General features: G+C 45.1%; 5 protein-coding genes and 1 long non-coding RNA gene across 10 annotated transcripts; 3 read left to right on the plus strand and 3 right to left on the minus strand.

The window, feature by feature from the left end:
• The first annotated feature begins 18,449 nt into the window (after positions 1-18,449).
• On the plus strand, positions 18,450-19,968 carry LOC111065331. The gene is made up of 2 exons (XM_022353442.2): positions 18,450-18,581; positions 18,647-19,968. Exons 1-2 carry the CDS (start codon positions 18,515-18,517, stop codon positions 19,966-19,968), a joined length of 1,389 nt encoding a protein of 462 aa, XP_022209134.2. The 5' UTR covers positions 18,450-18,514.
• An 8,499-nt stretch (positions 19,969-28,467) lies between these two features.
• On the plus strand, positions 28,468-100,606 carry LOC111065365. The gene is made up of 4 exons (XM_022353495.2): positions 28,468-28,612; positions 99,735-99,948; positions 100,011-100,076; positions 100,155-100,606. The coding sequence occupies exons 2-4, from the start codon at positions 99,909-99,911 to the stop codon at positions 100,406-100,408; spliced, it is 360 nt and encodes a 119-aa protein (XP_022209187.1). The 5' UTR covers positions 28,468-28,612; positions 99,735-99,908; the 3' UTR covers positions 100,409-100,606.
• LOC111065364 lies at positions 63,811-74,413 on the minus strand. Of its 4 annotated transcripts, none has more exons than XM_022353492.2 (2): positions 74,273-74,413; positions 63,811-65,358 (listed from the first exon to the last, which is right to left on the minus strand). In XM_022353492.2, exon 2 carries the CDS (start codon positions 65,343-65,345, stop codon positions 63,813-63,815), a length of 1,533 nt encoding a protein of 510 aa, XP_022209184.2. In that variant the 5' UTR covers positions 65,346-65,358; positions 74,273-74,413; the 3' UTR covers positions 63,811-63,812. The 4 variants fall into 4 exon arrangements, with proteins under 4 accessions (XP_022209184.2, XP_022209186.2, XP_022209185.2 ...); XM_022353494.2 differs by having other exon boundaries at positions 74,258-74,413; XM_022353493.2 differs by lacking the exon at positions 74,273-74,413 and adding an exon at positions 73,761-73,865.
• LOC111065363 (segmentation protein Runt) lies at positions 85,018-88,500 on the minus strand. Of its 2 annotated transcripts, none has more exons than XM_022353489.2 (2): positions 87,342-88,500; positions 85,018-86,986 (listed from the first exon to the last, which is right to left on the minus strand). In XM_022353489.2, the coding sequence occupies exons 1-2, from the start codon at positions 88,084-88,086 to the stop codon at positions 86,025-86,027; spliced, it is 1,707 nt and encodes a 568-aa protein (XP_022209181.2). In that variant the 5' UTR covers positions 88,087-88,500; the 3' UTR covers positions 85,018-86,024. The 2 variants fall into 2 exon arrangements, with proteins under 2 accessions (XP_022209181.2, XP_022209180.2); XM_022353488.2 differs by having other exon boundaries at positions 87,333-88,500.
• Positions 100,607-102,683: 2,077 nt separating the features above from the next.
• LOC111065366 lies at positions 102,684-103,174 on the plus strand. The gene is made up of 3 exons (XR_002606989.2): positions 102,684-102,738; positions 102,790-102,887; positions 102,942-103,174. It is a non-coding gene; the product is annotated as an uncharacterized LOC111065366 (long non-coding RNA).
• A 16,213-nt stretch (positions 103,175-119,387) lies between these two features.
• Positions 119,388-123,415, minus strand: LOC111081992 (probable cytochrome P450 6v1). Its single transcript, XM_022378165.2, has 3 exons — positions 122,434-123,415; positions 120,241-121,062; positions 119,388-119,862 (listed from the first exon to the last, which is right to left on the minus strand). Exons 1-3 carry the CDS (start codon positions 122,899-122,901, stop codon positions 119,584-119,586), a joined length of 1,569 nt encoding a protein of 522 aa, XP_022233857.1. The 5' UTR covers positions 122,902-123,415; the 3' UTR covers positions 119,388-119,583.
• Between the last annotated feature and the right edge of the window lie 20,764 nt (positions 123,416-144,179).

The following is a 144,179-nucleotide window of genomic DNA, read 5'->3' on the forward strand; positions in this document are numbered from 1 at the left end:
AGGTACAGGTACATAGTTACATACATACATGCATACATATATCTGGCTATGTGTGTGCATGTGCGACGCCATACATATACACATCCCCCATTTCCCCATATACTATATGCATAAAATACAATGGGAAACATCTTTTAGTCTATACTTATACCGAAGGAATGGAAGAATGGATGAATGGAGGAATGGAGGAACGGAGGAAGGCAAAACAAATCTATATACAATATACATGGCATACACATATATGAAAGCCCCTATATTGAGGATATAAACGTGAATTTTTAGCAATCTAAGTACATAATAAATAAAGCAATTTAAGTAATAAATTCAACACACTAGCACACACATACAGAACACACACAAACAAACACAAACACATACAAACACTGGGAGAAAGTGAACAGAAGAAAGGCATACGAAAATCATTTCAGGATCGCATAACATAATCGGACAAGCGGAATAGGAAAACAGAAAAACAGAAAACGAAAGAAAGATGAGTTGGTATATAGTATATACATTTATATATTATATACATACATACATACATCAAATAATACAAATACATACTACAAATTAATAATGCAATGAACGATACGAAGAGCTAGAGCGAGCGGAAGAGCGGAAATGAATACTACGGAGTGGAACGAAAACGAGTACGAGTACGATAACACTTATACATATGTAAGACACGAGACAAGAACACAATTATATACATAATTGACTTGTAAATAACATACATACATACATACATACATACATACATACACCCAAGCAAATATACACACCCCCCATCATACATATAAACATACACACTGAACTGACAGACAGACACACACAGAGACAGACAGCCATACATCCACAACACCCCCACACACACACACACACACATACATTTTACGACTAGTTAATTTTACAAAAACTAAAATTATTGCAGCAGGCGCATTACATTACAAAAACCAAATGAAAACAAAACAAAAACACAAAAAAAAACCAAAGCCACAAAATGGCAAAACAAAGCAAAAATCATATATAGTAAAGTAAAAAGTAAAAGAGGAAAGAGGCAAAAAAAAAAACAAACACACACACTCGAAAGAACAAAGGCAAAAGCAAAGGCAAAGGCCAGAGAGCCTGAAGCCAGTGCCCACTGGTGAGGGGGCTCTGGTGGGTTGGACTAGGGATGACCAGAGAGCACCCCTCTCTCTATCGCTCTGCCCCCACTATGCCACGGCCCCCAGGCCCCATGTATGGGCGTGGACATGAGGATGATGAGAATTAATAAATTACCAAGTAATATTATAAAAATATTATTATATAAATTATTATAATTATAAATTATTATTAAAGAAAGCAAGCAACAAACATAAAACCAACAAAAACCAACATGATTAAAAATACAAAATAAAAAAAAAACAAACAAAACAAAACGAAAAACAAAACAAAAGAAAAACGAAAACCCAAAAACAAAAACCAAAAACACATTATTATAATGCGATAATTGAGTAATCAACAAAACGAATTGAGAACGTTGTATGATTTTGATCAGAAAGTAATAAAAACAATTTTCGATTTGTTACGAAATATACATAAACATCAAATGGCTTTTTTTATCGGAAGGTAATGGCATTTGGGAACGTGGAACGTGGAACGCTACACGTGCCGTGGCGCCATCGGACGGCTGGTTGTGCAAGCTCAAGAATCTGCAGCGCCCTCTGCATCTCAATCAAGTGGCGCCACAAAACAATTCGCTTAATACCAGTTGCCACCAATAGTGGCGCCTTGCGACTTAAAGCACTAACCATACAGTATATTCATACATGCATATACATGTTTTTAAATACATACAAATATATTATTATTTTAGTTCAAATCACTTGTTTTATATAATCTGAAGAACATAAATTTATTGACAAAGTCAGTTGTCGCATTGGAGTTTAGCGGCAGGGTATTTTGACTATGTGGTCTTGGATTATGACTTGGAGCATTCAGAGCATTCACTTCTCGGTGTGCCAGCAGCAGCCGGTATTCTACTCTAAAACGGGTAATTTTAATTTGAATTGACCAACTTGTAAACAATAACAAAGATACGCATTGCTTTTAGCTAATTGCATTCAATTTTTTACATTTTTCCCTTTATTTTACATGTTTTCTAATTATAATTTTTCGTTCCATATCAGTCAGCTTCTGTCAGCGAGCAATTAGAATTTATCGTTTCATATCAGTCAGCTTTTGTCAGCGAGCAATTATAATATTCTCGTTCCATATCAGTCAGCTTCTGTCAGCGAGCAATTAATATTTTTCGTTTCAAATCAGTCAGCTTTTTTCAGCGAGCAATAATAATTTTTTCCTTTCATATCAGTCACCTTTTGTCAGCGAGCAATTATAGTTTATTCGTTTCATATCAGTCAGCTTTTGTCAGCGAGCAATTAAAATTTTTCGTTTCATATCAGTCAGCTTTTGTCAGCGAGCAATTATAATTTTTCGTTTTATATCATTCAGCTTTTGTCAGCGAGCAATTATAATTTTTTTTGTTTTATATCAGTCAGCTTTTGTCAGCGACGCTAACTGTCAGCGAGCAATTATAATTTTTTTTTGTTTTGTATCATTCAGCTTTTGTCAGCGAGCAATTATAATTTTTTTCGTTTCATATCAGTCAGCTTTTGTCAGCGAGCAAATAGAATTTTTCGTTTCATATCAGTCAGCTTTTGTCAGCGAGCAATTAGAATTTTTCGTTTTATATCATTCAGCTTTTGTCAGCGAGCAATTATACTTTTTTCGTTCCATATCAGTCAGCTTCTGTCAGCGAGAAATTAGGAATTTTCCGTTTCATATCAGTCAGCTTTGGTCAGCGAGCAATTATAATTTTTTTTGTTTTGTATCAGTCAGCTTTTGTCAGAAAGCAATTTTAATCTTCGTTTCATATCAGTCAGCTTTTGTCAGCAAGCAATTATAATTTTTGTTTCATATCAGTCAGCTTATGTCAGTGAGCAATAAATACATTGTTTTGGTTTTTTTTTTAATTTTTATTACATATTTTATATTTACATATTTTATTTATTTTTACATTTTTTCTACACTTTAATATATTTCTTAACTTTTTAATTTTGCTTATGGTATATAGTAATATGGTTAGTACTTAAAGCTAAGCAAGGATCGCGTTTCATAGCGGCCAGTTTTTTCAGCTCAGCTCACAGCTGACAAAACCTGAGAGATCCGGAACTCATTTCCGATTGGGAAAAAAATATTATATGAAAAAAGAAGCAGAAGAAAAACGGCGGAGGCGCCTCTAGCGGTCATCCTAAACTAAACTCCCGCCAGGTGAAGCTGAAGACATTTTTTACTAGGCGGCGCCTCGAGTGGACTTGAACTTCATCCTAAAAACTATTTATTTTCTTCTTCTTGAGAAATTTTTCAAATCCAAAAAGATTTTTTTTTGCGCTCAGTCGTTGTGTTTTTTTTAAATAAATAATACTCTTTTAAATGTACATATATATTTAATAAATTCAACTTAAAACTAAGACTTCGTGTGAGCTCTTGTACAATCCATCAGGGGTATTATAGCTGTCGGATGTCTTTCGGATGTGGCAGGGGGGCTATAGTCTTGGGTCGTCTATAGACCAGCAGGAGACAGCCAAGGGGGCGCGAGGTGTACTGGGCAGTGACGCCCAGTACGCTTTTCTGATAGTTGCTAACAGGTAAGCAGAGCACGGGTATGTACATGCCTTCTAGGCTCCAAGACCTATGTGTGATCCAGGGCTCCAGTTCTTCGAGCCCAGCAGCGCTTTAGTTAGCTGAAGACGCTAATGATAAATACAAAAAAAAATACTTAAGGCCTGGTTTTGGACCACAGTTATTGGTATATTTGTAGAACATAATATTGATTTTCTTTAATGGTAATTACGGATGAAAGGAACAGCTCCATTACACCGGGAGAGATAACCGTTGTCACTGGCTCGTCTCGGGGCTCCATTGTCGGTATTTCAGTGCGGCACAACGGGCACCGATTGGCTTGTGGCACCAACAATAACCGCTTGATGCACACCAAACAGAACGTGGGTGGCCACATGGCACGGCCACAGGATCCTTCTTGGGGCCCAGACAAATTGTGCAAACGTCTCCGAGATAGCTGTGAGTGGCTGTCGATGGTGTTACATCCACATCTTGGGCTTCCTTCGCCTCCTGCGGTTCCATGATATTGTGTCGAAAGGTAGTATTCGGTAGGTCTTATTCGGAACAGACAACGATTTCAATGCCTACAATCTGGTGAACAACTTAAATGGGAACTAAAACTAAGCTTCAAGCCCAGCGAAAGGATTCTCTGTGCAACGAACAATCGAAAGATTGCAGAAGACTGCCAGAGGTGACACCTCCGATATCGTTGGCAGGGCATCTCTAGCATGGCTCAGGTGTCGGCTGCAGCAATCCGTTTAAATCGCAACAACATCCGGCAGGCACTCTCCCGTACCGAATTCAGCCCAATGTTGAGTAACTATTCCCCTACTCGGACCCTAATCCCAGCGATAACTATCAGCATATTTTGGAAGGGGAGTATCTCATTCATAAGTGCTGCTGCTGCTGCTGTTGCTGTTTCTCCTCTCCATTTCATTAGCAGTTGAAAATAAACAACAAGAAAAAAGCTAATCCTGTGCTGCTGTTGCAATCTCAGTTTCCTCATTGGTGTAATTCACACAGCGAGATCTGGCCGACTGATAGGATTTCCATGCGACATAATTACCGCTGATTGAATTGGGACCGTCACAAAGGTGATGCCGATGCCTCCTACCTACCGCCCTTCACGCACGTATCGCATGACATAAAGCAAACCGAAACGGGTACGGGTGCGAGTCCAGGTTTTTTTCCTGCTACCAGATGGAAGATAGGCGCACCTCTGCTACTGCCACTCTTTTAGGGGATTCCTCTTCGCTTCTCTTCCCATTTTTTGTTGCTGCTGTTGGCCAAGCGGAAATGCGCACTCGACAAATAACTGCAGCGACATGGCCGGAAAGTTGCAACTGCAACTGGAAGCCGGATAGAATCTGTGTTGATTCACTAGCTGTTTGTCTGCTGTTTGTTTGCTGTTTGTTTGCTGTTTGTTTGCTGTTTGTTTGGAAGCTGGCTGCCAAATCAATGCAATGGCAAATGGCAAAAAAAGAATTCTCTGTCCATCGGCCACACAGTGGAGCAGCCATTCAATCAATTAGAATATCCATTAGGGAATGGCACGGCACTGGCAGCAGCTCGGAGGCTCCACTGTAGCTGATTTGCACGGTTCGGACCAGCTATTCATTAGTTGTCGGCTCCGCGCCTGTGTTTGCCAACCTCTTGGGGGATAGCTGGCGCCCCATTGATAGTGCCGCCAATTCGGCAAATGAAGTCCTCGAGCTATTCGGATGGATGGATGGATGGATGGATGGCTGGATGGATCCACACTACACTCGAGGACACTAATACAGTTGGGTTCCCCTTCCTGCTGGCCGACACTTTAATTTGGCAACTGTGAATTGGTAGCTGATCCGAGACAGCTGCTTGAGGAAATGCCCAATAAATATTGTCTAAGCGGCAAGAAAGAGTTGCAAAATACAATTAAATTTGGACAGACAGGGCTAGCTACCTCTCACCCTCTCGCCCGCCCTCTCCACGGCTTATAGTCGTATTTTTTTTGTTGCTTTTTGTTGTTTGATTTTCGTGATTTTGATTTCTAATCCGAAATGGGCTTTTTGTACTGCCATTAAACCGAGTGCCCCGTTGTTTATGTGTTGTCTGCTGCTGCTGCTGCCTCTGGCTCTGATTTATTTATTTATTTATTATTACATTTGACTGATTGCCGACACCAACCCACCCCCTGCTCCTGCCAGCAGCAGCTCACAAAACTCTCATGTATTATGAACAAGTTGATTGTCGTGTGCACTTCTATCCCCCCCCAGCCCCAGCACCAGCCCCAACCCCAACCCTACACGCTGCGTGTTGATTTTCGTTTTGTGTAGGCAAATCATATTATATCATGTCATGTATTATGCAGGGATTCCCCAAAAATAAAATGCCCCGAGCCCGGAGATAGAAACGGAAACACAGAAACAGAAACGGAATCACATTTGAAGCTCATCTGTTGGAATCCTTTCAAATCAGCTCAAATTGGGATCCCTCTCTCTCTCTCGAATGAAGGGTACATAAAGTACATTTAACAGCGAGCTTAGCAGGGCAATGGGGGGGTGCTGAAATATCCCCACTGAATGCCCAGAATTCACTCCCAAAATTATGAAATTTAAGCAGCTATGGAGAGATGGAGAGCGAGAGGAGGGGGCAAGCCCACAACTGATGTATGAACGATCTTTGATTCGCTTTTGCTTGGCGCATAAATCTTGAATGCAGATCAGAGCTGCAGGACTGAGGCCATTAACGAAATCAACAGTCAACACTCAGCACTCACACTCGCACTCATCATTCATCATTCACCATTGAGCGCACTCACAGTTGCATTCACACGCACTTGCACACAGGGCACACAGGGGCAAAGGGGCACAGCCAGCCGTTCGTTCGTTCGTTCGTTCGTTCTACTTAGATGCAGCGCGAGGCAACAAAGGCTCTCACTCTCACTCTGTCTCTGTCTATGTCTCTGTCTCGCTTTCTCTTTGGGTTGATCCACCTCTTTCTGGGGTCTGGCTGACTGGCTCACTGGCTGACTGTTGGCAACGATGTGGAAAATGTTACGCTACAATTTAATTGAAAGGATAATCAGGGGCACAGCGGACGAGCACTCATTCAGAGATGCAAAAAGAGAGATGGCTATATAGAGGGAGGGAGACACACAGAGACACAGAGAGAGAGAGAGAGAGAGAGATGGACAAAAGGCAGCGCTAAAAGCTGCAAGCGAATGAATGAGGCAAATAGAAATAAAATAGCAAACGGTGGCAGCGACACAACATCGGCTTTTGTTGTACCCGTCAAGTGTCCTTTTTGATGACGACTACAAAACGCTGAGGACTCCGAGGACTTCCCAGACGAGTACACTGTGAAGGCAGGACGCAGGAGGAAGGACGCAGGACGCAGGACGAAGGACTATGATGATGATGATGATGGCGTTGGCCTGATGGCCATGATGACGTTTCGGGGTTGCTCTGGTAGACCTCGCTTGTGGCCGGGTACGTGAGCCCACAACGTGGCCGGCTTTGCTTCCTGTGCCGCGCGATCCTCGCCCCAGTCACTGGGCGAGCGAGTGTCCTGTGGCGCGCTGGCTTCGCCCAGCGAAGGGTTGTCGAATGGGAACAAAACAGCAACAGCACAACAAAAAAAACAAAAAAAAAAAAAGAAAAAGAAAACGAAGCAGGAGGAGACATTGCTGGGGGGGGGGAGGGGGCAAGGGGCAGGAGTGTGCGCGATTGGCAAATGAAACTCAAATGAAATAAAATTAAATGCGTTGCACAAGTTGCAAATTCGAGCAACAATCAAAAGGATTCACGCTGCGTGTCCTGTTCCGTTGCTCGCTGTGGCACACACAGCGCGGGGCAGCGAGGCAGCGTGGCAGCGCCCGTCGAAGAGTGAAAAATGTAATTTTAATCGAATTCACTCGACCCGACCCCCCTCCATCCCTTCCCTGCTGCCCTGCCTGATTCCTCTCTGGCTCCGGTTCATGCATAGTTTTTGATTCCCATTCAAGTGCTAACCTTATTAGTGCCGGAGGACTCTACTCTACTCTACTCCACTCTAGCCCTCTCCCTGTCCCATTACCAGGGCCTGATTCGTGTTGTGCCAACAGTCGCTGAGATGACGCAGCGGGCGCACACATCACCCCAGCCCAGCCCAGCCCAGCACCACATCCCACCCCACTCCAGCCCAGTCCTTGGCCCTGGCCAAAGGCATTCTTCTGCGAGAAATGCAATTAACTTGGCCAGCCAGCAGAAGCAGGAGCAGCAGCAGCAGCAGCAGCAGACCCATTCCCACACCCATCCCCAGCTCCCTCCCCCCACAAATCTCGGGCCTCGCATGGCGAGCACAATTAAAACAAAAGGCGTTCGTCGCTAATTAACATTGTTAGCATTAGCGGAGCACTGAAAAAAACACAAAAAAAAAACAACAGAAACTCCACGAATAAAAAATAGACAGGGAAAGCGGAAAAACGCAGGACTGAAAGGCAGCCACGGAGCAGCGATGAGGATGATGAGGGGACACCGACACCCGTTGTGGGGCAACTTTGACCTTTTGCACATTGCGCTGCTCGGCCAGAGGCGATTCATTGATGCCCTATCAGAAAATCCTTGCTCCACTGCTGATACTTTATGGAGCACGCGTTTCAGGAAGTACGTCCATTAAAGCTCGAAGCATAGACAGAGAATAGGCAGAGCAAGCCCAGAAGCACGTGCTAAAAATGCTTGCTGAGCCTCTTCCTTGAGCAGAAATTTCGAAGCTGGAAATGCGAAAGACCGCCAATAGATAGATATCTAGCGGGAAAAAAGGCTGGCAAAGCTCAGCTCATAGCACCATAAAAGGGTTTTACAATATCCAATATCCAAGAGAGATCTATCCAAAGCATATCAAAGAAGGATCAATGACTTTCCCCACTCAGTAATATGTTTGATATCCCCACTGCCATCACTGCGATATTTAGTAGCATAATTTAAACACCTAACTGATCTACCTTTTGGGTTCTATGTTGATCTATATCCAGTCTGCTGGCTGCTCCCCGAGTCCCGCTCTAACTGGGATCCATTCCATTGCCCTGCGCATCCCCTTCTGTGTACACATGTAAAATTAAATATGGTTTATTGTGAGAGCTAACCCGACCTTTGGCTCCGAATTAATCAGCCTTCTGTGTACACTTCCCCCACTTGTTTATTTATCGACTTGCCAACTGTTTTGCACACTGCCCCCTCGCTGGCTTTGCCTTTCCCCCATTTACTTTTCGGTTCGTGCGGCTGTTGAAAAAAAAAAAACCCTGAACAAAAAAAAAAGACGGAAAAAAACGGAGGGGGGACAGGGAGACAGGGGGACAGTCAGCATTTATAGCTAATTTTCTTGTCATTGTTTTGACTTTTACACCTTCGCACCGCTTGCCACCGTTTGCCGCGTGTTTACCTGCAAATGATGTGGCGTGGTGGAGTGCGGAGTGGAGTGCGGAGTGGAGTGGCGTCGTCGCATTGTTTGGCCATGTAAAATAATATTTTATTTGGCCTGTTTGCCTGCAAAGCTTCTGGCTAATGAAGGGGGTGTTGGCCCGGCTCATTGTTGGGTACCAAAAAAGGAGAAAAAAAAAAAACAAGAAGGGTTTGAATGTCAGCAGCGAAGCCCTAGAAGAATATTTGAGCAGCGCCACTCCACTGGTTTCGGGGGATTGATGAAGCGAAGCCTGCCCCACCCCCAGGCTATAGTCAGCAGAAGTCACAGCAGAATTTACAGCAGAATTTACAGTATACAAATTTCGATACGATCGGATCTGGGATCTGCTGCTGCTGCTGCTGCTGCGAGTGGCGCCAGTCTCTGATTTATGTTGCAGTTGCTGCTAAAAACCAAAAACAGCAGTTGGCTGGACTTGGATTAATGGGAAGCACTTGGCAAAGTGAGTTGTCAATGCGGGCCAAGTGGCCAAGTGGCAAGTGGCACCTACGAGGAAATGGGCAACCCAAAGAGAGAACCCGAAACCCAAACACCGCACTCAAACTCGAACCCATTTCCAGCTTATTACTTAATCAATATGCTCATTTGTTTTTCCTTTAACTGGAAGCGGTGGATGGGGGTGATGGTGCGGCAGGACGGAGTAGGTTACATATTTTGACAGCATCGGGAGCAACACACACACACACACAGCACACACACACACAACAGCCTGCCTGTAAGCGGACCCAAAATGTAATTGGAATCCCGAGACGAGTCCCGAAAGGAGTTTTGTTTTTTGGTTTTTTGGCGCGATCTTCATTTCAATTTGGATTGCCCCCGCTACGAACTCTACCTGATGATCTACTTATTTAACATCCAGCAAAGATCTCTCTCTCTCTCTCTACGAGTATAGCAGCGACAGCTGTTCGGATTTGGCAACTGTCGTCGTCGGCCCTTGGTCGTCTGTCGCTCTCCGTCTGACATTGGCAATTAGGGCAGTGGCAGTGGCAGTGGCAGTGGCAGTGGCAGTGTCTGGGACACGGCATGGGGTCGTCGGAATCAGCTGTAGATAAGCAGCCTGCTCCCATTGCCAGCAGCACCACATGACAAAATGTAAAGCAAAGGCGGTAAACGACAGCCAATGCTTGACCACTGGGTGCGCAGCCAGATTGGCCTGGCTGCCTGGCTGCCCGGCTTGACCGCGGAAGTGACCAAAAGTCGACCCAAGGGCCAAGGCGCATGCGCAGCGGATTAAGCCCACTGCAGTACGGGAAGGGGCTATGGGAGGGGGGGACGACTAGGAAGCGAGTTGCGCATTGTCCAGGGCACGACCGCCTGGAATGAAGCTGTTAGGGTCCGTTGCCCGTACCGGTGATTCGCGCCCATTGTTGGGCCTCGCGCAGCAAAAAGAAAAAAGAAAAAAAAAGAACTTGCATCATAATTAAACAGTCGTAATTGCCGCCCCTGAGACGTGACATTTGTGCCCGGGCACGGACCCTGATAGTCTCTCTCTCTCCCTCTCTGGATTCCTTTCCCAGTTCAACCTCAGCGGCAACCGCTGACAAAAGTTTCCCTCTGGCGCGCTGCTCCTCTGCTCTTCCGCTCGTTGAAACTTTTATCAACATGCAAATAAAACACACTTGAACACTGGCAACACTGGGAACCATTCCAACCCCGATACCAGCCCAGCATACAGTCAGCATCAGCATCAGAATCAGAATCAGAATGAGAGTGTGGTCGGGTTGGACGTCTGCAGGATTAAGCGATACAAAGTGCTGGAGCCAGAACGGGGCAAGGGGCTGGCACTTGGCCCCCGGAAACCCATCGGGATAAATGACACAAAAACTCAAAACTCACCCACGATAGTCAAGAGTCGCGAGTCGAGAAGAGGGACTCGCACAAGCACCATCAAATAAAATGTGCAACAATAATTGCACTGGAGCTGCTCTCTGGCTGAGAGATTTTTGGTTATAGAGCCGCTGGACGCCTGCCAGCTGCTGGCTGATGGACTCTGCTTGAGGTGTTGTGCAACATATTTAAATAAATGCTTAGCCAGCGCAGACTTGGCTTTCCCAGCAGCTGCTAAATCATTGAATTGCCATATAATTTTTAATAATTCTCTACTGCGTTTCCCCTCGCCCAAGGTAGCTATATATATTTCTTTAGCTATATTTCCGTATGTGCCATTTGGCACGGGGGCAGAGCAATCGTTTTTGGTATCGCACGGCCAATTTGATGACATTATTACGGACAACTGCACCGAAAATTTGTGCGCTGAGTGGCGCGCGTTTGGCCAGGACTTTTGCAACATTCAGCTGGTCCTCACACAAGCATTTAGGGAGAGAAATATATAACTATATATAAAGACAGAGGGACACACACACAGTTGACTGTCCTGACTGTCCTGACTGTCCTGACTGTCCTTTTTGTTGTGCTCTCAATGCCCAGCCTTGGCATGTGTTGTTGAGCATGAAAATTGCAATTTTTCGCCACATAATTTCAATTGAGAACTGCCCAAAGAAAAAACCCAAAAACCTAAACCCAAAGCCGTATCCGAATCCGAATTGGGTTTTCGATTGGGCATAATGCTGCAATGTTGTTCGCCTTTTGCCGATTTCACACTAGCCGGGGGACAATCTCGCCAATTGGCTGAATGGAAATTGATTCGTTGCACCATCGTCATCATCAGCATCATCATCGGACTCCGGGCTCCGGGCTCGGGTTCGGGCTCGGGACTCTGCAGCGCCTTGCTACTTGGCTCTTGGTTGTCATTTTTGTGGGGTCGACCGCAGTCGTTTGGCCACAGCGGGTTGCCCGTTGCCATTGTCCAGCCACAGAACTCAGTCCGTCTGATCGGTGCCATCCATCGATGCTCCACGTGATGAGCGTAACGAAACGGTTGGACAATGGTTGGTAACAGGCCTTCGTGGCCACTTCTTTATGCGCATTTGTCAGGTCTGTTCCAGTGTTCGAATGTGGCATGATCTGATCTATGCGGATCTGCTGGGATCTGCTGGGATCTGCTCGGATCTGTGATGTATTCATTCAATTTGCTACTGCCGATCATCGGGCATTGTCGCTAGCTGAAGTGCTAAGTGGTCGTCGCATGTGACCAATTGGCAGAGGGCACAGCTGGCTGGCCAAAGGGAGGGGGAAACTGGGCAACTGGCGGTACCACAGCAGACTTCCAAAATTTGTTGTAAAGCAAATTATGTGCCAGAAATTATAGAGCAGAGAAGAGACAACGTCTGAGAATGACTTAATGTTATTGGAGGCAACGATTGAATCAAGATAAAACCGAAGAAGGCTTGCCCAAAGACATCTCAGGGGCATTTTGGGAGTGTATTATAAAGAAATATATGACTAGATAATCTCCAAGTAGACAGGCCAATTAATAATAATACGAATGAAAGCGCAGGTTCATCTCTCGCTATTATTTTTGCAAAAGGGGAGTATATAGAAATGTTCTGTGCTTGCCACTGAATGCTGAATGCTGCAACTGCCTCTAAATTGGATTGTCCCGATGCCAATTGAATATTTTGTGAGTCCACAGATTTTTGTTTGAGCAATTTGAAGGGTAAAATTGGAAAAATAGCAGAGGAAATGAAATGACCGGAAGTTAAATCAAACCAACTTGCCCAGCAAAATGCCCAGACATTGCCCCGGGAGGGGCAGAGCAGGGCAGGGCAGGGCAGGGCAGGGCAGGGCACAGCATTGCGATGCCCGAAAGTCAAGAAAGTCAAAAGGCAAAAATTTGTACATCGCATGCCGGGCACGTAACAAAATAAACTAAATATAAATACAAATATAAATATAAATAGGAGTAGGAATAGGAATAGGAAAAGGAATCCGTGTGCGAATCTTTAACGAATAATTCAAATAAAATTTACACCTTGGACCAGATTGAGTGTAGGAAAAAGGAAAAAGGAAAGGAAAAAGGAGAAAGGAGAAAGGAGAGGAGCAAAAGTCTCCTCCACGTTGGCATATTGATAGACTTTGGTCGAATGGTTGACCAAGGGACTGCAAACGGAAATCCTTTTTCAATTTTATTTTATTTTATTCCAGGGAGAAGCACACACACACACACACACACACACACACACAGACACATCTGCTGCGAGTTATAGCTGAAGTATAAATTGAGTTGCTGGCCACTGAAGTTGATTATGGTCTACGCCTCAACGGATCTCAGCCAACAAAATTTCTCTCGATTCGGTTAAAAAATCAACACCAGGCCAGGCCAGCACTTTCTGGCCAGGACTACACACAGAGCAGCAGCACATGCAGGATGGGATGTGGGTGTGTGTGGGTGTGTGTGTGTGTGTGTGGGTGTGTGGGTGTGGGCCCTAAGCCCTGCGGCTCACATATCAGCGCGCATTAAAACAAAGTGGGCATCGATGTAGAACCCGAATACCCGAAACCTACAAAATCCCCCCCAACCCTTGGGGGTAACTAAATTTGCACAAAACAATAGCAAGTCGAAAAAAAAAAAAAAATGTTTGGGGGCAGGCAAAGAAAATTTAAAGCTAAGCCACACAGCATAGGAAATACCCTACGGAAAAGGGAAATACATAAAATAAAATAAAATAAGGAAACATTTTTTAAAGTCAATCTTTGGCATGGTAAAAGTTGGAGCTGATGCCGAAAGAAATGCACAAAAAGCGCCCATTTAGCACGAAGATTTTATGGAAGAAGCTTACCACAACTTTCAGTTTTGCAACTTGCAGAACTACAGGGAGGAACTCCAACGTGGCAGAGAGTATGTCGCATGGAAGGGGTCACTCGAGGCTGTCCGGATGAAACGGAAAGCGGCTGCCATTTCACTTATCAGCAGCGGTCGGTCGGGGTCCAAATTATTAACGCCTAAAGCTCCAAATCCGATTTTTTGAACCCTGCTGAGGCCACACACATCCCCCAAGACACCCAAAGAGACAGGGACAGAGAGAGAGAGAGCTCCTAATGCTTCCCACACATGATATGCAAAGCGGCACAGCTGCTGCAGGTTGCAGGGACACAGCGACGACGAGTACTCTCTGGAGGATTGAGATTTGGGAGACGCGTTGCCTCAGAGACGGAAGTGTGTAGTGTGCAGGGTGCAGGGTGCAGGTTGCTGGGTGCTGGGTGCACTTGAGGCGAGAGATTGTCGCCTGGCGCCGGAATTCGTGTGAAAAGAGTGTCTAAGAAACCTGCATGGAGAGTGTCAGCTTGCAGCATAGATAGCACCAAGACAGGATGGTAGACTGGGTAGACAGGAGATGGAATGGGTTGGCTTGGCTTGGGGTGACCTGCGTTGATCCTCTAAGTGCGGACAAGTGTCGAAGTGCAACATCCTGTGTCCGAGTGAGTTCTTCTGCGCAGGGCAGAGGCAGAGGCAGAGGCCGTGTTGCCGCTTGTCTCTTGTCACACTCATTAATTGCATTTCGATAATAATTTCATGCTCGTTAACAGAGGGACAACTCAGTGCTGTGTCCTCTGTGTCCTGTGTGTGTGTGCCCTGCAAGTCTAATTTTCTGGCATATTAGTTACAGTACCCACAGCCGTCGCTTGTTATCGTTAAACAGTCGCTAATTAGACGCACATGTGTAACATGAAACCGCATTTAAGCGGCCCCCCCCCCCCACACTCAGTCCGCTCATGTTTTCGGTGGAAGGTGGAAGGTTGTGGCATAGGGTGGAGTGCACCAATGATACTGTAACTGTAACTGTAACTGCTAGTGCAACGAAGACTGGAACAGGAGCACCAACCATCAACCATCAACCACCAACCACCGACGCTCATGTTGTTCCGGCGCGAAGCACTAAAACTGTCCCAATTGTAACGAAATTATACACTTGAACTTCTCGAACTCTTTGTGTGCCCCCCCCCACCCCCTCCACCACGAAGTTGTGCCACATTTTTTGCCTACTTGCCACGGGTTAGGTCTGGGGTCACAGTCACAGCTCTGCACTGACAGACCCTGCTAAATATATTGCCAAAAGTGTCAAGCGAGCATAAATGGTGTGGGAAAGTGTTGCTGGTGAAAGGTCTGGCTAAAAAGCAGTCTCGGGGTTCATCAGTTAATCAATGCCTCTTCATTTTACTTGTCCTCTCAGCTGAAGCATATTTAAGCATAATAAATAGCAGTTCAATATTCCCCAATTTTATTTCCCTATTTTTATTTGCATTTGTTGGATTTATTTTGTGTGGATTAATATTTTTAGTTGCTTTTAAATTTCCATTCAAATATTCCCAACAATATCTGGGCTTATGCTTTGACTGAATATTGGTCAGAAATGTTTTTATTTTTTACTGCAAAATGTTGCCTAACTTAAGCAATTTTATGCCCCTACTTTTGCACTCACAATTATTCGAATTTCAAGTGAAATACTTCCCTCTACGATCTTTTATTATCTGCTCTGTGGAGTGGATTTTTGGTAAGATTTTTCTTTAATAAACATACAAATTTTGGCCCCTTTAATCTATTGGGCCAACAGCTGTGGGCAATGGCCGAAATGAAGCAATCCATCCACCCATGGGCCAGTCGCCCAGTCTCATCCAAGCCTCCCCTTGATATTTGTTTTTGTTTCAGCATTTTTCCGCCTTTTGTTTTTAATAAATTTCAGTGGTGCAGGATGGGCACAGGCTCAGGCCACGGACATGGACATGGACATTGACGCTGCTGCTGGTGGATGGGGGAGAGAGCTCCCCCCCCCAGACTACAGCTATGACTCCACCATTGTTATTTTCGTCGGGCGACATTTGCATGCCTCATTTGAGGACAAGTTCCTCTTCATTTATTTATTTTATTGCGGCCTCATTCGCGTTATGAACTCAATGGGCTGTGGACATTATTTTAATAATTGCACTCTCGGCCCTCGGCAAAAAGGAACAACAACCAAAACAACAAACAGCCAACAGTCCAATCCATTTCAATACAATTTCATGGCATCCCACTCCCAATGCTCCCCATTGCTCCCCATTCCTGCCATTCCCCCTTGCTGAAATGTTGTTTGTTGGCTCGCTCTCTTTATGGCTCGCATTCCATTGATTTTCATGGATTTCTCGTAATAAACTTTTGCTGTATTGTAATTTGTGCTGTATATATCGCCTCATCCCAGCCCGTAGATGTGCCCCGCAAGGAGCATACAGCTCTGAACGCCATCGCTAGGTGATAATCAACCGGAAGACATGCCGTCTGAGGCGAGCCAGCTACCTAGTCGATGCCGGAGACCAGTCCCAGGGGCTAAGCTTACACATGCGCTCGCTGGTACTTTGTGGCCTTAATTTATCTTGAGTGGATCAATTGGGCGAGCCCACAGAAGCAGAGCCAAAACAAAGGGCTATCGATCGATGGAGGCCATGATCCGCCAGCTCATAGATCGGTCTCGGATCGTATGACTGAACAGGTTAGGTTGTTCCTTGCCTTGCCCAGCCCTGCCCTGCCCTGCCCTTCCCGGCTGCACCTTTTGTGGCCGGGTGTGCTTTTGTTGCTTTGTGTGTTTGGGCTGTTTGGTTGCTGGGCGGGGATTAAGACAAGTGTCGGTTGCACAATGGCCAGCCGATCCATGCACCCAAACAAAGGACCTGCACGATCGCCGGCCTGCGATAAAGGATTAGCCTGTCGAATGGTCCCACAGTGACCTGGCCCTTCCTTCCTTCCCTCCCTCCTTCCGAGAGACAGCCAGTCTAGCGCGCATCCTTATCCCATCCTCTCCTCTCCACTCCACTCGTCCACATTAGGCCTAAGTGCGGCTTAGCCAAATGCTAATAGATTTGCTAATGTGAAAGCCCCGGCAACGGCCACACATGTGTATCCTCCCGTTGTATCGGCTCCTTCTTCTTTTCACAAATTCTCTGTTCTCGCTGAGGCTTAGCCCGGGGCCATACACTGGCTTTTATTGTGTGCCGCCTTTTGTGGGCGAACGCAACTCCATTGTTGCCACAAATTGCTGAACAAAGCAAAGCGTAGCGCCGGCGCTGCCATCGATCCTACTGCCTACTGGCTGGCTGTCTCTCTGTCTCTCTCTCTCTGCTACTCGCACACCCCCCACCACCACCAGCCCACATTAATATTTCAATCACTAAAATATATTCGAAACAAACTAACAAATCGGCGTAGCGTAGCGTGTCCGAGACCATTTTGTATTCATGGCACAGGATTTGCTGTGGGGCACTCAGCACAGCAGAGCCACTACAATTCCGTGTGCCCAACCAAAGCAGCGACTGGATTGTACACTACACTTTGAGTTATCTAAAGGCTATACATATATTATATATTATTAAGTATTCAATTTCAAAGCAACGTAAACTAAATTAGCAGCAAACTTCAGGTTTGTCTGGATATATCTTTCGGCTGGGCCATTGTGTGTTCAACAATTTTACACCCAATAGAAGTTCACACATTTCTCTCTACAACACAGCAATTTAAAATCTTTCAGCTGCAGCTGCAGATTGAGTGAAAAATCATTTAATTATTATTTAAGTTTATTTTTTAAATACAAAAAAAATATATATATATTTTACGTGTCTTTTGCTAGTTCTAAAAATGGTCGCGGGATGCATTAAACTTTGCGCACTGAGAATTATACATACAACCCTACGTTCTCTGCGTTCCAGCAGCTTCAGTTGCTTTGAAATTCCACAGCCACTGGCACTTAGGGTACGAGTTTTGTGCACCTCCATTCTGGGCCAGGCTCTGGGCCTGGTCAGCGGCGTGCCTTTTCTGTTTTGTTTTGTTTTGTATGCCATCAGTGCTTTTTTCTGTCGTGTTGTTGTTGTTTGCTTTTGGTTCGCCGGCACAGCTTCATTGGAGCCCAACTATGTTTCTAATCAGTGCAGCTTCCGTTGCCAGGCTTCCCCTGGCCTCCTCCCCAGTTCGGTGCCAGTTTCAGTGCCAGTTTCGGTGGCACATTCTGTGTAACGACCTGCTGGTCGTCAGTCAGTCAACATGGCGCGATATTTGTCAACAAGCGGCACTATAAATATGCATGCAATGCACGGCTACGGGTACGGCTACGGCTCTGGAGGCTTACGGCAATGGTGAGAGAAACTCGTCCAACAAAATGCAAAAGAAAATGCAAAAAACGTAAATTTGATGTGCGAACAGAAATGGAATGGAAATGCCAAAAGGAAATGGATGCCATAGCACTGGGCTGTGATTTGGTCTCCAGGCGGGACGCTCCGAGTGCTTCAATAGATTAAATCAATTTCTAAAATTATTTAAGCTCAAAGACCAAACCTCAGAGGAACCAGAAGGAAATGTCAGGGCTGTCAAAGAGAGAGAGAGAGCGAGAGAGAGCGAGTAAAGGTGTGACCAGATCGGGTTGGGTCTTTGCTGTTCCGGCATTGGTAGGCTTTGCATTTTATGCATGCCAGCATTGCGATACAAATTGATTTGAGTTGAGTTGAGCTGGCAGTTCAAGCTTAAGGGATACCAGCCCAAAAATTAAATAGGATGTTCCGCCAAATGGACATGCGAGAGGCTCTCCTCTCGACGGCCGTGAAGCGCACCCTTCTATACGGTTTGTACTGGCCCTGGTCCCTGGTCCCTGGTCGCTGTCCAAATTTAACTTCGCTTTCGCCGCAGATTCACAGCGTCAAATGAGATTCCTGGACATCCTGGCAGTGCCGCAGGGGGGCGTGCAGGAAAAGCCTGTGGCAAAGGTGCCACAACGCAAAGCTTGTCCGGCCAAGGGTCGCCGCAAGAGGTCGAAGAGAACCGAAACGGAACGCAAGCTGCTGCGGAAGGTGCCCGAGCCCAAGGATCCCTTCACGCAGCTCTTTCCCAAGGGCCAAAAGTCCTTTATGCCCGTGTGCCGCAAGAAGTTCTTCCAGGATAATTACCACATTGGCCCCATCAAGCCGTACTCGGACTGCTGGAACAGCGTGCAGCCGCCGCAGCTGGTGGAGCGGCTGATGGCCGGCATGAGCAACGCGCTGCCCAAAGGCACCGAGGCACAGACGATCGATATGCTGCCCGATCCCGGTGTGGAGTTGGTCGATTGTCTGGAGGAGCTCAGGGCGCAGCAGTCCAAGGCATGCAGTGAGACGGACAGGCGCATCAGCGAGGTGATGCACACCATCCTGGCAGAGTCAGCGGCGGCGTCTGGCAGGGAGCAGAAATTGGCAACAGCAGCTGCTACGGCCAAGCCGCAGCTGCAGTGCAACTGCGAGGGTGGCTCCAAGCCGTTGGTCCCCAAAGCGGAGCAGCCACAGAAGCAGGCCCCCAATGGCGACAGCCGAAAGAAGCAGCCCAAAAAGCGAAACCGCAAGAGGAACAAGGGATATATAGCTGAGGCTTCGGGGCTGCAGCCGAGCAACGAGCAGATCACCGACCCGACAGCTGAAGATGCACCGAAAAGTGAGGCAGAGGATGTCAAGACTGTGGCCACAGGAGACGGGATACTCTGCTCTGAAGCAGCTGAAGAGCTTGGCACTGGGAAGGCCGAGCAACCCATGAAATTGGCTCCAGGGCATGCTGAATTGGGCACCAAGGAACAGGATCCACGGACAGCATTCAGTGGCATTCAAGCCGTGGAATCGCCAAGCCAAAGCCAGCAGCCTCCCAGTGTGGATAACAAGAAGAAGAAGCCCAATAAGCGGAACCGCAATAAGAACAAGGGACTATCATTATTGTTAGCCAACAAGGCAAGTACTTTGCCATGTGCTGAGGAGGCCAACGAGAAGACGCTGGACGCGGGAGCCAGCGGCGAGCCCGAGCTGAACCTTTGCACAGAAGAAGCTAAAAAGTTGCCGAGTCGCGTGGCTCCTTCCTTGCCAGCCGAGCGGGAAATCGGAGCCGGTGATGACATACAATTGCAGCAGGAACAGATCGTCTTGGCCAAAGACAACTCAGCACAGCCTGAAGAGGAGACGGAGGCGACAGAGCAGCAGACAGCAGGCCGTTGAGTCGTTGAGTCATTTTTTTGTTTTTTTTTGTTTTAAAGTTTAGTTTGAATATTGTCTGGACTATTGCTGGTGCCTCTGTGTTTTATTGTTTAAATATAAATGGCGAGGATACGTGAGTTGTGTCTTTGCTTTGGGTGAATGGGCTGCCAGCGACTGCGAGCGATTCGTTGGAGCTGTGCTGTGGCCTCTGCCGTTCCCTTTCGATGCGTTACGGAATGTAAATCACTGTGGATGGCCGCCGCTTTGAGCTCCATCACCTGCCTACAAATGACACTTGCAAATCCACTCGATATTGAGAGTTCACGTCACCCTGGGCAACAGGAGAGCAGAGTGCAGGCGGGCAGGCGGGAGGGAGGGAGACGGGCCATGTGGGGCTGCAGCTGAAACTGGAGTGGGTTAAGGGTAAGGGTCTAGGCACAAAAAGAAAGTCATAACGAGGCGGCAGTGCAGGGCAGAAGCAGACAACAAACAAGCAACAACCAGCAACCAGCAACCGGGGAATCGGCAACCGGCAACCGGCAACACATAAGCCGCCATGTTACGGATGCGAATGCAGCAACAACCAACGTTGCACCTCCATGGGGCTTACACACAGGGAACACACAAGGACAGGAGATGGATATGGAGATGGAGCAGAGAGCAGAGAGCTCAGGCAAAAGGAACAAAAGCTAAAGGGGCAGGGCCTTAACTTAGCGCCAGGGAGGGAAGCTGCAGAACAGAGGCAGAAACAGAAACAGAAACAGGCTGGGATGCCAATATATTTCAGCTTAAACAAATCAGAATCAAAAGGTAAGTTCATCAGGAGAAAACCCAGAGGAAAATCGCTCCATAAATGCCTCCCCCTTTGCCCCATGCAAATTAAAATATAAACATAAAAAATTACTACATTTCGCAGTTCGATTGCTTCGGTTCCTGCGATTCCTCTTAGGTACCCCATGTTCATGGCTGCTTCAGTTATTATTCCACCGGTTGCTTCTTTGCTTGCCAGCAGGACTGAAGCTGTAGGCTGGGGACTAATACGGGGGACAGGAAGCGAGCCGTTTCACTTTCAACTCGATGCGATGGATGGACGGACACAAGTGGTGCGAGTTGGCCAGTTGCTTTTAAGCATGAAATAGCAATGCGAGCCCAGCCCACTTCACACCCCCCACATGACTCTCCAGCCATCTGCAAGTCCATCTGAGGGTCCATCCATCCATCCATCCATCCATCCATCTATCGTTGGCTGCTTCAGCCGGGACGCATACAAATCACACTAAACCGAATACGTCAGGGTCGGTGGCAGAGAATGGGAAAGCGAATGCGGATAGAGATATGGGCGGCAGGGAGGTGCTTTAGCTTTGGCTTTGGCTTTCCTTTGAGTGCTAGCCGGGCTCAATATCACAGAAAAATACCCGCAAAAAACTGAAGCCGTCAAGGAGAAGAAACAAAAAGCAGCAGCAGCAACAGCAGCAGCAAAAAACAAAAACCAAAACAAGTTAGAATAGTCAAAGAGGACTTGAGGTACGGACTAAAAAATACCCAAAGGACAGTCCAAGCCATTATCAATGGTAGATATTAATGCAAGCCATAAAACTAGATACAAGTTGAACTGGATGAAAGCATAAAGGCTCAATATGCCACACATAGTGCCCATAAATGATGACAATCCATTGGCAGCCCTTCCATTTGTGCATACCCTGAGACTCGACACGGCTGGCAGGGTATCAGCAGCAGCAGCAGCAGAGGCAACAGAAAACGGTGCAAAAAAAAAAAGGGAAAACAGAACAGAAGCTGGAAGCTGGAAGCTTGACTACAAAACCCAAGTCGAGTCGGAACGGATGCGGCATCAACATCATCGACAACATCGGCATGCTCAGGAAGCAGTGTGTGGCAGAGGCAGTGTGAGGCAGTGGCAGTGGCAGTGGAGGCTGTACTGGATGGATGTGCAAGGATTGACTTTGACTCCTGCCGAGCCATATGTATATCCTGTTTGTGCAGAGATTTGGCTTTGAGCTATGGATATCGTTAGAGATTGCCGTCGCTGGCTTTGTGTGCACCGCCCACTCCCCGCTCCCTCCGCTCATCGATTTGCCCCTCCCCGTACTGGATGAGCGGATGGACGGATGGATGGAGCAGGAGCAGGAGCAGGAGCTGCTTTCACTGGTGTGCCAACTTCGAGTGTCGTGTGCAGCAAGTTTACAAGGCTGCAGCTCTCTCTCTCTCTCTCTCTCTCTCTCTCTCTGTGTGTCTTTTTTTGTGTGCTGCCCGCCTCGTACCCTGTGGAGGCTGTTGATGTTGCCGTTTTTTAATTACATCCTTCACGGGGGAATCAGTTCGAATGGTCACATGGCGGCTGGGGGCCCCCAGTCGTCTGAGGGATGGCACATATCAAGCATACGTCGTGTATGACGACGCGCCTCTGGGGAGGGCCGAAACCAAACCAAAAACTTGTACAAATGCCATGGTTTGGCTTTGGCCTATCTGTTCCCTCCTCCTCCTCCTCCTCCTCCTGCAGCAGCAGCAGCATCCTGCCGCTGCCGCTGAAGCTTCGTTAGTTTATTGTGAAATTCCAATAAATGCAGTTTAAGCCAAAGCCTTGCCTGAACAGCAAACAAAAAAAAAAAAACAGCCAGCTGAAGAAGCAGAAGGAGCAGAGGGAGCAGAGGGAGCAACTCCCTGCCAGAAGCTGAAGCGGAAAAAAAACCGAGCGAGTAAATCGTAGAAAATCGGAAAATTGGCCCCGCAGTGTGGCAGCAGGGAGGGGATCAATAAAAGCTGCTGGGAGAGTGCGCTGACAGGGGAATGAAAAGTTCCGCCATGCGAAATAGCCAAAGACGCTACACAAAGAGGGAAAGACCAAAAGGTTTTGGGGGTAGCAAGAAATAAAATAAAATAATAGATGTAGAATAAATAGAAATATATTGGAACTGCAGCAGGGTATAGCCAGAGTCGCCAGAGTCGTCAGAGTGGACTGCAGAGCAGAAGGCACGAACCACCTGGCCAAAGTGGCGCAGGTAACTCGCCGCCCACACTGGCGCCCGGTTCAATTGTGCAAGGGGATTGCCACGATGCCTGGAGATGCCGTGAGATGCTGAGCGATGCAGAGCAGTGGCAAACGATGCGCCAAGGCCATCATGACGATGATGGTGCCGATGATGATGATGGTGTGAGCTACACCTCCGCATTGGGGTAACGATACGTGGGGGCGGTGGGGGAACCAGTTGTCGAATGGATGGCATGGCGGTGGCAGCCAACAAGGACTCTCGCTCTCTGTCTCTGTCTCTCTGTCTCCACTTCCTTTGGGTACTCCGGGTACTTGGGTACTTTGGGGATTTTGTGCAGATTTACATGCAAACAATCAAGATACGACCGGGGCTTTCAAGTGCCCCCAGAGCAGGGCAGCAGGTGGGCGGGCGGGAGGCAGCACACAGAGAGACAGAACAGAGCTGCTCGCAACCTCGCAGCCTCGCTGCTGAGGGACTCGTGCCAATACGTCATGTGTGTGTCCCAGCAGCGGCTTACGCCCGGCTCCCGGTTGGGAGATGGCTGGCAAGATGGGCACGGATCGGAGCGGAGCGGAGCGGAGCGGGGCACTGGCACTGGCACTGGCAATGGCTGGAGCATGGGTTAAATGCTACCGGTGCACGTTCCGTTTGCTTTTCACATCTTTTCACCTTTGATTTGCCATCGTGTGCTCTCTGCCCCATCCACCAATCGCATTTCGATTGTCCCGTTGTCCCTTTGTCCCATTGCCTACACTTCGATGTACCTTCGCCTGTTTGCCCTGCCGTTGCCCTGCCTTTGCCCTGCCTTTGCCTTTCCTGTGCGCTCGCTGCGTGCCTCTGGTTTCGCTCTTGATATTTCGCAATGTTTGTTAAATAAATATCTCTACACATGTTCCGATTACAGGGTCCCCCAGTCCCAGTCCCAGTCCTCCCTGTCCTCCCACTCCTCCCACTCCCAATCACTTTGCATGTCTCTCTTGCTGTCCCTGTGGAGCTTGTTATTTTTTGCGTTGGTTGGTTGATATTATTGGTTTTTAATTCAATTGCTACTTACGTATGTTAAATGTTTTCTTTTGGGGATTACTTGGCATTGTCTCTGTGTGCTGACAGACTCCCACTCCCCTTCCCACTTCCCTTTCCACTCCCTGGGAGCGGATGCTCTGCATCCTTATAAATGATACATGAGAGTTAATTATTTAATGTCTGTCACCCAGTGGCTAACACGAGGCTAACCCACACCCCACACCCCACACCCCACAGCCACCCGCTGTAAATGCAAATTGCCATCGTCACATGGCAGCTGGCTGGCCGGCTGGACTTGGACTTGGACTTTGGCTTTGGCCAGCAGGAGGCACCAGGAGGCAGCAACCCAGCTCAGTAATGTGTGTGTGGCACAGCTCAACCAAGTGACACATACAACACACAGGGACACAGGGACACAGCAGCAGGACAGCCAGGACATAGGAGGACCACGCACAGCCAGACATAGCCAGACTGCCAAAAACAACTGAAAAGGAAAACACCAAAACCAACGGCAGGGGAACTTGGGAACTGCAAAAATACTCTGCAGATGTTTCGGCAATAACTTAAGCATAAATAAAATAAATAATTAAATATATAGGTGTTAATAATAATTAAATATAGCATGTAAAAATATAATATATAATTTAAGCATAAATAAAATAAAATAAATAAATATATACATAGGTGTTAATAATAAGTAAATATAAAATATAAAAAATATAAAATATAACCTAAGCACAAATAAAATAAATAAATAAATATATACATAGGTTTTAATATTAAGTAAATAAATATAATATAATTTAATTGAATTAAGTCCAGGAGGTTGTGGCATCAAAATGATATGCTGCAAAATAGACTCCAGCTATCAGCAATATTTATTTATTTATTTAAAATATAAATATTAAAATTTGTTAACTTATTATTTATAATTGAAATATTAAAATTTTTTAAGTTTATTATTTATATTTTAATTAATTGCATACTTTATTTACAATATAAATAAATATATTTTGTATTTAATTATTTATTTATAAATAATTTTATTTTTATTTTTATTTTAGTTTTTATTATTTTAATATGCGCCATAAATGCTCTACCCTCTGCAACACCACTATCAAATATTCAACACCATCTAATGTAGCAACCCTTTGGGCACCCAAAGCAACCCCCCACCCCACCACATACCCCACATTTGATCCGTCGGTAAATATGGCCGCTGCTCAGCTACTCAGTGGGTCAACTGCTGCCCCGCTTTTTGGGGGCGGTATGGAGTAGAGATCACTGCGCATGCCTCGCATCCGTTGATGATCTTTGGGGGTAGGTCAAGTCAAGTCAAGTCACGTCAAGTCATGTCCCATGCGATTGCCGCGCTATCTTTCCATTGGAAAAGGTCCAGGCTGGGCTTCAGTCTGCTCATGCAAATTCAAATTGAATGACATGGCGCTGGCTAATCCCCCATTCCCATTCCCTTTCCATTCCCATCCCCCAACCCTCGCCCTGCACGACTGACTTGCCAACTGCAAGTTAGCCGCCCCAAATCCCCTGACATGTCAAGGGGCCTGCGCTGGAGTGTGAAAAGAATTAGAACTAAGACGGCAGATTTGCTGGATTTGAATGCTTCCCAGAGCAGGACAGCACAAGGCTAGGGCTCTGCGCTCTGAGCTCTGCTCCGGTTCGGTTCAGTTCGGTTCAGTTCGGTTCGGTCCGGACAATGGTCAGTCAGACATTCTCCTGCTGCTGCTGCTGATGGTGCTGCTGCTGCTGGTGCTGTAATATTTACGACTTTGCCGCGCGCATTATCATTAATTTAGCAGATTAGCAGCGGCAGCAGTCGAGGGGGAAAACGGAACATCAAAAACCACAAAACCGCCTCGAAAATATTGTGCAGACGAGCAGATACAAAAACAGACACACACTGGACAGTGGAGGGCGGGGGGAACACTTTGGAAAAGTGTTGAGCGTATTCCAAGAATTTTAATTGAGCTGTAGCCCCGAGCAGATCCCGAACGGCTGACTGCCGACTGCTGTCTACCGTCTGCCGACTGGTGCGTGATTTAAGGCAAATCCCAAAAACTGTGATAATCGACTTTGATGCCCCCCGACTGTCGCCGACATTCGACATTGTCGCCTGCCTATCTGCTGCTCTGCTGCTCTGCTGCACTGCTGCTCTGCTGGTTTGCATTGCATTTGAAAAATGGTTTTGTATGGGTAGGGCAACAAAAGACATTCCCCAGATAGACCAGACATGCACACATATACAGATGGATATCCTGTTGTGTTTTCCAGCCAATGCACTCCACAAGATATTGAGAGCAGAATGCAGAGACAGAGATTGCCAATGTCCAATGTCCAATGTGCATGTCCATGTCGATGCCTTTTATTATTACGACAGCGAACGGAGTCGCATTCGCAGTCGAGCGACGACACGACGACACGACGACACTTGGGTGCAAACGAGCCGATTATTGCCGCCTGATAATGTTCTAATTGCCCTGCAGCGATAGCGACAGCGACAGCTAGTCCAAGCCAACTCCAACTCCAACTGCGTTCAAGCCAAGTCCAAGGAGTCTCGGGCCTGGCCAGGCCAGCGCAGAGCTCCTACTGTTTGGGCACTGCGCACTTTGTTTTCTGGTTTTCTTTTTTTGTTTTTTTGGCAAAGGAGAACTTGCCTCGACCTATGGACTGGACTGAACTGAACTGGACTGGACTCTGTGTAGTTTGCAGTTGTCCTTTGTCATGATGCCGGACGACACGCTGAGTCCCCCTCCCATCACTCCTCTCCCACTGTCACTGTCACTCTGTCTCGCTCTCTGCTTATCGCTCTTGTCGTGCCGTGTCGGTAGGTGTTTTATTTGCCAAATGCATCCGACAACGCCCCGGGGCCGCTGGGGGTGTCCCTTAGCTGCAGTCAGTCCCTCCAGAGCACTTCATTAGTGTTTAGTGTTTGTTTCTGTACGTGGCCAGGAGTATACCTACGAGAGGTTCCCTCTGCTATCGTCAGTCAGCGCTTAGCCGCCTATCACTGACCGCAGTTGGTCACTTTCCCGGAATCACCGACGACTGGCGGTGTCGGCGGATCCTTTTATATACACATATATGTCGATGTCGATGTCGATGTCGCCAAGCCATGAAAATTGATTTCACATTTCTTGCACATTTGATTTTTTGTTCACCTTTTCTTGGTTCAATATTCGATCGGGCATTGCAGCAAATTTTGCTATTCACAAAATATGCAAAAATCAATCAATAAATAAATAATATTAAATATTAAATATATTAACACATCTGCACAGATATTCGTGCATGTATTTTTATAGTCAATGGTACCATGGTAATGCTCCTTCAAGTCCCTGCACTGTTGCCCCTTGTGGGGATCCAAAATCCAAAATCTCTACTGACTGAAACCATTCTCAGATGGAGGGCAGATGCAGATGCATGTGGAAAGGGAATAACCATTATTTCTGCCATAATCCATTCATTTTGTGCTGCGCATCAGTGCAGCAGCCACTGGAGCCGTCCTTAAATGAAACCAAACACAAATCAAACTTTACATTAGCATATTCAATATAGGTACAGCCCCTGCCAATGCTCCGAAGTGACTGCAAAAACTAATTTGAATCCCACAAGGGCTTACACACAGATGCTCGTTGCTTTTATCTGGCTATTGCAGCTGAGAGCTGGTTTACAGCTTTGGTTCCAATTTCAATTGTATATTAATAATATTAATGATAATTAACAATCTGTTGTAGCTCCTCACATTGTAAGCTAAAGACAAAAGCAATGATTTAATGGCAAATGTTAATGTACGTAGATGTGCATATAGAAATCCACTTACCAAGTCCGCCAGTTGTAGCTACCAGCGAGCTTCCAATACCAAGCACCTTGCACCTGGCACCTTGCAGTCTCCGACCAGATTGCAATAGACACTCCTTCGAACGCGGCACTTCCTGCGGCAGCTTCGTGTTCCTAATAAACTTCATATTGGCTCTAACAAGAATTCAAAAACTTTGCTTATAAACCAAAATAGAAACAAACTCAAAACCCGGGCACTTCTTCTTCTGCTGTTGCTCTGCCACGATTCACGATCCACGAACTTGGTTCTACCATTCCACGCTTTGTTGCACTTCCTATTGGCAATATGTTTCCATTTTTTATTCAGTGACACACATTTAATTGCTTAGCTTTGTAAAAATAAATGCACAAACGTGGCAATCCAACAGCTGTGACCATTCGCATGTTAACGTAAACACTAGTGATGGGACCAAATCTTTTTATTTCTGTATTTAGTAGCTTTAAGCATAAAATAAGTTAAACAAACTTTAAAATAAAGGAAATTAGCGTTTTCTAAATTAATTTTAGTGCCGTTTTGCAGCTTATAGCTTAGTAATAAATGTACAGTCAATTGAATGCCGATAGTTTTTCGATAATGAAAGCACAGTTCTCAATTTTTGCATTGCACAACACTGACGATCAATTTGCTTGCTGTGCAGAAATATTAATTGCAGATAACTAGAAAATTTCACTTCAATTGCACAGACCGTCGTAAATATATTCAATTAGTTTAATTCCGAGTTAGCCATTATATACACAGTGCTCTTCAATAAAACGCTGCAGTTGCGGGCCAAGACAAGGTAAGAGAAATCCACCACGGTCCGACAGAAATAGATTTGCCACAGGCTCACAAAAAAAAGCGTGAAATGTGCACTGAAGAAAAGCCACAGAAATCAAAGCCAGTTAATATTCGAGTAGGTGCGTAATAGATGCCAAAAGAAAGTAGCTGAGGGTGGCGTTCTGCGTGCCACATAGCATAACTTTCGCTTGCAACACAATTAATAAATCAGAGCATAGAATTTTCCACTCAGCATATATGTACTGCCAAAACACACACACACATGAACACACGTATGACTTGGATTCTAATACATATGTATATGTAGTATGTATATATTTACAGACAGACATATGGCATGTGGCAGCATAACAGCCGCAATGGGATACTCCCAATTGAGTAAGCAGAGAAGTTTAATTGGTGGATAAATGGTGTATATGGATGGAGGGGGGGGGGGGGGGGAGGATAGCAAATGTCCAACAAGATTTGATTTTTATCGCAAGTATATTTGAATTTTATTGCGTACGAAATTCTCGATACAATCGCTGGGGCCATAAAAGCGACTGGAGGCCCTGGAGCCAAGCCAAGCCCAGGACATGGCTATGGCTATGGCTATGGCCATGCCATCTATGGCAGCTCACGTAGTCACAGGCAGAGCAGATACACTGTGAGCAGCAAAAGTGCCCCCCAACCCACCTTTAGGGAGTCCCTGGGAGTCTAAGCCTGTACCAAATGCATTTCGCAGGCAGTTTTTCTGTCAGTGTAGTAGACTTGGTCCAGAGCAGTGGGGATAACAAGCAGCAGCAGCAGCAGGCAGCAGTCGGAGCAGAGCTCGAGCGGCACCATTTCTTGGCCACGTTGGCGTCATTTTCCACGCAATAAAATAAACATTCAAAACGAAATCAACTTAAACGCTCCACGTGGACCCGCTCCACCCTTCTGTGCGCCTTTGGGGTCCGGCTTGGATTGGATGGGGATGGGGCAATCCAATCCCCAATCCCCAATCCAATGTGGCACATTTAATTTTATGCTTATTTTTATGTCACTCTGCTTTATTTTTTGTCCACCCCCCAGTGGCCAGTAGCCAGTGGCCGCAAATCCCTGGACTCCGGGCTAATAGTTTGGGCAAACAGTAATCGGGTGTGTATGGTGGGAGGGGTGAGAGGGGTGAGAGGGGAGAGGGGATGCCAGCAGGCAAGGCAAAAGGGCCAAAGGGTTGATTTAATAAGTTGAACCGATTCGATTCGATTTCTATTATCTGCTGCCCTGATGTGTGCTATGCCGGACCCAAATCAAATGCGTATTTATCGGGACTTAAATGCGATGTGAAGCGAGCGAGGATTGGAACACCCACGCGACCCAGGGAGCGATGAACGGACGGACAGACCTAAAGTGCCCTGGCCACAATGGGTTCGGTTCTCATTTCGGGGTTTGGGGTTATTCAGCAGCAGCAGAAGCAGCAGCAGCAGCAGCAGCAGTAAACAATCGTAAAACGTCTCGAACTGAACCAAAAATGAGACAATGAGAGGGCAGAGAGAGAGGCATACAGGAAGAGGAAACGACATTGAGCAGCGGGCTAACTCTGACACTGACTACCCGACCACGACTCCACAGCTTCAGCTTCAGCTACAGCTCCGGCTCTAGCTTCAGCTCCGTGTGTGGTGACATCATTGCCTCAGACTAAACAACAATTACACAGGACCATGGACCAAGGACTGTGTGGACTGTGAACACAATGCCACTGAATGGCTGTTACCATTCTGCTTGGCCTTGATTGCTTCATTTGCCAGAACAGTGGCCCAAGTGCTAGTCTCTAGATGAGTTATGGCAGCTCATCCACATCCTCATGCCATGCCATGCCATGCCATGCCAGTGGCCAGTACAATGGGATCAACAGTGTTTGAGAGATCCTCATTCTTGGCTTGATTTATACTGCGGATGCGTCTGGCATTTTGGTAGCCGTTTGCAAGCCTCATAAACCCCTAGGCACCCCCCAACCCCTAGTCCTAGCCCGCTGGCACATTTTTTGGCAGCTGGCTGCAGGCTCAGACTTAGGAATAACATTCAACGAATATTTCCATTGTTAAACTCTACTAAGGCATGCGCCTGGCTCCAGTTAAATGTCAATTTAATTTTTAATTTCCAAAGCTTTTGCAATTATTGTTGCTCCACGGAAACAGTGCCGTATATTTCTGCCAATTTTATATTTTTATATTTTTATTTATTTATATAAAAGTTTTACATTTGTATTTTAAATGTGTGTGAAAATAATTGTTTTGGAATAAAAGCTGATATCTATCTGGGAAACACACACAACAGAAGCGAAAGCATAACAAAATATTAATTAAAAATTGCTGCATTGCATTTTCTTTACTTGCTAAATTTCCTTGAAGTCTTGCGCATAAATATTCGCATTAATGCTTCGATGAGAGCTGCAAATATATTTCAAATTTTCGCTCTCTCATTAACCAAGAGATGCAAACGTAGCTACGCCAGGGGCATTCTGCTGCCCCACTCTGCGGCCACATGGCAAGTGGAACGTATGGTGGGCGGGGGGTTTTGCATTGAGTTTCGCTTTGCTGGGAGCTGCGTCATTTTCAAATTGGTCTGCGGTCCGTGGCGTCGGCCTGGCCCCCGACATGTTATGAAATCCTAAAATTCGAACAACAAACGAATTTTATGTGCTCACATAAAAAGAAGCAGAGAAGGGCAGGGTGGTAGGGGGGGCAAAGGGCAAATCAAAAAATCAAAACGATAAAAATGAAACACACACACACACACGTAGGCGGGGTGGGGGGTCAGGCAAATTGTCATTAGACATGCCGAATTTATGATTTTCGGCTGTGATTTCTCTTCTCTCTCTCTGGTTTTTTATTTTCCACTTTTGAAGCAACCACCACCCAGAGCCACCCACCCACAGCAAGCATTGCGCCCGCTTAAGTATGCTACACACATTTTTTTTGGTAACCCTTGCCCACCCGCAACCCGCCCCTCTGCAACACACTCACACACACACACACACATACACAAACCCATAAATTCCATAAATTGTTGGGCTATTATTTCTCGTGGCTGTCAACGCAATATTGCAGGCAAATTGTCCTGGACACCGACAACAACACTGCCAAAATGTGTGTGGTGCGGGGTGCGGGGTGCGGGAGAGAAATCTAAATGGCGGGAAGCACCGAAACTCACTTCAAATATGTTTTAAGCGAATTGTATGTATATGTATGTATGTATGTATATATTTTATATATTTATGTACCTCAGCTGCAAGAGCACTCCATCAGTTGTCACAACTCTTTAAGCAGACTGGGGGAATTGTCTCTGCGACAATTTAAAGTCCAAGTGCGAGCAAAAAAAGTGTGTCTTTAGGCAGAGTTAGGGCTTCCACATACACATATCCAAAAGCAGAGATATTTAATATGGTATTTCGTAGTCTGAGAAAGTTCATTTCATATATCTTAGGTCACTTAACATAATGGTAGGAAAAATGCAATTGCAGCCAGTAGTAGGTCCAGAAAATTGACAACAATATAACTGAATTTTTGTACTTTGCACTAGACAAAAATAATGCTGTATGCCCGGACGAGTAGAGCACCTCCTCATACCCATAATAAGTATTCAAAATATTAACACCCAAAATCTATTTGAATAATTCAAAATGCGCTCTTTGCGTTTTTTGCGCACTTTCATAATTTTAGCTGTCGACATTTTCATTGATTTGTTGAAAATAAAGCTACATGAAATTTAATGGGAGTTTTACACTGTTGCTACTTTTGTTATTACGAGTGTGTACTGAATAATAATTTGCTTGCTGTAACTGCAGATACATATCGCACTTAAGGGTTTACATCGCCCTTAAGCCCATAGTATTTTACAATTTTTAATGATTTTTGTTGAGTGATTATATTTGCAGACCTTACTTCTTAAGTGGCATTAAATGCCAACAATAAAAGGTATCCTGTAATCATTAAAAAGAACCAAAGGTCTGCCAGTTGAATCCTCTCTAAAGGAACATATACATATGTATGTACATCGAGGAGAAATCGTTGCATTTAATTTCTGAATCTGCTTTTATTATTTCCAATTTAGTAATAAGTTTATTAATTATATTCACTGCTCAAAGCAGCATAGATATAGATATGTAACAGCAAGAAAAAACGCTTTTCCGAACCCAATCTGGATCAGCATCGATAGAGCCATCACCGCTGGTTCCTTTGCCCGCCTGTCCAGCCGTTGCACCTCTCACCTTTGCGACCTCTAGCCCAGCCACTAGCCACCCCATTTATATATTGTTTTTGCACATATTTTTTATACACATTGCAGAGTTATTTTTATGGCATTTTTGGCCGACACTTATTTTTTTTTGCCGTTGTATAATGCAATTTCTGCAATTGACTTTGCAGCCTTGACTTACGCCCAAATGACATAATTAGGGGCCCAAAAGGGCGGGGCAGGTAGTCTAGTCGTCGTCCGGCTGCACGGGGAACAGCAAGCAACGGTGACAGCATTGGGCTTGGCTGGGCTGGGCTGGGGTTAGGCTTATGATGGCTAGGGTTAGGTCTAACCCTAATAACCCTAACCCCCGCCATAAAAGATGCAATTTCGCGCGAATTCTAACCCCAGCAAATCCTTTTTTCCTTTCTCTACCATTAAATTGCCGGTTTTTTTTTCGGGGCATTTTCCACCGAAATTTGCTGTCAATTTTTTTTGGCTGTTTCGTTTTTTTTCTGGTGTCAGCCTTTTTTTTTTTGTGATATTCGCTGACGCTTAGAAAGTCAATTGGTTTATGAGTGTGAACCTTATGTATAGTACGATACGAAACAGAATACAATAGAAAAGAAAAGAAACGAGCCGAACAGAACTCCCTGGATTACGTGTCAGGGACATTTTGGGGTGGTACCCAGGCCCAGCTCAGTCAGCTTCGATCATTCTCCAGCTGCATATCAGATTTTAACACACAATTTTCGGACACACAAAATAAAAAAATACAAAAAAAAACAAAAAAATAAATTTATATTAAATTGCGTGCACAAAACTTTCGCAGCCAAAAAGTATAACAAAATTGAGTGCTCAACTTTTTCGTACGTCGCTAACGAAATTAAATTAGTTTATCGGCTTTGCCATGCAGCGCGGTGCATCGAAAATTGGATTCCTGAAAGCCTTCAGCGCCTGCTGGCTGCGGCAGCCCACTGGCCATGGCCCCTACAATGTGCTGAGCCTGGGCATGCGCCAGGCGCACCAGAACTCCTCGATGGAGCGACAGCAGCCGGAGACAGCCAGGAACCAGGAGTACGGGGATCTGGTGCAGAAGTTCTTGAGGATCAGCAGCAGTGACCCAGCCACGGGCAATCACTGCTATCACATGACAATAACCCACGCCAACGTGCTGAGGCCCGAGAACGAAGATCAGCTGGCCATCCAGCGGAGTCGGCAGCCCCTGAAAGACGAGGATGGAGAAGAGCACTCGAAGTGGCAGCCGATTCTTGCGACAGAGAAGAGCGTGGATGATGCCACGAGCGAGGATGACAGCCCCTACACAAGCTCCCAGTCACTGGAGTATGCGCCTGAGCAGTACGACGAGGTGGAGGCCAATGAGGCCATGGAGGAAATGGAAGAGCAGGAGTCGCAGCCGCAGCCCGAGACGGAGCCAGAGCCAGAACAAGAGCAGCAGCAGACCATGGGCCACAGCGCACTCCGAGTGTTTGCCTCCAACAACGAGGAAGAACCAGAGGCAGGCAGCAGCGATCGCCGCTACAAGGAGAAGGCCCGGGCAGAGGAGACCGAGGGGGAGGACGACGAAGCAACCACGGATCCAACCACTGACAAGCTTGTGCGCACCGATCTGCAGAGGCACAAGGAGCGCGAATATGTGGGCATGTATTGGACCGGCAAGGGCTTGCGCTACGACAGTGGACAGGATTACAACGAGGATGAGGACACTGGCTACATGACCGGCGAGGGTGTGCCCCTGCCCAGACCCAAACCGGAGCCCATACCCATTGTGCCCGAGCCCAAGGCTCCCAAGAAGTAGAGAGATGCCCGGGCGGGCTGTCCAGGGGCCACAGCAGATCGGAGCAGTACGCGAAGCAGTTGCTCAGTTAGCTCATAAATAGAAACAAAATCAAATAAAATACAGTAAAATAAAAATAAAATAGAGAAAATAGAGACAAGACAATACCATTTATGGCGTTTAGGGGTTTTCCTTTGCCGTTCCCGCTAAATCGTAAATGCTCGCACCACGAGGCACTCGTAGACGTAGACGGGCCGAAACGGTTCAACTTTACGATCGGAGCCCACTCCCCTGAGGTTTCTGCGGGTTGCATTGAGTTGTGTCATCTCGCCGGTACCTGTGATCCGTGGCTTAGCAAATTTTATGCAATGCCCAGGAGTCAAGGACACAGACCAGACCAGACCTGGCCAGGCCAGGCCTCCTACCTGGGCCTCAAACACGCTTCCAACACGCGGCTGACTCTTTTTTGCTGTTGTTGTTGTTTTTATTTGCTGCTCGCTCAAATCCTTTTTTTAGTGACCGAATACGAATCCTTTTTTCGAGGGAAATTCAGCCAGAAAAGCCAAAAGCCGTAAGCCGTAAGCCGAGACCAAGCCAACAGTTATCCGTTTATTTAGCCATTTATTTTTGGTCATTTATTTTTATTCGAATCGCTTCTGCTGCTGCTGGTGCTGCTTCTCCGCCCTTCGAACGTTTCAACTTCCAAGCAATTATAGTTCAATAAATTCACCCAATCACCTAGCGCACACAGAGAGCGAGAGAGAGAGAGCGAGAGGAGGAGATGGAAAGCGGATGGAAAGTGACTCTTTTGATGGTTCAATTTACGTGGAAAACAACCCAAAACAAAAACACACACAAAAATAACCAAGAGTCCGGTGCGGGGTGCTTGGAATGGGGACATCACAAACATTTTTCAATGGCCAGTGGCAGCAACCAAGAAAAAAAATGTTACAGAAATGGGAAAATAATAAAACGACAGAAAGAAGGAAAATCGTTCCCCTTCGCCCCATTTGATGATGATGCTCTGTAGTTCAGTGTAGCTGTGTACCTGTACCTGCCTGTATCTGCATCTGTATATCTGCGGCAATTGTGTGCCTCCCTCCCCAGCCAGCCAGCCAGCCAGCCAGCCGCTCAATGTAGTGCAAGACTTTCGACGCGCGATGATAAATGGTTGTTTGCCAATCTAGCTGGCTGACCCCTTGGCCGGAAATTAAATTTGTTTGAAAATTTGCCACTCTGCTCAAGTTGGGAAATCTGCTCTTCCTTCGTTTGTTTTTTGCTGGCAATGATCCCGCCCCTCAGTCACAGAAACTGTGGGAACCCAAACAGTTGCGGGCTGGGGTTACTTTCGGGCGGGGTTGGACCGAGAACCAATTGGTGGGGGGATGCCCTAGAAACGTCATTTGAGTGTAAGAAATATTGATAAGCAGCAAGCAGCATTAATTCTGCATTTTCTGAGATTTTTTTATCCCTTTTTATTTTATTATTATTATAATTTTATTTCTTCTTCTATATTTTTGCTACTCGTACTATATGTTATTTTACGAAAATGAATTTCCCATTTAATCTATCTACAATCAGTGGCACAGCAATATCTTTTTTTCTAACTAGATTTTGTATCAAAGAGTTGGAGATATTTCTGCCCCGAAAAAACATTTCCAAACGTTGACCGCACGGCGGTCAATTAAGTTGTTAAATAGAAGTTACCCCGGAGAAAACTCTGGCACTGCAGAACCAGTTGGAGGCAGCATAGATGGAGCTAATATCGAATCTATCCAAGACAAGAAGAAGCAGACCTCCCACTGAGCAGGAGTCCCAAATGCTTAAGAGGAGAAGCTGAGGCTGGGGCTGAAACTGAAGCTCCCCCTGCGACAGTTTATTGAAACATTTTTCATCATTTCTTACACAAATCCGTGGCCAGCAGGACAATTGACAATGGGCCAGAGAGGGATTGAGAAATTGGGCAGCCCCTCATAAATCACGTCACAAGCTGCGGTCATAGCTGGTCGAGGTCGGGGTTGGCGGTGCCAGTTCGTCTGGGAGGAGACAGAGAGAGCTGTAAAAAGTGAAATCGAAACTATTATCGGGGATTTCTTCTGTCCCGGAGTGTGTGTGTGTGTGTTTGTGTGTGTGTGTGCTCCTTTGTGCGGTTTGTTGGGGTCACATGGCTGGGCCATGAAGCTGAATATATATTTTTTGTGTGTTTCTGTTTCCCAAAAACGACGACGACAAAATAAAAACATCAAATCATTCATAACACTTGTTTGGCCTGGCATTGATTGAGCCAACAAACAGCACACACATACACCCCATGATCCTGACCATTTCCTTTGCATTGTCTGAGGTGTACCCACAGCGCTAACCGAGTTCCCATTTAGACCGAAAGTTCTCATTTCTCGGCTCTCGGTTCTCATTCCACAGTTCCACAGTTCTCTGTGCTCTGTGCTCTGGGTTCCCAACCTGTTCACATTCATTGATGGCCTCGGTTCCTCATTGTTTACGGAAAACATTTCGAGTTCTGCTGAATCGCTCATTGTTTGATTCGAATTGATTAATGTGCCTCTGGTTAGCTGCTCCTTTGCCCCGATGCTCTGCTCCCTCTCACCCTCTCCCTCACCCTGTTCTATTCATCGCTTAGCGTTTCCCTTTTTTTTTTTTTTCATTTTCATTTTCATTTTTCTGTTCTTCAGTTATTGAAGTCAATGGCGGGGGAGGATAATACAGGACTGTGTACTGCGCATTTCTACAGGTTCTTTCACTGCCGCAGCCTCAGTTAATGAGGCCATCAATAAGTCAATTAGTTTCCCCCGACTCTCTCTGCATCTCTGTGCGGAAAACGGGTTCTCGAAGGGACGATTAGGGTTGATCCACCCATTGTTCTCGGGGGACGTCAACTCGTTTTTGAGCTGGTCAATTGACTTGTTTGCCATGATTGGATCTTAACTGATGAGCGAGACCTTGTTTTGTGCTGATTATTTCTCAGGCAACGACACAGCTAATATGGTTAGCCCATAGCCTTAATAAATATAATCAAAATTGAAGGATTTTTCCATAGAATTGATTTTGAAAATATAAATAGTGCCAAGGCAGCCAAGGAGTATTAAATAAATCTGAATTTTGTATATATTTATATTTATATTTATATATTTGTATTTATATTTATTTTCGCCCTCAAAACTTTATAAATTTCTACAACAAAAATTTACCCACAGCTCCCACTCCAGGCCTGAGTCGCACAGCTTGACCTTTAACCTTAGCCACCTAAACGGCCACACAGTTTTAAAACTCAATCGCCAACCCTCCCCTCCATCATAATGGATTTTAATGTTAAACGTTTGATTTCTCTTTTTTTCTCGGGCAATTAAAATTTCACGCTATGGAAACGACAGAATATGTGTAGCCCCCCACCCCGCCACGCCACGCCACGCCATAGATGTGTGGAAAGTCGGAAAATTGATGTGAAAATTATGCTTAAACGGGGGAATGCCACTGCCACTGGCACTGGCACTGTCACTATGACAACGTCAGGTGGCCTAGACAAGGACGAGCCTTGGCTGGTTGGTTGGTTGGTTGGGTGGTTGATTCCGAGATCTGCGTGGCCACCAAAAGATTTCGCTGGCTGTGTGCTGTTGCTGTTGCTGCTGCTGCTGTTGTTGTTGCACTTGTTTCGAGGCGCATTCGCCACGCATGGGATATGCGTGGCACGATATAAATGATGTGGCACCCCCGCCCCCTATGCCACAGCCATGACTGGCATGACTGGCTGACTGGCTTCTGGCCTCCCCTTGAAGTCGTTGGGTTTGTTTCGTTTTTTTTTTGTACGTTATATATATTTTTTTGGTTTGGTTTGGTTTGGTTGGGCTTGGGCTTGGTGATAACGTGAAATAATTGCGTGACAACCATGTTGCGATAATTTTCAATTAAACGGCGTTTTCCGTTTACCCTGCTAGGAGCGAGAGTGAGGGAGAGAGAGACTGAGGGCTGGTGGGTTGCTTGGTTGGAGAAAAAAACGGCGAGAGAGCAGCGTGAAATTTCATATTAAAATCAACTGATTTTCTGCCTTCATTTATTCATGCCACTGTTCCTTCGTTGTTCGCCTTTCGCCTTCATGTTGTTGTCGCTACCACACACACACACAGATACACACCAACACATAGATACAGGCACAGATGTAGATGCAGATACAGAGAGATAAAAAAGCAATTGTAACAATTTGCTCTTGTTTCGTATTTCAACTCCAATGGAATGGCACATTGGTTGCAAATTGCGTGAGAAATAAGCGAAAGAATATTTTTAATTCTATATAAATTTAGGTATCATATTTAGATACATATTCCGCACATGGATGGATTTACATCGATTACCTAGATTTATTTATTTATTTTTAGTTAGATTAAAGTGCATTTTGGGATATACCCAGAGAGCGCTACTGACATATATTTAAGTGCTGAGCAGAAAGGCATACCCATTGATGCTTAGAAAACTAAATGCCAATAGCTAAATAAATTAATGAGCAGAACTTATACTTAGCAAGCGAAATATGTAAATAATATATTGATGTAAAAATATTTAAAGAAATATAAGAAAAATATTTTAGATACGGAATATCCTTTTTTCAGTTTACTCTAAGATATATTTACGAATATAAATACAACTTAATTAAGTACTCAACTGAAACAATATTTATGCTCAGATTTAGTCTCATTATCTATTACGTATAGACATTTAATTATGTACAATTTATTCAAGAAATTACCAGATAAAAATCGAATCTTTTACCATCTGTACCGGCTGTTGTTGCCCCACTGTTCGAAGGGCCGAGAGTTTGCTGGATAAAAGTGTCACACTTGTGCGTCATTAACGCCGTCGGGTCACAGCTGGTGGATGCGTACTGGGGGGGTGGTGCGTGGTGGTGGTGCGTGGTTGGGCGTCTCGATGGGCGATGGGTGGGCGTGCTGGCTGCCTGAGTGACTGACTGACTGACTGACTGACTGGGTGGGTGGGTGGTTTGGGTCTGTTTGGTTGGGATTTTTGGTTGGTGCAGGTTTTTGGGCATGGAGCAGGTTAGCCTTTCATTTTTTTGGGGGTTGCTGTGGCTGTAGCTGCGGCTGTTGCTGTTGCTGCCACTGTGGTTGCCAACGACATTGCCAACCATTTTTCTGCGGCCAAAAGACAACAACATCATGAACAACACAGCCCAATACACAAGCCAAAGACGACGGACGAGAGCAGAGCAGCGCAGCGCGTTGTTAATTTGATTTGCGCGCTTTGCAATTTAACAATAATATTGTCATCAGGTTTCGGCCGGTTCGCTTCCACTTGTTTTTTATATTTTATTTCCGTTCACTGTAGCTGCGAGGGCGGGGGGCTCGAGCTGCCACGGGGGGCGTAACCAATGCCCATTTAATTAGATTGCGCGCCAGCTGCGGGGGAGGCCGCGCACTGCGCAGCTCTTTTTGATGGCCTCCCAAATGGCCTGCCCCTGCCTGACTGACTGCCTGCCTGACTCCATCTTGTGTTCCGCTTCGAAGTCTTATTATATATATTTTTTGGTGGGGTGGAGTTCCTTTTGGGATGTTCTGCTTATCGCTCATATTATGGATGTTCATCAGCTACTTTGGTGCGGAATTCTCTTTGGCATTCCACGCTTTTAATTTTAATCATCAATCCCTTCTGAGGAGTCTCCTTTTGGACATTTTTTGCTTATGTTTTTTAACTTTTAAATGGTTGGATTTCAGTCGCGTGAGATGCTTAATATTAATACTATTGTTTCACTTTATTTATGTGTTATTAGTTCCTTTCGCAGGAACTTTCACTCTCCTCTGCCTATTCAAAGTTCCCTTCCATTGGTTGCATTTCATGGGTTCTGTTCTTTCATTTTAATAATATTCACTCTCCTTTTATGCATTTATTTCTTTGCCTCTTAACCTTTCTTACTCTCAATTTATTTATCCCACACATTTGGTTTAAATTTCTTTAATTTCTCAGTCCCCGTAACTTTAATTTCCCCTTCATTATGTTCTTCTATCATTCCTCTGGCCTCTGCCCACCACAACCTTCAATTCTTTTGCGTTCGCTGACATCAAAGTAAAGTCAAAAGTTTTGCTCTAATCAAAATCGAAAAATCAAAATAAAATCTTTCACGATCTGAACTTCACTTAACTTCTCTCTCTCTCTCTACCCCACTCTCTCTCTCTCTCTCTGTCTCGTATTTGGCAACCACAGCTGTGCCCAAAAACCACCCACAAGCACACATATGTATGGTGGGTGGGTTGGAAGGGGGGGCACATGGGTTATTGGGTTAATCAGCACGCACAAGGATTGCCGGCGAAGCTTTTGCTCAATTTTGAGGGCATTTGAAAGGACATGATTTTGAACTTAAGAGCCAAAACACTTTTCGGGCATCGCGTGCGAATCGCGTCATATGGATAAATGAGTCCACACAGGCCACATCAGAGGGGAAGATGTGGTGGTGGAGGTGGAGGTGGGGGTGGCATATTGTAGGGCAACAAGTTTTGCGTGGACACGTGTTCCGCCAAGAGAATGAGACTTAAGCCAGGGCACGGGCATGGGCACAAGCTCTACTCCGTTCATGGTGTGTCTATGGTGGGTCTGTGTAATCACAAAGCAACCACCAACACCACCACCGCACCACACCACACCACCACCACCAGCACCAACCCACACAATTGCTGGCAATTCCTGAAGTAGTTTCTACGTGCCTCCTTATTGTTTGATGTGGATTTTAATTGAACTCAAGTTGATGCTTGATGGCAGAGCCCTGAATGGGATGCATAGATGGGTGGATGGATGGATGGATTGGGCTGGGCTTAACAACAAGCTTCCTGCAGCAACCGCAAATATTAAAAAAAAAAAAAACAGTAAAGAGAAAACGAAAATAAAGAAAGCCAAAAACGGACAAAAACCCAAAACATCAGAGCCACAACAAAAGGCAACAGGGGACAACAGTGGGTGCTCGTAAGTATGCGCACAATTCACGACGCGTTGAACTCATTAAAAAAAAAAAAAGAAAAAAGCGAAAGGAACACACACACTTTGCGGAATGCAAGAGAGTGGGAACGGGCGCGGGGAATATGATTCCAAAACGCATATGTCACTCAATGAGGCGAGAACCACCCTTTATTGTGGGTTGGTGGGTTGCTGGGTTGCTTGTGTGGTTCACATTTGCTATTCCTGTTTTCACTCACTTGTCAGAGCTCATTGTTAATGACAGGATCCTCTCAGGCAGACAGCGAGACAGCAGACAGCAGACAGCGAGACAGCGAGACCTAAAGAGCGGCCAAGTGCACTGCAATTGTGCTTTAATTTGAATTTAAATTTGATAAATGATTGACTGCCCACTCAGCCCACTCCACCGCCGCTCCACCGCCACCACTCATGCTGCTCGCTGCTCAGCGTTTGTCCTTCGTCTTTTGGGCCAAGGATAAGTCACTTAGCCATCGTCCGCTTGTCCCTCGTTTCCGGCTTCCGTGAGTCCTTGTCGCGGTTTCGTCAAAATGCAAAAACAAAGCCAAAGAAGCAACAAAGCAAACACACACACAAAAAAGAAGAAAAAAGAAAAAGAAACCGAACCCAAAGCAGAGAAAATTGCTAAGCGAAAATATGGAAAAAGGAAAAACGTTTACAGAGAGCAGAGGGCAGAGCATGCAAAAACGACAAAACGAAACAACAAAACAAAAAAGAGAAGAGAGCGAGGACGAGAAAAGATGAATGAAATTGCGTACCGTCATCAGGGGCTGTCTTACACAAATTGAATCATATGCTGCCATCGTCCTTGGCCCAGGAAGCGGCAGCCACGCCGCATATATCCTGTACAATTACGCGCAAGGCAAGAAAGCGAGCATCCTAAATTTAATTTGCGCCATTCTTAGCCCGATCCCACACCCACACCCACAGCCACAGGCACAGCCAGGACTCCTCCACTGCTACTGGGGATTTTGCACTTATTATTTGACATCGGGCCTTTGCGGGCCTAAGAGCATTATCGAGTACACAAAAACCAATGCAGCAGAGAGATGCTAGCTGCTGGAACATATGAATGGGTAATCCACAGGTAGCCTTCTCCTCCTCAACGCTCCTGGGGCGACAGTTCTGCTAAGCGGATCAATTTCGGGGTCGGAGTCGAGGTCGGGGTCAATTTCCCAGGCTCTTGCACGCAGAGTGACTCAACTGTCAAGTGGGATGAGCACCCAAGGATGGCCCTTCCAGTGCCAACTCCTCCGCCTGGCAACCGTCGCTCAAGTATGCGTGGAATGCCGCCTTGCAAGCCAATTAATGCGCCAACTTATTAGTTTTTGTGTGGAACAGATATAGACAAATGAACGGCGGGGCCAGCAGATTGGTACAATCCACCCCCTTTGGGTGCAAGTGGTGCAGCTGCTCCAGCCCAACCCATCCACAGCAAACTCCGGCTCTGGCTACGGCTCTTGCTCCTGCTCCTGCTCCGTCTCCTGCTCCTGCTCTGATTTCCTTTTTCTGATTCGGACTTCATGCCATTCCGCGTGCTTTCACTCCCCCCCTCAGCGGGCATGGCATGGGGAAGGGGGCATGCAGCTTCATTATTGAAATACACACACACACACGCACACACATCAAAAGCAGGAAGAGCAGGAAGAGCAGGAACCAGCAAGTTGCAAACCATTGTGGCCACCCCAAAACACAACCCAAATGAAAACACACAGGAGGGGTGTGCAGGGGTGGCAGTGCTGCCAGGGGGGGGGCAGCAGGAGCAGAAACCGGGAGTTGTGGGAGCAGCCGTTCGATTTCTCAGGATGTATAGGCCCTCTTGTGCGGGCCCACACAAGAGGACATCGAGTGCAATTAATGTTAATGTTGAGATATTTATGATGCAACCCCCTTTTTGGCTTTATTCATTTTTTTTCTTCTTTTTGTATTTTATTTGTTTCGCCCCTAATTCTTCTGTCTCACTCACTCTCGCTCTCTCTCTCTGTGTGTCTCTGTCTCTCTGTGTCGTTGGGTCAGGTTAGAGACACCCTTTATCGGTCGGGCTGGCTGGCTGGATGGATATGTATTTGCGTATGGGCTTCGCATTTGCTTCTCCGTATCCGTATTCAAATGCCTGTGCCGAATGATGTGTCTGTTCACCCTCACGTTGCCATGGCCACCGTAGAGTTCAATTTCTGTCAAATAGTTTTCGTATTGTTCGAGCCTGAAAGCACAAGCCCAAGCCCAAGCCCTGTCCTGCCCAAGGATTTGTCAAATCAAAAACTTATGTTACAGCTGGATTAAAATTATACATGTCACTGGGCCTGGGCCTGGGCTCGAGGGGTCTCAGTCTCAGTCCGACAGTGCAGCTGAGTGCCAAAGCGCGTCCTTCGTGTCCTTCGTACCCCTGTTTGTTGTGCCTGATTTAACGCATCAGCGCGCAAAAAGTAAAACTTTCAAATGAACAGCTAAATGCGCACTAATAGGGGTTCAGATTTCAGTCCGTGCTGCCAGCATCAGGGGTTACTGATTACTCCTTTTTTTTTTTTTGCTGCTGCTGCTGCTGATCCTTGGGCATCGGCAGCTCCGAGTTTTCGGGGATTGATTGTGACATTAAGTAGGATTTATTTATTTATTTACTCCTTTTCAGTTTTTCTTTTTGTTTGTTAATTTTAACACGAGATGCAAATTATGTTTCGCACTTTGTTACAGTTGAGGTGAGCCGCCTGCAGATCGAATGCCAAATCCGTTCCGTGGGGTTAGTTGTGCGGGTTGTTTGCCGCAGGTCTTAAGTTTGCTGCCTCTAAAATATATATGTATATATATTTGATTTGTGCATTTGCGTATTTTGCTATCGCGCCTTTATCTTTTGTTTTCTATTGCCGCTGTGCGCTTTTCCTTTTTTTGTTTTTTTTTTTTTTTTTTAAGGTTTTAGACAAACAAATGAAAATGTTGCCGCCGCTTTCGCGCTATTTCAATTTCAATTTGGTATGGCCCGGGCTTAGCGGCAAATCGACAATGACAGAATACAACAGAACAGAATAGAGTAGGAGATCTGCTGGGACTGAGACTGGGACTGGGACTTGGACTGGGAGTGGGACTGGGACCCCACAGAAGCGGCAATGAGCGTACAATGAACGGATTGCATTGCTGGAGAACACACTCGGACAAATGTCCTTCCTTCCTTCCTTCCTGACAGCTTTATGTTTTGAATTTGTAATGAAGCAATCTATGTATTCCATGCCCCCTAGCCGATAGCCAAACAAGCTAACAAAAACAATTTCCCCACTATGTTTGCAATAGTTTATTCCGTCGCTGGCAGTGCGAACGGCCCTGTGCGGCCTGGTCGGCTTGCTGGTCCACTCGGTGTGCCCTACGCACCCACCCAGAGCAGATACAAAAGTCTCCATTATCTGTGCTATCATTTGCTGGGGCATTTTTCCACACCGACTGATATTTCGTTGAGACACAAAAAGAGTCATGGCTGAGGCTTGACACTTGACAGAAATGCCTTCTAAAAATGTCTAACAAATATTATTAGCTATGACAATTTTGCCCTGCATAAAAACTACAACATTAAGTAAAATATAGAAATAATTTTGTATATTTTTAGAAGTAAGTTCCTTTTGCCATTAAATGCAAAGTTCAGCATTACACTTCAGAGGACCTAACAAAGGTCCTCCATATTGCAGCAGATCATTCGCACTCCTTACCCATCTCTCTCTCTCTCTCTCCCTCTTACTCTCCCTCTTCTCTTTTAATCCCACTCTCTCTCTCTCTCGTTCCCTTATCGATGCTTGATCTACTCGTGTGAATAAGCCCCAATCACGGCTGCATCAAGTAGCGCAACGACGTGTGGAAATCTGCCCCCAAAATCTGCACACAAAAAATCCAGTAAATAAATGCACACACACACACACACATCCGCATAGATATATATGTGTATATGTGGGTGTGGATAACGGAACTGAACAGCAAAGTTGCAGTCGATTTTGATTTTATATTTCTATTTTTTTTTATTTGTTTTTTTTTGCTGTGATTCAGATTCTGTTGGTGGGGCTCTGTGCACGGTTTAGTGATTCAATTATTTTTGTGCGCAATTTAGATTTATTGAGTTTGAAGCCGAGTCTCGCTGGATGTGGAGTTTGTTGCAGCTGCCGCTTTGCCGCTTGCCGCTCGCCGCTGTTGCAGGTTGCCACTGTTTCTGCTGCTGCTGCTGCTGCTGCTGCAGGGATTTGCAACAACAAACTGCATAATCAATACTAAAACGCCAACGTGTTTTGCTTTGCTTGCCATTTGGATGGAAGAAGAGGCGCAGGTCCAGGGCGCACTCCGCACGACTCCCGGTGGCATGCAGCATGAGTGCGAATCGCCGCTAAAAGCTTAATGCTCGACGTGCGTTCACCATACACCACCCCGCCACCCTGGCAGTTCGTCCGTCCGTTCGTCAGTCTGTCTGTCACGTGACGCATGCAATTTGCATCCGTTTCCGGTTAAGCACAGTTCGGGTTGGGCCACAGAGACGTGCCTGCGTGGCTGGCTGGATGGCTGGATGGCAGGGTTAAAAATCATTTGAAAACCATAAAAAATAAACTCACTCGCGTGTCTGTCTAAAATAAATAAATACCAAATATACAAAAATCCAACAAATCCACCAAAATAAAAGAAATATTTGTATTTGCCAGCTCCTCCCGTCCCGTCTCTCTCACTCGTTTCTCGTTTCATTTTCTGTTTAAGCTTTACACATTTTTGTTGGCAAATCCTTTCACTTAGCACGTGATCTGAGCCCTGTTTGTGTGTTTTTTCTGCCCGCACACACCAAAAGAAAATTGCAATTTAGAATATTTGCCATTCCCTTTGGCAGCAAAAATAAAGCCTGGTCAGCCTGTCTCTCTCTCTCTCTCGCTCTCTGTGTGCCTGTGTTTCTGCAGTGCCCCCACCTTGATGAAAATGTAAATTGATGTGGCAAAGGAATTTTCCAAAATTCTCTGCCAGATTCCCTGACGATTACTTTAGATCTCTGGCATAGCTGAAAGAAAGAGCTCCAGCTCTCTCCTCCTCGCTCTCTCTATCCCTGCAAAATGTTGCCAATTTTTTTAATGACAACATTTGCTATTTAGATTTCTGTAGATTTTCCAGTGCCGATGCCTTCTCTTGTGCCTGTCGTATCAGATTTTGGCTCTAAATATTTTGTGTGTGTCTTTTTATTTGAGTGTATTTTAGCACAACTTCCATTAGGGGGGGATATTCTCTTTGAGTCTCAAATAGTCGACTTATTATACATATTCATCTATGTACAAACATTTCCCAAGTATCTTTTGAGTGTTTATTTATAGCTTTAGCTGCAAATAATTGTAGCGAGCCAGCTGTGGCTATAGCCTCAGTTAAATCGTAGCTACTGGCATATTGCTTTATTTTAACTTCAATTTTATCTCCCAATCCACTAATATCGCACTCTTTTGTTCCATCTGGAACTCTATGCTCTGCGTGTGTATCTTTTGCACATATCAAGCATCTGCAACCCTTTTTAGCCATGATATAGTGGCAGTTCCCAAGCATCGGGCACAATCCTTACACCTCAATTAGTTGAACCAGTTGCGTGCGCCTCATCAAGTTGTCACAACCTTTCAGCACAGCTCAGAGGCGCAGATCAGATGAGATCAGATCAGATCAGCGTCTCGTCTCATTTCGTTTCGTTTCGTCTCGATCCGTTTGGATCGGTGCCGCTCGCCTCGAGTCATCTTGTTAGCCGTGGGATGGATGAAGGCATGGGTAGGCGGGGGGAAGACTATCGTTAGCCATCCCCTTTTGGGCTGCGATCGGGCCGCTGTCCGTCTCGCTTGTCGCTTCCATTGTTCGCTGTAAATTGTAGATTTCATTATAATGCTTAATTTTTCATTACAACATCAACACCCTGTGTTGGACAACTTGTGAACATGACAATGCAATTGACGATACTACGACGGCACAGGCGAATCCTTTCGGCTGTTAGGGTAGGGTTTTTCCCTGCCCTGCCCTGCCCTGCCCGCCCGTCTGCCCGCTCAGGGGTTGTGCGCTGGGCTCTGCGGGGCTGTGTGTGATTATGAAATGTTTGAACCCTTTTTTTGTGTTGCCTCATAATTTGGCCTTTGTGCGTCAAATTTATTGAAGTTAATATTTGTCGCCGGCGTAGGACTGACTGTAGTGGCAGGGGGCAGCGGGGGGGTCGGAGCCCTGCCCAGAGGGTGTTGAAAATTGCAACAAGACTCTGGCTGCTGCTGCTGCTGCTTTACTTGGCGCAAAACAACCAACCAAAAAACAAAAAAAAAAAGAAGAGCTGAAAATAAAAAGCAGAGTAGAAAGAGAAGAAAGAGAAATATATTACACCGCAGTGAAAGGGTGCTGCCGCGAAAGAGTGTGGCAACTGCTGCTGCTGCTGCTGCTGCTCGGAGTTTTTGGTGAAATTGTTGCGAGCATAAATCATGCAACATATTGCATAATCATTCCAGCGGAGCAGCGGTGGGAGGAGCAGCAGCAGCAGCGGCTGGTTGACAGCCCGGGCGCGTGATTTGTCGTTCTTTTGGGCTAATGGACTCTCTCTCTCACTCTCTCTCTCGCTTGGCATGGACTCACACTCGCTTGCCCTGCCCTGGGTGGGCCAACTTCAGAATCATTTAAGGAACTCTCAGACCCAAGGTCATCGCAGCCTTTTCGGCCGCATCGCATCGTTTGGCCCAAAGGATTTTGGTTGCTGCTGCTGGTGCTGCTGCTGCCTTTGGCTTTCGAGGTAACCCGGAGAAATGCAATGCAATGTTGCATCTTTATGATCATTGCTTTGATCCTTTCTCGTTTTCGGTTTGTCGGTTTGTTGTCGTTTTATGATGCAATTTCGAAATTGAGGCCGTGCCAATTGTGGCTCGCCCGCTGCGCTTTCGCCCGAAACCCGAGCCCATTATATAAAGTTGCGCATAATTGTATGTATGTATCTCTATCTCAAATATGTATGGACAGAGAGCGGGTTCCGGCTGCGACTTTCCCTTTGGCCTGTGGGCCCTTTAATGACGTGAATATATATATATATATTTCCAATGAAAATGCCGTCTAAATGGGTACCTTTGCTTTTGCCCTTCTGTTTGCTCTACTTTCGCTGCGCCTTTCGCCTTTCCCCTGCCTTTGCTTACTTCCTTTTTGGGTTAACTCAGCGCGCTTGTCCTTTGTCCCTTTTTGTTGGCGGGTTTGCCTTTCTCCCTTGCTCTCCGCTCCGCTCTATGCAAATGCGTGTATTGTGCTGTGCCCGAAGGAATGCGTGTCCTTCGTGCGCTCTTATATGATGCCCTCCTTTGTCGCAATATTATACAAATATCGGGCAATCGAGCAATCGAGCAATCGGGCCCATGTCCTGCGCATCGCGGTTGTTGTCTGCCCGCTGCATTTATGGGCCATAATAAAAGTTTTGTGGTACCAGGCCATAACTGGTAACTTGTCTCCGGTTTCCGGGGAAATCCTTTGAAGGATTTCTAGCAACAGAGCTGGCTGATGGGGCTGCAAGGGCCGCACGATGCGAATCGCCTGTCATCTTGGATACGGCAAACACACAAACATTATCCACGCCCATTTAGTTCACAATTTTCCAGTTTGTGTTTGTGTTTTTTTTTTTGTTTTTTGTTCGTTGGCTTCTTTTATTTTTTAGCACCCTTTCCCCTGTCCCGTTCCCATCCGCCGCTGGTTACGGCGGCCGACCGTTAATCTCTTAATTTATCAATTGAGCCCAAGAACCCAAGGCCCAGGAACAGGCCCAGGCCCAGGCACAGGCACAGGCACAGGAGATGCCTTCCGTTTCCTTTTTCAAGCTTGTTCCCGTAACAATTCACATTCCCCCCACCACCATTCTATTTCTATTTCCATTCCCATTTCCATTTACATTTTTCGGTTTCAGTTTCAATTTCAATTTGAGTTTCGCAAATTAATTTCCATAAATGCGCGACGACGACGAAAAAAAAAAAACAAACGTGTCAAAGGGTTGCCGCGGCACTGGAGGGGTTGTTAAAAGGGTTTCGACAAAAGTTATGTTTACATAATTAATTAAACAATCCCAGGCAGAGTGTGTGTGTGTTTGGGCAAGGGGGGGAAGGCAGACACACACACATGTGCAGCGAAGAAGAGCGAAAACTTGTAACTAAACGCAAACGCGAAAGCGAACGCAAAGACGAGCCACATCGAATGGTGGTCAACCGCGCACAGTGGTGCGAAATTAAGGGGAAACAATTTAAATAAATAAATACATACATAAATACATAGATAAATATTAATATTTGGAAAATTAAAAATGCAAATAAATTTGCTTTAAGGGTCAAGAAAGTGTGGTTCTTATTTGCATGGAAAATCCAAATGATAAATGTGATTGTACAGCAAATTACGGACTTGAAAGTATATAGAATGAATGCCAATTTTAATTAAATTATAGAATGTATGGCCTTTTTGTTTCATATTCGTGTGGCAAATGTCATCGGGCTAATGAAACACAAAAATTTATAAGTTAATTAAATATTTGTAGTAAATATATGAAAACTAGTCGGAAGAGCGTTCCCAAAATTCGAACGTAAATATTATTCAACAAAATTTGTATTTATTTGTTTAACCTCTGTTTCGGAGGTTCAAAGTAATTATTATTATTTAGTTAAAACAAAAAATATTCACAAAAAATTGAGTTTTGTATTTTGTAACTATTTTTGAAATATTTCTGCAATCTATTAAAATCATGAGCTGTGTTTTTACTGCAAGGGTTGGTATACATAAAAAGATAGGCCATATTTTTCCACCCAAAAATCATTATATAATACCATAGCTTCGATCAGAATCGATGGCTGTTTCGAATCAGCATTGAGCGCCCCCCTTCAAGCCATTAAGTTTCGCTTTTTTTTTGTATCTAAGCCACTTTCTACTCTCTCCATTATAAATGTAGCAATCCCAATCCGTTCCACAGGACTGGCTCTGCTTTCCCCAGACTGGCACCATGAAAAATGTTGCTTTCAATTTGCTATTCCCATATCCGAATCAATAGAGCCGCAACCACTGTTCGCTGCAACCAGGATAATTCGATGCGATTTATGTAATTTCACACACAACCTGAACAGGATAAAGGGTTGCTCCTGGATGATGGGTGAAAGGGATCTCTTCGTCGTTTACTTACGCCCTACGGTAATAAACTCATAAAAAGCAAACTAAAAAGGGGAACATTAAAACAAAACTAAATTGTCATCTCCACGCACGCCCAGGCCAGCCCACCGACAAGGCCGCATAATGGCCGTGTGCACTGACAGAGGAGTGGGGTGGGGGGGAGAGAGCTGGAGTGTGGTAAAGGGTTAACACACAGATACAGATGCAGAAGTAGAGCAGCAGCAGCAGTGGCAGCAGCAGCAGCGGCAGTGGGCGTGCCACTTGGCACATTTGTCATGACGAAGCGGACCAAACTGGTTCCCCACAAACACACACACAGACACACACACACACACAGAAAGAGAGAAATGACTTTTTGATTCACTTGCGCAAAAGGCAAAAGGATCGCAGCCGTGCGCTAAACAGGCACACAAATGTCCCAAAGGAGCCATCCCGAGACCTGAGTCGAGTCCTGCAACCAGCTGCCACTCCCCCTGCACAGAGCTGTAGAAATTAAATCGCAGCCATTTGGTGTCGCCATTTTATGGCACTTTTGTGACGCTTTTCCACTTGGCTGCCTCTCGCTTTTCTCGGTCCAAGCTTCAAGCCACCCCCCGCGCCTCGCCCGCACCCGCACCGCACCCTTGGCCACGACCTCGGCCAGGTGTGAAATTAGCGCAATTTTCCAGCACACACACGCGATGCCAGGGCCCATCTGTGCCTGGCAGGACGTGTGAGGGAGAGCCACTGTGGCCAGAAGACTGTGGATAGGCCACAAGTCGGAGAGGCTGAGGCCAAAGCAAGCAATGGCATGGGGCATGGGACGCTGAATGTGCAGATAATATACGATTTAGTTGGCCGATGCCCAGGGATATGAGAGATACTCCAGAGACACTAAATAAATGCTTGAAATATACTCAAGAAATTCTAAACAGAACTTACCTAATAAAGAACAACAAAAATGTTGCCTAATTCCTTTAAAAGTAATTCAATAAACTATTAAAAAATTATAAAAACTATAATAAAAATAGGTGAATAGGTTTTTAGATGATCTGTGGGCAATACCTTAAATCTGTCAATTATTTTATGCAAATTCAGCATTTAATGAATATACTAGAGACTCTGAAAAGTGCTTTAAAGACTTTCTGTCCTTAAACTATTTTTGAATATGTTTAATTTTTAATTTAAGTTACCAAATATAAAATAAACCCCCTTTGAAATACCCATACCCATAAACATCAAAAGAAAGACCACCTCTGTACACTCTCCGCTGCTGTGATACCTTCACCAAATGCCAAACACTCAAATGACACAGCCATCACTCTTTTCAATCCCTTCTTCGCTCCCTCGAGGAATCCGACTGGAATTGATGTGACTCCTTAAACAGCCCCCCACCCGACAAAAATTATTATAAATTTCCCATCTATTTAGGCAACGAATCTCATAAATTTGAAGCTATTTAAGAGTTCAATCTGCTAAATGAGCCTCCTGCTAGACAAAGAGCTCGCCTGCCCAAGGAGCCAGCCCTGGCAGGGAGGGAGCCACTAATCAATAGATGTGTGTGTGTGTGTGTGTGTGCGCCTCTGCCAGGGAGCAGTAATCACTTAATGCCGCACACGAAACAGCCCCACTATGTACCATCACCCATCTCCCACTCAACACTTTGTTTTGGGTTGACAAAATTCTTGAGATACTTTTATGACGCACAGGCTAAATGCCTGGAAAATCGACAGCGCAGTCTGCTGTCACAGTAAATCACATGACCCTCTCTGACCTACTCCCGGCTGCTCCCACTGCTGTACCTATGCTATCCCCTTGATTATATCCAGGGTACTTGCGGCATGCCAAAGGTATATTGCTTAAGCGCATAAACAGAGGAAATTCTATTTAGTATTTTGCCTACTATGCACCCATCCATGCCCGGCTATTGCGCTCGAAGCAGCATTATTTTTGTTACATAATTTCCATTCATTTTGGACTCTATTTATTGGCTGGGTAGCGGGTATATTTTAGTCGTATGCCACTCCTATATTTATCTGCCCCTGCCCCAGGACCCAGTGCCTGACTCTTCTCCCCCATTCTATCGTACTGCTTGTCCCTGTGCCTGTTCTGTTCGCTTGGGGCGTGAGTAATGCGCATGGCTTAATTTCAGTTTGTTGTCACATATTTTGGAGACACACCCCTCCCCACACCTACACTCATCTCGAAAATACAGTGAGGCATAAATATTTATAGCCGCTCAGCCTCAGCCTCAGCCAGCCAGCCCCTTCACAGATTAGAAAACGCTCAAGTGCGACTTTTGGCTCGTGACTTGTCTTAAGTGAACGATGCCGCCCCTCTGCCAGAGTACCTCCCTCTATCGCAATCACTATCACTATCTCTTTCTGCTCAGTGTGCTCTGTGCTGGTGGCACGCGTGTTTTAGGTGTCATCTCTCTGGTCCACCCTTCCCGCGGGGCACCCGCATTCGGTTGATAGTTGGGCCGACAAATATGAGGCACAGCAGCAGCAGCAGCAGCAGCAGCGACTTGTGTAATTTGAGGAATCCCCTACGCAACTTGCCGACCGGGCCAGCCCGACTCTGACTTGTTTGATTATGTTGTCGCACGCGCTGTTTAATTTTGTATGAATATGAAAATAAACCGAGCACGCCAGCACCCCCTCGTGCCGCTCAGATGCTCTGGCTCGGGCGAGGGTGTTTGGGTTGCCAGGGCGCCGCGGCGGGTTAATTGAAAAACTTAAGTGGCAACAGTCGCTGTGGATTAGAGCATGTTAAAAATTTAATTAACGCCTGCCTCACGGCCCCGGCACGTTGGAAACTATCTAAATTGTCTGCCTCCCCCCCTCCCCGCTCAAGATACTGAGACAAGAAGGAGGCGTGCCCGCCACACGCCTCGAAATCCAGGGCACACGAAAGTCAGAGGAGGGCAGAGCAGAGCGAGAGCGAGAGAGAGTGATGAGTGCTGTCGCTTAATGAGGCTCAATTAGGCCAGGGAAAATATGGCAGAAGTTTTTGTTTAAATATGATAATTGCTTAACAATATTAGAAAATCCTTCAAGCGTTCGCACTGCACGGCCGGATGAGGTGTGAACGGATATGGGAAATTAAATGCCAAAAAGAGTTTCACAATTGAAAATTAGCACTAAATAAAATAAATATTTCCAGTGCGCTCTGAAGAGCGAGTCATAAAAATTAAACTACCTGCAATCAGGGGGATTGGCGAATAGTTAAATTAAATAGCACATTGGATAATAATAAAAATAATAATGAAAATAGTGGTAATAATAATGGTAATAATAATAATAATAATAATAAAAATAATGGTAATAATAATAATAATGGTAATAATTCCATAAAATGCAAACTTTTGAGTGCACACTCAAAGAGTAAATTACAGACAGCATTAATCACAAGTACTACTGGGTACTTAGCAGCCCAAATATAATCCCAAAATCTGCTTTTAAAAATTCCAAACATCGCGTTTTGGTGACTTTTGCGTAGTTTCATAATTTTTAACTCTGCAAAAATATGCAAAGTATTCAATTGGCAAAAAATATTATGGTTTCAAAAGGTATTTGCATAAGCCTTCTTAGGATTTTGTATTCATGTCTATGCAGTGAATAAACCTGAAGATATATTGAGCCAAAGTTGCAGTTTTCTAGTTTAAGCTTTCTTTAACTTTTGGCATTTTAAACATATTTTTAATTAATTCTATGTTCCTGTTTTTAAATGTATGTGCTGCAGTGGCAATAATTAAAATTAAAAATAAATAAATAAATATTAAAGCAATTTACTAATCATTTAAATTGTGCGAATAATGTCAGTTCATTGACTGAAATAGCCATGAAAATAAAAGAAACAAAATAACGAGATATCTGTCATTGCTATGCATAATTTCATTTATTTATTTCTTACATTTATGACGACACTCCATCAACCTTGAAGCAGTCATTTGCATCCCTGAATTAACAGAAACTTTATGCATTCCACACATTTCCAATCCATTCATTGATTTGACCAATGAATTTCTGTGAATGAAAGCCAAAAGTGCACAAAAAGCAAGACGAACAACCCTCAGAAATAATCAGAATTTAGGGAGAATTTAGACAGAGAGAGATAGAGAGGGAGAGGGAGAGGGAGAGAGGGAGTGAAATAATCATAGCCATAACGCCATCGAATATGTGTGTTTATTGTTCAAATTTGGTTGGCTACAGTAACTTTATTGGTCAAATCAGCGTTTGGTCGTTTGGCAAAAGCCTGCACGTATCGCCCCCCAGCCCAGCCCAAACCCAACCCAAGCCCAAACCCAACCCACAGCCACAGTCGGCCGGCAGCAGCAGCAACAGACAGCAATCAGAAAATGGATGGCCAGAGGGCATTTACGGCTTGCACGGCAAAAGTAAAACACTTTTGGGTAATTCATTAAGTTACGGAAGTTGAACTCAGAACTGCAATTTCCCCTAGAACCAATTATAGAAAAATTTAAATTCGTTTTAAAAAGCAGACCATAACAGTACCAGAAGCAGCAACAGAACGCATGTCCCATGTCCAGTAGCAGGAGCAGTAGCAGTAGCCCGAGACCAGGCCAGACCAGACCAGACCAGAGACACAGAGACACACAGACCGACGGACGACAGGGCAGACGAACGGACAAAACTCTGCAGTTGGGCAGCAGGAGCCGGAGCAGGAGGCTGCAAAAGCCGAAGGAGGAGCAGCAGGACCTGGATGGATGGGATGGGATGAATGTGTGTGGTCATGTGTGTGGGTGGGTGGCTGGGTGGCTGGCTGGCTATGGGCACGGGCGGTCGTCTGTGTGCTCGCTCTGTGTGTGAGTATGTGGACAGCGGCATGTTCATAAATTGAAATCACTTCCATATCCACCAAGAGAGGAAAAGTTCGGCAACAAAATCGAGCAAAAGCGACGCTTTCCGTTCGTCCAAAAAAAAAAAGCAAGAAAAAAATTACTGAAGCAAAACTCGGCGACGTTTCATGCTCGGCTCGGGCTATCCCTCATTCTCATACCCATTCCCATTCACATCATCGCATCATCCCATCAACACATGCCCTGTGCCCCGTGCCCCATGCCCCATGACCCTTGCCCCATGTCCCGTGCCCCATGCCCTGGCAACTGCAATAAAAAATTCCGTTTTTAAACCGTTGGCAGCAGCAGCAGCAGCAGATGGAGCAATGGATGCTGCCGAGGAGAATTGGTGGATTGGTGGATTGGAGGCACAACGGTAGCTCTGGACACAGACTGAATCGAGGACCCTGGTAGCCATGTACGACAAGTGGGCAACACTTGACACAGTTGCCACTTTCAATTGCCAACATAACTCGAGTGGCGGGGCACCCTGACTGAAGAAGCCCTCAAGTGTGGGTGTGTGGGTCCCACGAGAGATTGAGAGAGAGAGAGAGAGTGGGTGCCTGCACTGGGCACTGGGCACTGGGCACTGCTGCTGTCTCTCTCTCCATGGTAGTTGGGCCTGCATATAAATACCGCCTGTGGCCATAAAAGTGGAGGCCATCCAACCGACGGTGTAACAAGCCCATGGACCCCCCTCAGCCCAAAAAAAAGAAAAAAATAAAAACAGAAAAAACAACGCTAGCAAGTTGCAATTGAACCAACCTACCAGAACTGCCCCGCCCCAGGCCCCCAAGCACCGAGCTCCATTCCGGGGGTGCACACTAAAAAATGGCTAACCGAATGTGTGTGGGCGCGAGGCTGTGGATGGTCTGTGGGTCGCTACTCGGCACTTGTGGGTGTGCTGTGCTGTGCATATGCTGGTCTCTCAGTCCCTCTCTCCCTCTCTCTCTCACTGTACAGCAAATCCGAATCAAGCACCAAAAGAGAGATGCCCAATCGAAGGCGCAGCAGAGTTCGTTAGTTATCTGTTTCAACTCCGGGCCCCTAAAATTTTAAATATATATTTATATATATTTAATATATATTTATATATATTTAAATATATATTTTAGCTAACCCAAATGGAGAGCAGGAAGCAGCTGCTAAGCATTAGCTAGCTTTAGCCTAGGTTAAACCACAGCCAAGTCAGAGGCCCAGAGCTACTGCTGATCCTCCATTCCTCCCCATGTTGTGTCTGTTTTTGGTTGCTTTCTTCAAAGAGTATCTCAACTTCGTTTGCCTCGTTTGTGTTCACCTTTTTTTGTGTGTGCAGCATTCTCAGCTGTTTTTTTTTCGTTTTTTCTGCTTTGATTCTCTGCCTCTTGCTGTGCCTCGTATCCTTTACTCTGGCCACTGGCCACTGGGCACTGGGCACTGGCCACTGGCTACTGGTGCCATGGTCCCTGCTCCTGTTGTTTAGTTACTTTGGTAGTTTCGTTATATTTATTGGCCCACATCGGGTGAAAAATGTTCAACGCTTTGGCAATTTAGTTGAGTACCCCGTTATATGCTGGCTGGAATTGGATGGCACAGTACAGACGGACAGAGAGTGCTGCTGCTGCTGCTGCTGCGACTGGATGGTCAAGCTCATAAAAAGCGAAACGAAGCGAGTGGCAAGGCAAAACAATGGCAAAACAGCAGGACCCAGTACCCAGTATCCAGCACCATGAATTTCGTTTCACCTAGTCCATGATGTAGCTGGCAGATTGGCTGGGGTCGGCTGTAGCTGTCGCTGTCCGCTGTCCGCTGTCGCTGTCCGCTGTCCGTTGTAGCTGTAGGTGGAGGAGTGCCTGAATGGAGTGCCTGAAGTGGTGTCGCTTGACGATTTACGATTTGGCATTTTGCTGCTCAACTGGGCCGTGAACAGGAGACAGGACAGCCAAAATGATGGCAGCAGCAGCCCCCAGCCCCAAAGCTCCAAGCGCGCAAGGGCCCCAGGTCAGAGCCATTGAGTTTTAGAGTAAAAAGTGAAGCTGCAGCAGTGGCAAAGGGCAGTGGGCAGGGGGGCAGGGGGCAGGGGGCAGGTGGACCTCAGCTTTATTTCATATTACATAATTGGGCGTGTAACGAGTCTAATTGAGTTTTTATGTTTTTCGTTGGCCAGCGCCAGCGCCAGAGCGCCAGACAAAGTTCCCCAACAAATTCTGTCCATCATCGTGCTGGGCCCGGGTCGGGTCCGGGTCCGGGTCCCGGGCCCTTTGTCTTGTGCAACCCTTTTCTCTCCTTTTGGCCTCCCTGCCACCCCCCACTACCAGCCCACTTGTGCCCACACATGTGCGGTACATTTTATAGCCGCTGGTCATTGCCACGCCCACCCACACGCTGCTCAGCCCTCGGGACACACAACAGTTGAATGTGTGGGGGGGCAAAGGGCAAAGGGCAAAGGCTGCTCATGTCTAGCTCATTTTGTCCCCAGCACTGGTGGGGCGGGGGCGGGCGGTCAGGTCACCAAATCAATTAACTTCGCTGGCAACATGTGTTAATATCCTTTTCAACTTCCGCCCCTGTCCGGCAGCCAGGAAGGCTGCACAAGTTTCCTTTTTTTTTTTTGTTTTTTTTTGTATTTTGTTTGGGAATAAAATTTCTTGAAATAGTTTGAAGCATTTCACAACTAATGGCATTTGGCTGAAGCAGAATAATATTGGAAGCCCTCAAAGTTGCGTTTAAGTTGCGCATAAAAATTTAGCACAAGGCGCAAGGACTTTTTGTTGTTGAATGTTTCATTGATCCTGTGTGAGTTTTATTCGCTGCTCAACGCCCGCTGACTCCCCCATGTGTGTCCCAGGTTGGCGCTGTCCAAGGGGGGGGCTGGGCGCTGCGCTGCCTGTTCCCATTGCCACCCGCTGGCCCAGCCTTGGGCGTGCGTGGCGGATGCTAATGAGAAAAGCGTTTGGCAAATGGTTCTGGGACCTGGGACCTGGACCGACCGCTGAGCCATGTCCTCGAAGTGGCAGTTAGCCAGGATGGCCGCACCTTTCGGCAACGAGCCTGCGCGTGCACAGAAGCTGCTCGCCCGCTCTCCCGCTCGCCCGCTCTCCCTCCGCACTGTGCTGAATTCTCCAGAGATCTCTCTGTCGCTCTTCTCAGTATCTGTCAACACGCAGCGTGTGGGCCAAAACGGCAGCCAGTCCAGAATCATGTCGCCCGCTGAGTTGCGCACGCGAATCGAGCGGCAGAGAGAGGGACTCTGCGACTCTGCGATGGCCTGCAGATCCTTTTTCGCGTCCCTTTTTGTGCAACTTTCTACGAAGGCAGGCCTCTCGCGCCCGTGGCTTTACGATGTTCGCTTCATTGGAATGCAATCGGCTCTGGGCAGGATCGGTGCTTGGGACTGGGAATGGGACTGGGTGCAGCAGCAGCAGCAACGGGACATCCTTTGCGGGGATCGTTCGCGCTGTGCAATGCACCGCTGTGCCGTGTCGCGTGCATTTGAGTTGCGGAAAATGCGTGCCCGCTGGGCGGCCTGGGCGCGCGCGCGCGACCAGCGCAGTGGGTCCAGTCCGGCAGGGTAACGGAGCCAGCCATGGGCGTGGCCGCGACACCCTAAATGCCTCACACACATACACACACACACACACACACAGATTTCCCGTCACTGACTTCTGTTTTCTTTTTTTTCGGGAAAAACTCGAGCTCTAAAGTGCATTACAGGGGAATGGGAATGGGGATGGGGATGAGGATGGGGAGGAGACACACACATGAATCGGAGTAATTGAGGTTGCATTTACGTACATAAGTGTAAGCGAAAGAAACACTTGAAAGTACTCGGGGAATGGCGACAGGGTTCGCTCAGAATTAACTACATTTAGTGGTTTGATTTATTGAAGGACAGCGCCATTAAATAAAGTCACGAACTGAAAAATGTTTTAAAATATCAACGAAATAGTTGCATAATTGTTTTCTCTATGCCCAATACTTGTAGCCCTATCGGAGCGCAAATAAATAAATTAAAGCATACAAACAGATGATTATTTTGCATTTTCTGTGTAGATGTCGCAGATCAAATGGCTGCGATGCTAAGGCATTCGGAGTTACTTATAATTATAGGTGCATTTATTTATTTATTAATATGTGTGCAAGTAGCTGAGGATTCGTACTAAAAAGATGAAGCTTTGGCTGCTCTGGCATCTAGCTAAAATAATTATATTTATAGCTCTAAGCTACACATTTATGGAATATTTTATACATAAACTAAGCAGAAATTACCTCAAACCATGGCCATAATTTCCACGAGCATATTTCTCTTTATATATGAAAATTATTTACTACCTTACCTCTCCTCCCTCTGCTGTGCATGAGTAGTTCCTTCGAGTAGTTCCTTCGAGTAGTTCCTCTCTTGTTCCGTGTGGGCGCTGCGATAAATTTCAAGTCTCCCCCTATCATACTTATCCACAGATGCAGCCACAATAAATGTTCGCCCATCCATCCCCCTGCCCCCTCCCGCCACCCTATGCTGACACTCTTCAGATTGCTTGTTCCTCCTGCTTGCCACGCGGCCATGCGGCTGACAAGGGTCCCTCCTTCGACCTGTCTTCAGCACCCGGCCCTCTTCATGCTGCTGCATTGCATCCTACCCCTACCCCTACCCGCCCGCTCTGCACCCTTTCCTTATTGCTGCCCCATTCTGTTGCGCTTTGTCAGCCATTCCAAACAAAACAAAAACAATATACAAAAAAATCTCTCGCCCATCCCCAACATTTTTCTTTCTTTTTTTATGCTTTATGGCGCACAAAATTCTGTTCGTTTCTTTGCTGCTTTTTGCGCTTCCTTGTAGCGGTGCTGCTGCTGCTGCTGCTGCTGTTTCTGCAACATGCTGCAATTGTGCCGCCACACCATCCGCATGCCCCTTCCCACTGAGTCCAGTGCAGGGCCCTGCCCTGTGTCCAGTGCCCAAGCCATGCATTTTTTTTGCGGGTATCCGATATAGTTGGGTCAGCGCTTGTGGCCAGAACGGTTCTGGTTGCCAACTCCACTGAATGTGGGCAGATTGTATGTGGGCAGGGCGGGGACAGGGACAGGGACAGGGACAGGGGCAGGGACAGGGGCTTGGGGCTGCTGCTGGGTGTTATTGAGTGCAAATAGCAATTTCGCAACAATTCTTCCGAATCTACCAAAAACCACTCTCTCTCTCTCCTCTCCCTCTCCCCCTTCATTGAGTCTCTCTCTCTCTCTCGCTGCCTTTCTCTCTGTGGGCTGTTCTTTTTTGCTTTCAGCACTTTAGGCCGAGATTCCTACCACCCCCTCCGCACCCTAGCTCCGTACCGCTTCTGCCACCCACCCATCTTTCGCCTCCATATGCAACATTCTTTGCATCTATTGACTTGACTCCTCTACCCGCCCACCCACAAAAAAAACCCATTTCATGGGCTGCTCGCTGCTCGCAGATTGCCGTGTGGGTGGATGGGTGGTGGCGGGTGGGGGGGGACTTATCCGGGGCTTTCGCACAATGAACTGTCAAAAATTTTGGCCATTTTTGTTGTTGTTGTTGTTGTTTGGGTGCAAAAAACATTCCTGCAGTCGATTTTATTGGATTACGGTTTAGATTGCATTGGCGAAAAAGTGCAGCAGCGGGGCAGCAGCAGGCAATCCATGTGTGGTGTGTGTGTGTGTGTGTGTGTGTGTGGCTCTTGTTGTTTAGAAAACATGCAAAAAACTTAACGCCACTTGGCCGCTTGTCCTTGTCGTACTTTTTGCTTTTTGCCTTCTTTTCGTTTTTTTTTTTTTTTTTTTTTTGGGTGTCCTTTTTAGGTCGCTCACTCTGCCACAATTTGTTGCTGCCACTGCTGCTGCTGCTGCTGCTGCTGCTGTTGTTGTTGTGCAGCAACAGCAACAATAGGCCTGGGCGTTAACGAATTGAAATTTGTTTGTTTGCTGTTTGCTGTTCGATTCCGTGCGCTTCCGTTTTTAAAATGTACGTGCAACAGTGCAACAATCTGCGAGTAAATGTGTGTGTGTGTGTGTGTGTGTATGACTGTGCTTGGGGAATACATTGCAAAACAGTCTGAGAGAGTGCCCCCCAGAATGTGTGATATGCCCCAAAGAATACGAACAGCAGCAGCAGCAGCAGCAGGAGCAGCCACTGCCACTGCCTGCCACATATAAAGAAACATTTTGCAGCCAATCAATTTTCAGCAAAAACTTGCACATATTTTATGGCTAATCATTTTTGATTATTTTATTTTAATTGTGCGTTGGAAAAATATTTTAAAAAATATGCAAAAGAAAAAACAAAAATAAATGCCAAATAAATGGTTGAGTTTTTGGGGGGGTGAGTCTTAAGGTAAATTATGCTGCAGGCATTCTATATATTTAAATGCATAAATAAACTAGCTAAAACTGTAGTTTATTTGCCAGTTTATTTGCCGCAGTTTTGTCGCAGTGTATGCATTGCTTTAATTCATTGTTGTTTTGCGTTGAGCATGTGGCAGTCTGTGGATGGCTGCGCCTTTCAACTGCTTTTGTTGCTGCTGCTGTTGCTGCTGCTGTCAGGATGTTGCTGGCTGTTCTGACATCTACAGTATCCGTTTTTCCCCTGGCCTCATTCATTTCTAATGCATTCCAAAACGAAAGAGAGAGAGAGAACGGGAGAGAGCCGGAGCCGGAGCCGGAAGTGAGTTAGGATCAATGCGAAACTTGTCATTCGAATCGACACCCCAAGCCGATGTTTTGCTTATTAAATTTTGTTTTTGGGGGTGCAATCAGCAGCAGCAGCAGCAGCAGAGCTTTTTTTGCTGCGTTTTTTGACACCTTCCACCACCACCACCACCACCACCACCACCCCACCCATTCCCTTTAATCTCGTGTGTGTCAAATGTTTTTTGTTTTTTTTTTTTTTTTTTCCTTTTCTTTTGGCTTCTTGTCAAAGGATCTCTGCATTCTGCATTCTGGCCCAAAGACCGGGAGCTAAGCTAATTAAATTTGATAACGCCACCCCCCATCCCCCGTCAGTGGCATTAGAGCAGCGTCGAGTCAAAGGTCAAAGCCAAATGAGATGCAGTGCAGGGCAGAACATTTTAATTAAAAATTTCCACTAAGCAGCTGGGGATCAAAAGCTACTGCGGCGCTATCACTGATGCGGCGAGTGGCAACCACAAGCTGCAGGACACAGGGACACAGGGATACAGGGAGACGCCACTCCAACACCCCCCCATGCACCCAATGCCGAACCATTCATTGGCCAGCATATGCGTCAGATTAGAGTCATGTGTGTGGCCATGTGGCATGGGTTCGAATGTGATGTGTGCACAGCGATAATCCAGCAAATTTTCAACTAATTAAATTGTCAAATATTTTTGTTTTTGCCAGGGGCGGGAGAGAGCACACACACACGCACACACAGCTATCGACTAATTTGGCAGGGCTGTAAGCGTGAGCCTGGCATGAGCCTGCTGCAGGTAGTTCCACGGCGGCTCAATCCTTTCACTCGCTTTTGTGCTGTGCTGCGGTCAGCGGAGTTCAAGGCGGTGCGCGAGCAAAAAGGAGTAACCGGGGCAAAGCAGCAAAGGAGTGAGTGGCCATAAAGACGCGTCCCTATAGCCTGGCAAAAATTTTCTGTTTTATTTATGTGGCCAGAGCAAACGGCGATTGCGACTAGCTCTGGGTTTGGACTCGGATTCGGTTTTTGGGCTGCAGTTTATGGTGGGTGCAACCCTTTTCCCTTTTGCTTTTGGCTGCTTTCATTGGAAATTGTTGGGTGCTGCTGCTGGTTGCCCCTGTCTGCCCTGACTGCCTGCCTGCCTGCCTGCCTGCCTGCCTGTCTGTCCGTTGCTGTGTCGTGTCGGTCGTCCTGCTGCTGGCTGCGCCCCTTCTGTTGCAGCTTGTCAGTCATTCGAACAAAACTAATTTGCATGTCATTTCTTTAGCACTCTTGAAATTCGCGCACGAAATGCACTCGATCGAGAGGGCCCCAGCAAGCCATGGGCAGACTTTTCCCGCTCAAATAAATATTATTTACAGGGGCACAGCGCCGCCCCTTGGGGGGGGCCGGGCCAGTTATTTGTATGCTGAATCGCTTTGCATTTATTTCCTAAGATCTGTGCGTAGAGCACGTGCAATTTTGATTTTGATATCGAATCGATGCAAACAATAATTGTATTCAACACGTATGCCACACAAGTCAACAAATACTGGCGGGCAGGGCGGGCAGGGCGGCCCGGGGAGCAGGCAAACACAACTCCGCCCCCCCCACTCTGGACCTGCTGGCTAGACGGCATCGCCGCCGCCATCGCCGTGGCCCTCGCCATCGTCATCGCCATCGCCGTCGCCATGCTGCTGCTCCTCTGGCTGCAGGATCTTCTTGTAGCTGTCCACCTGCTGCACAATGGTCGCCAAACACTCCTGTATCTGTGCGAATAAATCATGCAGACGATCCAGGGGCACTGCTGGATCCGCAACTGGCGCTGGCACTGGCGCTGGCGCTGCTCCTGCTCCTGCCATTCCCGTGGCCTGCTGCTGGGCGTCCTCCGACTCTACAATTTCGTTGGCTTCGGCTTCGGGCTCCTCTGCGTTGTCGTCGTCCGCTTCGAGTTCCCCGGCTGCCCAGAAATCCTCGTCAGCCTCAACAAAGCTCGCATCGAAATCGTCTTCCATTTCGGGCTGATATTCGTTCACGTTGAATCCATGGGGATGGGGATGGGGCTGTGCGTTTTCGTCGTCAGCGGCCACAGCTGGTGCCTGGTGTGCTCCATCAACGATGGGCTCCTGCTGCTCTTGCGCTTCGGCCGCCATTGGGGCCGGCTCGCCGTTGGCTTCCTGTTGCTGTGCAACGACGTCGGCCGCCTGCAGGATCTGGGCACGGGCGTGATCAAAGATCAGGCGACGGCGATTGATGTCGCGCAGAAAGTGTCCCACAATGTTGAAAATGTGACGATGCCGGGGTCGACGCCTGGCTGGGAGCACAATGTCCCCGCGACCCTGACCAGCCAGGTCCATGGCTGCGTGGGCGGCTGGCTGCTGCATGGCGGGACCATCGCCCGCACCGACCTGCTCGCGCAGCTGTGCCTGTGCGTCCTCGCCCTGTGCGACAATTTGGCCAACTCCAGGGCCATCGCCACCAGCAGCAGCAGCAGCAGCAACGGCAGCGGCAACGGCAACGGCAGCGGGAACAGCAGCAGCAGCTCCGCCGCCATTTGTGCCATCTCCCGGCTGATATCGTCTGTGGGCGACACGGCCCTGTCCTCGGCCACCAATACCGCGGCCCGCGACGCCCCTGAGGCCGCGATGAGCGATATTCAAATTCATGGCAGCACGATGGCGCAGCCAGAAGCCGCCAGCATGCGGAGCTAGTTCATTGTTGTCCAACTGATAGCCGCCACCATGGCCCTGTCCGTGGAACTGTCCGTGGACCTGTCCGTGGACCAGTACCTGTCCCTGTCCCTGGCCCAGGGCTGGGGCGGGCACCAGCTCGGCATCGCCGCCTCCAATGCGGGCAATCATCTGATGGCGCGGCACAGCCGGCACCACGTTGTCCAGATTGAGGCCAGGCCAGTCGCCGCCGCCCTGGTTGCGCAGCTGCTGGGCAAAGTGGTTTGGGGCCGGAATGCCAATCGGCTGGCGTATGTGCAGCTGCGATGGCAGGGTGAATCGGGTGGCAGTCCGCGGCCGGTTCATCATTACGTTCAGACACACATCGAAGTCCGGTGAGCCGCGTCGGCCCATCTGTCGGCGCCGTGCGGGATCCAGACTAGCAATAAACTCAGCGACAATTAAGTCTTTGTGCTGCTGCTGGGATCCCATGGCTAAAAGAGAGCTGCAAAAATACACGAAAATAAATATAAATAGAAAAGGAATAATCAAATAATTATGAATATTATTTAAATGATTCTGTGCGGCCGTGGCTGTGGCTGTGGCTCTGCGCTTACCCGTAATATTTAATTACAATTTCCAAGCACAATTTAATTGAAACACAAAGCGAATGGTATAAACGAGCGCCTTAGACTTGGCTTTTAGCTACCGAACGTTTCAATTTTAATCATATAAAACAAAACAAAACAAAAATACAACAAAAAATAGACATTGAAAATACAAAACTCGCCGGAAATTTATTTATTTAGAAAGGATGATTCTCGTTTGGCCGAATATCGAATTTTGTGAGTGTTACGTTTTCAGTCTCGAAAAACTATTTATGACAATAATTTGATGGCCAGCATTGTGATATTTAATATGGAATATATACATATATAGAAAGGAACATCTTTGTGTTCTTTTTGTTGTTGTTGTTGTATTTTTCTCAATCCATTTATAAAGTGGCATATCACCTGGTGCTTGGGTTTTTGGGGGTTGCCATGGCTAGGACACGGCTGGGCAAAAGGCATTAATGTGCACGGACAGGACATGTTCATAAAAAGCAGCAGCAGGACAGCAGGACAGCAGGGGACATTCGAGACTGGCCGAGAGAGTGTGTGTGTGTGTGTGTGTGCGAGTGGCCAACACAAATCATATTACAAAACTTTACACGCTTAAAAGCGCATGTAATTGGCTTTTGAAATGGACGCGAACCCACCTACCAGCTACCACCTACCACCCCCCACCTACCACCCACCAAGCAAAAGGTTAACACGTTCTGGGCCCTGGTCTCTGTCGCCTTGCCCCCTTACCCCTTCGGACAATGGCCAGAGCTCTGATCCCGGGATGCTAATAACAATAAGTGTCGATGTCCCTTGCCCCCCCCCCCTGCCACTGCCTGGTCGTCTGTTCTCCCGGTGTCTGTGAAATATGAGCAGGCAGCCTGGACACAGAAGCACAAGGACAACCCTCAATTTTTTACACATTTTCGTACCAGTTCATTTTTTTGTCTTTTGTGAGTGTCGCCTTTTTTTTGTTTTGTTTTGTGCACCTCACTTGGGGCTACTTTCTGTTAAAAAGCTATTCAGGGCCAAGTAAAACATTCGGAAAATGTGTAAAGGAAAACCAACAGCAGCGGCGCAACGGAGAAAGTGAAAGGAGAAAAGTTTCACGGGGCGGGCAAGTGGGTAGTAGGATTTCGCATTGAAAACAGATTGGGCCAGGGGCTAATATTGTCAGATAATACAAATGAAAACGTATCAAAATTCTGTTACTATAAATCTATAATAGAAAATAAATAAATAATAAATAAATAATAATAAAAATCTACAACAGAAAAACGTATCCAAAGAAGGGAACAAAAATCAAAGCCAAAGCGCAATCTCAGCAAAATAAATAATTTTACATTAATTCCACAGCAAGTAAAACCCCCATTCCCCCTGCTGCATGTCAAACTATATCTTCCACAATTACCATAAATATTTAGCTGCTGCAATGCAATTTGTTCGCTCCATTGCAAGCAATTTTTGTGCCATAATTTCTCAGAGTTTCCATCACAAAGCCGTGCTCAAATCAGTCGTCATTCAAAGTAGGTTTTTGGTTTAATTTTGTTTTGTTGGGCTGCCCAACAACAATTTACCATTTCCTACCCGCTATTATTGTTGGTATTATTGTTGTTGCTGTTGTTATCGTTTGGTGTTGGCGTTGTTATATCCTTGAAACTTTTTTGTTCGCTGCTAGGCATGTGCTCGTTGTAGCCCGTGACGTATATTTAACATGCCGCACCGCAACTCCGAACCACCGACACCCATCATAGCCCGCACACAAGGCTCACCCAGCTGCTAGCCCCAGCTCCAGCCCCAGCTCTATCCGGCGCTGCGCTGCCCAAAAAAGCATGCTACGATTTTTGAGTGTTGGCATGTTTGCTGTCAGAAAATTGTCAGAATTGTATGCAACATTGCCAGTGGACGGGTGGGGGGGGACACACTAAAAATGTTGCCGCCGCTACTGTTGGGCGTTGGTTGGGGTGTTTTGCTGGCCCTCTGGCTGTGTATCGTGTGGTTGTTGCCTGGCTATTGCTGTTGCTGTTGCTGTTGCTATCGCATGCCAGTGAGCTAGATTTTTCATTAGGCTTGATGATTGGAAAAATTGACAGGCGCTTTTCAAAAGCGATAACTTTATAGCGATGTATGTATGCATCGCTCTCTCTCTCTCTCTGTGTGTGTGCTCCACAAATGCAACGCCAAATGTTTGGCCAGACAATTGACGAAAATCTATAACAGCAACAATGTAAATCGTGTGTGTTGCGAGTGTGTGTGTGTGTGTGCTGCCAGTGTATGTGTGTGTTTGTGTGTGTGTATCTGCTAATGCACATGGCAATAAACTTTAACATGCCAATGCATTTGGAGAGGCGATTCCAAAATGGAAGTAAATCAAAGACGATGATGATGATGATGGTTCTGATGGCTCACAGAAGGGGTGGTTGGTGGGGGCGGCTCACTGGGAGCAATAAACATTAATGGGCCAGCCAGCAAAAACGATAAAGTTGACTTAGATGCTTGGACTATCGATTGGCATCAGCTTTTGTGCCATCACCAGTGAAAATATCGATATGCCGGACATTGAAAAAAGTGTACCAACAATCATTAAAGCTTTCATGCCATGTCGTCTCAGATTACAGACTTAAGATTCAGCGACAAGCACAAAAATTTCGGATTAGAAATTCCCTTTTGAAAAAATATATTTCTACCCCATTTAATGCTTTCCTTTTGGGGATTACTTTCCCTTAGCTGATCCACACTCCTGTGTGCCACATGTGCCACGCACATTGCGTATACGCCAAGTGGCGGGGGAGGAGGTACTGTGGTTGTCTCATTAAAAGCGCCAGCGCTCTTGCGGCTAATTAAAAAATGAGCAGAAAGAGCACACAGATAAAAAACGAGCTTGAAGCTGCTTTTATGTTTATGTTTAATACTCGGCATATGACACTTTGTGGTTGCCAGACAGACTGGCAGTTCCTGTCATCATCATTTGATTGCCGAGGGCGCAGAGGGGACGCTGAGCAGGCTGCCAGTCAGTGTGGGAGAGCAGCACTGAGTGCTGACAGCATCTTAAAATTGTGCATAATTATTTTGGGCTTACGACAAATATCATCACTGAGGCAGGGAAAGCTTAAGCTTAAGGATCCACCGGTGGAAAAGTAATTCCAGCAGGTATCTCGCCAGAATGGCTGCTAAGCCTTTGGGAACATTTTATTTATTACTTAAAAATGTAGCAACAACCAAGAAATATTCCCCGAGCTACTTCCAATTTCAAATGATCTTTTTTTGGTATCCCAAAGTGCCCAAGTTCACTGGCCTTGACACACATTTTCGCGTGAAAATGGCTGGCCGAGCCCACACTCGTGGCTGCACAGATACAATAATGTCTAGGACCCTTTTTGGCCGCTTGCACTTACTGTTGTCGTTCTGTTGGCTGTTTCGTTACCCCAGGATCGAGTCGAGTCGCGAGAGGCCATTGTTTGATATCTAATACGCGCCGGGGGGTCGTGCACGAAAATAAATAAAAATAAAATACAACCAGAAACCAGAAACCAGAAGGAGCGACAAGCACATTCATCATAAGTGCGCTTTGCCAGTCCTGCATATGCCCGATAATGTTATGTGCCTTCCCTCCCCTCCCCATCCCACTCCAGTGCATCCCCGTTTGAAGTGGTTGGTTGTTTGGTTGTTTGGTACGATTTGGATTTGTGATTTCAATGCCATGCCACTCAACTGGCCGCTGGGAAAATCGCCTTAAAAAGTCCATTTCGAAAGCGAAAGGCAGTCACAACCCTAACCCCTGCCAACCATACATACATATGTATATACATATGTATCTATATATGTATCTGTAGCTGTATCTGTATCTGTATCTATATGGAGATACACTTATGTGCTGTTGGGTGGGCGCCAGCGGAGAAGGGAAGGTTGAGCCATTGGCCATGCCCGTGGGGTGGCTTTTTCATTATCATTTGCCGCTGCACATAAATTATTTATTGTTAGCGATTTTCCCAAAAAGATAACACACTCTCAATGCTGTCTACTGGCAGGAGTGTGTCCTCCTTACAGCGCTGCTGGTGGGGGGGTGAGGTGCGTGCAGGGAGGGAAGCGTCGAGTGGAGGGATCGACACTGAAACATTTCTCTCCTGCTCTCCTGCTCTCTCTCTCTCTGTGTGTGTTGCCCTTGTGTAATCCTCCTGCTCATCTTCATTATGCTACTCTCTCTCTCCCCCCTCGCTGCCACTCTACACACGCTCTACCTAAATCGCAAGCCGGATGTAAAAAAATATTTATAAGTTTGTTGCCTTTGCCGCATTATGTGAGGCATACAACATAATCAACATAATATTAATATGAATTCTGTTCACTCGAGTAAATAGCCCAGAGGCAGGGCTATGCAGCGGCGTGGGACGAAGGGGAGCAACGGGGAGGAACATATTTAAAATATGAGCTGAAGCAGAAGCGAATTTGATCGAAATATGCTGCACAGTAAAACCGCACACAAAAAAATCAGTGGCGCTTGCAGCTTAGCTCAAAAAACGCACCAACCACAGGGAACTAGTGTAAAGTATTTATAAATAAAAATAAACATAAATGCAGGGTATACAAAAATATTGTACGACTCTCCCAAGAGCATGCTCAATGCTGTAGATTTTTTTAATAACTATTACAGAAATTAAAGTACATTTTAATTCGCGTTCTTGCATATTTATACCACTAATAGAACACCTCAAATCCCAGCCAGAATCCAGTCAACATTCCCCTACATCCATTTAAAATCTTAAATTGGAATTTCTTACCACCATTTGCATTTAATTTATTGCCCATCAACAAAACCCTAGAATATTCAGCTTGAAAACATTTCAACAGTCACTCAAAGCCTGTGCCGAAGCCACCCTCCGACCTCACCTCCAACTGGATCTAACCATATATTCGATAAGAAATTTCATTAAATTTTCCGCTGGCATTACTTCAATAATTTTCATCATCTCCATTCGGTCTCAATTATTAACCATCACTCCATCACAAGCCCCCAAGCCCAAGCGCAACCCATTGGAACCCATTGAAGCTGCCCGCCCCTGCACCAATTTACATGTTTGACCTTTGGACTAACAAGTTGCAAATTTGTTTTCATTCATTTCCCCCACCGCCCCAGAAAATCAACCCGCGAAAAATAAACAAAAGCGGTCGTTCGGGGGGGGCCCTTCCCGCTCCCTTACCCCAAAAACAACCAAAATTATTTCTCCACTGACACGGGCTGCTGGCTGCTGGGTGCTGGGTGGGATCCAAATATTGGTAAAATGGGACGTGGCATTAAAAAAAGTGCCTACCGTGACCGCCAAACAACGCCACTACATTAGCAGCTGCATCTGGGGTTAAACAACAACAGCAACAACAAAAAAAGAGAACACCCACAGGCAGGAGCCAGCAGCCCCACTAGAACCACTGCCGCAACTCTTCCCCTGCGCCTGTCCAGGCAAACAATGCCAAATAATTGGACTTTATGCAGAAGCAATACGCAAAATCTCACCCTCTCTCTCTCTCTCACTCGGCGAGTGTATGCCCATCTCTGTCTAGCCACAAGAGCGGAAGTTAACTTGCGTGCCAGGCGGCCCGCACCACTCAATCCACTCGACCCACTCGAATGGCCCCCAACCCGGCCCATAGACCTCCTCACGGATTGCTGTTGCTGGCGGCTTGGCTCGTTCGGTTGCGGTTCAAATTTAATATTCACTCGCGCAAATAATCCACACAGACCCCAACAGACACGCACACACACACACACACACACACACAAAATGGCGCTGCTAAGCTGACAAGAGCGGGGGGGGGGGCGGTTGGGGAGGGGTTGCTGGTGGAGTACGGCCAACTGCAAACTGCAACTGCAAGTGAAGTGTTGTCTGTGGCTAGCCAGGAGCTCGGAATTCAGGATTCCATTCTCATATGTGTGATTGTTTCAGCACAGAGCGAGATGCCAGCAGGGTGGGTCGAGAGAAACGCAGCAGAGAGGGATGCAGCAGCGAGAGGGGTGCATAGAGAGAGATGAACGTAGCTAGATTATTTATTATTTGCCTGTGGAGATTTCATTTACACAAAAGCCCCCTTAAGCAGCCGCCAACAATGAGCAAGAGCATTAAGCTTGATTTAAATTTAACTTGAAGCGGAACAACAAACGTGTTCAAATGTGGCAGCAAATTGTATATAAAAAAATCCATTAAAAAATTTTAAAAATAAAAAAAAATTCTGTACACTTAGCCGTAGCTGGCAAAAGTGCTGGAAAATGTTGGACAAGCTCTACGAAATTAATATGGAAAAACAGTTAAGATATGTCCACTATATCAGAGCGCACAATTTCAGGCTTGGGCGGCACTCTATACGTAGAAATGTTGAGCTAAAACACACCCATGCTCATCGGCCTAATTTCTGAATTTATTATCAAGATAAATGGCCAATGAAAATGGTGAAAATGCCGTGGAAATCTTTTGGAAAAATTCCACAAAATACTCTAAGCCATCACCAATTTATTCTTAAACAATGACTGCCACTTGGCTGCCAATTAGTGACTCCAAAACACATTCGTAGCAAATGCATATTACGCATACGCCACGTGTGACACTTGAGTGGAAGAGAGAAAGAGAGAGAGATACGAGAACAGGTAGAACATTTGGCCATTAGTTGGCCCTAATTAGCCGCAAATTGGTGGCTCCTAGACCGAAGAGAATCACGGTTCAATGGCCAGTCGAGTCGTGTTGCTGGGCCTGGAGCTGGAACTGGAGCTGGGGGCTGGGGCCAAGTTGAAAAGTGGTCAGAACGTGTTAGGCCAACAATTAGGGAAAAGGTTTTGACTGTAATTTGGTTTGATTTGCCAACTGAGTGACCGGAGCTGGACCTGGAGTCGGGGTGACCGACGCGTCGGTGACTTGTGACCACTGCTCCTGCTGCAGCCGCCCGTCTGCCCCCAGTCATCGTTCCTGCCAAATGCAACTCCAGCAAAACGCCTGCCACTGGCAGTGCCAGTGCCAGTGCCTCCGCCTGCAATAAAATGCCTTCATGTCACTGTCGCGACTCTTTGTTGTTTGCCCTGTTGTTAGTGTTTGCTTCGTGTCGCTCGTTTCGCTCGTTTCGCTCGTTTCGCTCGTTTGTTGCTGTTGTTTTTGCTGTTTTTGCTTTGGCTGGTGTCGCTGATGCCTCTCGAACAACTGTCCAAGTGACAGCTGCCGCCGTGACTGTCAGTTCAGCCACCTCCCCGAATGAGCACAAAAAAAAAAAAAAATAAACGAGAAGCGCATAAGAAAGCCAGCGATGAGCGTTACAACGCGCAGATACCCACGAAAGCAGTTCACACAGCTGGCCAAAAGAAGGGCCAAGCCCAAGGCAAAGCCACAACAAATTCATATATATTTTGTATGCTAGTTTTAGCACAGACTATATCCTATATTGTATATATTTTATGGTGCATTTATGCCACCTCTCACATGGAGACCCGCGCGTGCAGCATACCCTGGTGGCAGCCCCTGGGGTAGCATCTATACAAAAAGGAAAAACAACACAATGGCAAAAAGAAAAACCCCCATCGTGGCTCAACCTCCTGTGCGATCTGCTGTCCACCGCCTCTCTCTCTCTCTCTGTCTCTCTGCAGCAATGCGCAATCAGTTGCAACGCAATTTGATTTTGTCGCTTCATGGCTCATGCACCACCGCTGCCCGCTCCCACACTACACTACACCACTGCCACGCCTCCACCCACCCCTCGTACGTACACTGCACTCCACTCCCCACTCCCCACTGCCATGCCACTCCCCAGCTCTCCTGGCCGCCATAAAGTGCACATGTCGCTTCATGTTCACAGTGACATTCATTCGCCGTCGAAGCGCTTTCTTTTCCACAGCCATAAAAACTTTCTGGCCCTGCATCCTGTCTACTGTCCCTCTACCTCTCCCTCCCTCCCTCCGTCCCTCCCTCCCTCTCTGTCTCTCTGTCTCTGTCTGTTTTTGGGCTGTCTGGCCGTTGCAATTGTTTCACCTTTGATAGCCTCACCAACCTCCTCCCTCCATGGGCATTTTTTGGCCATTTATTTGACGGCTTCAAGTTGCCGACGTTGCTGCGGTTGCAAAAGTGCATTAGCCGCTGCCTGTCATTCATCGGATCAAGTGCAGAGGCAGGACACGCCGACAGGGAACAGTTTTTGGGGGCAAGGATTGCGTTTTGGTTTATGCCTACAAATTTTTGTTGTTTGTGGCAGTGGCAGTTTTAGTGGGGGAAATTCCCCACTGCTGTGTGGCAAGTTGCAAACTGAACTAAAAAAAGTGCATGCGATTATTACTCACTCAATTTGTTTGGTTAATCAACTTCTTCTCTGTTGCGCTCTTTGGGTTGAATTTCCAGTGAATGAATGTCTAATAGTTCCAAGTGTGTGTTACGAATGTCTCTGATTAAAGGCTCTGACACATTTCTCAATGCCAGCAAAAAGAGCAAACCCTGTTGAATCATGTGTCCCTTTAATGGTGGTGCGGAACTACAATCTTTTATAGTTATTATTTTCATGGGGAAAACTCAACGAGAGCTCAGCGCATATAGCGGCCAACAAGCAGACAACTGTGACATTGCAATTAGTTTCAATAAATGTTTCCCACAACCCTCCGCTTAAGTGGCAAAAATCTGTGGCACTCATATGTTTTGTAGCTGCGTGTAAGCTGACTAAATTATGGCAGAATCGTGGCTAAGTGCCACGCACTGGCGCCCCAATTCTTACTTGTCCACGGGTGCGCCCTCTGGCGGAGTGAGCGAGATATATTCATATATTTTGCATACATATTTTACTCACGTGTGTGTTAATTACCTCTAGCACAGCAGCTTGCAGCTTTCAGTTTCAGTTTCCGTTTCAGTGTGTGTATTATTATTGCCTATTTAATGTGTACGAATCAAAATGGGAGACTTTCACTTGCTTTAATAATTTTCAAATGAGTTTGGGTAATGTATTAAAATATATCTGAATAATTTGTCAATGCTACGAAGGAACGAAAATGTTTTATGATTTGTACTAAACGAAAGGCAAAAAATTAAAGACAAAAGTTTCCCCTCAGCAAAAGCTACAAAGTCGACTTCGTATTTACATATATTTATGGTAAGTTCGTTTCTATAAAGAGCAGCTTAATAGGGTATATTATTGTCGGGACTTTGTTCTTCATTTACTACATTTTTTTGCCTCCCCAGCAGGGGGGGGAGGTTCGTTTTCCTGGCATATTTCTTTTTGTTCTGTTTGTGTGTGTGTCGCGAAACTATTTGGCGGTTCGTTTTCCTCATTTTTTGGTTGCACGAAAACCTTTGCGGAATGCAAAAATTTATTTTTAACGTCTGAAACGTTAACGATAATGGCACTGGCAATGGCTTCTCTCTCTTTCTTCTCTTCTCTCTCTTCGTTTTTATAATTGTTGTTGTTGGTTTTTAGCACTCAATTGATTTTTGCATTGTTCTTATTGTTGGTGCATTATGGCAACCCCCACCCCACCCCACCCCACCCACTCACCCGTCTGTCTGTTTGCCTTGGGGCAGTCAGTCGCTCCAAGCGCTGTCTCTCTCTCTCTCTCTCTCTCTCTGTGTGTGTGTGTGTGGTCCCCCGCTACGTACTTCCTGCAGATATTGTGAAATTTTTTGTCGCGCTACAATCTCTGGCCTGGTCTGGTCTGGTCTGTAGCCACCTTTACCCCAACCCACCCCACCAGCATCCCCCCTTGTCCAATCCGCTCTGTCGCTTTCTCTTGGCGCATCGGTTGTGAAATACCCGAAGCATTGCGGTCGCCATATTGCGTTTGCATACACGCCCACATGCCAAACACAGCAAAAGCAGCAGCAGCAGCAGCACACACACACACAGATGCAGCTACAGCTACACACACACACACAGACACACACGTAGAAAGCCATTGACAAGAGCGTATTGATGGCCATGTTTCATGCGCCGTTGTCAGCCAAATTTAATGCGCGCCGCAAATATGCAATGCCACCCCCTCAGACCAAGCAAAGCCCACTCCCCGCCACTCCCCCATCCACTACTGCCCCATTGTCACTCTGCCTCAGTGGTGCCCCCTCCCCTCCCCTCCCCACACCGTTCTATCTGTGGAGGCAGACAACAAGCGCGACTTTTCATTTGGTCATTTAATAAAATGCAATGCCGCCGCCGCCGCCGCCACCAGCCGCCATGTGCACAAAGTGTGTGGAGGGGGGGGCAGGGGCAGGGGCACTTGCAACTCCTCTTTATTACAACGCTGGGGCAGCGAAATTGTTGTTGGATTTATGGCGGCATTACATGACATGATTAATGGGCTCCAATAGCAGCAAAGAACATTCGCCCAAACGGACACAAGGGGCAGGCAGGGCCGCGCAGGGCAGGGCAGGGCAGGACAGGGCTGGAGGCAGGGCAGGAAGGGAGGCCTGGTTTTCCACGAAAAACCAGGACAATGGACATGCCAACAAATGTTGACCAGAAGGCGGATTTAAAACGCAGCAGCTCCAACATCAGACTGCAGCCCGTGCAGCAAGCATCATCAGCATCATCAGCATCGCCATTAGCATCAGCATCATCATCAGCATCATCAGAGCAGAGCAGAGCAGAGCATCCAGCATGCAAAATCAGGCATCAAAGCAGCGCTGAAACTGGCTGGAGAGGAGAGAGAGATACATTTAAAGAGAGTTGAGCTGAGGGCAAGCAAGGGCTAAGGGCAAAGCCACGGACCAGGTCAGTGGGGGCATAGATGGAAGATGGATGATGGAAAAAGTCTAAATAAAAAAATAGAAAAACCCTCGAAGCAGAATAAAATCTAAAAATATATATAGCTGCGTTCCTAGATCTAGAATTAATTATCATATAAATAATACATAAATAAATAAATATAAATAATTAATTAATTAAAATATAACTTAGCACCCACGAACAGGCTGCTTGCACGCTTAATTTACACGCTCAAATATCAATATCAATCGAATCGAGTCCAATAATCACACACAAAGCTAACGAATCGATTGCATCTATCAATCAGCTATAAAATGCACTTTCAACTGCTGCAAATCCCACACATTTCCAGTCCCTGGAGACGTGTATTTTCTATAATTTCAATAGCCAATTGGAAGTGTGCTCTTTGCTTGAAATATTATGGCAGACACTCCTTGTATTTCCGCTATGCAAATGCCTTCCAATTAGTTCAAACTGAATGTCAGCTCCATCTGCCACTGCAGCTCCCTCTGCCACTGCAGCTCCCTCTGCCACTGCAGCTCCAACTCCTACAAAAATGTTTCAACCAAAAAAAATGCTCCCACAAATATGACACACTCAGACAGAGCTCTTAGCTGCTCTCCTCCTGCCTGCCTCCTGCCTGTCAGTCAGTCAGTCAGCCAATCAACCTCCTCCAACTGAGTAATCGAACTGGGAAATTGGCAACCGGAGACTGTTGGGGGGGGGGGCCAGAGAGCCAAGCAGATTCCCCAATTACCTCGTTCCGCCTGCCACTCCTCCTGTTCCTCCTCCTTCTGTTCCTGTTCCTCCTCCTTCTGTTCCTGTCTCTGTCGTTCGCTCGCTTACGATTCGTTTATTCTGTTGATCCATCAAATTAAAAATGTAATGCTTCAACATTTAAACACGACGAGTGCTGCACCCTAATGCAGTGTCAGTGGGGGGATGGGGGGGGGTAGTCAGTCAGCTTGGGATCAGGTGGCATGCTACTAATAAGTGCAATCAGTGATGATGGCTCCACCCCTGCAGCTCCTCTCTGCAGTTTGCAGTTTGCCTTTTGTCTCCACTCTCTCTCTCTCTCTGGAGTTTTTTTCTTCTTCTGGTTTTATTTTGGCATTCGTCTAATGAACTCCCCCGAGAAGGGCGGCGGTAAGGGTAGGGAAGAGCAGCAGCCAGCAGCAGTCCGTCCGACCATCAAGTGGCATCAACGTTGTCATGATTTCTGCTTGTTAACATGACTACCGGAGTAGGATGGTCCCCTATAGACGATGGACTGCTACCCAACCCAACACAACCCAACCCACCTACCCCCATTGGGTTTTCGGTTTTGCTATCTTTCGAATTTCTGAATTCTGAAAATTTAACTCTTAACGTGGCTGGGAGCTCTCTTTTTTGGGGGGGGAGGGAGACCCCAAACCAAAGGCTGCCATAATTCCTCGTCGACTTGTCAACAGTGTGGCTCCATGGGGCCCCAGCATCAGCAGGGAGCAGGAGACAACGGAAAACAGTAACAGTTTCCATGGAGGGAACGGGACAGGCACCCATCCACCCAACCACCCAACCACCCACCACCACAGACAGACAGACAGACAGACGGTGGGGACGAGTGGACCGACGTGTTAGTTCATTTTGATTGCTAATTGGTTTGTTAAACAATGGCATCGGGGGGTGCAGCAGCGGTAGGGGGTTTTAACGAATTGCCCCAAAAATTCAACGAGACGAGAAGCTGAATTTTGTGGCAAAGGTTGCTGCTTCAAGGATGCTCCTAGGATGGGGCTATATTTACACGTAATTCCATCTAGGATTTGCCCGCTCCCAGAGGGTTGATCCAGGGGCACAGCTAAGTGAATATTTTGGGGGCTAAATCTAACATTTATCCTGCCAAATCGAGGGCTATATGTTGGCTGCACTTTGGCTGCTTCTGCGACTGGCTGCTGGCTGCTGGCTACGCTCGTGGCAACCCTCTCGGCGCACTCGTATTCGTTTGCTGTTTGCACTCAACTCTAGTTAAGTAACTCCCAGGAGCCAACTGTTGACTTTGACTGACCGCAGTGCCAGAGTTCTCGTTGCCAGACCATGCCACATGCGTCTCGTAAATTTTGGGCAACGTGATGCAGGCAGCAGGCAGCAGACGCAGACAGCAGCAGCGCAGCGTTGGATGCATTCAATTAAGTGCAAGGCCGCTTTGGGCTTCGCGTTTTTAACAGTTTAATTGTTTTGTGCTAGATGCGAATGCGACCTCTGATCTCTGGACCTGTGGACCTGTAACCTGTGGACCTGTAACCTGTGGACCTGTGGCTGTGTCTGTGGCTATGGATGCGGTGGCTACGGTTATGGATATGGATATGGCTTGCAGGTAAAGGATAACACCAGGCCAGCACTCACTGGTTGCAACAAGTGAGGCAGGCGACCGCATAATCCACAGCAACCACAAAGGCCACACCAGCAGCAGCAGCAGCCAGCAGCAGCAGCACACGGGGGGCTCAAACACCGATGCGCATTAATAAATATTTCTCTGCTGCAAAAAGCGCCCAAGCAGCAGCAGCAGCAGCAGCAGCACAAAATATTGAAAAACCGATCTCTACACAATTGTCCATAAAGTGGACAGTGGAAATCCCCCTCCCCCCCCCCACTACCCTTTCCATTTATTGCCAACTTTTTTTTATATTTATTTTTGTATTTTGTTGTTTTTTGCTGTTTGCTGTGTGGTTGTTGGCATATTGGCATTGTTTTTGCTGTGTGGCAACCACAGTCGGGATTAAAGCGGACAGTTAAGCGGACAGTTGAGCGGACACGCAGCTCGGACTGGCTGCCATTCGCTTGTTGTGACAATGCGGCTAACAAAAGCAAACAGCAACAACAACAGGGCCCAACAATGACTCGACTCTGACTCTGACTCCGACTCCGACTCCGGTTGATATTGACAACATTTTAATCACTTAATAAATTCAATAAAATTAAATGCGGTTAAGCGTCAACAAGGACAACGGATAGCGAACCCTTTTTGCACCTTTCCCTTGCCACCTTGCCATATGCCATGCCCATCCATCGTTCATCCATCATCAGTCTCGTTACAGTCAATCAAGCCTTGTGACAAAAGTACTCCAAAAGCTGACAACGAACAAAAGACTCTGGGGGTGGTGGGGGAGGTGGAGTGAAAAAGGATTCGATAGCCTGCCCTGGCCATAGCTAAGCCCCAAACAAAGCGATTTCAGATTTATTTATTTGCCCCTCGAGTAGTCCCCAAAGTGTTGTCGACACGAGTGATTTTTATAGAGCATTTATTGGTTCGTCTTGGGGGGCGGGGCATTCATCAAAGATGCGACTCCTCCTTTGAAGGACATTTAATTAGCGTGAATTATGTTGCTCGCTGAAATTTTAATTTAACAAATTAAGTGGACGCAAGGCAGCCAGCGCCAGTTACACTCTGCAACACAAAAGTTTTTGCGCATGAAAGTTGAGTGCAGGCGGCACTCACTTTTTTTGGCTTTTGTTTTAATTTCTGTTGTATGGACAAATAATTGCAACAAAATTTTGCACCAAAAGAATTTTTCATTTCAATTAAACTCTCTCTCTCGCTGCCATGCCAGCGAAATAAGCTTTCAAAATTAACAATGCAAAAATTGCAGCTTAAAAATTGGAGTTACAAAATTTCAGTTAAAAAATTGCAGCTTAAAAATTGGAGTTAAAAAATCGCAGCGTAAAAGTTGCAGCTTAAAAAGTAAAAATTGCAGCTAAAAATCGCAGCGTAAATCAGCGAAAAAATAAATTAAATTTAATAAATTAATTAACCATGAAAAAGCGCAGTTAAAAATTGGAGTTACAAAATTTCAGTTAAAAAATTGCAGCTTAAAAATTGGAGTTAAAAAATCGCAGCGTAAAAATTGCAGCTTAAAAATTGCAGTTAAAAATTGCAGCTTAAAAATCGCAGCTTAAAAATTGCAGCTTAAAAATCGCAGCGTAAATAAGAAATTAAATTAAATGTGGGAATATATGTGTTGCATAGTGCTGCTCCAGCTCCATCGATATGGTATTGTTTTTCGTGGTAAGACAGACCCTCCTTTTGCTCTAGGGAATTAACTGCGGATTTAGTTGAGGAAATCTCAGCTATTGGGGATTATGTCGCACCAGTGACTAATTGGCTGGTGCTCTCTCCCTCTCTCTCTCTCTCTCTCTGCTCGAATTAATTTCATTTGGTTTTTTCAGTCTTATTCTCCGCCAATTCCTTCCATTTTAAGAGCATTAGAAGAGCATTTGCCCGCCACTGTGGCGGCTGAGGGGAGACTGCGGGCAGAAGACCAGGAAGAAGTCTGGCCGACAGACCTAACAACGGCTAACCGCGAAAGCCCCCAAAGAAGGGTGGTTGGGTGTTGGCCCGCTCCAATGCCCCGCCCAGTGGGGCACACACACACACACACACACACACCTTTCACAGCCATCTTTCGTGCAGCAGATGGACGGCTGGACGGGGGTGACAACTAACATTGGCATTTAAAATGTAATGCTTAAAGGGCCACTAAAGTTTGCTCAGACAATTGACTTTGGTCGCGTGACATTTTAGATTTTGCGGACAGCACTTCGGCAGCTCCCACCCCCGCACCCTTCCCGGCCGACACAACCACCTCCAGGGGACAGCCTTTTGGCCACATGCAATCAGCGTTACCAACGCATTTCATTAGCACCTAATTGGCAAAAATCACCAAAAAAAAAAAAACAGAAAAAAACAGAAAAAAAGAAAGGGGAAACAGGGCTGGCAGGCCAACTGTGGCAAGCGAAGCATTTGATGCCCTTGCTGGTTCATTGATGCTCCAAGAACCATTTTAGTTTATTTATTTGATGGCCCACAGTTGAGATGCAGTTCATCTGCACGAACTACTCTAATAAATCAGCAGCTTTTGCCTATTTTTATCAATTTATTCAGCACATAAATCTTTAATCTTCATATTTGTTTCGTCTCTCATTTGCATTTGGTTTTTTATTTTATATACTGCACAAAAAAGAATCTCTTTCAGGGGCAGGCACAATAAATATTGACACATTGGAATATAATTTCTCGATTGTAGCTTCAATGCCGAGCTTACCGCCCTTCCAGCTGCTGTTCTGTTCCGCGTTTCGGCCGAAAAGAAATTTTTTCTTAGCCCAAAAAAACTCTCGCAGTCTACAAAATTAGCACAGATGAAGAAATATATTTGTTATGTTCAATCCCAAGCGTCTAAATTAGCTAGAATACCCTCCAGCCAGAGTATATTCCTATAAAAGAAAAATCAAAAAAAAAACAGAATCGAAACGCCGCTCATTTCGTTTGTAATTTGTTCGGGGAAATTGGAGGGGCGGCCAGATTGTTGGGGGCGGTGCGCGTACCAGTACAGGGCAGTGGTAAGGGGAGGCGGCTCCATTCAGATCTTTCACCCACACACACACACACGCACACATGGCTCTTTGTAATTTCTGGCCAACCATTTTCCATTTGCATTGGCCATTTTTATATTTTCGGCTCATTTCGCTCTGCTCCGCTGCGCCACCTTCCACTCTCCCGCTGCTGCCCACATTGGCTGTGGCTGCGCGTCTCATTCTGCACCTCTCCTCAGCTGCTTGTACTTCTGCTTCTCCCGCCGACTGTTTGCCATACCCTGGCATTAACGAACGGGGGGGCATGATGCAGCCGAGCAAACGCCTTCAAATTGTAAACTTTCCTTCGCTTAAAAAATTATTTAAAAATAATATTAATATAAAAACGCTTATAGCAGGTAATCAATCGTGCAGAAAATGCATACATTTATCGGCTGAAATGATTTGCTTTTGAAAAATGGCAATGGAAGAGCTCCTACTGAGCAGCATGTTTCTGCATCCAAAAATAACCCAAGAGAGCACTGCACCACCTTCTCTCTCGTATATTTCTTCATATAATAATGGCATAAAGGGTATCCATTGTTTGAGTCTTTGGAACTGATTTTTTTGACTTGTTTTCTTGTTGTTTATTTTTTTTTTTGTGTTGTTTCGTTGCGTTTTCGATTCGTTTTCCGTTCCGCGGCGCTGCGCGGTTTTGTATATCTTTGTATCTGTATCGAGTGTATCTGTGTGTGTGTGTGTGTGTGCGTGTGCCGGCGTAGGCATTTTTTGGCTTTGGCCCGTTGCATGCCCCAAACCGCCAACAATCACACAGTCAACCTCAGTCGGTGGCAACAACAGCAGCAGCACCAGCAGCAGCAGCACCAGCAGCAGCAAGCAAATGAAGCAAGAACAACAAATAGTCAAATAGTTTTCCACGCGCCGCATTTCACAAAAGAGGCGCCACCCCCACACACCACCACGCCCCCGCGCAACAACAGCAACAAAATGTGAAGAAAAAACAGCGACCCCCACCCGCGCAACCAGAAACCGGGTAAAAAATACAACAACCAACTCGTAGCCGGGGCAAAAACATGCAGAAAAGTGTAAAACACATTGTGAAAATGTAAATTTTCCATTGATTAAATGCGAAAATGCAAGTGGCAAAGAATGGGCTGGGCGGCAGGAGGGGCTGCTGTGGTGCAGTGCGGCGCCCAGCAGCGATTTGGTGGGCTCAATTGTATTTTTTTTTTTGGTATCATTATGGGTGCCTCTGCCCCCTAAAATATTCGACATTTTTAGCAGTTCGATTGCACATTTCGATTCGGTTCAGCAGGCGCTAAAGTCCTCAGCATTCCAGTTCCTATTGCGCGAGGCACTCCAGCAACAGCGAGAAGAGTCCTTGGCATTTTCACATACAGTTCGAGCGGTTTTAGGGATGGGGGGGGAAGTGTTTCCTTAGCACAGAGCACACTCCAAAAAATTTAGCATCAGCAAGTCCAATTTTCTGTTCTGCTTTTAACTTAATTTGCTTTGATAAATGTGCACTAATTCCTCATAAATAAAGCATTCGCATGCGCTGCTTACTATAAACAAAAAGAAAGCCGAAATATATTATTCTTTCCATGGCCACATGGACCTCAAACCTAATAAGGTTCCAACCTACCTCTGGCTATCAATAAACCTCAAATATGTGTAGTTCCCAATTGAATACTTTCCATTGCGTTTCCTAATCTACGACAGAGTTCTTTCCGCCTCACAAACTCCTCACCCACAGCGTCTGGCCATTGAGAAGCCCCCCCCCCTGCATTACCTTGTCACCAAATTGAGCGTTAAAATTGCAGTGCAGTTTTGTGAGTTGCCTTGACCAATCGACCAATGTGAAGGTCAGACATGGCCATGTGTCCAAGCGGCCTTGAGCAGACAACTCGACCATTCTTTGGCCAACACCTTGGCCAGCGATCCACTAATGAGGCGTGCAAGATGCCGTTTGCCGTCGACTGTGCGGTTAACGGCCCCGACAAATCGCACTGCGGTTGGGCCGCCATGGAGTCCGTGTCGCACTGTTGGTGCCCAGTGTCGACACATACCAAAATGTTGGCCAAAACTGGGCCCATTAATGCGACAATTGTCGAAAGGTACGTGAGTACTCAACTCAGGCATTGACACACGCTGCGACCGGCCCTGGCACCACTACCCATAATCACTAATAATCCGCATTAATTGCCATCAATTTGGTTTGCTGCAGGCCGCGTCCTGCGGTTACCCTCGCATGACCTTCGTCGCACATAGGCAGGACCACCAGCCGAAGAGGTTCCCTGCCCCTGCCCCCGCCCCCCCGCGACAGTTGGACAAACTCTGACGCTGCTGCTGCCTTATCTGGGCCACCCCCGGACACCAGGTTGTATTTTTGGACAGATAATCAAATCGATTCGCTTAACAAAGATCTCTCGTGGAACGTGCCTGGGGGCGCAATTCGCTGGCTGTTTTTTTTTTTCGGGGAGTTTCCCCACAGACACACACAATAGTTGGGTTTGCTATCAATAAGTGGCGGACACTCAGCAGATAAGTCCAAGTGAAGTGATCTTTCGATCGAGCGGTATTCCCGCCAACGTAGCTGCTGTCATCAAGTAGTTCTGCTTAATAATTCAATTGAGTAAATTCCCAATTTGTGGCCAATTCCTGACCACTTTTAATCTATTTTTCTGCCTGTGATAAGACAATTTTTGGCTTGCTAATGGGAAAGGTTTAGGGCAAATAAATTAAATACACTTTCAGTGTGGTTTAGGCAGGCGATTGTAGTCAGAGATATATAAGCAATAAATAATGACGACAGAGCAACAAAGAACTGATCTAAATGCAGTTAATACATGACTAAAATTATATTGAAACGCTCCACAAATGTACAACAAATTTATGTGGGGTACGAAACTCTTCTGCATATTTATTTATAAGAGGAACTAACATTTGTTGCAGGCTCTCTTTATGTTAAATATTCAATTCAAACAAAAGAAATATCAGAATATCCAACGTGTAAGCGGAGTAAGGAGAAAGCCTCCTATTAAAGAACGAAAATATATAAATTTGTTTGAAGAAACCTTTGGAATATTATCAGCAAACAGTAGCTAGATATTATTGCCATTATTATTTGCCAAATAGAATTATGTACTAAAAGGAGCGCTGTGAATCAGACATTAACAAAATAAAAGTATTCCATATTTTATGTAGCAAGCTAATAATTCTTTCAAACCAAATTTAAATCAGAATAAAATAAGGATAGGAAATAAGGCAGGAAATAAGGATTTCATTGCTGCAAAAATGCGAACCGAAATAATTTATATTGTGAAAATAGAAGCCACATAAAGTGTGACAACTTTTCAACATATTATTTGCTTGCCTCTGAAAATTCGTAAGAAATTTGCGCTGAAATATTTAAGAACCATTGCTGAAAATTAATTAATAATGAAAAAGTCAGCCAAATGTTTTTTTTGTAAATAATTTTTGTGTGTGATTTTTGTATTGTTTTTTTTTGTTTTGTTTTTATTTGCTTTTGGGGGAAATTCGTTTGTGTTAGATTTTTCATTTTTTCTCGCGCTAAAACTTAAGTCTAGACAAAAAAATTCTGTTCACTTACATCACTAGATAAACTTAAGAATTATCCAATAGCTAAATTCGAATTATCCACAAAAAAAAATAGATGTTTCCTCAAAAAAAAAAAAATAAAATAAATGTCTTCTATATCTATGTACAATATTTTTTGTGGTGGGGCTAGCAGGGGTCAGGCAGGGAGTGTGTGTGTGGGGGAGGGGGTGTATAAAGTGAAAATAAAAATATATAATTTACATATAATAAATGTTATTCTTTTGGGGGCTGGGGGGGGGAGTCGTTAGGAATTGAACTAAAGTTTTTTTTTTCCCTATCGCTAAGTTACTTTTTAAACGTTTCTTTGCATTTTTTTTCGGCTTTGGGTTTTGGTTTTCGTTAGGTTTCAGTTTTTGTTTTGCTGTTTCGTTCAAGATCTTGCCGCTGCAAGATCTCGGGGAAATTCTTTGCTTTGCTTTGCTTTGTTGTTGTTTATTTTTGGGTTGTGGCAACGCCAGTTGTCTGCCAGTCGGTTGGTTCACGAACTCGGGCTACGATTTTATGAATCGAGCATAAAACAACGTCGGAGCTCGATGCGCCAACTTTCCATCTGCTGTCTGTGATCCTGGCTACTGGTTTCCGCTTTTCCGCTTTTCCGCTTTCCTCTCCGTTTGCCCGCCGGATGCCTGCCGTTGACTGCTGTGGGCTGTGGGCTGTGGGCGTGCTCTAACTTACATCACTATATCACAATTTATTTTTTTTTTTTTTGCTTGCCGCTCTGCGCTGCCTCTTCACCGTTCCCCTTGCTGCCTTGCTGCCACTCCACTCCACTCCACTTCACTCCACTCCGCTTTGCCAATTCCGCAAACAGTCACATGTTCGTATCACTTTTGTCGGGGGATCCTGATGCTGATCCACCTTCCTACTGCCTGCCTGCCTGCCAGCCTGCCACCACTTAGTAGGGCCGCCACACGGTCTTCTGCTGGACAGCGGCATTCTTCAGCTTGGTGGCCGCCGGCAGCGTCGTCTCCGGCGATGCCTGTCGTGTTGTGGCAGCCGCCGTCGCACTCTCGTGGAAGAGCGGCTTCAGGGCGGAGGGCGCCTTGAGGTCGCAGCGCATGCGAAGGGGCACGGAGATGGAGATGTGCTGGGCGAGCGGAGAGCTGCGGCTGGAGTCGATCGACTTGTCCAGGTCGTACTCGGACTTCACCACATCGATCTGCTCGTCATCGGAGTCGGCATCGGAGGCGGACTGCTCGTGGATCGAGCTCGTCTCGATCGAGGTGTTCAGCTTGAGCAGAACGTGCTGCTGCGTCGGCGAGGAGCTGGAGGGGCGCGACGAGGCCGGACTGATGTGACTGATGCCGGTGGCGTCGCCGCCATGGTGCAGGACAGCCGCTGCCGCATTGCGCGCGCGCAGACCCGCGGCGGCCGCAAAGTTATACGGATGGAAGGCGTGTGGTGTGGACTTGGCATGGTGCTGCTGCTGCTGCTGCTGCTGGGCGGCTGCTGCGGCGGCGGCGGCAACATGATTGAACGGGAACTGGGGCATGGCGTAGGCTGCGGCCGGAGCGGCTCCTGGCGGCGAGGGCATCATGGCAGCCGGTTGGCCAGCGGCCGTTGCTGCCCCGGACGGTGGCGGCGTTATCTGCGACACATGATGGTAGTCGGCGGGTCCCGCGGCATTGCCGCCGCTGGCCACACCACCACCGGCAGCTGCGCCACTGGCGCTGGGCGACACAATGCTGGAGCTGCTCGATGGCGAGGCCTTGGACAGGGCCGGATGGTGGACGGCTGCCTGGGCAGCGGCCTGGTGGCGGAAGTAGTCCGCATAGCCGTACGTCATGTAGGCGGCGTCCAGCCAGGCGGGGTTCAGCATGAAGGGGTTAAAGGCGCCGGGATGTGGATAGCCATAGCCTGGAAGGAGCAGAAAGCAAAGCAAAAAGTCAGTAAAGCAAAAACACAAAACCAAAAGTAAAGTTTGTAAAATTTTCCAAGGGGAAGCGGTGGTGGGAGGGGGTGGGGAAGGATATAGGATATAGAATGGCAAAACAAAGCATTTAAATAAAATCCAAAGAATAATAATAATAAAATCCCAAAGGATATTCGCAGCTGATCGCAGGGGATCGCAAAAGATTTTAAAATATTACAAAACAAAAAAAAGAATCCGTTGAGGATTCCAAATGAAAGGGGGGGTTGGGCTGGGTTTGGGTTTGGGTTTGGAGTTGGAAACTGAAAACGTAATGGAAACTAAAAAACTCACTTTGCTTACTTCTTGGCTCCCGCGGCCCGTCGACCGTCACCTTGATGGCCTTGCTGTAGCTGGCTATCTGCACCGGGTATGTGGCAATTGTGATGGTCAGCGTGAAGGATTTGCCCCTGCCGGAGCGGCCCACGAAGCGCAGATCATTGAACTTGGCCACCTGGTTCTTCATCGTTGTGGTGCAGTTGCGCAGCTCGCCGCAGTAGTTCTCATCGTTGCCGCACTTGATCGACACCAGTGTGCCGTCGGGCACATCGTCCAGGGCGATCACCTTGAATGCGCCCGGCAGCGACTTGTTGGAGCGCCAATGGTTGGGCAGGGCGCTGCACAGTATCGATGGGGAGCCGGTCTGGGCCAGTTCGCCGTGATATTCCTGCAGCATCTCGTGCAGGCTGGCAAACATGTCCGTCATCGAGCTGGGCATTTTGGCCGAGTTGCTGCTGCTGCTGTTGTTGTTCGCTGTGTTGTTGTTGTTGTTGTTGCTGCTGCTGCTGTTGCTGCTGTTGGCGGTGGTATTCGCATTGGCACTGATGTCCGGCGTGGAGCTGCCGGTGCTGCTGCTGGCCGAATGGGTGCTGGTATTGGCCAGCGATTGGCTGCTCTGTGCCATCGCCATCATCGTCGTTGTGGAGCCGCTCGTACCGGAGTTGACCACAGCCGCTGCTGCGGCCGCTGCGGCAGCTGCAGCCAGCACTTGTGTGTGCGCCACAGCGGTGCTGTTGGCTACCATTGTGGGACCATTGGGTAGATGCATCTTGATGCTGTTTTGTATCTTTCAATCGGTTGTTTCTCCAACAAAAAAAATATATATGTTGCTGCTGTTGTTGCTGCTCCTGCTGCTGCTTGTTGCGGTTGTAATCCAATGTTGTTAATCCTTGTGTGGACTGGTCGCACTGCACTTTTCTTTGCGAGCTGGCAATGCTGCCCGCTCTCGCAAAAACCGTTTTTCACTGGCAAAAAAAATATTTTGTCGTTTTCGTTCGTATTTTTCGGGTAATTTTTTTTGGATTTAAGAAAATTTTTGTGTTGTCTCAAGGCACAAAAAAAAAAACAAAACTAAGACGCGGCGTGTATGTGTTTGTTGTGTTGTGTTTGGTGTATAAATCCCTCGAATCTCTTGCTCTCGATTCTCGCTTTTTCTCAAGACTGTCTCGCTGGGACGTTCTCGACACGGTAAAGTCGCTGAGTGAACTGATTCTCTGCTGCGATCGTTGCCAGTATTTAAAGTGGAATGCGCTTGTCGCCGTTGGCAGCGCTGCCCTCTGCCACGCAGCTCTCGCGCTCTCTCTCGCTCTCACTCACTCACTTACGCTCGCTCTCTTTCTACCTATCGCACCCTCTCACTTGCACTACCTCCGTCGCGCCGCGCCGCGCCGCTCCGTCCTTCCCGTTCTGAACTGCTCTTTCGCACACGCTGGCATTGTCCTGGCCCGTGTGCTTTGGTTGGTTCGCTCGCTTACCTATACACACAGCAACACGCTGGCCCACAGCTATACACACACACACACACACAGACACATACGTATACACCAGATACACGGACTAAGGGTGCAAGGGCGCGGCGGCAGTCTGGAGACAAAAGGGGCAGGTATCAAGCAACCACCATTGCCGCAACAACAACCACAGTAAAAATTTTCCCATTTTTCCATTGCGGTATACAACTCGCGCACACACACACACACACTAACGCACACCCATACATAGTGGAGGAAGGAGATGTCTGAGGCTTTGCTGTTGCTGCCACTGCCACTGCCTCTGCTGCTGACGCTGCCACTGCCACTGCCACTGCCGCTTGTTACTTGTGGCCAGGGGCGCGCGGCCAAATAAAAAAAAAAAAGAAAAAAGAAAAATGAAAAAGGCAAAGCAACAACCACATTGGAAGCAAAATAAAAATCTGCAAGCGAGAGGGTGTGCGAGTGAGAGCGAGAAAGAGAGGCAAATGCGCTCATTCTCTCACTCCGAGAGCCAGAGCGAGAGAGAGAGCGAGCACAGACTGGAAGGGAAAGGCAAAAAGAAAACAAAAACGCAACAAAGAAATGCCGGGAAAATAAAAATCAACCGAAGAAAAACTCAACAAAAAAAAAAAAAAAAAAAAAAAAAAGATGCAAAAAAAAATCAGGAGAAAATTGTTGTGCGCTCTCTTGCCATCCAATATCTGTGTCTCTGTCTCTCTTTGGCCTCTCGCTGTCTGTTTGATTTGTGTGTCTCTTTCCGGCAACGGGCGGTCTGGTCTGGTCTGGCTGGAAACAGTTTTTCCTTCGTTTTTCCTTTACGCACGCCACGCCATGCCACGGCCAAAAGGAGCACGCTGCTCAGTCCGGTTCTGTTCCTTGCCCAACATGCAACAGTTCCTACTGCGCGCGTGTTGCTGCCACCACCCGTCGGGGCGGTGTCCAGGGGCCCTGTTCGACGGGCGCGGGGGGGGGCCTATGGGCACAGGTAGCACACACACATCGGTGTCTATCTGGCAGGGAGGGGGCCCCCGGAGTCTGCCAGGAGCGTCCTAAGGACTCAATTAGAGGGCACACACCCGTCTATGTAGATCCGAAATACTCGAGTGGAAATGCAGATCTATCATCAGCTGTTGATCATGTGGAAGGGAAATGATTTACAAGCGTTCGACATATGATCCAAAATATTAAGAGGGACTCCGCTTGATCCGGGAATTTATCTTGCATTATATATTCAAGTTCCACGAACGTTTATTTATCTATGAAATTTAATTAGCCAATTTTTGTATGCAACATTTATTTTCTAGCGTTATATTTATTTTTTTTAACCACCTTTGATCCGATTATTTTTACAATGATCTTTATCTATTGTTATATATATTTTTTGAAAAAGATTTTCATATTTTATAATCATTAATTCACGTATCGGGGAAGATTTTTCCGCTCTTCTGATCAGCTGCAGTCGATCACTTTTAAAAATATTTTAAATTCGACTTAAATATTTAATTCAAATGTTTTTGCATTCAAAATTATGTTTTGTTAACTGATCCTTTATTGTCTTTGCTGAACCGTTGCCAAATGAGTTGTTTATTTTAAAATCTTGTTCACTTGCTGGCCAGATCAAATTACCGGGCCAACACCTTCCATTGTTGTGCAATCTTTTCCTGCATAATTCGGTGCAATTTTTACTTTATTCAAATGCTATGAGCAGATCCTTAGTTTCGATCTGCGGGGTATCTGCGCGCAGAGCTATCCGATCTGCAGCTATCCAACTAACACCCATTGTCGTGGCAATGCGTTGCTCAATACTATCTAAATTTACGTTAAACGATCTGCTGTGCAGATACAAGCCCTGGCCTGGCAGCTTGCCCTAATCCTAATGCTGATCGGGGGCGATTAGCTGGCGATTAGACATGTAAATATTTGTGTTCTTCAATGGCGCAATGTGGGCCTGCGCTTGGCCTCTCGTTGGCAGATCGTTGATTGGATCATGTTCAGCTTAGGATCGAGAGCTCAACTGATCTGTCATCTGTGATCTGTGATCTGTGATTGCATCCGATTCCATTCGATACCCAGTTGCTCAGCGGAAGTGTCATACATACATGGAATCCCCTTCTGGTAACGCTACGCCTCTGTCGCCTCTGCTGGGCCGGACAAATCAAATGCCTGGACATTCCACAAAAAATATCTGTGGAGCCCCAAAAGAACGTTGAAACGAGGCCAACGCGGTACAACCACAATGAGGAATCGCACTCTGTTGGCAGTGTGGTGGGAGGGAGGGAGGTAGGCAGGTGGGTGGGTGCTCTGTTGCTCCTCTGGTGTGGTGTTTTGGGGGGGGCGGGCAGCCACGAGTCAAGATGCTGCGGCTTCGGAGCCAACCAAAATGTCGCGATGTCGCTCTCAGTCTTTCCTTCTCACTCCCACACCCACTGCCGCCGCTCTCTTGCTGTTTCTCTCTGTCAGCACACTTCCAATAAATCGCTGCTGCCCTTCCCGGCAACAGCGGCGTCGACTTCTCTGCTTTTGTACGTGCGCGCCCGCTCGCTGTGAGCGACGGGACTCGGACTTTGCCACAGGTTTACTTTACCTTTACTCTTCAGCCAGCTTCAGCTACGTTCAGCGTTTAGCGTGCGACAAGGACACGCTGTCAGAGCGCGAATTTTCTAGCGAAACTGGGCAGCCAGCCTGGGTCTGGGTTCCTTGTAGCATGTCCGTGGTGCTGGGTCCCCACCCGCTGCGTTTTTCCTCGTTTTTCCACAATTTTTCGTGGGCCCATTCAGCGCCCGCTGATCGATCGACGATCGACAGAAGCTGCTCAGCGCGCGCGTCCATCGCGACAGGAGGAAGGATCGTGTCGCGATTGCGATTGCGATTGTGCCTACCTGCCCTGCCCTGCCACTTAACGGCCTCTGTCTCTGTCCTGCCATCACACGCAGCTGTACCAGGAGCCGGAGCCCTGTACGCACCCTTTTTTTTTATGGATTTTTTGCACTCCCCACACTAAAGCAAAAAAAAAAAATGCAAGAGATCGGAAAAACTGTGGGCGGGTATTACCTGGCAGCAGGTATGCAAATGGAAACCACACCAAATCGCAATCTCGCGACCTCCACGTAATCCTTTACTTACGAAAGTCAATCGCCGGGATTAGCCAGCACGCCCCGCAAATATTTTGGCCGATTAGCCGCCGCCCCGCCATCGTAAACCCGTGCCGATCCGCGCGCACAAAAAAATATCCAATATTTTGCTACCTGTTTTTGGTAATATTTCGCGTTTTTTTTTGTTGTTTCGTATTTGTATTCGGGATTAGGCGGGGTAGCTTCAGGGATCACCGCGAACGGATTAGCAGAGCAGTCGTTTATGGTCGCGTTTTATTGGACTTTAATTGAAGCGATCCAAAGGATCTGGGATCCGATGAGAACTACTACTGAAGGAAGAAGCCAAGCCGGTGGATGGACAGATACTTAAAGCATTAAATGAGATCTGGAATCATTAAAAAATAAATATTTATAACTATAAAATATTCTGGGGAAAAAGAGACACAGAAGAAATGCCAAGAATTTCCATCTACAAATCGTACCTTCAATTATAAAATTGTTAAAGTATCTCAAGTATCTCTGATCTACCCAAACATTTAAGGATCACTTTGAGGAATTCCTTTTTATATAAAAACCTGACGAAAAGTTCTCAAACACGAATTATGTTGATCTCGTTAATGTTCTGCACAGAACTGAGGATCATTCACCATGAAACCCCAGAAAGATTAATTTTGTATTTACCGCATGGCAGATCGTATTGGGGAATGGCCTGACCCAAATAAAACCTCATCCCCCACAGGTCATACAAGAGCTAGAGCCCTACCTCCAGGCAGGGGCGATCCTCCCCTACATACAAAGCCAGAAAGAGAGGGAGAGAGTGAGAAAGATCCCTCTGCAATCCGTAATGAAACAGAGAGAACATTCTTGATCTTGATCCCACCCCAATCCAATCCAAGAGAGAGAGAACACACACAAGATCGCGTGTGCTCCGCCAACCAATGGTGGGATCGCCTCCACCACTGCGTGATATTGGGGTTGATTTATTAATAGAGCAGCGTGTGGCCGCATTCGAGCGTAAAGAGAGTGAGAGAGCGGCGTGATCGATGGATGTGCGTGAGAGAGAGGGAGAGAGAAAGAGTGAATGATCCGTTGGCTCCGCCTTCCTGCTCCGCTCAGGAGTGCGAGCAACCGAACGCTGCCGCTAACGAGGCAACACTGATGGATTTTCCAAAAGAACACACACAAAAAAAAATCGAAGGAAAAACTCGTGGCAGCAGAGAGGAGAAAGCAACAGCAACAGCCATGGAAATTCCAATGGCGCAGGGGAAATGCTCCCACGTCCAACTCCAACAAAAAAGTTCCCCTGCTGCGAGAGCCATTTTTTAAAAAACACCTCAATGCCGACTGCGCAGCAAGCAGCCAGCAGCAGCAGGAGTAAAAGTAACAGTAACCGCGCAGAGGCAGCGGCAGAGGCAGCGCCAGGAACAGGAGCCAAAGCAGCGCAGCAGCAGCAACCAGACAGCAGCGACGGTGACGGTGACTGCGGCGTTGTGTAAGTGAATTGTGGTTTGTTGTTTTGGTTGGCGCTGCGTCGAGCGTCGGCGTCGGGCGGCCAGCAGCAGCGACAGAGCGCGCGCGCTCCTTTTCAATTGTTTCACTCGCCCTCCGTCGTCCCCCGGCCAACGTCCTGCCCGTGCGTGCAAGTGTGTGAGTGAGTGAGAGCGCAAGAAAAAAATTCTCACCACACCGCACGAAACCAAAACCACTCTCTTGCACCCCCCCCACCGCACACACTGACTGACGCTGGAAAACGACTCTTTGAGTGATTTTTTTTCCTTCCTTTTTTTGCTGTCTCTTTTGGGGGTGGTTTCGTGGTGGAATCGACCAGGGCATGGGGGTGGGGGTTTTTGGTTTTATTTTTTTTGTGTTTTGTGTTTTATGTTTGCGTTTTGCTTTGGTGTGCGTTTGTTGGTGTGGTGACACTCCCACAAAATTGTGTTTTTGGTTAGACGGCGCCCCCCAGCCATTGGCTGTGCTCTCTCTGCACCCCTGAAACGGAGCGGAGTGGGCTCCGTCGGCTCCTACGGATGCGATGCGTTGCGATGCGCTGCTACCTCTTTTGTGGCACACTCCATCTCTTTTGCACACTTCCTTGCTCCCTGCGCCTTGCTCCCTCTTGCTCCTTGCGCCTTGCTCCTTACTCCAGCCACCGTGCTGTGTGGAGCAGCTGTTTCATCTTTTGGAACGTGTGGTGTATGCCCTACATATTTTGGGTCGTAGGACACATTTCAAGGCCTTCTGTTTGCTGCCTTCTTTGCCATTCCATTTCCTCCACATGCTCTGCTTCTTTCTTTTCTTCATGTTTATTTACTTTATAACGATCCATAACCATTTTTTGTTGCTGTTCATAGATGTGTGTTTTCCTTTGTTGCTCGTGCCCCGCTTTTTCCCTCTCCTCTCCTCTCCTGTCTCTGTTTTGAGCAAAGGAAAGCATTTCTCTTGGGCCCGCGACAATTAGCTGGAGAGGGAGAGACAGAGAGAGAGAGAGATCTGTGCAGCTGCCCAGTGTTGAAATCCTAATGATCATTCTCTCTCGTTTGTTATCAATGTCATACAAACAATTTGTAACAAGAATTTCATAAAAAAAAAGGAATTTATATTGTTGATGGCGGGGCTCGTGGGAGGGGTGAGTAGGAGGTGTGTTTTATAGCTTGGCACAACAAAGGATACTGTTCTGGTCATGTTTGTACATGTTGTACCTTTGAGCTGTTCAAAGGACACACTTTTTGGCACCCAGATGTTCGAAATAAAGTCATATATCATATCAGAGCGGCTACTTTGAAAGTCCTTGACGACATCATTGGCCATGGATGGGGATGACTGTCCAGCCATCCATTCATTAGTCGAAAATTTAATACAGGATATTCTGCACATTAAATTGAAAGACCGAGTTGAGCGCTCCGCTCAATTAATTTTAATATAAAAGTTAATTTCAATAAATAAAAAGAAATATTTTAGGCATATTGAAATTGTTTTGGATATGCTGGTGATATTATATTAATTTTATGCCACGATTTTTGCCTAAAGAAAATTACTTTTATTTATTATTATTACTATTTTTATTTTTATTAAATTACTGACACTTTATTCTAACATTTTTAATATGAAATTAAATTGTTTAAATTTAATTTTTTTTTCATTTTTCATTTTCTTTTTTTTTTTTTTTTTTTTAGTTTCTATTCCAAATGCTTTTCATGCTTTTAATAAACTGCTAGTTTTCCTCTATTTTGTATTGACTTATTTTATGGTTTTTCAATAAATAAACAATAAATATAATATTATACACATATTATATTTATTGTTACCTTCGAAAATTTTCTTGGTATGTAAATTCGGTTTCAGTTTCAAAGCGAGAGAGTATTCCCGTCTCTCTTTCTGCTATATCTTTCGCTACATTATTCTCAACCCGTTCTTGATTTTCAATTTACAGTTTTCCATGTTTCATCCACTCCCCTTTTTTTTTGCTGCGATCCCCGCCATGAGCCATGTTCCTCTTCCTGGCGCTAACTTCTGAGTTGCAACTTTTGGCTTATGTCAGCTTCACATATACATTTATATACAAATGCGAATGGATATATGTTTGTATGTATTGGCTATATATAGCACGCTTCACACACACACACAGAGGCGCACACACTTGAGTTTTGATGGGCAGACAATGTACAGATTAAAGCTGGAAATCCGTTAAGCCCGTCAATGCGATGCGCCCTTAATGCGCCGAATGCGACCCTCGTATTGCCCACGGGATAACAGGAATCTGACAGAGTATCGCCTCGAGTAGAAACCAGTTCGAGAGCGAAACGGAGACGGAGATGGAGGCGGAGAGACCAAAAACTAAATATCAAATTTCATATAATTGTCGGCCATTTTGATCGGTGGCGCACATCCGTGGACAGATGCCGCACATGCCTGCCTCTTGGCAGTGTAGCGTGTGTAGAGCGCGCCTGGAATTGGGTGGCAATTGAGTGGGTGTTGCTGCCTCCCCCCCCAACACGGATTTCTCCTCAATTTTTGCACAATTTTTTCGCCCCCTATTTTTGTTGCATTTTTCTGCCAGCTTTTCCCCAGTTTGCTGCCCAAACCAAACAGTGGCTCTGTGAGAGGGCGCTGACTCCTGATCAGCACCCGCTGGGACGCCTCTGTTTGTGGGGGGGGAGCATTTCCATGACAACTCTTTTCTTTTGCTTTCTTTTTTGTTGTTGTTAACAAATTTCACTCTCTTTCTCTGTCAGCCTGTTTGCCTCCTACTGTCTCTTTCTGGCTGGAAAAACTGAGAGCGGCCACCGGCCGCCGCGTCTTCGAAAAGTGCTCTGGGTTTTGTGGGCTGCTTGTTTCATGTTTTTGCTTTTGCTTGGCTTTTTTTTCCACCCCAAAAAAGCTAGACGCTCAGAGGCAACAGGGGGTGGAGTGGGGGGCATTGAAGAGGGCTCGTTGAGGGCTGCGGCAGCTGCGGCCACAAAACTAGTTTGGCTTTGGCTTTGCCAGAACGAGACAGAGCTTTGCCCACAGAGTTCTGTGAGTGGTGTGGAAGGGTAGGCGCTGAGAATGTTGTGTCGATGGGGTGGAGGGGGTGGTGGGGAGGGGAGGGAGGGGAGGGTAAAACCATATTTTCCACCCACTTTTCTGGTTATTTCTCTGGTTATTTCGGTCGGGGCCCCGTCTTAAGGGTTGCAAATCAAAACGCGGTTTGTTGGTTTGTATTTCTGGCCAAAGTCGTCTCGTAACTTTTTCAAGCACGGAGCATTCTTAGAAAGAGACAGCCACACACAGAAAGGGGTTGGGAGTGAGCGACAGAGAGCGAGCGAGCGGAGAGAGAGAGAGAGAGCTACAGTCAAAGGGTGAGTGAGAGAAAGGGGCGGTGGTACACATGCACAGAGCTAAAGAGTGGAGGGGGGTAAAGGAAAAAGAAAAGCCGCGTCAAAAGGGAACTCGACATTAAAGAGTTTTCAGCGCCATTATTGACACTTGGGTTAACTCCGTGGCACCCCCCCTGGATACATATATGCCCCACTGTATTGTGGAGTCCTCCCCCCCCTCTCTTTCATTGTGTACTCTCTCTCTCTCTCGCTCGCTCTGTTTCTCTCTCTGGAAGTTGTCAACTTGTTTGCATAATTGCCTTGCATTTTTATGTGGAACTTTGCGCAGTTTTTTATGCCTGCCTCTCTCTCTCTCTCTCTCTGTCACACTCTCACTCTCTCTCGCTTTCTCTCTCTCTTGCTGACTGCCCCACTCTTGGGGGCGTTTGGGGGGGGCGCTTAAACCATTTGTTTGTCGTTGTTTCTGTGTTTGTGTGCAATTTTAGTTTGGGATTTTCGTGGCATTTTTGTGGCCTTTTGTCTGGTTAACCGTGGTTGGTTATTGGTCAACACACACACACACACACACACAGCCACAGCCACACTGGCTGTGAGAGAGAGAGAGCATGGAGTGGGTGAATGTGTGCAACCGCTAAAAAAATATTGACTTGAACCGAAATGCTTGATTAACTCGTTCGAAATTTTAATGCCAGACCATTTAATTAGAGCAAAAAAAATTATTAAATATATGTAGAGCAGATAAATTAAACTAAGAAAAATATATGGAATACCCTTGCTGATCTGAAGGTTATTTTGCACATAATTATAATCGAAAAAAACTACTCACCAGAAATGGTTCCCATTCTCTTCACCAGAGACCGCAGCAGCCTCCTCATAAACGACAAACATTGCACTACTTTTTTACACCTTAACCGCAAACCAAAAAAAAAAAAGCAACAAAAAAAAAAGAACAGCCGTAAAAACAGAGCAATCCTGGACAAAGGATCAGCTCGAATATGATGCAACAACCGCGGCTAAAAAGTCAAGGCGCGGGCACAAAGGCCCACAGGGCCCGAGCCGGTCCATAAAACATTTGCTCCAGTTTTTTGACCAATTTTTAGTGCAGTTTTTTGTGAGCCCATCGTTTTTTCTTTGGGCCCAACAAAGGACATCTATTTCGGGGAAACTGTGACCCGAACTCGAGGATCCGCTGCGACAATTACAGCGAAATGCAGAGCAAAAATCTCAACTTTGTTACAGTTCTTTTTTGTTGTTTGTTTGTTGATTGTTTGTTGTTTGCTGCTTGTGTTTATTGTATCGTGTTGGCAGTGTCCGTTCCGTGGCTGTCTTTTGTAGGCCGGAATCCGCAGTGTTTTATGAGCGGCTTGTTAAAAAAAATCATAAAAATTATTTAGATCTAGATCAGGTCCCATGGCCCATCATGACCCATGCCATCGCCTCATTTGAGCCTCATAAATCTCATCTCACGGAAAACTGACCTACAAATTGCACCAAAAAACATAAAGAAAACAATAAAAAAAAAAAAAAACCGAGAAGGGACACGAAAAAACAAAAACGCAAATTGAAAATTCTGAGAACAAAGTGTCCAGCAAGGACTTGCGTAATAATTTGCATGTTTTTTTTTTTTTGGTTCATTTCCAACGACTTGAATTTTTTTGTGTCTCTCTCTCGTGTTGCGTTTCGTTTCGTTTCGTTTCTGTCTGCTGCTCGGCTTCATTCATGGCAGAGCAGCAAGGAGCGATATCAGGACGAATATTGCCCTACAAAAATTACCTAAGAAGTGTAAAACGAGAGCATCATAAAATGCAACAAACAAGCCGGACAGCACAGCGTAAGGACTTACGTAAGAGTCGGGAGTCGGAGCCCGGGAGTCGAAGTCGGAGGCAGAGAGGAGCGGAGCGGATGCCATGCTGTGATTGTGTTCTACTTTTTTGCATGTTTTGCTTGTCCCATAATAAACCCGCCATAGAGCATGGAAATGGTATTTTTTTTCTGTCTAAAAAGTTCGACAGGAAGACGCACAGGGAGCTGAACTGAGCGAGATTCGAACTAATTGAGGCGGGTGGTGTTTTTGCGGATCTTTATGATGGATTGATCCCTAAACGACTGCACGAAGTCAGTTCAGTTGCTTCTGCTGACCTCATAAAAATTTCCCAAAAAAAAAAAAAACAGCCAGCACCAAGAACTGGAACTGGAAGTAGGAAAAAATAGACTGAATATGCACTAAAAATTGGTCAGGAAACTGGAGCACAGGCACCTCAGAGGACTCAAGCCATAGACAGTACAACAACAACAAAAAACACAGAGCGTGGCTGAGGGAGTGTGGGTGGGTGGGTTGGTTTGGTTGGGTTGTGTTGTCTTTGTTCTTTGTGCAATTCATTTGCAAAAATGCCAGCGCCACCTGCTGTTTATTGCCAACATGTCGCGATTTTTTGTCCGTTCGTCGTTCCCCGCCCCCGTTTTTACACATGTTCCGAGGGGCGAGTGTTGGGTTCATTCTAACCCCCAGAAAACACGAGCGGCTCGTTAAAGCCAGCAATGCGAAAATACAAAATAAAAACAAATGAAGGAAGGGCACCAAAAGCATAGGTAAATGTCGCTATAAGAGTGGCAGTGAGAACCAACGACAAATTTGTCTGTTGTGTTAATAATTTGACATTTTATTTGTCAACAAAAGGGCCAACATTGGGCCATAAAAAGAGCAAATGCCATGGGGCATTTTCTTCTTTGGCAAATAAAAATAAAAGGAAAATGAATTTTTAACAGAGTTTAACATCAACTGGCAAAAAATTAGCCGCTCGGTATAGTTTAGCTTATAATTAGCACAGAATAAAATGGCTTAGACTTAATCATAATTTAAAAAGAAAACCTCTGAGGCTATTGGCAGTAGCAGAAGTAGAAGAAAAAACAAACAAAATGGTGCGATAGCTGGTTGGCGATTAATCTCACGAATTAATCGACCAAATAAATATATTATTCCAAAGCCTAGTTGATCGAAATTTTCTTATGTTCTTATTTTATATATTTTATATTTTTCAGTAGGCTGTGAGATCGATCTTTCAATGCTCGTCGTTGCCTGTAGGCAAATCCCATAAATAAATTCAGTTCTTTATTGGCGTTTGAGTGTGAATATTTGAGAATTGAAAAAAAAAAAGTAAAATAAAAATTGTTTGAACTTTTTGAGCCTTTTGAATTTTTACCGTTTCTTGAATCATGGGCAACGAAGCCAGCACTGGGTGCAGGGATAAGGAGAGTATGTCAACCAGCACTAAATTTTGCTGTGCATTTTTAATAAGTTTTCCCCTTTAACTCTAGCTCAAACCGAGTCGAAGTATCTGATGCTAACCGAGCCCGTGCCCAAGAAAAGATTCGATAAGCAGAGTAAGTGACGCGCATAGAATTTTGCTGTGAGTATGCAACATTTATTGTGTGTGTGTGTGTGTGTGTGTTTGATTGCAGCCCAAACCGACTTGGCCGATGACGATGTCGCTGGGCCATCACGCGCCAAGCGTCCAAGACTCATGGAGCGCGACATTCCCCATTGCCCCGTCTGTCTTGAGGCCATAAACAATCGCTGCCCGATGGCCCCACCCTGTGGGCACATCATGTGCAAGGCTTGCCTCACGCGCATCAATACCGTTTATGCGGCGGCCGACTGTCCCATTTGCAAGCAACCCATGGGCAAAGCCTTTCTGCGCATCCATTTAAACTAAATGTTTGACAGCTGAAGCAAAGCTACAAAAAAAAAAAAAAAAAAAAAAAAAAGGGGGAAAAAAAACAAAACAAAAACAAACAAATGACAAATGAAGACAGAACAATTTGATGCTTAGTGATATTAAAATTAATATTTTACGTTTATATAAATGTAGCCGTTGAGAGAAATTAAATTAAACCAAAATAAAACTGCACAATGTAACACAACAAATCAAAGCGTGTCTTTTATGGATTGAATGGGGAATCGATGTGGCTCCCCCTTGCTCTTGTATCACATGTGTAAGTATACCCCACACCACACCAACCACATGGAAGTACTCCCCCGCGAGTCGTGCTTAAAACTCCACGCCCCCCGCCGGCCAAAGAAAGGAAAAAGAATGTAGCGCATAATCGCGAGAAATGTTCATGTTGCTGTAATTTGTTTGGCATTTGTTTTGGGTGCGGGGCGCGCGCCGCTGGGGGAAGCTCATTTGTTGGGGCGTCATAATATATGGTATCCGATTGCATAAGGATCTTCAGCCATTGGCCCCCAGCCACCCACTTGCCGCTACGTATAGCTGTATTACCTCTTCGCTTGGTTTGTTTGTATGCTTAGCATGATTGCATGGGCGGGAGTGGGGTGGTGCAGAGCAGAGCAGAGCTCTAAGTTGGATGGAATGGTTTTTTGTATGCAAAACGTTTCGTGTTCAGTTTCGGTTGTTGTTGTTGTTGTTGTTTATTTGAACACCCTTGTGTAATCCTTTTGGCCCGTAATGGGAACGGGAAACGGGGAACGCGGCTGCAAATGCTCAACAAACAGAACACACACACACACACACACACACACACACACACACAATCCTTTTTCTTGGCCATGCTCGCTGACATTTTCGCGTTTGGGCTTTGTCAGCAACGTCCTTGCCGGCTGTCATTCCATTTTGCATTCACAAGGAGCCCCACAAGAGGGCTGGTAGAGGGCCTGGGCAGGGCAGGGCAGGGCAGGGCAGGCGAGGCTAGGCCAGGGAGCTAAGGCAACAACACTCAAACGGCACAAAAGGTGATTGCGATTGCGAATTCCGTTGACGTTTTTATGGCGCATTCAGTAAACCAAACAATTGGCAAGCGCGGCGAACGGCAACTCCTTCGCCTCGTCGAATGCAAACACACAGACAGACAGACATACGGACAGACAGACAGACAGACGGACGGACAAACCCAACACAGACACTTACCTTCCATTGTTGAACTCCACACGGTGGGTGACGGGAACGGCACGAAACGGAACGGGCTAAGGAGAAAACTCCGCGACAGTCGAGCATTTTTCCGCCCAAAAGGAACAACAATGGCAAAAGGATTTGCTCAAGCATGAAGCGGGCCACACAACCCACACCCGCACCCGCACACCCTTCCTACCATACGTTCGTTTTTTTTTTTATCCACTTTTCTGTGCTGTCTTTTCTGCTGTCTTGTTTTTGTTTTGTGTGCAAATTTTTATGGTTTGTTTAACAAAACGCAACGTTATATAAGCCCAGGAAGGAGCTGAGCTGAGCCTCAGCCTGAGCATGAACTGACTTAGCCAGAAACAGGAAAAGGGCAAATATCAACAGAAACCTCTGAAGATATAGACACAAGGATGAAGGGAAAGGGCTGCGCTGCGCTGGGCTATCGGAAGGAAGAGGTAAAATGTGCGGGTTAAGTGTTAGCGGGAAAGTGTCCTTGACTTCTCGCCAGCGGCACAAAAAATATATTCAGCGAAAGTTGCAAAAAATTAACGCTAATGGAACTGACTTTCATGCGAAATCCATTATACAGCCAATGGATCATGTAATGTTGGCTCAAAAAACGAAGAACGTAAAATTCATAGAACTTCCCCTTGTGGCATTTTCCTTTTGACATTTCCAGTGACAGGGTTGACAAGCTACGCGCGGGAAATGCGTAATAAAATAAAACCAAACAAACTTATTAATTAACCTTAGTTTGGCTTATTTTAAATGAATTAAATAATAACATTTAAAGCGATAAATAGTTACAGAAAATTGTCATTGAAGTTTACTAAATAAATAAACGTTGAGCGGCAACCCTGTCTGCTGTTTACGGAAAATGCACACAATAAGCAAATTGATTTGCATTTATTTGATATGGTTTTATTGGTGGCATAAAACTATTTCTGCAAGCTACAAAAATTGCTAAAAATCGTTGAATAAAAAAAGCGCGTGTTAGGGCTGCAAACACTGCAGCGCTTTACAGCACTGTAATTTGCCATAGATATGGCTTTGACATTTACTTGCTCAAATTGCTCAACTAAAATATTTTCTGCCAGCTTTCAAAGACGATATAACTGTGCAAAAGTGTAAGAAACTGTGCCTGAAATTAGCAAGTGCATTAATGATTCCAGTTTCAGGCTCTGCCAGCATAAACAAGCCGCTAGTTAATGTGCATGCCCCAATGGTTAAATATAATAATAATCCACTTGCCAACGACGACGACGAAGCTCCACGGGTGCGTCGACCACGGTTCCTACGTACAGGTGTAAACAAATTTGTTACTTTTTAGGAACCGCTGCACGATTGCGATGATGATGGCTATGAGGCAGACGATAGTGACACGGATGGAGGCAAAGGCAACCCGGGCCAAAAGCCAACCGCCAGCTGAAGGACTAAAAGGGAGTTGAATATAACTTGCAGAACGCTTTAAAAATAAATATGCCAGCTGTGAAAATTAAGGAGAATATAATGAGAGTCTGTTGTGCAAGTTGGCAACAGAAAACATTGCAAATCATAAATAATAATAACTCCCAAAAGAAAAAATAATCGAGCATCGGAATTAACTTATTCTTCTCGCAGAAGATTTTCTTAGTCTTTGTCAAATGATTAGCCAGATATGCCAACTGTCTGTCTGCCTGTCTGTCAGCGTCGTGGCTCTGGGCCCTGGGCCCTCCTCAGCATGAGCATCATTAACATAGCACCCCCCATACGGTGTGTGTCCTTCATTCAAGTGGCCACTTGGCTTTGGCACTCGTGTAAATCTACACAAATCGCTCGACAAATTTGCCATAAATCCAAATCATTTGCCCAGATTTCCCATTTCGCAAAAATGTCAAATGCACATTAACCTACACAAACAACAAAAGCGAGCGACTTTCAATGGGATAGGCTAGAGGATAGGATGTCGATATGGCTGTGAATGTGAATGTGAATGAGGATGAGGATGATGAGGAACCCGTCGTCGGACATAACTATTTGACGGGGGATGAGAATCAGAATGAGATTGCCAAACACCAGCAGAAACAGACACACACACACACACACACACAAACAAAGAGGGGAAATGGTCAGAAATGGGAAAAGCCGTGCGAATTACAAAATTGAAAATATGACAACACACAACGGAGGGTCCTCAATGGATTGGGCTGCCGGACAGGGGACCAGGCACCAGGCACCAAGGACATGGGTCCTCATCGGTCGGTACGCTACTGTACGGCTGCTGCTCCTGCTGCTGCTGTTGCTTAGGGCGCTCTTCCTGTGATCCTCTGCTCTGCTGTGCTGTGCTGTGCTGTCCTGTCCCATTCCATCCTTCCGGCCTGCCAATATTGTCAATGCAGTTTGACAGGCAGCAGCCGAGGCTGATGCCGAAACAAAATCCGATTCCGATTCCGATTCCTATTCCTAGCTGGAGAGGCGAGCTGTCAGCCCATCTATCCTGGCCATCCATCCATCTCCATGGCCCAGGCAGCAGGCCAACAATTGAACATATTTCGCTGACATTTTAATTAATTTGACACTCGTCCGCACGTTTTGGTCTGGCTGGCCATTGCCATTGCCATGACCATATGGATATGGGTGTGGATGTGGCCAAGGATGAGGGTATTACGCGGCTTTTGCCCGCCTTTTCCCGCTTGCAACATTTAATAAAACTTAATCACAAAAATAAATGACAACAGCGTCAAATGGCCTGGGGAGGAGTGTGAAATATCAAGGAAAAGCGTAGTAGATAGCGGGGGAAATACTTTCACGTGGGAGTATTCTGCTCTGTGGGGTGTCTAGGCTAAAGAAAAGTCATTCAGGAAGTGATTCAATCGATGTTCTGATGGAATTAGCTTATTTACTTAATAACATATTTAATGGCCGATCAGCTGCATATAGCGGAGTGTAACCAAAGGTATGACCAAGCAATGCAATTAAATAATTGAATGGGCACTCTTGCTGGAAAATTGTCATTCTTTCGGCACAAATTTGTGGTTTTTATTGTCTATTATAAATGTTAAAAAATCATGAAGGCAAAGCAATTTATTACGAATAGAGTACCATTTTACTGTCATGGAAAACTTGGCTGTGGAATGGATACGAATATTTAATAATAAAAGAATTGAAAATATAAGAATATTAATTTTAATAATAATAAGATTATTTCAAATATAACTAGAAATATTAATTTATATATTAATTTAATTATTAAATTAAATATTAATTTATATATTAAATAAAACATTAATTTTAATATGAATTTAAATATTAATTTATATATTAATTTAAATAGCTACCAAAAACCCTTGTATTAGTACGGAAAGAAGAATGTTTTATAATTATGTTAATGGTTCATTTTAGAAGCAGATTTTCTGCAGATATAGAAACCCATAAGATAACCCCGAGATTGCTGCTCTGAGCATATTTATTTTGACGGATTACAGCATTTGTTTTTGTTACATTTCCATTTGAATGTTTTCAAAACTTCTCTAAACGCTCCTCCCCCCGCACACAGACACACACACACACATACAGCACCCTTTTTCAGGATGTGTTTCGAGTATTTTGTGATCACTTTCGGCCGTGATCTGTGAAATTTCGGTCACGGGCGCGTCCAAAGTCAGATAATTAAAACTTAAACCCTTTGGCATGGCCGCCGCCTCCCGCAACAAACTGCCCAGAGGTGTGCGGGTGTGGGTGTGGGTGCGGAAGATCCTCTCTCTTCTCTCGGTGCATTTGAATTTTATTTTTAATTTCGCTTTTGGGTTCGAGCGAAGGACAGGCAGGCAGGCACACACACGCCCACGCCCACATCAGCCAAAAACGCACTAAGTCGGGGCCGGGGCGCAAATGTTAATTACCAACTTTGGATAGCGGAACCAAAGTAAGCCACACTTTCCGGAATGCCGTGGCTTAGTCCGGCACGGAGAGAGTCAAAGGATTAGAGCCTGGATCAGGGCCGTAAAGTCACAGATCAACAGAGCGCGATCTGTCGCTCGCAGCAGTCACAGCAGATCTGCGTCGAGGCGAAAGGGGTGCGGCTTTGTTTTCAAAATAAACAAATTGCAAATGCACACGAGATTCGATCCCAGCCGAAGAGGCAGAGCAGAGCAGAGCGCAACTGCAGGACAACGGTGGCAACGCCCCCGGGGCTCATGTGTGTGCGTGTGTGTGTGTGTGGTGTGTCCTTGCCGGCAACCGCGGGGGCTGCCTTAATTGCCTGCAACTAATTATGAATAGGAGGCGGCATCAGGAGCAGTGCCTCAGTTTCGGAAAGGAGTGAGAGGGAAGGGAAGGGAAGGGAAGGGAAGGGAAGGGAAGGGAAAGGAGTAAGCTGTGTCCAGTACCCGAAGCCTGGGTTCGCGTTCACTACTGTTTGTCCTTGCCGCGATTGTCGTCATTGTTGTTTGCAATTGTCATCTTTATAGATGATGCCATTGTCCGCTCAGCCGCCGCACCCGTTAAACTCGGCCGGATTAGTGGCAGAGCGCGAGAAAGGATTAAAACGAAATTAGAAAAAGGATGCGCGGCAGGTAAACCAGAGAGCGAAAGTAGCTGCCACATGGAGAGAGAGTGAGAGAGAGAGAGAGAGAGGCTTGAAAGTAGGAAATTTCTGTGTTCGAATTCAACGAAATTTTAGTTTGTTTTAATTTTATGGATAGCTATTTATTAGAGGGATAGAATGCTAATCAAATCCTTATAAAATAATCTTTAAATAGCATAAAGGAATAAAGAGCATTTTTATAAAAACCGGGGAGCTATATTTATTTATTATTTTATTTATTTAAAAATTTAGCTATAATAAGCCCTAATAAAATAATAATAAAAATCACCTGTTAATAGCATAAATAAAAAAATAGCTATATTTATTTATTATTTTATTTATTTTAAAATCTAGCTATAATAAGCCGTAATAAAATAATAATAATATAATTGAAATAGCACAAAAGAATAAAGTGCTCTATTTATTTATTATTTTATTTATTTAAAACATCTAGCTATAAATAATAAGCCGTAATAAAATAATAATACAAATCACCTGCCAATTAATGCTCAAATTTAAGACACCATTGAGACAGCAGGACAACCCTTCCATTAAGCGCACTGTGCGACTGTGCCTCAGAAGAATTATGAATATTCAGCAGCTGGAAAACTTTCGGGTGCAAAATTATATCCCAGCCCCAGCCCCAGCCCCACCCCCAGCTTTACCCAAGAGTCTATAAAAAGGGGGCGCCAAAGTGAAATTGAAATTGAAATTAATCATGCGGGAGCGTTAAGTATTTGGCAAACTTGGCAACCTGTTCAATTATGCAAGCGTCAGAGCTGAGGATGAACTTAAGGAGCTGCTTGAGCGCCACTTCTGCCACCAGCCCACATTAAGAGGGCGACAAATTCTCATCATTAATGCATGCCCCAGAGAGAGAGAGAGAGAGTGAGAAAAAAGAGTTGTGGAAATTAAGGCGCGCCCCGCACAGAGCCAAGTTTCATTGCCACTCTTGGGGGGGTTGGGGATGGGGCGGGTGGTTGGTGTGAAAGGATTTTCAAGGACAACTCGAACCACATTAAGAACCTTAATGCCAGTTCTGCTTTCTCTCTGCTCTCGCTTCTTTTTTTTTTTGGCTCATAAAACGCCGCTTAATGCGGCGCTTGTCAATAATCAATTTTCGCTGAGCCGCTTCGCCTAATAATGCCAATTTATTTTCATGGCGTAAAAAGTGTAGAACCCAGAACCAGAACCAGAACATATCAACGGAAAGGGTTGCTAACAAAAAAAAAATAAAAAATAAAAGGGGTTATGGGCAGGACAGGCACACACATACACGTGTCCCGGCAATTTATCTGTTTGATTTTCAGCTATGCGAAGTCGCCCTGCGAAGCCTGTCTGGCCTTACCCAACTAAGTCGCGTACAAATCGCTCAAGATAAGCGAATCGACATCCGTATGGGAATCGATTTGAAGATAGATCTACATACATATGTACATGTACATTGTACATACATAAATGTAAAATAGTAGAGGGATACACGAATAGCGGTATGGGAGATAAGTACATTCATAGATGATATCTGCAAAAATATATGGAAGTAAGTAGAAGAAATATATTTATGGAAAGCTAAGGCTGCTCAAGATCGATAGAAGTTTACATGGATTTATTGCGATATTTATGGGGATATATTAAAGAAGGAAATAACCCAAGGGAATCACTTTGAGATAGATTTTTAGATGTATTGGAATCAATTGAAGAAATGTAGAAAAGATACTGCTGAATATAGAATGGGAATCTTTTGAATATATGTACATGTATTCAATATTTGTACGATACAAAAATCGTTTCACAAAGATCTGTAATATATATAATAAATAATATATTAATATAAATAAAGAACTACATATAGTGGGAATATTCAGGTTGCATATTAATTAATATTAAATTAATTATTAATAAAATTCGTTCCATATAGAATAAATACATAAAGGTCTGTAACATATATAATAAATAAATATAAATATAAATAAGGAACTACACACATATAGAATATTCAGGTCAAATATTAATTTTGAAGCACGCGAATTTCGCTTTTTATTTGTTTTCAATTATTTTATATATGTATGTCTAGAGCCGTCTAACTAAATCTTTCTTTGGTGCGAGTTAAAATCATTCAATAGCCTTTAATTTAAAAATTAAATGCAGTCTTTAAGCTTCTTGGTTTGGCAGCAGTGGGCGATGGAAAAATGACTTAATGGCCATGACTTGTGCTATGCTCCGAGGATGCAATTCTTTCATTGTGGCAGGAGCAAAAATTAGACTTATTTAATGCACTCTCAAGTAACATTTTCATCTTAAAATCCGTGAAAGAGGAAATTCCCGAGAACAATGTCTGATTCTTCAGCTTGGCATTCATGCCGAATGCAAGAATGTCCCAGTCATGGGGAGCGGAGCGGAGAGTAACATCTCCATTTGGCAGATGGGCCCACCCAAAATGCTGGCTAAACTCTTTTGTGGCCAGTATCTGGTGTATGCGGTGGTCAATGGCCAGCAGCAGTTAATCAATGGCCAGTGGCCAGGACAAAGTCCAGGCAGGTGGGCCCTCCGGCAAGCGGCCCTCGAGTGTCTTGGGCCCATTGATGATGTGACAGGGCCAAAAAAAAAAAGAAGCCAGCATATTGACTTCATTTGGCCACACGCACAAACCTAATGACAACAATTAGTCCAAACGAAATCTGTAAGAGAGTAAAAAGAGACAGAGAGAAGGCGAGACGCTGGGACTGGGCTGCTGTCGGGGCAAGTGCATCCAGTAAATTGGCAGCAGGAGACTCGAACACTCGAACAACATAATCAGAAACGGCCACGTGGGGTGCCCAAGATCACCAGCCAGGAACAGCCAGGAACAGCCAGGAACAGCCGGGAACAGCCGGGACCAGCCAGGGGACATGCGGCGAAGCGTGAAAAGAGTGAGAGAGGTACAAATGGCGCAAAAATTGCAAAAACGGCATGAGATTCGACTGCTGCGACTGAGAGAGACACTTCAATTATGAGTAAGGTAAATATTTGTGTAAAAACAACGCAACAGGATATCCATTGAGAGTCCCCTGTCCTGTTCCCTGTCCTGTCCCCCCTCCCGACCCGACCAACGAGAGAGAGCATTATCAAAATGTGCCCATGTGTGAGTGTGACTCCGTTTCTGGGCATTTGAATAACTCAATTTGACACAAGTCAATGGATGAGCTGCCGCCGGGCCACCCCGGAAGCAGTCCACTAGAAATTCTGCAAGCTGCCGTGGAGTGTGCTCCGCTGGCTCTGATGGTGGTGTTGCTGCTGCCAGGATATCCAGGACTGCTGCTCAGCAAATCATTGCAATCCCGTGCAGCTGTCCTCAGTACTCAGAGATTGTGAGTGTGAGTGCGAGTGTGAGTGTGAGGGCGCTGCCTGCCCAGCCATTTACGGCTAAGGATCATTTTTGGCAAACGTCCTGAAATTGCGTAAGCCATAAAAATGCAGGCCAGGCTGGGCCAGGCCAGGCCGGACTTTGGTTGAGTTCCGCGAACAAGGAGCCCCTAGGAGCACTTCGCGTGTCAGCCTAAAAAACTGCACGCAACTAGAAGTTCCACAAGTCCCATAAAAAAAAGACCGACAACAAAAAGGATATGCCACATTGTACAATCCACACACGCGTGCAGGCCGCCTATCATAAAACCAAAACAAGAATAGCAAAAGCAACAAAAATCATGCAGCATCAGGGGGAAAAATTCGCAGAAACTTTCACCCAAAAAAGTAAAAAAAAAAACAAAAAAACAAAAGCATTACGCAAAATGCAATCGCGTGTGTCCGGCAGCGGTGTCCAGTGTCCCTTGTAAATCAAATAATACAAAAATAACGAAATTTGCCTTGGTTTCGGTATGCCTTCAGTTCAGTTTTTTAGAGTTCTGTATCTTAGCTGTGTTTTTTTTTCTATTCTATTTTTTGGAACATTTTTTTAGCGCGAAAAAAAAATGTTAGCAAAAAGTCAACATTTATGGCTTGAGCAAAATTAGAAGGATCGGAAGGTTTATGGCCGCGGGGACTAGATGATGTAACCGTCGAAGAAGAACGCCCTAAAATTGCATACTTCGTGTGGGCCGGGCCATAAAGTCCAAGCCGGAGAGCCTGCTAATGAAGTGCCACAAGGAGCTGGTAGCAAAGATAACTCGAAGCATTGATGGGCACGAAGAAATTATATTTAAAATATACATTTTTTATATATTAATATATTTTGTTGTTGTTGGTCCCACTATACTTATTTTTTGTTGTTGTCTCCGATACTCCCATAAAAATCGAATGATTTTTGTTTTTGCTGCAACCTTTTGGTAGTCATTGTTGGCCTCGTTTTATTTTTTGGTACTGTTGGACTGTTGCTGACTCAATGGCAACATCCAATTAAAACACTTTCCAAAATGCCTATCCGGCATTAGGCTAATCCGCTCGCTTGAGCCACGGCATCAATGTCAGAGGCGGCAGATCACACCCGCCTCGCATGTGTGCCACTGAAGTGATTGCCGTCCCGTCCGTCCCGGCCCGGCTGCTCTTGCACGGGGGTCTAGTGCCGTTTGGCACGTCAGATAAGCGGAATGCAAGCAACTCTGACCTCCAGATGTAAAGAAAACAACCCTTAAAAGTGTGTGTGAGTGTGTGTGCCATATAATTAGTGTAATTACCTCAACAGCCTACTAAATTTGAGAAAAATGCAAACAAAAATTAAGAAATCACAACATTTATATCCCCCTGTCAACGAGCCCAGCCAGGTTCCCCCTCGCTCCGCACAGATCCTGACAATGGGCAGAAATAGAATTTCAAACTCAGGCTCGAGCTCGAGCTCTCGGGGCTGCCCCTGGTGCTCCTTTTTTTTTTTTTCCCCCAGTCCATTCAAACAATTGAATCGACAGGCATCTAATGACAGGGTGGATTGCAATTTTTCGCTTTAATTTCAGTGCCAACTTCTGTTCGGTTCGGTTGGGTTCTGTATTCAGCAGCAGTTTGTTCCCTTTAGGTCTCTGTCTGTGTGTGCGAGTTCTTTCAGAAGACGACGCATAAATAAATGAAACTTTGCAGTTGCATTGTCAGCATCGTCTCTGCCTCTGTCTCCACCCATACCCATCCGAAGAGATTCGTTATAAATTATTGTATGTACATTGCCAGGCAACTTCCGCCTTAGATCTACCCCTTACATGCGAGTGCCAGCTAATTGTGAGGCGGCAGCATCAGGCATCAGGCAGATGATGGGCAAAAAAAAAAACACGGCTAAAGCAAAACGAGCAAAACGCAATCATTAGCGCTGAGCTGCAACGCAAAAAAGTGCCCATCATGCAGCGGTACAATGTCCTTTTGGGCCATTTACATGGAATTCTCGGGATGCTTTGCTTGAAAATATTTTGGCTCAAGCATAATTAACGCCTAATGAAAATATTTTGGCTGCGGCAAAACTCTTTGAAAATCTCAGCCACACACACACAATGACAGGAGCTTCAACCACCCAACAGACAACAAATTTGCATTGTTTGATTTTCTTTTTTGTTTATTTTTTAGTTGAAAAACTTACAAAAGATTCCCGCTAGAATTGGGAAAAATTTTAGTATGAATTTTGCAATATTTTGCGCTATGAATACATTTTTGTACGAGATCCAAAACTATTGGCCATCGGTCGGTGATTCAATTAAAAGAACCATACATTTTTTTAGCTTTTTCAATCAATATTTCGGAGCCATTACATACTCAATAAATATAAATAAAAATAATATATATAATATAATATTATATAGATAATATAATATAATAATATACATATATATAATAATAATACTAATATATAATATTATATATTTTATATAAAATAAAAACTATAACCAAAACATTTCAGTATAAGTCGCAAAACAATACTGATTCCATTACCATTAAATATCCTCTGGTAATGCACAAATATTTGCAGTACCTCAATTGGCTTTGGATACTTTAATAATGTTTTTTAATATATCCAAAATATTTAAATATACTGCATTACAACAACTATTTGCTCCAATTTTGTTATACATATTTCTGATAATGCATTTTAAAGTCAAGCCCATTGTGTTTATAATATTAAAAAAAATAAAAAGCAAAATTACATTAAGTAAAACAATTTTTAATTAATTTTTTGATTAATGCTAGAACATCTCCATTGAAGAGTTTGCATTGCTCTTATGTATTTGCACCCAAAGATCGAGCAAGAAACAGAAAGCTGCCACAAAGAAAAAAGTAAAATTTCGCGTCCTTATGTACCCATCGCTGTGTAAACTAAAATATTAATTCTAATAAATTTTAGCTGCACTGCAATGCTTCGTTTATGGCTTTCTATTAGCAGCAAAAGACGCTGAAATGTGCCAGGAGAAAAGTACATAAAATTTACCGGACACAGGCCACAAATCTTGATGGTCTCTAGAAGTTATCAGGAACTTATCCTATGGGCTGGGGTGTGGGCAATGCGAATGGGTATGGGTATGGGTGTTGGTAGCCCATTGCATTACATTACTAAGTAGCAGCAAAAACAACAAAGCCAAGAGGGAAAAGTCAGCGGGGAAGAGGCCAACCGAGGGCCAGGGCCAGGGCCACAGATTGGATGGAGTGTGCAGTGGAGAGAGATATCCCAAGGCGTTGGCATCGTTGTCGGCATTGTCATCAACACATAACTGTCAACTACGAGTGTATATCGTAGTTTCAGGGGGTTGGTGGTTGGCTCTTTCAATTCCGCTCTTTCCCGGTGGTTAAATTCAAATGCGTATAGTTTCAGTTTCAGTTTCAGTTTTATTTTGTTGTCAGGGGAGGATTTTGTGCGCTCCATGGCAAATGACCCAAAACAGAGACATCATCATTAGGACATCAAATGGGCCCAATGGCAGCCGTGAAAATCGTTGGAAAAAATCGCCCAAAATCATCAAAATGAAATGCATACAAAGTGAAATTTAACAGTACATATTATGTATGCAGATATGTTTTGTAAGAGTATTCAGAGAGACAGACGGACAGACAGAGAGACAGACCTCTGACTGACATATTTTATGCATTTGGCATTTGGTTGAAGTGGCGGGAATCAAAGCCGAGCGGAGCCGTGGCACAAATAAATAAGTAAAATGCTGCATAATTTATGCATTTAATGTAAACAGACAATTTGGCGCAGATTTCCCGGAGATTTCCCAACCGTACAGGTGGTTGCTTTGGTTTGGTCGCCATTGAAGTGGCAGCCAAGAAAATGACGTAACGGCAACATAAGGTTACCAGTGCGAGGGCTACACGAAAACTTTCACGTTTTTCAATGAATCTTGGCCAAAAAATTAATCTCAAAATTTAGCTTTAAATAGGGAAAAAAAACCTCCAGCGTATCCAACAATTTTAAAACAACTTTTGACATACTGAAAAATCAAAAATAGAAGCAAAGCAAATTAAAATAGTGAGAGCAGAGTAACGGTCCCACCTTTCATTGGTGCACGATTATTTTCGGCTGGCTATCAGAAGCTTTCTTCAATATTTTTGAGCGCTTAAAAAATGCAAAACATTTTATTTTAAATGCTAAAAATGAAGATTGGGCTTCCGACACTTAAAGAAATCTTCTTCGGATTTGGTAACACTCCCTAAAGAAATTCGGAACTTTGAGAGAACCATCTGTGGCGATAGGGGAAAGTTGCCGGACAACCCTCGTTAAGTTTTTGGGCTGCTATTCGAAAAAATGATTTTAGTTGACAGCCAACAGTCAGCGCCGTGTCAGAAATCACAAGAGCAGCAACAGGAAAAACCCGAAGGAAAAAAAAAATGAAAGAAAAGCCGTACAAGATACTGGCGGTGGGGGGATGGGACCAAAAAAGAGACGGCGGCTATGAGTAGCCGCCAAGGCAGGGCGGCACTTGATGAGCAAATCAGGGCTCGGGCCCGGGGACCGAGGACCGGGGCCCATGGTTCATTGACGTAGCAAATTGGAACTTCCTCTGGGAGCACAACCAAAAAACGAGATATGGAGAGAGGGCAAAGGCACAGGCAATGGCAATGAAGATGATGATGATGTGAATGAGAATGAGAATGATGTAACTCCCCGAAGGAGGCTCTTAAGTAGCGCCAGGTAAGCGGGTGAGCAGATTGGGATACACACAATGGAATGGCATAAGCGGAAGTGCAGCGGGCTGTGGAAAGTATCTAAGAGATGCGCATATTAATGGCACTGATTGTGCCGCACAGATAAACGAAACGAACTGTGGCAAGAGGAGCAGAGCAGAGCAGAGCAGAGCGGCTACTTGAATTACATTTACTTGGCATGGCCGATGACAACCTAACCCAACCCAGCCCAACCCAACCCGTCCTAAGCGCATTAAGATGCGAATCGAGACGAGCATCATCTCCTCCATCTGGATCACTTGCACCATTCCATTGCCTGCGATTCCATTCCATTCCACACTATTCATTCATACGCTCTCACCCATTCATAAAAATCCAAACAAGACGATCTGTCGCGCTCTTTTGTCCAGCATTTTACCCTATATACTTGTCATATTATGACAATGTTGGATGGGTTTATTTACCTCGGCACCGACACACAGATGATGCCATGGCTGTGGCTGTGGATGTGGATGCCGAGCAGAGAAGACAAAAATGTGCGAAACGATCATCGGCAGCATGGATCATGATCGTTAAATGCAGAGCACATCAAAGACGATCCATTAATAAAACTGAAAACTGCACTTTGTTGCATTGTGGCAGTGGGAATAGTGCGAACCGGAAGGATGCACCGCATCTGATCTGGGACAATTGGGGCAATGAAAAAGTGATGTGAAAAATTATACAAATCATTGCAATAAAGATGCAAATATTACTGCTCAACGATAAGTTTATTTATGCACATTTTCCATTTTTTTAAAATTGTAAAATAAAAGCGTATAAAAATTGCAACAATAAATTAAAATTAAAAATTAAATTTAAAATTAAATTTAAATTTAAAAATAATAATCCATTGAAAATTATGAAGAAAAAAAAATGAAGATATTTTAATCTTAAAATAAACCGTGTGCGATTATAATTATGGTGGAAAATCATATATAGTGCATACATATATACATAGATCATGGAAAATATTATTAAAAATAAATTTTGAGTCAAAAAACAATTTAAAGTTTATTTTTAATAACTAATAATAAAGAAAATACGATGAGTTATTCTTGAAATAAATTCTGAATTGAATTCTAAGAAAAATGCATAAGAAATTGTAAAAGAAATCTCCGCACATTGCACAGTGGCATCTCGATAAATGCAATCGAAGCATTTATTCGTTTAATCGAATGCAGCACAGCCGGCAGTGAGGTGCTGGGGGGGCAGCAGTGGGAACCCCTGCCTACCCCAACCCCTAGCCCGTTCATTAATAATTATTAATCATAATTCCCTTAATGGCGGGCGTTTAAAAACTGTTCGAGCGTCTTAATTGGTTTTGCTGCTTGGCTGCTTGGCTGAATGCCGGATTGTCGGAGTTGGGGCGAGGTGCCCACTGGCACTGGCACTGGCACTGGCCAACTGCTGGCTAACTGCTTTCTGAGCCAACTTCCGCTGGCGAGAGCCATTTGACATGTGCATTGGATGATTGAGCTGCAGTGCGAGTATTTCCAGTAATTTGGGCTCATTAAAATGACTTCGAAAGACAGGGATGGCTGCAGGGATAGGAGGAGAAGTGGAGGGAGCGACACTGCAAGTGTCATTCGAAAGGGAGCGCGCGACATGTGGGAAATGAGCAGTAAAAAAAAAATAATATAAAAAACGAATGCTAAAGGAGATGAAGAGGAAGACCAGAGTGAGAGACAGAGAGAGAGAGGAGGCCAGGAAATCGAAAGACAATAGAATTGCGGCGGCGGCGGCGGCTTTCGGTAATTGTTGGCGTTGGTCATGGTGAACCGTAACAACAGCAACTGTCAGAGACCAATGCCAGTTCCAGTCGCAGTTCCAGTCACAGTCCTAGGGATATGCATATGGGATAGGGTACCCCCGCGTATATCGTAGTGGGAATAGCCACTTCGAACCCTACAAGTGCTAGCTGATCGAAGCGGAACACGTGCGTGGGAGCAAAGGCTCTAATTAGGGCCCTTTAAACAGCTGCCTCTCATACTCCTCTCATACCACTCCTTCTTGACCCTTTCCACATTCGTGCCTGTGTGTCTTCTCTTTTTTTTTTTTTTTTTTTTTTGGCATCTTTTTGATGTTTGCGTAGGTTTATGTAAATTATCGCTGAGGGACAAGGTTTCATGTCCATATCCCTGTCCATATAGACCATGTTAGAGGCGCAAATGATTCCTAGAAGGCAGCAACTGTAGCAGAAGCGGCGGCAGTTACTTACAACTCTTTCCCTTCATTCACTTTAACCAAAAACGCAGGTTATTTTCATTTGCATAGGAAACACACACACACACCAGCTAACAGAGGGAAGAGAACTGCGTACATATGTATGTATGTATTTATCCAGGGTGACGCAAAAGATCTGAGAACCGAAATTCCATAGAATATTCCATTTGGGCTTTGACAACAACTCAAGAAGCTAGAGAGCCAACCATAAGGGTAATGCAATGGCATCCTTTAACTCTAATTTAAAGTGCTTCTAAATGCCATTGATTAATAAGTGGAGACATAACTGCACTTTGAAGGCTTTTAAGTTACACTCAATGATTCTATTCCCCTACCATATGATCATCTTTAGCTTTTTGGGGTCTTGGCAAAGCCCAATCAGTTTATATAAGACTGAAAATTAAATTTCGGCGACCTATTGGATACCTTGTTACCCCGTTACCTTTGCAGTTCCATTGTGCTTATGTTCTCTATAAAATATAATTTGTCCAATATAGTCCTCCAATCTACTTAAAATTTCTCAAAGCTTTGAAGATACCCATATACAAATTTTTGGGTACAAAAATCCATTATTATAAATCGTCCACGCAGAGCTAAGCACGGCTCTGCACATCCCTTTGCATCCTTAATATCTAAACTTTGGATTTAGGATTGTTTTTTTATAGCTCAACCCACTGAAACTAGCCACGCGCAGTAGTTTAAAAATCCCACACCTCTTAAAAAACTCTTTTTGTACGAAATAAAATATTTTTTACGTGTGTCCTTATCTGTGAATTATCGCTAAACTAATTTTATTATTTGTTTTTACCACTTGAGTTTTTTACGTTTAGATTATGGAGTGCAAACATAAACCAAATTGAAATAAAAATAAACATTACAAAATTGCAGAAAATATTTATTTTATAGAGCTTTGGCTGAAGCAAAGACAAGTGTCTTATTTTTATTTTTTTACTTGCGATCAACTTTGCCTGAATCATATAAAAAAAAAACCAAACCAATTAAAATGTAATTTCGTTATTTTTATAAATTTTACAATATATAAACAAATATTTTCTAGCATACAATTGTCTAGCTTTAGTTTTTCTGCCATGTTCCAGGGCAAAAAATCACATGGCAGAAAGACTAAACTGCGGACTTGGACAGCTAATGCGACTGCGAAAGAGCCTTCCTACTGCATATTTGCTTATGGAACCTCCTCTCGCTGGCAGGGATTGCTTTATGACATTGCCGTAAACCCTTTTAGCGGCGTGCGCGGAAGGACCAAACAACACAGAAGACAGTAAAACAGAGGAGAACAAAACACGAGGAAGAAGCAGCTAAAGTAGAGAAAGAAAAGGGACCACCCAATGCCCCGGTGCCCCGTTTCGGCCACTGTTGATTTTTCGCGGTCTAATAAAAACAGCCCAAAAACAACACAAAACCAACAAAACCAAGAAAACAGAAAGAAAAAAAAAAAAAGAGTTTGTACGGGGTTTTCCGCTCAAAGAGTTGAGGCCGCGCGCGGCACATTGCACTCGATATTGCCGCCGCCGCCGCCGCTCACTTTTCCACGGAAATCATGAAAACCCTTCGGTTTTCCGCCGTAGCCACCGCCGCTGGCCGAACGCCCGCTCAACCGCTTTGGGTGTGAGCATTTGCATAACGCCGCTAACGCTAACGCTGACGCAGAAGCCAACGGAGGTAGCTCCTCTGCCAACGCTCTGCCAGCGTCAGAATCAGCATTGAATGAAGCTTTCGAGTGGTGGTGGAGCTTTCGATTGCCGAGAGGGGAACAACTGGAGTGCGGCGAATGAATGAGCGTGAAAGTGGAGTAGTTTTGTGGTTTTGAAGAGGGGTTCTTAACTGCTTCTCTTGAGGCCTGCCAAACCGGTTCACATTCGATACGATCACCTGAGCTTTCGACTAAATTCAAATATTGAGCTTTGGGGTGGACCTACCCGATTTGTACCACCATGAAAAGTGTACCACAAAAAACTTACCAAAAGACGACTTTTGTATGCATTTTGTTGAGCAAGTTCCTTTCTACGTTTTGTAGCATTAACTCAATCGACCTATTGACCTACATACATATATATGTATGTATGTATATCATAGAGCTACAATTTTGTACTTTAATTTACATTTAAAGATTTACTACATATGTATAAAGCTTTTAGTAATTAATTATATTAATTATAAAGAAATATAAAAGATTTTATTTTTTTGTTTAACTTTAATTCTGATTGGATAGCCCTCATATTATATTATATTGGATCCAATTAAATTAAATTACAAATAAATAAAAAATTCGTATAAATTCAGGAGCTTTTTGCGAATTTTTTTATTAATTATATATCATTTTCTTAACTGATTTTAACTTCCAAAATCTACTACAGTACTTAAGCCCACGATTATTTAGAGCACAAAATGGTTTAGGCCTTAACTGCATTTATTTGCTTGCCTTAAACATTCATTTTATTTAATATCAGTTCACATTTCCAACATATTTTTGGGCCACTCGAATGCATCACAGAGCACACGTTGCCACCAGCCCTGGCAGAGACAAACACAAAAACCTGAACGTCTGTTTATGAGTCTTGAGTGACTGGTCCGGGCCCGGTCGCAGTCCGCCCCACGCGATGACGTAGTCAGCCCCGTCCCCATAGTGCAAACGGAACCGCATCGAATCTAACCTGCCCGCCGATCAGGCCACCGGGCGCAAAGGCAAAGCCAAAGCCCAAAGCACTCGCCACTCGTGCGCTGATAAGCTATCAGTCACTGCCGCCGCCACCCCCCGCCCCCAGCCATCAGACCCCATGCCCCGGGGTCCCGCCTTCACGCAGGCATTAAACAAAGATAAAATGTAGAACATTTTCGTTGCAAAATACAAAAAAAAAAAAGGACGTAGCAAAATTTATTTGAGGCATGCCCTGTGTGGTATATACAATGTGGCAAAATGATGACAATGTCGACGACGACGACGACGAGAACGAAAATCACAACGATGACAAAGATTGGGGGGGGGGAGGCTAATAATGATGACTGCTGACGGGTCGGTCGTTGCTTCTGTCAACAAAGGTGATGATGATAAGGCGCGCTATAAACATTCGGCGACCTTGAGGTAAATGCGGTGTTCGCTGGCCAAAAGCGCAAACTTCGCATCAAAGCTGATGCGCTCGACAGTCTTCTCACAGAACTCGACCCGATGACGACGCAGAAAGTATATGAGTCCCAGTTTTATTTGCAATTGGCCAATCTGCATGCCAATGCAATGTTTGGGCCCGGCGCCGAATGGCAGATACGACATCGGGGCTTGATGTGATTTATTTTCGGCACTAAAGCGTTCTGGATCAAAGCGATCCGGATCCGGCCAGTACTGCAAAAAGAGAGTGAGAGAGAGAGAGATTCAAAATAATTATCTACAGCTCCGTATATCGATGTTGACTTATTCTACTTTCTAAACTATGTACCCATTAAACCGAACAGGTTTCAGATAATTTATAGGCAGTTTGACATGGGACTTTTGCTTCTATAGATAGTCGTTGGTTGTGGTATAAAAGTTCCTAGGAACCATCTAAATAATTAGATAGCAAATTTCTATTGATTTCTGCGGTAGCTGGAACTCAATTCAATGCTCTTGGCACACGATAAGATTGGGGAATGCCAATTGGAGGCAACATTGCCAACAGAAACCCAATAACTATATGGACACAAGTCTGTGGCAAGAGATTCATTTTGGGGCCTGCCATCTCACCTTTGGGTCATGGTGTATGGCCAGATTGGATATATAGATGGGCATGCCGCGACGGGCATAGCACTCGGCGTGCGGACGGAGCGAGTAGAAGCGTTTCTTGTTAATGGGGGTGCACTCACGCTCCAGCAGCGGCACAATGGGATACTTGCGGAGCGTCTCCTCGACAATCATTTCAAGGTATTTCATCCGGGCGATCATTTCGTAGCTGAGCGCCCCGGCCGGCGACTCCTGGAAGGTCTCGCGTATCTCGCGCCGTAGTCGGGCCTGCATGAGGGGCTGTTTGGCCAGCTCGTAGAGGGCGAAGGACATGCTGGCCGAGCATGTCTCGATGCCGGCCACCTCAAAGCTGGCCGCCTGGGCGGCCAGAAAGTCGCGATGGTGCGTAAAGTGGGATTTGTCCTTCTGCAGATCCGCCTCCTTCTTGAGGGTGAGCAGCATCTCGATGAGATCGTTGCGCAGGTCGCCGCCACGCTCCCGCTCCTCGATCACCAGCTGGATGACCCGGCGCAGAAACTCCGCATGCGGCTCCGTGAACAGTCGGGGCCGTAACAGCGGCACCAGCTTGGGCAGGTAAAATATCACGAAAAAGTCGATTATACGCCGCACATTCGGCCGGAAGAGGTCCTGACAGTGTGAGCCGATCTCCGACTGCGTGCTCCTCAGGCTATACGATCTCAGGCCGAAGGCGATGCTTGCGATCATGTCCGTGTTATACAGATCGCACACGTCCTTAATGCTCACGATCACACCGCGTGCGGAGGCGTCACTTCTCCGCATATCGCGCGTCAGTCTCTTCAGATACCATTCCAAGTCGCAGCCAATCTGAAAAAGAGGCCAACCATTAGAAATTTGACATTTAAGATTATATTTCAATATAGTATACTGCTCAGATATTGCTCAGAATGAAGCACTTTCGCTGCCATAAAGTTATACTCTTGGAAAGAGTTGCAGCTACTGGATCTCATAGCTGAAAGACTACGGAAAACATAAAGGTATATGCAATATTATGTATGTACATACATATATATAAGCTACAAATCAAGGAAGATAAAAGAAATAATACATATGTAGTAGCTTCACTCAATCCTATATTTATCTTCACTGCATAAATATTTCTAATGGCTACTGACTGGGACTGGGACTGATGAATCTGGAAGGGTATCCAAAGCTTCGTTTCAAATGTTTCATTTCCGTTTGTTGCTGTGACTATTTTCTACAAAAGTTCTATTGTTTTTTTTCTGAATGAGTTTGCTTATATTTTAATCATTTTGAAAAATAAAACAAGTTTGACATTACACTAGACAACACGATTAAAGTCTTTGCATCGGTTCTGGGTTTATATTTCACTGGTGTTTTGGCGTGTCACTTAACTAATTTGCTGGCTTTTCCTGATAAACTGCTTTTGGCACTATCCAACAAACTTTCGGCTGAACCCAAACGGTTGGTCTGAAGTGTTTTATTGTTTACTTTGGCAAAGAACAAAACAAAAAGTAACACCTGTTCATATCACACTGGGCAGCAACAAATTTGAATTGCAAGTGTGTTTTTTTTCGTGTTTTTAAACTATTTTTTGCATGCAAATTTTTGGTTCAGACTAAAGTTTTAAATTGTGTATATACCTAAGAAATATCCACAAGAATATATCGCAAATGGATTGTGTAGATTGTGATATTCATGATTTGTTATATTTAAAACATTCTATTTGAAAAAGTAATAGTAGATTCGCCTGATATAAATATTCAAACCGGAACTGGCCGTTTTCAGCTATCGAGCATCCACTGTAGAGAATATATATGTGTACCCATCTCTGCGGGCAACATTCGATACTTTGTGACCTTTGATAAGAATATTCCGAATCAACAAATGATAGAAAAATTAACAAGAAATAAAAATAAAAAAACCTGTGATGATAAGGCGAAAACTTTGACAGCCTGAAGAGTCACATTTTTTTATCAGCGTGATACGGTTCCACTCCACAAATATAGAAATAATTTCGGTGTGTAGTGTAAATATTCTGCACCTTCTTTTCCCTCGGACACACCTACTATCATAGCGTGAGAGTATTTGCTTCCGCTCCTTGACCCCTAATTTTGTTGGACAGTGTAGGTTTTAAAAGTTCGAGGGAGGCGACCGAAATCGAATGTTAATCTCTCTCTCTCTCTTTCTCTTTGTCGCTCCCTGCCTGTGACTCACCTCCTCCATCAGAGAGAACATTTGCTTAATCTTCGCCCCCGTAAAGGCGGGTGACAGCCTCGTCCGTATTTCCCGCCACTCTGGCTGCTTGGCGAAGAAGAGATTGAGCGAGCCCATCTTGTCGTGCCGCAGATCGCATTTGGCGAACCGATTCGAGAAGCTCACAAAGTCCTCCACGAGCACGGTGCGCACCAGCGACAGGTCCCGGATGAGGAGCGCTGGCTGGTGGAACAGATAGATGCCAACGATGGGCTCGTTGCGGAACCGCTCGTCGAAGTAGAAGCGTCGCAGCTGCAGGGCGAACGACTCCTCCAGACGCAGCACCTTGCTGAGGTTTCCCACCAGATGCGCTGGCTGCACGAACTTGACGCGACGGCGCTGCCAGTAGACATAGGTGCGACGCGACCACACGAAAACGGCTGTCAGGATGGTGACGATGGCCAGCAGAATGTTGGTGGAGTAGACCATTGTGGCGGCGGCTGGGGGACTCGGTTGCCGCTGGCGTTGGCTGCGACTGCGAGTGCTGCTACTACGTGGAATTCCTTGTGTTGTGTGTGCGTTTTCAGCGGTTTTTTTTTTGGCAATTAAATAAATAAATACTTAACAAAATTATATCACATTTGTAAAAAAAAAAACCACTAAATGCTAGCTATGCAGCAGCATTGGAAGTGGCCGAAGAAGCAGCGTGCGCGGCAGAAGAAGGGAACCGCGAAGAAGACAAACGACGCAAAAGAGACGCGAATGGACACACATACACACACACACACACACACACGGACAGACAAAAAGAGTACAGAAACGCGGAACCGGAACAAGAGAGAGCGTTGACCAAATAAAATAATATTAATAATAGTATTAATAAAAAAAAGCACGCTTGTAAGCACCACAACGACGCCGGCACGACAGGCCCCAAAAAGCAACAGAACGCCGCTGCCCAGCGGTACTCAACAAGCAGCGGCAGCGACGGCGACGGCGGCAGCATATCAGCAAAACAACAAAGAAACAACAAAAAGCACAAAGCAAAACCGCAGCAACCGCAGCAGCAGAGAGTAACCTCAAATGCAGAGAGTAGCAGCAGCAGCAGCAGCAGCAGAGAGCAGCAAAACAGTTCACAGTCCACAAACAGCCGACGCCGACGCCCCCATCATCTCATGCTGATTAACCGCAAGAGTGTTTGCGGGGGGCAGAGCAGGCTGAGATCGCAAAGAGAGAGAAAGAACGAAGCTGTAGAATTGAAGTCGCGGCACATGGCAGAGCCAGAGCCACAGTGGGATCGAAGTCGAAATAGACTTAACCAAATTTACTGACTGACTTGAACATTTTTATCAACATATTTTCTCCATTGTTAGTCAATAAAGCAAATAGCAAGAGATCAACAACCAGTAAAATGAAGAAAATTGTTTAAATCATTTCCAATGGGATATACTTTGTGGACAAACGCACTTTTTTAACACATTTGCTCCACTGTACGCTAGGTATGCAGCAGAGAGCGAAATAAAATGCGAGCTGCAGAATTGCAGTCGCGGTCGCTGCGCTGCTTTCTTTGCTGGCACATGTCAATCCACAATTAAATCGAAATGGAACAAAACAAAGCAAATTTATGCATATGTATGCATAAGTAAAAGCAGTACGGAATGTTCGCAATTATTTGCAAATGCACATACATCCATACATACATATGTACATATATGAAAGCACTCCCCCAACACTTTTTTCCCACTGTACTCGAACCGTAAAGAGCACAAAGTAGACCGCAAATAAAACTGACGATTAAAAGCAAAACAGCGATAACAATAGCAACGCAGAATGGCAGCGACTGCGGCCGCTGGTACTCCACGTGACGACGTCGCCAGCGACAGCGAAGAGAGCAAAAAGACTGGTCCGTTCGCTCGCGGGGGGAAAACGATTTAAAAATAAACGTGCGATTCTCTTCAACTTTTTTGTTGCTGTTCTCCTCTTCTCTCTGTGCTTATTCTGATTCTTCGTCTGCGGTTCAGCTGATTTTGTTTTTCTTTTGTGCCAAGATTCTGCTGGCAGGGCTGCCAGAGCACCCCAACCAGGGCTGCACTCTCTGCAAAAGCAAGTTGGGCGCCAAGTTTGATTTTCGTGATAGTTTTTTACTCACTTTTTGCCCTCTTCACTTCTCTTTCAACGTAACAAAACGAACAACTGTTGTACATCTCTTCCCTCTTTGCAGCAACGGACATCAGCACTTCCTCTTCCCACCGTCGAACAGCTCCACTCGTTGTCCCATCAAGCACAGGAAAAGGAAGTTCTATTTACAACAATTGACAGAAATTTGCACTTTTGTGGAAAACTTTCACATATCTCAAGATTTGTCCTTGCTCTACACACTTGCCAGCTCATATCCTTCTCTTTCACCTCCGCGTCTACAAGGGTAAAGAGTGTGCCACAGTTACAGTTACAAATGTGCAACATTTCCGGTGTGGCGCCGCTTGGGGCATAGCCAAAAACTGTTTTGGCCACATTGATGGCTGCATGTGGGTGAGGGAAAGAGAGAGGAGGGTAAGAGTGAGTAAGAAGTGGTGTGAGAAAGTGGCCGGGAGCGTGTGTAAAGGAGTGGAGTCTTGCTTTGATTAAATTTCACGCACGACCGCCGCTTGGCCAGGGGTTTGGTTGTGGAGGGGAACAGCCAGCGGTTCAATTTGGATTTGGAGACTTTTTGGGCAGAGCGAGAGTGAGAGAGCACACACAGGCACACACACAGACACGCGTTCGCATTGACATTTACCGCTGCATTTCGATTTGCATGTGCCTTGTGGATGGTTGCGTTGGAGGAGGGATGGAATGGATGGATGGAATAGAACGAAGGAGAGGTAACGATACCCTAGCAGTGGAAGGTATGTTGATTTTAAATTCATTTTTGTCATAATGATATTCGACATCCACAGTAATAGTCCTTTAGTTATCTTAGCTATTGACTATGCAACTTTGACTTTACATACGCTTTATACATAGGTTAAGTATGTACATATATCGAAATTGTGGAGATCGAAATGCCCTAATTGTTTGTACCAATCACAGACATATTTAATTATAGGGTATCAAAGCGTTCGGTACCCGAAGTTATGCTTTTCGTCTGTTATTTGCGCTGTCGCTTTGTCGCTGCCTCGCCGCTGCTGCTTCGCTGGCGATATGTCAATAATCGTTGTTGCTTATGCACATAACGGCTCTGCAAATACAGGGACGCACTTGTCGCATCACACACATCCACTGTCCGCCCCCCCACCACACCCCGCCCACACCGTACACCCCATCAAAATCCGCTGAGCGAAAATCAAAGCCGTCTCAATCAACAAACAAAGAGACAAACAAACAAACAAATAGTGAGTGAGTGAGTGAGTGAGTGGGAGAGTGAGAGAGCGAGGAAGACAAACATTTGTGTGCGCTTTTCCCCGCCCAAGGAGTTGGGTGTGGTGGGGGCGGAACGGGTGGCATTTGCTTTTCCTATTTAGTTTTGGCTGCAACTTTGTTTTCCTTCCATTTACGATGTTGACATTGGAAATCTTTTAATTATTGTCACGCCTCGCATACACCCCATCCACCCCATCCGCATAGTTTCCCCAGCCCCCCCCCCTTTCCGCTACCACCACGTGGTGTGGGAGTGGCGTCAGGTGGTGGTGATGATGCTGCAGCATGTCGTGAGGATTATGTGGGGATTAGTACTGTGAGGGCGGGGCAGTGGGAACTGTGGAAGAAGCTCTGCTCTCTCGTACTCCTGCGCTCTCTTACCAGCCGCTGCTACATGCAATATTTTTCCCAATTGATTTTTGCCTCAAGGAAGTTTTCTTTCCCATATCTGTTCGAACGCTTCATTGGGTTATGCATTCCCACATATCGGTGCGATCTGCTTGGTGATCTCTTAGATCCTTCCCTTCCACCTGCCCGCATTCCATTAGGATGCCGCACTGACCAGCGCCTACCCGCCTACCCGCCCGCCCATGTTCGATGCATGGTCCAGTAATCTCTCTATCTTTCGGGGGCAAATCTCTGCACATGTGTGCCGTGCGCCTTGATGTTGCACCGCCATTCGGTTGGTGCAGCGGGGCAAGGGAGTGAGTGTGTGGCATGGATAAAGTGCGCAAAATAGATGCGTAATTTGACGTTAATGTTACGCTAATAATAATCTGTCAGCCGGCATTAGATGGGTAGCGATGATGTGAGATCCTCAGATTCTCCGATCTGATCCTTCGGCAGCTGATCTTTATCGAATGCACAAACACAAACACGCACACGCACGCACACACACACGAACATCACTCCCTTTTGATGCCGATCGTGTAATGTGCTTAGCCCTTCTTTGAACTCACTCCACTCATTCTCTCTCTATCTCTCTCTCTCGCTCACTCTCCCTCTCTGGATGGGCATCCTTTGCCCGTCTCTGCTTTCTTTTCGCTCATTGTTGTGTTTGCCATTTTGACGGGTTTCGATTACCGTTGTCCTTCTGCTCCCTTGCGCTCTCATCGGCTGCTCTCTCATGTGTAATCCACTCTGCTCGTTCGTTGCTCAATGTTAAATGGTGCGCGCCTAAGTTGAGCAAATTTCCCCAAAGGCCCAACAACAACAACAACAAAAAAGGACTTTTGCGCACTCTCTTTGTGCCCATTAAAAAAGATACTGTTTTTTATGCCCTATTTGCAAAGATTACTACTGTTCTCTATTTATACCAGATACCAGATTTTGCACCACGCACCATGAGTATTCATTTTCTCTAAGTGTATTCCATTTTTTTTTGTTTTAAATCAAAGTTCTCGAAATTTACTTCCGCAATGAATATCCCACCTTAGATATGTATTCGCAATAAATTTCAAAATAAAATCAATAATTTTATTGCTCTTTAATTATTTCTTATCATATTTCAAAGCTACGATTATTTTCTTGTGCTTGCCAAGAGCGAGCAAAAGTTAAAATCCTTTGTAAGGACACCATTTCTGTGCCAGTGGGCTTGGACCTTGACTGTCCACAATTGCATTGCCTGCCCATAAAGTCAAAACCCAACAAATGCAAAGTCAAAACGCAGACCAAAATCCTCAAGAAGCAGCAATAACAATTTGTAAAAAAAAAATCCCAAAACATTAAAAAGAACTTAGAACTTAGTGTGAATCCTTTCCGGGAAGCAGCCCGAAAAAATGGCACCCAAATCGAGCGATTCCAGCAGAGCGGCGGCCCTGCACTAGAAACCTACAAACCTACAAACCTAAATAGATCGGGTCAAGTTCTCGGTAAAGAGTTGACCTATCCCAAAAAAAACACGCACACACAAAAAACAGAACAAAAATATCACAGAAAAAACTGGCTCGCAAAAAACTACAGAAATGCGAGGTATATAAAAATAAGTAAAAAGCAGAGAAACGGATCGTAAAACGCGATTCCTGGTAGCGTAGGTAACGGTACACGCAGCGGTTCAACTCTGTGCTTAAACCCTTTCCTGGTCACGGGACGAACAATTGCAAATTGTATTTGTAGAGCGAAAAAGGGGTTAAAAAACAGGCAGAGGGCGGCTCGGTTCGGTTCGGTTCGTTTTGCTGCAAGGATTCGCGTTTCCCAGTGCTGCTGACTGCTCACTATCCTGTTATGATGCTGTTGTATCAGGTATCTATATCTGCTCATGTTAGGTTCATCCTGGCACATTATCCTGCTTCCTTGGGCTGCTGTTAAGTGACGCTCTTGAAGGATAAATGTGGGAGCAGTAATTCTCTAGAGCCGATGCCGAATCAGAGTCTGCAAAGTCTTTACTTTTCTCTGTTTTATTTCGATTTGTAGAGTTCTTCAGCATCTTCTTTGGTTAAGATTTTCATCGCCAAGTACTGATGAATATCATTTGAATTTCTACAGTAATCCTTATTCAGTTCTGTTCCTATCTTTCTGCTACTTTTGTTCTGTAAATCTGCTGTGCCAGTCCCAATGTCCTGCACTGGTAACAGCTACTGCACTGTTAGTCATGCCATCCCACTCTCTCGCTGGATTTGCTCTGCTTTCCTACTCTGTTTTCTACGCTTCTTTATTTTTTTTTACTTTTTAACGGATCGTAAAGTAATAAAAACATAAAAAAGACGAACCACCGAGCAGGAAATAAATTAGAGAATGAGCAAAACAGTAAATGTGAAACTGGAACGGGAACACATGCCAGGACGAAGGGTTACAAAAAAAATGCGTGCACTTTTTTTTTATGGCTAGGTCAGCGAATGGGTTAAGCAATGCCCAAAAAAGCAATCGATTTTTCTGGTTAATTTGTATACCCTTGCTATTATTTTTTACCTCTTTCTATTCGGGACTATTTTTCTACACATCTTTTTGTACGGCACTTCTTTACTTAACACAGTTTTATGTGCGGGGGGGATTTTCGATATATATATTTTTTGGCTTAGTTTTTTTTAAGGGATTACTTTTAGCTCGCTTTTACAAATTACTTTAGTGTCTTTTATCGGGAAATTGTAAAAATCGCTGGCCGGGTACAAAGGGGTACGAATTTTTGTTGTGTCTTGACTTTGGTAGGGAGCGTGTGTTTTTATTTGTATATTTATTTTTTAATTTTCCATCTTGAAGTTGAACATATTCCAGCATTTCGAGGGACGCTTAACATAAAGGCGCAATTACCATTAACCCCTTTGTGGGCCCTTGACTTAACCCCGCGGCCACTTGGTTGACTTTCCAAGATGCCGACCGACAATAAAACTGTCGCATAAGTCAGATCCGCGCCGGGCTTAAACAATGCCCAGAGAACACCGCCGACAACACAAAAAATTATAAATATTAATATTTCCCTCGCTTAATATCTTAACCTGCTGTTTTGTCTGTTGTCTTTCTTAATATCTTAACCTGCTGCTGCTGCTGCTGCTGTTGCTGCTGTCCATTTCTTTGATGATCCCTCGCACTCCGCTCCCCCAACTCTATTGCATTTTTTCAATTAATTTCTTTTTTCTCAGGCTGTCTACTCAATGCGCCATGTGTTTCACTCAGTGAGAACAGGGGAAGATACTGTGTCCGAAAGAGACGCTGATACAATCCAGAGAGAGCCACTGGCCAGCCAGACCAGCCAGACCAGGCAGGGACGGACTGCATATGGGGGGTAGAGCCTGAGCCTCGCCTCGCCTCAGAGGCCTCAACATTTTTATGGGCCCTAACAAATTTGTACAAATTGCTGTGGTATCTCTCGTCGATGGCTCTTCCTCTACCCTTCACTTTCTCGCTCACTCTCCCTCTCTCACGGTGTCTCTGTTCAAGCCATCTCCCTCTTGCCATTAGTGTGGTCGTGTTGAGACACCAAAATTGGGCCACACTGTTCTCCGTGTGGCTCCATGTGAAAATGCCCATCGTCTCGTCGCTCAATCGGTTAAAATCACAAAACGAAAAGGGCACAAAGGAAAATCATTGGGGAAAATCGCTGAATGACCATGGAAAAGACAAAAAAAAAAAAAACCCATCGACGTTGTTATGCTCTAATTAAATTTATTTCTATGGATGGAAATAATTGAGGAAAATTAACCAAGTGTCTGGGCAGGAGATACGGAGTGAGGGAAAAGCCAAAGGTGCACCATAAGAAACTTTAAACTGGAAGGAAAAGCAGGGGGAAAAGGTCTTTAAGCTTCAATCGAATAGGAGAGGTAATAATTATTTTATTTGATATATTTTTCAGTGAGTAAATAAATATTCCATAAATTCTTATGCAGCTAAATTCTATAAGAAAACTGACAAAGACGAGAACTTTAAGCAGGAGACACTGTGATCCTTCGAAGTAAGCAAAAATATTATCCCAGAAGTGTGAAAACCCTTTAAGAACAGGCAGACAATTACATGGTTCGCTTTAGCCATTCACTGCCACAGGTCTTGGTCCAGACTGCCACACAAAAGAGTTCACACGGTGCATGCAACGGAGCTGCTGCACCCCCAACCTGCCGCCTGATTACACTACCCCCTTGTGAACGCCTCAATCAACATGTCGTGGCCATGTCTAAGCCGATGGAAGCCATTCTGGCCAACATTTGGCCACAAGTGCAAGCCCACAAAATGCAGTTGGTTTTGTCTGTGTTTGTCCAGTCGAAAAGTGCAACAAAGTGATGGGAGGGGGTTCCACTTCCTCTTCCTGTTCTCACTCATTCGACCCACCTTTTATAAGCCTTTATCCGCACATATGCTTCAGCTTCAGCTCCAGCTTCAGCTCCAGCTCCCCTCCAATCGAGACAAACTGTTTTGAGGACCCAAAAAGGGCAGACAAAAATCCAAAATGAGCCTGAGGAGAGGCAGCTGCTTGGCGAGGGAAGAGGACGACCTTGGGGGCATGTAATGAACAGCCCTTTAAGCTCCTCGCTCTCTGAAAATCTGCTTAATTAAGGTGAAATATTAATGCACTCGAATCCGGGACGGTATCCCCGACTTTATTTAATAAAATCAATTTCATATCATAAATTTTAATATGCCACATGAGGCAGAGCCACACAGCATGGCTGGCAGCAGTGTGGCAGAGGGGGGTGTGGCAGCTCCTGCTCCTCCTCATTTGGGTGCCACATATTAATTCCAGTTTCGCACTCCTCGTGCGTTTCACGGACATGCCGTAAATAGTTGCCAGGATGTTGCATGGCCCCCCGCCACACACATGCCACTGCCCCGTGCCACTTTGCTGCTGCCGCGCTGCTGCATTTATTAATAATTATAATGTCTGCGTCCTCCACTGTATTTGGATCCTTTTTTGGGTGCGGGTTCGGCTCCGGCTCCGGCTCCGGCTGCGGCTCCGGGATTGAGCTGCAGTTTGGGGTGGGGTGGGTTGGGTTGGGTGCAAGGTCCTGCAGTTGCCGTTTCAGTGCGAGGTTTGTGATATCCTCCGACCTCCGGCATTCATAAATCGCAGCTCATTTCGGTGTGGCCACGGAATGCACACGCATAATTATTTTGGCCTGCAGTTTTGGGGCTGTGGCCTCGGACATGGACATGGACAGAGTCTCGCAACGAGGGAAAACAGATATGTGGCAGACAGGAGACAGGAGAGAGGAGTGCGTGGCAGATAACCGCATGGATTGGCCCCCGCTTAGAGACATTTTTTGGGTGGACCAGAGATGAAATATCACAGTGCTGTCAGTAGCTGGCAACCAAACAAAATATGTGTGTGGAATGCATTGGCTAACAAGGCAAAGGATGCGACAGCCAACACCATGGTGTTGCGTTCAAAATTAATTGAACTTTGAAGGGAAATTCCAAGTAGAAATATTCGATTTTTCTCTGCAAAAGAACTCTCCGAAAGTGTTCCAATAATTCTGTATTAAATATGTCAAATAATAACTCCATTTCTCTAGCAACTTTGGCACCTTAAAACAACAAAAAAAAAACTCTGCTTTGAGGCTCTATGCTTCGCAGCAATTAGTTGTAAATTTATAGTACCAGAAGCGGAGATTAGTTTGCATAGGTCTCTCCCTTTGTTACCAGCGCTTATCCACTCTGTGTGTGTGTGATTTTTATGTGCCCCGTGAAGGCAGAATCAAATGTATAAGCAGCCAAGGGAAAACAAGGGATGAGGCACAGGAGCTGTCTGGTAGCTGAAACTGAAACTGTGGCTAAGGATGTGTGCTGGCTGGCTGGGGGGAGGGGGGACCAATTGAATTCGAGGCGCGAAATTGCGAAATTAAATTTGCAGTTATTGCCCAACCATGGAGAATTGGTTAGCACAGTCTGTCTAACGGTATCGATGGTATCTCATGGGCCCCTGCCCTGCCCTGGCCTGCCCTGCCATTGCCCCCAGTAATTGCCACAGTCACGGATTGAGTAAGACATTTCCCATTCGAATGGCTCTCTGAGCATGGGAATGAGCCTCTGCTCAAGCTGCACTGCAGATGTATCTTTGTATCTTTGTATCTTTGTATCTGGGAGCTGCTGCTGCTCTTCTGGCTGGCACTTTTATGGCATTTGGGCTCTGTATTTGCATTCAAATGGCGTCATCTGGTTAACCCCAAGAAAAGAAGGGAAGGCCCCTTTGATGGGCCTCTAAAGAATGAACAATAATAGTTCTGAGAGTAGGCAGGAAGGAACGCTACAAAAACTGCAACGGAAAACTGCTGGGAAAACCGAAAGCGAAACGGCAAAATTATTGTTGCTTATATTAAATTAAAATGAGAATTTAATAAGAATTAAAAAGTGCTATGCATTAGCATTCACTTTGCTTAGACATTATACGATATATTTTTTAAGTAAAAATCTTAATTATTAGCTAGATAATTGCACTAAGATATTTAGCTAATACTGCCAAATATTTAACTAAAATTAATAGAAAATAAAAGAAAAATAAATGAATAAATACAAAAAAAAGAGCTAAAAATCGCTTCGTACTTTACTTCACACACAAGAAAATCATTTACAACAAATTCGACCCATAAAAACTCTTTAAAGAGCAGCAGGCTACATGTGCACATATGTACATATGTACGTACGTATGTATGTATGTATTTACATGTGTACATATTTATCTCTCTACAAAGGCGGATATCCTTTTGGCTGCTGCCTCTGCTTAAAAGAGTTTCATATTTGGTGTCGCCAAATATTGCCTCCATTTATTTGCATCCATCTCCCTCCCGCCCCGCCCCAGCCGCTTTCAGTCGTGTCTCAAAGTGAATCGCTGAAATTGCCACCAAAAAGCAATTGTGGAGAGGAGAAATCCATTTCAGGTTATCCGCGAATTTCAATCAGTCCCAGGCGGCCTTCATTGACAACCAAATGGGGATTGGGATTGGGATCGAGAAGGCGGGCAATGATTTTCGGGGCAATGGGGTGTGTGGTGTGGGTAGTGGGGGGAGCGAGGGACGCATAAAAATAAACACAAAGGGCATACGTGAGATGCCAGTGAAGTGCTGGGAGGAGGAGGGATGAGCATTGGTAGGAACACACACGCTCCACTCGATTTAAAGGCATTTGGAAAATATTCTCTGGGTGAAAAATTGCCCGAGTAAAATCCACTTAAGCAGCTTTGACAAAAACTACCAAAGAAGTTGATGAAGGAAGACTCTTCTTTGGCTGTGCCACTGTGCTTTGGATAAAGATGCAGACTTACAGCTACACAGCTACACAGCTACACAGCTACAGATACATGCGCAGCTGGCTAAGATTTATGGCATCTTTTACATGGCAACCCGTCAGTCGTGCCCGCGAACGCGCTCTCTCGAAAGAGTTGTGTACCAGTGGCAGAAACTAGGGAAAATCTCATCAAATTTGTTTAAATGCCCATAAATCTCAACGGGCAGCTGCAGCCTCTAAAGCGAGCGAGTGAGTGGGGGGGTATGGAATGATGGGTGGAGATGGCGATGATCGGGCTTAAGCTTCGTGTAAACAATCATTAAAAATCATTAACCATTGGCGCCACTTTCTCATAATAAACGGATATTCGGATGCTGATAGTTACCGAAACTCCACGAACTGAAACCAAACCAAAAAGCAGAAAAAAAAGCAGAAAAAAAAGCAGAAAAAAAAAAACTGCAGCACACAGATACTCAGATATTTATCTCGGGGAGCTGGGCGCATCGGATGCAACTTTGTTTATGCAATGTTTATGCAGCGTGAGAAATTCGCCACGACCGCCTACCCGCCTACCCCGCCCTCCCCCCTGCTAGCGCTCTTCTGGCAGGCCATAAAAACCGCGTTAGCCATAAACAAAAATCAACGCAAGAGAACAAAAAATAAAATGTACAAAACAGAAATTATTTGGTTTTCTGGTCATGCCCGAAAGAGCAAGGCGCCAACTACAAGATGCAGCTACGAGTACGAGAGTGCCAGAGTATCTATCCAAAAAAACAAAAACAAAAAACAACACGCACAAATCTATACCTCTAGTCGATTCGAAAATCCGAGGCTGCCAAACAGGCGAACAGAACCCCAAATTTTTATTGGAAACATTTTTATGGCTCGGCGTTTTTATGGCCTCAGAGGCCTCCAGTAAAAAAAGAAGAAACGACCGGGGGAAAATAGAAAAACGAATACGAAAAAAACCATCGCGTAACAAAATAGCAAATCGAAAACATCCAAAATAATTAAACAACAAATTGCGCACAAAACCAATAAACAAAATATAAAACAAAGAGACAGAGAGAGAGAGACAGTGAGAGAAGCAGGGGGAAAATGTTTGGAAGCAAACGGGAAATGGGCAGAGATAATCAATCAATTGGAGTGTGGGAGGAGTGGCCTTGTTAGGGTATAATTTTATGAATCTCTATGATAAATGGGGTTACTCCTCGGGGGTTACTCAAGCTCAGAGTTCAATGCAGTTTATTAAAAGCAACTTGAGGGCTGCTTGCTGCTCAATAAAATAAAAATACATATATCATTGATCCAAGTGGAACTTTGAAGTAACTTTCTGTTAAAATATTTTGGACGAGCTCAGAGCTATTTTCTATGTCCATTTCTTTTGACTTAATAGCAGACTTTGTGCAGTTCTGACTGCAGTTCTTAGCCTAATAATAGCTAACTATATAATAATAATACTTTAACTTAATTTAATTATTTTAATTATTAATTTTTTTTGGGGGAAAACCTTTGAAACTCTAGTGCCACTTATAGCCTATTTCTGCTCACAGATAGTTCAGCATAATCCCATCCTAATGCCGATTTAAAAATCCCTCAATTCCGAACAAAAATAAGTAAGAGAGAAAAAAAAGCACAAAATAAAATCAGATGTACGTAATAGATGCGTCAGCTTAGAAGCTACTTACAAGTATCCAAATAAACAAGAAGCCGCAACCACATCCCACATCCACCTACTCCATCGCCCCCGCCATATTATAGCCCTATACATGGTTGGCTCTAACCAATCTCAATTGTTTCGAGACGCCCCCAGCTGCTCACCCCCAGCGTTGTCGTAGCTGGAGCCTGCAGCCTGGAGCTGTGCGCGAAGATGACAATAAATCTGAGCGTCAAACGGCGACGCAGGCGACGGAATAATCAGAAATCAATACAATCTGCGTAATATGTTTTATGCGTTGGCTTCTACTTTGGGATCTGCGATTTTCTGGCCTGCCGCTGTCTTCTTTGCCATTTTTCCAAGCAATTGAGTTTGATGATGCCACACACACACACACATATCCCTCCCCCCCCTACTACCGGCTGCCAGCACCCACCTCCTGGCTGCTGCTGCTCCTGCTACTCCTTCGATTAAGCCACAGCCCGAGGGCCATGACGTGACTTTTGCCGTTTTCTTTTCTGCTCTCCACGATAATCAAAAATCACGCACACAATGGATCCTGTAATAGTTGAATTGAATTGCCCTTTGCCGGCTGTGTTGGCTGTGTTGGGTGGGGTGGGGGTTTAGTCCTTTGGGTGGTTGTGTTTCCAGCATGTCCTTGTTCTCATCCTTCGCCCCGTGCCAGCCACAAAACCAGACTCCTTCCCCATACTACCATGTTGACTTTATTGGCCTCATTGCAGGAGGCGACGACGACGGGGACAAGCAAAAGGATGAGAATGACGATGAGCTGCAACACCCATTTCCTACACCACGCCGCCCCCGCCCCCGCCACCGCCCCCGCCCACCCGACTCAGCTCTCTATGACATGCTTTGACATAGACGCCCCCCCCCCACTCCGCCGCCCCTCCCCCACACAGAAACACTCACCGCCACCCCAAAACGAAAACGAAACGAAACGACCACGCCCCCCACTCGGCCGTGGCCCAAGACAACCCTCAGTGGGCACATGGCATCATTACACGGCCGCGTCGCACGCAAAATTGTGCGAAATTTGGTGAGCCGCGTGTGGCAAGTCGTGTGGCGGATTCAATTCGCAAACTTTCCAGCCCCAGAAGTACAGCTACACAGATACTTTCACCACCTCCCTCCCCACCAAAAAACACACACACACACGCACACAGCCATTCCCTTTTTGTTCGAATTAAGCTCTGTTCCTTGGCAGTTGGAAAACATTTAAAGAGCGTTTGGGGAACAGCAGCAGCAGTCGCAGGAGCACATGGAAGTGGCAGCGAGAGTAGTGGAAAGAAAAAGCAATAGATATGTCTATGAAATTTCTATATTTATTTTTTGTATCTTTAGCAACTCGAAAAAGGCATACAAATTATTTGAGCATAATAAGTCAGATTTAATTCAGATTGAATGCAAATTTTAAATAAATTAATTTACAGCCATATGCCATATCCCAGTGAGCTCCTTCCCTTTGCTTTACTGCCTGAAAGAATTATATTGGCCGATATGCAGTAATATTTTATGAAATATCTAAAACACAAATAGATTTATCTCTATCTGAAATCGAGCCAATTGGAAATTGGTTTTCAAGTATTTGACTTTAAAAAAAAAAATCAAAATCAAAATGTTTAAAAATTGAATTCTTTTATATTTGCAGTGTGTGCTTAGTACAAATATTTAACACTTGGGCTATTATTTTAGCATGTTACTCCCTTTTGCTGGACCAATTTTCATGCTGCAGCTCAGCCTCAACTGCTGGCAGCGCCGAAGCCACCCAATGATGAGAAGGAGCAAGACAAGGAGATGTTACTGCCGTAAAAGCGTCGCTGGCAGCAGAACGAGATCGAGGAGGAGACGTAGGCTCCAGCCGATGCAGCCACAGACTCAGCCACGAAGGCCTCGCTCCGATCCTTTTCCTGGGACTATTTCTGCAGATGGAGCAAAAGAACATTGAGAAGCAATTTAGTTATAAGAAGAGCGCTGAGTGTCCGATCGAGTTGATAAAGTTGATAACTACGCATAGGAAGGGCCGACTAGCAGCACCAAGAGGTGAGAGTAGTGGCCACTGCCATTTCCAGGAAGAAGCTGCTTTAATGCATAAAAAACGCCTTTAGATACCAGGACTACTACTACTACTCCCCTGCCCCTGCAGGCTAAAGGCTACACCAATAGTCAGTCATTGTCAATTGCCCGCTCTCCTCGGACATTCATCAATTGTCCAATGAAAATATTGACAAGTTTTTTACGAGCTGGTTGAGTGATCCGATCCGATCCGATCTGATGTGTGTCCTGCCAGAGTCGTTCCCTTTTCGCAGCGTCTCGTAAATTAAAACATCAGATTCGAGGCAATGACGTCGTAAAGAAATAAATAAATAAAACATCAAACACTACAGTTTGCCAATGGAAAACGGCAGTGGAAAATCTATTGACTCTGGTATGCTGGATGGGAGGGTGGTAGGGGGGGGAAACAATGCCTTGGTTCGAGGCGACAAAAGGACATCTACCGTTTGGCACTGGGTGATATAGGACGAAAGGACACGCCGAAAGGAAGACATCGAATGTCAAAGTCTCCGCTTTGTCTGACTGAAACTGGGCGCTGACTAGACAAAAGGGGGCTGATCGTGTTGGAAAACTCTCGCACACAACAGAGAAGAAAAACTCAAAAAAAAAAAAAAGGACACTGCGAGTGTATCCCTCTCAGCTGACTTCTGCCCTATCTGCTGCTATCAAATGCTTTCTGTGTCTGTCTCTCTGTCTGTGTGTCTCTCCGTCACAATTTCTCGTCTCGTTTTCCTTCTATTCGAATGAATCCTTTGTCTGGCCCGGGGCCAGGATCAATGAAAACGCTGAGCGCTCGCCCGGCAATGAATGAAAATTGCCGATCCCTTCGGCGAGGCTGCGTGGCTGTGACAGTTTCTGGCCTGACAAACAAACGCAATGTTATCCATTGTCGCAAAATGCTACTAAGAATTATGTTGTGCTTGACACAACGGCAGCCAAAAAGAGAAAAATTCTATTAAATAAAATTAATGTCCTTTTTTTTTTTTTGTTGTTTATTACTGCTGCTGCTGGATCGCCGATCCGACTCCTGCAGCGGATGCAACGACAAATATTTGTAAACGCGCCCTTTTTTTATTTTTTTACCTTTTTGGCTTTCCAGTGCCATGCCATTGAGGGGGCTCGTTGCTAGAGGGGGGGTAAGGCCGGGCAGCTGAAGTGCGGCACCACACGCCCAGCCATTTTGGAGGAGAATTTATGGGCTGCTGGAAAAGTTTGAAGTGGAGATTGCTTTGAAAGCAAAATCAAAGACATAAAGGGAAAGGCGTTGCAGAAGGATGGGTAAAAAGAAAAGCTATAGAAGGAGCAGCACGGGCTGCAGCAAAAAGGCAAAGATGCAAATATCTAGAAATTTAAATATGTTTGTTGTTTGTGGAAATTGCAAAATAAAGAGAACATTTTAAATAAATCAAAAAAACAAAGTGGGATGCCGCCAGTTACAACAACAAATTGCAAATAAACTACAGCAAAAATATTCAAATTAAAAGAAATTAAAATTAAATTAAATAAAATTAAAATTCATCTCAAATAAGCATATTTTTAGTATTAAAAATTATGTGTTAAGGGTTCAAATAAAATTGTAACAAGTGCTTTAAGTATAAGTAAATTTGACAGCACTAGGAAAAGGAGCAGATAAGTAAGTAAATAAATATGATTACTTATTAATTAGCAATATTCTATTTCAACATATTTCCCATGTGTGACTTTAAGTATTTGGAAATGGAATCGGATAAATGTAAGCCAATATATGTAGAATAAAATGTTGTACTTTCTGCTCTGTGTTGTTATAACTAAATTTATATCTACCTACATTAAGTACACACCTTTTTGGCATCATATTAAACTTATAAAATATTTTATTATTATTTTCTATTTAAATTTGAACCTTTTTCGCATCATATGAAACTTATTAAATATTTTATTATTTTATTTAAATTCATTTCTTTTTTTTGCTATTAATTTAACTACTTTATCTATATATTCTATACATGCAGGGCATATCAGCAACATTCTTTGATCTCTTATTGAGCGTTTTCCTGCTCAATATTTATGGACGTTTCCCATTTGGATTTTGTCTTCGTTTTTCTGTACTCTGCCTATTATTATCCACACACTATCATCAGGCAAACAATGCCAGCCTACACGCATACGAGTGTATTTGCTGCATGGGGCAAGATGACACGCGGCACTCACCACCAACAGGCAGGGAGGGGCACCACCAGCGGCAGCGACAGTGGCAGTGGCAGCGACAGCGGCATGCACCACGCACCACCAAACAGACGTCTGCAGAAGCGGCTCGTGATATTATTATAGAGGTTGGATATATGTTGCTGTTGTTGTCTTGATGATGATGATGATGTTGATGTTGATGATCATCTGCGGCAGGCGGTCACCAACCAAAAACGCGCGGCCTTCCACACACTCACACATGGGGGGGAGAGTGAGAGTGAAAGAGCAGGAACACAGATACACACACACACACACACACACGAATGTTGTAGAGGGAAGATTCACAGATACGCAAGAACGAGCCACACATTTTAGATATGTATATAAAAACAGCGTGAGAGCCGCGCGGTGGTTTATGCTTGTTATGGGCCAAGGCAGAAGGGGGATATGCTCATGGAGGTGGGGTGGGCAAGGCAGGGGGTGATAATAGTAGAGTAGCGCAGAACAGAAGGGGAGTACCTCTTGAGAGGCAGCAACACAAAAACTAAATGCAACCGAAGCGTATCGTGCATTTTTCTTGTTTCTCATTTTTGGGGTGTGCACAAAGGCACACACGAATGATGCAGTAGCTGTGGCACTCAAAATGGCTGACATGGCGGGCAGGGAGACTGTTACAAAACTATAGCCATGCAGCAAAAAGGGGGAGGGGCTGATTGGGATAGGATCAGAGCAGAGCAGCGTAGCGCAGAGAGGGGAGTGGAGTGGAGTGGAATGGAGTGGAGTGGCACCGTAGCAATCTGCGGGTTGCAACAACGCACCGCTCGTCTTTGGCCAAAATGGTTTTCTCGTTTCGTATTCATTTCAATTCTTTGTTTGGCCTGCAAAATGCTGAAAAGGGGTGGAGGCAGCAACTAGAGGAGGGAGGGACGGTAGACAACAACAACAACAAAAAGGGGGTAGTGCCAATGCAGAGAGTAAGTGAAATTCGCGCAATTTCGTGCGAGTGTGAGAAACTTTCAGTTGATGATCGATTCGAGAGCAAAACGAATTCGCTTTTAACACATGGATTATGGTTGGGCATTGAAAATGAAATTTATAATAATATTATTATTATATTAATATTAATATAATATAATATAGTTATTATAATATTTATAATTAATATATTAATATAATATTATAATATTGGGTATTATGGCTAACGTTGATCTTATTTGAGAATATTTTCAGCTATCTTGTCAATTATTTTATGACTATTCCAATTGTTTTTTAATATGTGGCTAGCTTATGTTATATTCTATAAAGTAAATGGTTCTGCTTTGTATTCCGCTCAGGCCTGTCATTTGTTGTATTTAATTCAATTTCATTTTTTTCTTTCTTATGAATGTTAACTGTTAAACAAATGTAATTTTAAATGTGCCATTCAATTAATATTAAAGCTGGAACAGCGTAATTTGTTACCATTAGAAAATCATATTGATTTATTTAATTTCAAATTAGTTATCAATGCTATTTGTATGCTTGCAAGCCCTTCCAAACATAGATGATAATATATAATTTAAAAGAAGTATCTATCAATATTCTACCGAAAGAATTTACAACGAAATGTTGCACTAATTTGAACTATTTAAAAGCATTATGGAAATACATGGCATCCACAAGTAATATTAATATTTTATATTACTATTTAACTTAGATTAAATGTAGACAGGTTTGATAGCTATAATTAAATTGGTTAAAAGAAAATAGCTGCCACATTAATATTAGTCAGGCTTCTGTAGTATGTAGGTATATTTATTCATACCCATATATGTATTTCCCACCCATTCCGCAATTTCTTCATCCATTTAACATACGAAATCTTGTTTGTGTTCGCACTAAATTTAAATGATATAAGTATGAGCACATAGACTCAATGATATATAGATTTATGTACATACACAGATATATGTATGTATATATAAATACATTTCTGGCATGACCACACAAAACCGCCCATCTGCGTGGATCCGCAAATAACGAGGAACAGACAAAAAAAAAAATGATAGAAAATCCCTCGTCCACCGCACAGAGAAACCGCCAAATAAACTTTGTCATTTTCGGCTGTGCCGGCGAAAATTATTTACTCAAGATTTATGCGTTCAGCAACATTGTATGCCATTCGCTTTTTATACTACATACATGCATATATTTAAAAAATAATATATAGTTATATACAGAATAAATGTATGTATTTATTTGTTGTTGTTGTTTTTTTTTGCACTGATTTATGACTGAGAAGGCTCTACTCTTCGTTTGTGGCCAGCCACAAATTTGGAATAAATAATATTTATAGTAATTGATGGAGAATATTCAGTGCTAAAGAATGGCACATAAATAGTGGCAGATTTCCGAGAGTTTTCTGTTGCCATTTGCCATTTCCCACGCCCCCCACTGAAAGCAAAAACAGAAGAGAAAAAAAACACCAAACAATATTTATTCTTTGAGTGAAGACAATGCGCTTTGATTTAGTTTAAATGGAGTTGAGCTAGGGGAGGAATATGTCGGTAGTATGTTTTGTAAACATTTTTCCAAAAACATGTCCCAAAATTATCGCCTGCTGACCAGACCGACAAACCCCCGACCAAACCAGACGCATTGTCTGGTCGTGTCTTGGTCTCGGTCTCGGCCCTTTCATCTGTCCCATCGGCACTAAGAAAAATTGACTTGTTACAATTTCTTTCACCTCTCTCTCCCTCTACACTGATTCTGTGGAATCACACCTTTTGGGTGTTGCTGTTGTTACTGGTCAGATCGAGAGGCATCTAACTAATTTATATTTATGCTCACTTTTTGTGTCTTCTTTTGTGTGTCGGCAACGCCCTCAGAACTTTCGGCCACTGCCTTTCGGTTGGGCCAACAAATTGTCGTCGGCACAATTGAGTGTTGGAATCAATGATAGATTTACGGGAATTATTGGGAATTCGCCGATGACAGCCGGGAGAGAGTGGAGAGAGAGAGAGAGAGGGCCGCTAACTAGGCTAATATGAATGGAATTGTCTTTGGCCAGAGGAGGGAAATATCTTGAAAGGAGTTGAAATGAATGGACCTAATGGTTTGTAAGGGAAACATTGCATTAAATGGCGGCAAGTGTTGGCAGATATATAGAAATATATACAGTGCGTTTCGTAGGTGAGTTGCAGGTGTGCCGCTCTTCTCTGTTAAATTTATAGACTGACGTTTGTTATGTTTGTGGGTAGGCATTTAAAGAGAATATAGCAGACAATAGTAGGTGCCCATAAAGGCTTAGCAATTTCTGAATAAAAGTCTTTACAGATTTAACGTAATAAAGTTAAATTTAAAAGACATGTTTTAATGGGTTGAACATGGTTAATAAAATAAAACATAATCAGCATAAACCTACTATAAAATAGGGAGCAATAAGTTAAAGCTAATTTGTTCCTATTCTTGTTTTCATATATAAACTATAAGAGTTCCTAAATAAATAGAAATATATTTATTAAATATAATATATTAAAAAAATACTTCTTGCGTTTTTATTTAGTAGTACTTATTTTAATTTTAAATAAAGAAATATGTTGAGTCATTTCAACCACATTTTGTGATAGTTTCAGCCAAAGTAGATGCATTGGGATATTCCATTTAGTTCATTTTGAATTTTATCTCATGAGCTATAAAGAAATGTGATTATTATTTATTACTATTTTTTATTATTATAATTATTATTATTAATTAATATTAATTATTATTATTTATTATTATTAAAATTAAATTCGTTTTCTTTTGGTGTCATTTGTAGTGTAATTATTTTGATTTTTGCTATCATCAATTTGTCAGCTCCCATCACTCTCCACTTTTCCTGCTGCTCTGCCTCTCGTGTGCTTCTTTCTGCTCCCCCTGGCTCTATTTTTATCTATTGCCTGCTCCTCTTAAGCCCATAGTAAATCCTCTTTTAGCTCCGCCACTCATTCATTCACTCACTCACTCACTCGCTCACCTTTTGTCATTGAGAAATGTTGGGCCCTTGGGTTATCCGAAAAAGGGCTTTAAGCATTTGCTGATACACGGCATGTGGGGGGGGGGGGGAGAGAGGTTGTGGGTGGAGACGTGGGCTTACCAGCTATTCACAGAGAAGTTTCATTCATTCTCTGGTACTCTGGTATTGTCTACGGAGTTGTCGCTTTGCATAAAGAAACAATTAGAAAATTGCCAAAAAAGCCAAAACGCCTTTTTTGGGGGTAGCCGCACAACAAGACACAGCCCTGCCCCCCCTGCCACTAACACTGTCACTGTCTGGCCGGAAAGTGAGGCAAATAGAAGTACAGATAGAGACGGGCATAGCGTTAAGTACACCCGATGGTGGCATTTGGCAGGCGCAAAAGCGCGAAACTCATTAACTTGTGTCAAGAACAGAAGATGCCACAGCCCTGGGAGCACAGCCCCTCCTACCCCCCCTCAGAGAAAGTGAGAAAATTATCATTATCACCCTGCGGGATGGGATGGGGTGATGGGGGGATGGGAAGTGGCGCCCACTATTGTTAAGCTTAATGAACAAGGGCTGGTCGGGGGTTGGTTCGGTCCGAGGGGCATGGCATGTCTTGGGTGGTGTAAACGCAAAGTACTAATCATGAAAATTAAAAATAATTAAAACTTTTCTTTCAATTTGGCTTCTTGGCCACGTGGTGGGCTGTTCTTCTTGTTGGGGTGCTGGCCTGTGCCTTTTGGGCCTTTGTCAAGTTGTGCAACATTTCCTTGGAGGCCATAAAACTCGGAAATGTTGATAAAGTGCCCCGGAGAGTGTGTGCGGTAGGAGGGGGAGAGGGCACTTGGCAGT

The sequence above is a fragment of the Drosophila obscura genome, unplaced genomic scaffold (genome assembly GCF_018151105.1).
Source record: "Drosophila obscura isolate BZ-5 IFL unplaced genomic scaffold, ASM1815110v1 contig_73, whole genome shotgun sequence".
NCBI classification, from domain to species: Eukaryota; Metazoa; Arthropoda; class Insecta; order Diptera; family Drosophilidae; genus Drosophila; species Drosophila obscura.

What these genes read in the sequence shown, in the direction of transcription:
- LOC111065331 (XM_022353442.2), top strand. Translation starts at nt 18,515, where the DNA reads ATGTTCCGCCAAATGGACATGCGAGAGGCTCTCCTCTCGACGGCCGTG. An exon ending in GAAGCGCACCCTTCTATACG is followed by an intron (nt 18,582 to 18,646) that starts GTTTGTACTGGC and finishes CTTTCGCCGCAG; the next exon opens with ATTCACAGCGTCAAATGAGA.
- LOC111065364 (XM_022353492.2), bottom strand. Translation starts at nt 65,345, where the DNA reads ATGGGATCCCAGCAGCAGCACAAAGACTTAATTGTCGCTGAGTTTATT.
- LOC111065363 (XM_022353488.2), bottom strand. Translation starts at nt 88,086, where the DNA reads ATGCATCTACCCAATGGTCCCACAATGGTAGCCAACAGCACCGCTGTG. An exon ending in GGAGCCAAGAAGTAAGCAAA is followed by an intron (nt 86,987 to 87,332) that starts GTGAGTTTTTTA and finishes TGCTCCTTCCAG; the next exon opens with GCTATGGCTATCCACATCCC.
- LOC111065365 (XM_022353495.2), top strand. Translation starts at nt 99,909, where the DNA reads ATGGGCAACGAAGCCAGCACTGGGTGCAGGGATAAGGAGA. An exon ending in TGGGTGCAGGGATAAGGAGA is followed by an intron (nt 99,949 to 100,010) that starts GTATGTCAACCA and finishes CTTTAACTCTAG; the next exon opens with CTCAAACCGAGTCGAAGTAT. An exon ending in GAAAAGATTCGATAAGCAGA is followed by an intron (nt 100,077 to 100,154) that starts GTAAGTGACGCG and finishes GTTTGATTGCAG; the next exon opens with CCCAAACCGACTTGGCCGAT.
- LOC111081992 (XM_022378165.2), bottom strand. Translation starts at nt 122,901, where the DNA reads ATGGTCTACTCCACCAACATTCTGCTGGCCATCGTCACCATCCTGACA. An exon ending in TGTTCTCTCTGATGGAGGAG is followed by an intron (nt 121,063 to 122,433) that starts GTGAGTCACAGG and finishes CCTCTTTTTCAG; the next exon opens with ATTGGCTGCGACTTGGAATG. An exon ending in CCATACACCATGACCCAAAG is followed by an intron (nt 119,863 to 120,240) that starts GTGAGATGGCAG and finishes CTCTTTTTGCAG; the next exon opens with TACTGGCCGGATCCGGATCG.